Here is a 144179-nt window from a genome sequence, read left to right on the forward strand (position 1 = left end):
TTAAAAATAGATAAGGAAAATGGACAGTGTCCAAGGATATCAATGATATTGTCTGACATTCTATATAATAAAATAGCTTAAAGAGAGAAAATTCCCTTTACATAATGAAAAGTGTTGTTTTTGAATCAACAAGTGCTGTTTGAACTCTGTTAAAAGTGTTTTGACATTTTAAGGTTGTTTAGTATAGATTTACTCAAAATAGCACATTTAGTTGCAACACAAGCCTTGAAGTTAAGTGGTTAGTTTAATAAAACAGAGTTTCCATAGTTACGGCAAGAGAAAAGAGAATAACTTTCCCTTCTTTGGAAGCTAGGAAGAGGCTTTAAAGAAAAGATTAAGTAAACAGACCCAGGCAGGTTCATTATAGGTGGCTTCATACCTGATTGGCTTTTTTAAAAGAGAAAAGTCTCAATATTACAGGAAATTAAAGTGTTTCCATTAAAATCTACAGTAGCACATTAAGCAGTCTGAATATTCACATTTGGAATCAGATGAAAAACTAATTTAGCAAGACAGCTCTGTAAGGGACAGGTGCGTGCGTGCGTACGTGTGTGTGTGTGTGTGTGTGTGTGTGTGTGTGTGTGTGTGTGTGTGTGTTGCCCACTGTGGCGTTGTGTTAATAAACCATGCCATAAACAAGTGGTTATAGATACCACATTAAAGAAGGCAACACACAATGCTCTAAATGGGAGCTTTGGTTAACTTCATCATTCATGATCAACACTTTGTTGAAATGCTTGGTGGAAGGAAAACTGAAATTCATGCTAGTGGAGATGTCTTCCTGAGCCAGCTCCATTGTTTTTTCAGTTCAGCATTGAGATGTGCTCCCTCTGAGAGTTAATGGAGGTCACTGTCTCACTGTCCTCTCTTGCATTGAAACCAAGAAGTTCTTTACAGTTGCCTGTTGGGAAACAAAATGATGTGATTTCTACAATCTCACCTTCAGCTCACTAGCCTTTAAAGCAGCAGTGATTAACAGGACTTTTGCAAAGTTTCTATGTAGTTACAAGGACAGTTTCAATCTTCTGTCATTTTTTTGCATTAGCTATGATTATGCTTTTACCACAAAAATGCATTTGTTTTAAAGGTAACAATACAGACTGGGAGAATAGCTTATGTTTCATCTATATTTATCAGCACTCACTGTACATTTGTGTCTTCATTACCAGGAAATATTAAGGGACATTGTGCCATCTATTCCTGTTTACAGTTTATTATGCAGAGATAGGAAACACTTAGCATGTAAAATGAATGTAGAAATTATTCCTGGATAGAAACACGGACATTTCCCACTCGTTGGCTCTTTCTCCTCCATCACCGGATCAGAGTGTAATTGTCAGTAATCAGGCCTGCTTGCTGCTGATAAAACCACTCTGAATGCTAGCAGCCTTCTTTGTGTGATGACTCAATTATTCCAGAAGTGCCTCATCAAATCTGCCCCATCAGCTGGGCTAATAAATAAGGAGAAGAAACTGGCCCCCCAAAGCAAATTATAAATCCATTTGCATTAACCATTTCGCTGGTCCATGATCTAGGCAGAAATAAGCATGGCAGATTGTGTTAAGCTTATTTGAATATGTTTATAATGTTTACAGCATGCAACTTTTTTCCCACAAGGTGTTGGAATTATCAGTCATGAATGGCATCTAAATGCAGTTATGTTAATTACAGCAAGGCTTTAAGTATCTTTGAGGGCTATTTTGTGACTTAAATCAGGTGAAAGTTAAATCATCTTGCAAGGAGAAATATAAGTCTTGCATAAGTTATTGGAATGGCTTCAGAGTTTAAGGAGAAGAGATCTGTGTTTTATTTCCACAACAACCGTAAGGATAAATATAAATATAATAATGTTTACTAGTGAAAAACATTTTTTCATTTGTTTTATGTCTGTCACAGTAGAAACCAGAGTTATTTGGATGTTCTGTTTGACTTCGGCATTTTGCAAAACAAAGATTCCCATTTTGGAAGAGGTCAGAGATTCTATAGCACTCCTTTTACTTAAAATTCTTTTAAAGATTCTATAAGGCAGAGATTAGAAAGAGCTGGGCAAACCAATAAAAATCAAACTCATCAATGGAAATTTGGTACATTGCTTAACAAATTCTACTTTATTCTTTTTTAAAAGTGACCAATTGTTCAGAATCACAAGAAGTTTTGTTTATATTGTAACTTCAACAATCACTAAGGGAATCAGAAAATTGTTAAAAGTGGGTGATGAAAAGCAATTTGAATGTTAATATCAGAGAAGTTGCCTTATTGAGTATGTAATGATTTAAAGTCTGCAGCATCCTTGGTATGAAATAATCTCACTGACCCATTTTGCAATGGTAGCTGGTTTTCCTGCAAAGATAGTATTGTCAGTTATGCAGAAGTGTGCTCTCTTGCTCTCTCTGTTTTTCTCTCTCTCTAATTCTCTCTCTCTTTCTCTCTTTTCCTGTGATCAACTTTCCTTTGCCTAAAACATCTTAAATGGAACTGAATACTTACCTCCATTTGTTCCAGCCAACAAAGCATATTCTCTAAAATCAACTAGGAGAGCTAAGCAGAAGAAAGTCATTTCCCAAAACATAAATATTATGTGGAAATTAACCCACAAAGATTTAATGCATCAAACTTCTAAAAATAGAATCTCCTGTTTTTGTGGTAAACAACTCTAACTTATTAAAAACTTCTTACTAAGACATTTTAATTGTCCATAGAAATTTTGAGGAGCATGATGACAAATGGAAAACTGAAGAATTCCATTGTGTTCCATCAAGATTCAATCATTAGTATAATGTGCTGAGTTTTGATGGCTTACCTCTGTAATCCTAGCTACTCAAGATGCTAAGATCTGAACTGAAATCCTCAGATTTTAGTTCAAAGCCAGCTCAGGCTGGCTTTGTCTGTGAGATAAGAGTCTCACAGACTCTTATCTCCAATTAACCAGCAAAAAGCTGGAAGTAGAAATGTAGCTCAAGTAGTAGAGAGTCAGCCTTGAGTGGAAAAAACTAAGGGACAGTGCTCAGGCCCTGAGTTCAAACCCCAGTCCTGGCACACACACACATACACACACACAAAAGATGATAAATGCACATATTAGGATGCATGTAAAATGTAATAGTATAGAATGTAGTATATTACATATGTAGCAGTGTGTGTTGATAATAATAAAGCATGGTATATGTAATAGTGTATTATTACAAGAAAAATTTGGCTACAACTTAAATGATCACACTGATGAATATAAAATTATGTTAAGTGAAGTAAGCCAGACCCAGAGAAACCTGGTTTCCCTCATTTATAATAACTATATGTGTAGGATAGTCCTAGAAGAGGATCACAATAGCTCAATAGCTATGTACATATGACCATATAAGAGGATGCTGAGTGCAAAGAACTCCAAGATATGGAAACAAGAGGTTTCTCTTTATTGTTGTTGTTTTCATTATACTATGTAAAGTTATTTCTTTTCTCTTTTGTTGTTTCTTTTCCCCCCCTATGGTTTATACCTTTTCACTGTATTTGATTTTTGTGCCCTGGGTATTTGTGTGTGTGTGTGTGTGTGTGTGTGTGTGTGTGTGTGTATGTGTGTGTGTGTGTGTGTATGTGTGTATTTATCTCAATTAGAGAAGGTAAGGGAAACAACAAAATGGTGAAACAAAGGACAAAGGGTAAGCCATTGCAACAGTGATACAAAACAATATGATGGAAATGAACTTTACAACTTGAGGGGGGGCTTTAGGGGGTGGGAAAGTGGGAGAAAAATGAGTAAGGGGGTAACAATGTTTGACAAGAAATGTATTCACTACCTTACATATGTAACTGTAACCTCTGTACATCACCTTGACAATAAAATTAAATTGAAAAAGATTAAAAGTAAATAAAAATAAATCTGGAAATTTAGAACTATTAAAAATTTGCCTCATCATTTAAAAAAGTAGACAAGCATAATCTTTTTCATCATTATAGCCAATGAACAATTGGTGAAGATACTGAAGTTAAAATCATGATTACAAGATTATACCTCTTGAAAGTTGTAGACAGACACAAGGGACAAAGAATCTATCATAAGTATATTGACATTCTTACTTCTACTTGCTAAGGGACCAAATCTAAGGGTAGTCTTTGGAGACGATATTAACATTCCAAGCTTCAGAGTGGCTCTTCCTGAATGAAATATGATGGGCTAGTTTCGTTGGCAGCCAAACCCCAAAAGGACAGTGGTGTTGCTAACACCTCAGGGATTATACTACAAGTTATAAGTGCTTTGTATATTTCACAATAAGTTTATTTGCCCTTTCACTAAATTTTTCACTTTGAGTTTAGTTTGGAAACCAAGTAAATCCATGCTTCTCTGTTTTAGGGATACAACTTAAATATTTATCATATCAGGTTAGGTTATTAATCTCACAATAAATTTCAGGTTTTTAAAATAGTACAGCATGCCAGGCTCTGGTGGCTCATGCCTATAATCTTACTATTCAGGAGGCTGAGATATGAAATCTGGTTTGGAGTCATCCTTGAAAGACAGATCCTAGACTCTTGCCTCCAATTAACTAGCAAAAAGCCAGAAGTGCAAGTGTGGCTCAAGTAGTAGAGTGCCATCTGTGAGACAAAAAGCTAAATGAGAGCATGAGGCTCTGAATTCAAGCCCCAGTACTGGGGACAGAGGGAGGATAAATAAAATGGCACAACAGATTTATTACATTGTACCATAGGCTTGGGGAACTGTCTTTTTCAGAGGCAGGTGCTCATCCATGAGCATCTATAAATTATAATCCCTGTTATCCCTAATTACTGCCAGACAGGAAGGCAGGCGAATGGAGTACGTGGTAATGACATCATAGAGACAGCAAGGCCAAGTCATAACTAAGAACTGTTGTAACCTGTTAGGTTACTGACATCTTGGTTGCCATATGGTTTCGTGTTTTAAGATGACTGTTCCAGAAAAGTATAGGTTCCAGTGCAAACATGCACATCCCAGCAGGTGGAAATAAAACTAACTCAATTGCAAGTTCTGGGAGCTTGGTCAAGTTCTCAAGTCTTAACAACATATATTTCCCATGAATATTTTATTGAGCTCTTAAGTTTTAAGTGGTGTTTAAAGTTATCTCCTTGATATAATGAAGGGAATGGATTTTAGTGGAAGATTCCTTTTGGTATCTGCCAAAGGTGGGCTTCTGAAGAGCAGGTGGGTGGGGTCATTGATGACGGGCACATGGAATGAGCATGCCTGAAAGATTCCCAGTGCCTATTTGTACTTTGGTGAGCCTCCACACCGTATGCCCCTATGTGTCAAATTATATTCCTAAACTTAGTTTTCCTCAGTGCTCTCTGCACACTTCTCCAAGCCGATCTCAGCTGTGCTGCCTCTACTCTGTCCCCAGGGAGGGGGGCCACAGCAGATGGGGTTAGGGCAGAGGGCTGATGCATCTGACAGCAAACGGCCGGGCTGTTGAGTGGAAGCTGTGAGCGTCAGGAAGCTTCTTTTCCCAGGAGACCCAGCTAACCACTGAAGAAAGTTGAAAATGAGCCCTTTGAGAAACGCTATTAAAAGTAGTAAAAAATTGCAATTGTGCAGATGATGTGCTGCTGTGTGTTATTCGGATGCTAATGAGTCTGACATTAGGGAACTCAGAGGCTTTACAGCTACTCCCTTATGTGATTCAGTTCTTTATTGGCAATCTTTGAGAAAATAAATGGAAAATGTATTGCTAATAAATACATAACACGATAGGGTATTAGACAAAAAGCCATTACTTTCAGGATTTAGAAAGAGCTTTGTTCACCAGTGTGACTGCTTTCCAGGATCTTTTGTTTTAGGTTTGTGCGTGGCTAACAAAGAGGAATAGGCAGGTGGAAAGCTCCACAACTCTTTCTAAACCGAGGGTGCAACAGAATGGGCCAAAAACATTTGTAGAAAGAGCCTTTTACTTTCTTTCTTTCTAAGTTGCAATCAAACACAAACTCAGAATTCCCCAACCTCTGCGCTGCCTTTCACTTCTTCCACCCTGGATAGCAATCTGCTGTGAGTGAGAGTTTCCCCCTGTTTCTCCCCAGGAACTACAGTTGCTGACTGGAGTTGAGGAAGCATCTGCTTCATGTTTGGTCAAAACCCCCAAGTAACGCAGACATCTGTGGTTCAGAGGCCCATGTTTCAATATACTGCAGAGGGTGAAAGGCAGGCGACAGAAATCTGCGAGGAAGGTTGGTGGCTTGTGGTCAGAAATGCCAGAACTGCCAGCTATTAACGTTTTATGTGTGCAATATCTGTATGTCTGGCATTGGAATAAATTGGCCCTCTCTGGTTTGTTGGGTGCACTACACTGAATTTCCAAGTTTCCTCATGAAAACAGATTCTGGTTCCATTCATTGGGCCAAAGAGAGGGACGGTTGTTTTTGTATTGTGACATGACAAAAAAAAAAAACAAAAACCAAGGGTAGGAGGAAACTCGTTTCTTTGAAAACAAGTTAAAATACTGGCTGAGGGATTAGTTATCTTTTTGAACTCAGGCTTCCAGACACTGTACCATTAAAGCAACATCCCCTCCCCCTTTTTCCTTAGTTATTTTTCAGTTAGATTTTTCACAGTTTTGCTGAGGTCAGGCCCTGAACTTTGATCATTTTCTGTGCCTTTGGAGTAGCTGAGATTACAACATGCACTGCTATGCCTGGTCCTAGTAGTATTTTATGATGGCCTTATTAGAAAGAACTCCAAGTAACAAGAAATCTTTCACTACCTTACTTATGGAACTGTAACCCCTCTGTACATCACCTTGACAATAAAATTAAAATTGAAAAAAAAGAAATCTTTCAATTTTATATATACATTGCAAACCTTGTCTCAACTTTTTCTTTTTGATGGCTGAATGTAAACACAATGGTAATAATAGGCTGAGGACTTGGTTCCATCCCTCGCACTATAAAAACTAGAAATAATATTAATAGATATGAGGGTAAAGTTCAGCAGTAGAGCCTTGCTTAGCATGCACAAAACAGAATCCTGGGTCCATCACCACACACACACACACACACACACACACACACACACACACATACACTTCCATATACACATTAAAAATAGTAATAATAATAATTGAGTCCTTCATTCACATTTTCCAATGAAATGGAAGACATACTATATATTTTATATATATATAGCTTCTTTCTCTCTGTACATACTATAGAACATACTACGTAGTATATATGCTATATATAATGTATATACTGTACATAAAGTGTGTATATAGTATAAATACTATATGTAGTATATGTATAATATACTTTAGTATGCATAATAGTATATAGTATATATATATTATGGTATATATACTATATATTATATATACAGCAAAGATATATAATATATAGTATATATGTATACTCTATGTACTATATACTATATACATATAGTTTGTTAAGAAAGACAAAATTTGGCTTACTCTTACTATGTAAAATTGTTTTGTCAATTATACATAGTATCAGGGTTGTTTTTTTAAAATTTTGTGTATTGTATATTCTGTGTGCAGCATATTTTGTTCATGCCAGCAGTGTTTATTATTCCTCCTCTGTTTATTGTCCAGCCTAATATGCTTTCCATCTTTTATTTTTCTCTCAACAGAATGACTTTCAGGCCTTCTCACTAAATTGGACAAAGGCATTTAGTCGCTCTAACGGAGCAAGCAATCTGAGTTGGCATACAAGTCACCTGGAGAAAGAGAGTGGTATGGCTACATTTTTATTTATTTACATATTTATTAAAAAGTAGACTATATTGACAGGAAATGGAACCTTTTATAAAGGCTCTTCTTAGCAACAGTGCTCCATCTCTGTGGATTTGCTTTGAAATTATTAATGTTAAATTTAGAATTATAATTTGTCTCAGAAGCACAGTCAATATTTTCAACTACCAAACAGGTGAAGCACACTGAAACTACGAACTTTTGCATATTAATTGGTATGTGGCATTTGGTCACATATGTTTGCCCTTAAAGAAAAATTAATTGTTAAAATAGTTTCAAAAATCTAATTTGGATTCATCTGTGTTGGAAATTAGCTTGAGGATTAAGAACAGATAAATAAAATAAAAATGAGTGATTTAAAAGCATCCAAGATGATTCTAGAATTAAGGAATTGGCTTGTCTTTGAGAAAAAAATCTGTTTTAAATAATATATGTCTATATGAAGGAGCTTGTTTTCTAATATTTTCAGGTTTTGCAACAGATATATCTCAAAATACCAGGAAGGAAAAAAATGAAGGTTTAATATCCTAAGTTATCTTTAAGTAGGGAATATTAAAAAATACACAGAGAAAGATCCCCTAAAACATAAAACCTGCAATTGCCCCCTAATGTCACAAAGCTGTGACTCTGAGGCCATGGTACGGCAACTAATAGAAATCCTTGGCACACATTGACTACCTCAGGGAATAATAGAACTATTTGCTGGAGTCGTTTGGCAAAAGGACACAAACATATGGCTTTGGTTTATATTCAGCATTGCCAATTGTACAAAGTTACAGAATGAAGTCTACAACAGCAGTGACAACTCAGAAATCAAAAGGGGGAATCATAAGAAATCATCCTCATTATGATACTACCCAAGCTTGTCTCAAGGCTGATATCTTCTGTGCTATGCACTTACCAGTGACTGGCAAATCCTATAACATGAGAATGATGTACATGAAAGTGGCCCTGGAATAGAGTTATTGCCCAGAGAAATGTGCTTAATCATATAGCAGACTGAATTCTTCCTCCAGGTTTGGTGCTTATGGGAAGTAAGAAAGGTGAAGGAGATGTGAAAAAAAAGCATCTTCAGCTTTCTATAAACAAAGACAGTACAATAACAGATACACAGGAACAAAGAGTTAAAATCAAGAATTGTGTTCCCTAAATGAAGAGTGAAAAAAATCTATTAACCATACATTTTAAAAAATCTTCCTTTTTAAAATATTCCTATGCTTCCTGAGTAATCAATAAAGGTCAAAAAAGAAAACTAGAAAAGTGTAAGGAGGGTAAGAACAGAAAATACATAATTAAATATCCTCATTTCTCCCCATAAATCAACATTCTTCTTTATTCATTATTGCAGCTCACTTCCTTAGAATTTTCTTTGTGTAACAGGTAAACATCTTGGCTGTCATTTGGACTGATCCAAAGCTATATTTAGAACAATTTGAGTCCAACCTCACCAAAAGAAAGAGTACTTAATGTGAGGTTCTTAGTTCCTCAATCTATACAAATTTCATTCCAGTGCTCTGGCATCAGTCATCTAGTTGTTTCATTTTCTTGGATTAGCCTTATCCAACTTCCTAGATTTCTGTTTGTTACCTACAAAATTCATTTCTAGAAAGAAAATGTCCACTGAGGATAAAGAGCTCCCAGTGGAGCGTATCCCACACCTTTCCTTGCCAGCCACAGAACATCCTTCCACCATCTCTGAGAATTCCTCAGTATTAAAAGGATAGTCACAACATAGAGAGAACCCCATACCAGTTCAGATGTCAGGAGAGTAGCCTGGTGAAACCTAGTTTAGGAGGGAAATTATTGCAAGCTGGTATGTGAAGGAGTTCTCAAATTAGAACTCCCTAAGTGAAATATTTAAGTAGGCCTTGCTAAGATTCATTGGACAATGTACTCAAAACATAGTCATTAGCAACACTTCACTGATAGTGAGAGACCCTAACTTTTGATAATGTAAGCCTACATTGAGGGTATTGTGTAACACTCTGTTGGAAAGGAGAAACAAAATTTCAGTAACACCAAGAGATTGGTTTTATCTAATGTTTAAGAAGTGATTACATATTTGTCAGGAGAGTTGGTTTGATTTGTCAGCCTATTTATTTATTGCAATTAGGTTAAAATAGGATTTTAAGTTAAAAATTTTCAAAAGGAGCTACATTTCCCTACATACCAGTAAGTGACTTGAGTAAATTCAAATCATGTTGAATTTATGAGATCTCTGCATTGCTGGGATTCCCTCTTCAGCTCCAAACAGGCACCAGATCTATATTCTTAGGAGACATTTAGGAGGTTTGCTTTCTGCCACTTATATAAACTCCAGGGAGAAGATGGTCACATACAATTAGCTAGAAAGACACTTTATACCCTATGTAGATTTGTTGGTATATAACCTCTTAAACAAGAGCTTTCAAAACTTAGAAAGTTACATTTGTTTGGTGTCACTTTTTCTGCATTGTATATGAGTTTAGTTCCATTTCTGATTCTTGCCTGTCCTTCCTCCAAATGTTGCTGTTACATCCTTGTTTCATAAGTAACAGTCCCACTTACTGTTTGTCCTCATGTTTACTCCTTTCCCACAGAGAACTAGACGTTCACCCTCTTAAAGGTTTCCTTCACAGCTTAAAGGTTTCCTTCCGTCCTTATGAATTAGATACTGAGCAAAACCTTCTTTTGTCTCCTGTCAGTATAAATATTATACATAATATTTCCATGCTTATACGTTAAACCAGTCTCATCTTGAAGTAGTTTCAGACGAGTACCTTTAATACTCTTATCCCTGTGAGAGGTAGATTGTCAAAGCCAGGAAGAATCCACTATCAGAATTTCAGAAAATGTTTTCTGTTATTTTCATCAATGAACTGCAGAATTAGTTACATAAAATCCCTGTGAAATCTGGAGGACAGGTTTGGAAAAAAATAAACTCAAAAAATTTACAAAGTTAGCTACAGACTCTTCAGTAGAGATAATCAAATATTCTTTTCTAATGGGGGGGAAATTAAATTTCCAACAAAAAGTAAAAGTTTCAAGATTGCATTATATGTTATTTGGTCATTTTCCTCAATTAGAGGATAATCTTGTGTCTCTTCTATCATTCTGGAAGAAATAGGGAGGATGATTCCAATGACTCCCAGCCCAGGTCTCAGGATAGGCATAGACCTCAGCAAGGTACCCATTTCAACGTGAAGTTTGATTTTATGAAAACTGAGTCTATCCATTGGCAATTTATTAAGATCCATGGGAATAATCTAAGTAAAGAATACTTAGAAATTTCTATTCCCATGCACAATGCTCTTGAGAACAAAGACTTGTTATTTGTTTGCTTTGCTGGGAGATGGAACTCCTGCTGGGCAAATGCTCTACCCCTGAATTACATCCCCAGTCCCTAAAGACCTACATTTGAATTGAAGTAGATGAAGAGAGAAAACTATCTTATGAATGTTAAAATTCTCCACTCTTAAAAAGAAAAATGTGTGCTTTAGGCTTCCAGTGATTTTTATTCCCCAAGAAACCACAAGGCATAACCAGATATTGAACTTAGTAACCATTGTTCTTCCAGGTAAAAGAAAGAAGGAAGGTGAAATACTCTGCTTATAAATTGTGGCCTTTGTGCATTTCACTCTCACACGTTGGTCCACAAGTTAAATTTGAAAACTTAATATAACAAAGAAGTTACCAGTTTTTAAAATGCTTGTATAGGATGTATAGAACAATAGCTCAATAAAATGCAATTATGAGACTAGCATTCCAACCACAGTGTAGGGGAAGTCTATGAATATTTATGCATTCCTTCCAATGACTTACTGGTGAGATGGCTGCATGGGGTGGCCACAAGACCCACGCCCTGGGATAACTGAATTGCAAAATAGAATTCAGCTGCAAGCTGAATTTAAGTCTGTATTTAAGTATGTTCCTGAAACTTTTATGTGTGCCTGCTGTCACTCTTGGCAATGTGTATTTCAGTTTTGGTAAAGAAACTCGTGTGTTCAATTTTCCCTTGCCTTTTAGGGTGGGGAGAGTTGCTGGGAGAGTTGATAGCACCCGTGTGGCAGGATAATAGACTTGAGTTGTGTGGATGCCCTCTCCTGGGAATAGTTTCCTTAGAAATATCTGATGGGTTTCATCATTTTAACCCTCACATGCTACTGATCTCTCTTAATCTAGTTATTTGTGTAGCACATGGAGGGCGTTTGTATGAGTTGAGCCACTTTATATGCAACAGGGATACTCCCTGAGGAGGGGGATTTCACAAGGCAGTGCGCACCATCCTGAGTAAACCAAGCCATTTTAATCTTAGGCGGTGTCACATCTGTCATAAAAACTCATGTGCTTTTTAAGGAAGGAAAAATGACAGGAAAAAATCATCTCTGTTTTATTGTTGTTTTCTCTTATTGTGTAGTTTTTAAATATTCATAACAATGAACCATTTTGTTTAGACTAAAGCAACTGCCGTTCAGCCAAAGTAGTGAACACTTTTTGTTTGCTAATTTAAAAAGCAGCTCAATGATTGGTATGGCGTTTATTGTGAAGCCATGACAAAAGAGTTCTGGTGGTTTTAATAGTTTGAGCTTACGAGAGCTGTCGTTAATTTCATCTGTAGTGTTGCAGGTGAAAAAATGCACAATGGATAAATAGTCTATATTGGTTTAACTGAACATAATATATAGTGTGTTCTGGAGTTGTTTGTCTCAATAGACTATAGTAATCAAAAGTAATGAACCTATTATGTGCAGGACCTTGGAGAGCGTCAAATGGCAGTAAAAGTGTGGCACATAAAAGGTTTATTAAAGGAAATTAAAGTCCATCATTGCCACACCTGCTCCCCTATTATAAGTCTATGGCAGGTCAGTGCCTTCAATCACATCCTAGCCTCTGAGAGCAGAGACGTGGTTCCCATTACCATGGCAGTCACACTGCTTCTGCTCTTGTCAGAATTTAAGGATGGGAGCCACGGAGCACACCTTCTGCCTGCCTCTGATTTTCAGCAAGTGAAACAACTTATTTATATTTAAGAATTCCTCCTGACAATGTGTAGAAGTGAATTAAACAAAGAGATGATTAGTGGATTCTAGAGAAACGAATGGATGTTGTCAAGTTATAGTCTTTGAAAACAAAGGCTTGAAAGTCCTTCCACATCCCTCTGAAAATTATTTGATTACACTTAAAATATTCAATAATGTAGGCAATTTGATACTGGCATTCAGATTTCACCTTCTTTATACATTTAGATGATCATAACCAGTAGTTTTTCTGGAATTCTGGGAGTAAATATAAGTCATTGTTGACACTCAAAATTTTCAATATTATTTTCTGGGGGCATTATAAGGGTTTGTCTGCATATTGCTATTTTACATGGGTAATTATCTTTCCTAACTTAGGATGTACAAGTAGCAAGGAATTTTAATTAATCATCCAAAAATCTTTTGGTTCAGCATTTGAGATTTTATCCTTTCCACTGCTACTGTTGACAGAAGCTTTGGACTCACCAGCAATACTTGTGGTCAAAGCCATCTGCACTCTTGCTCTCTCTCTGAAGTGTCTCTAAAACTAGTGGTATTCGAGGACAGTCACAGTTAGATCCCTGTCTTGTTAGAATATGATTCAAATGTGAAAGGCCTCAGGCACCAGTGGCTCATGTCTGTAATCCTAGCTACTTAGAAAGCTGAAATCTGAGGATCTGGGTTCAAACCTAGAAAAAGTCCACAAGGTTCTTATCTCCAATTAACCACCAAAAAAGCCAGAAGTGGAGTTGTGGCTCAAGTGGTAAAGTGCAAGTCTTGTGCACAAAAACTCAAGGACAGTACCTATGCCCTGTACTGGTATACATGCACATGGGGGCGTGCACACGCACACACACACACACACACACATATACACACAAAAGTGTGGGAGGCTAATACTGTTTTTCATAATGGCCTTCATAACTTCAGAACTTTTTACATTTGATCAAAGTCAAAGAATGACTTCAGGACTTTGTGTTCACATTGCAGATGGATGCAGAGCCTGAAGATAAAACACTACATACTCACTGTAAAGGAGCTCAGGGTGAGTTAGCAAGAAGGCTCCCATACACAGTGTCCACTGCACAGTGAAAGATGGCAGTGCCAGTGCTCCTCCTTAGTGGAGCTCAGACTATTAACAACTTGCTCAGAGTTGCTTTGATTCAAATGAGGCCAGGACACTGATTCTTGGCACTGAGGAGCAAAATGTCATAAATCGGGAATTAAAGGACTCAAAAAAGTCCAAATGATGAGTGATACTTTTAAAAAAGCAATCATGAGTAGATCTGAACATCATTTGAAATATTGTAAGTTTCAGCAAGGGAGGTATGCATCAAAGAGACCTTCTAATTATGGCTGTGACCTGTAGTGACCAAGGGAAAAGACTGGATTGTCAGTTTATTGCCAAAGCTGATTTTGATTTTGATGGTACCCAGTTTAGTGGCTCCCAGTCTATACTTAGTTGGAGTAAAATGATGATGTTGTTTTTTGACTCTCCCTGCTGGGAGTTTCCAGCAGCTCTGCAAAGTAATGTTTGGAAGGTTTAACTTGCCTGTTATTCCTCTCCTTTTGTAACCAACAGATGGTAATGTAATATTGAAATATAAACAGACCCTTGATGATCTAAACAGCTGGAAAACAGGATTGGCTGGCAATAACACCCCTTAAGGAAAATAACTTTTATTATAATTAGCTATATTTCCATGACCCTTAATTCAGTAGAAAAACCATAGGTTTTCTACTGAAAAGGCACTGAGTAGCTATTTCCTCCTACCACCCCTCTCAGTGTCTTCCTTACTCAGGAAGAGCCAGACTGGCTGCCTCCTGCACTTACCTGGAAGATTTTGAAATTTACAGTTGAAAGCAGCTAATCAAGTGAAACCTTTTTGCTAGTTATATGCTAATGTGTATGTTCAAGGTGGTTCATTACTCTTTTAGCAAAATCCAGAATCCTCAAATTTTAACATTGTCAAGGATGCTTTTTTTTCCCCCCTGAGATTTCATATATGGCCTGACTCTCTTTGAAATTGCAATCCCGCCTTTACCTTCTTCTTTAGTGCTGGAATTACAGGTGAGTGCCACCTTGCCAGGGTCAGGATAATTTTAGCCACAGAATCCAAACTATAGAGCAATGGTTTACAAGATATGGGAACTCTCTCTTCCAAAACAAAATTTTTTCCCTGTATTATTTTCTAGTTTTAGTTTAAATTGCCTATAAAGAAACTATATTTTACATCTTTATATTTGTAATGTAGTGTTTTTAGAGTTTAAAATTTTGTATACAACAGCCTCTCAATAGGATACAAAAAAAATTTTTTTGGTCGGTCGTGGGGCCTGAACTCTGGGTCTGGATACTTCCCTCAGCTCTTCAGCTCAAGGCTAGCACTCTACCACTTGAGCCACAGCGCCACTTCTGGCCTTTTCTGCTTATGTGGTGCTGAGGAATCAAACCCAGGGCCTCATGAATGCAAGCCAAGCACTCTACCACTGAGCCACCTTCCCAGCCCCAGGATACAAAATTTTTAAGAAGAGTTTGTTTCATTATTTAGGATTGATTCACACCTGCTATAAATATCAAGTTTTTAGAGATATTTGGATTGTTTCTTTTATTTTGATGTCTCAAAGCATAATACTGAATTATAGTTTTGAAATGTGTGCCTTTTAATTTGCAATTCTTTTTGGATGTCACATTCTCTTGGCACACGTATATACACCCTTAAATAGAGCCAAACTGTTCTTCTAGAAGTGAAATGACTGTTTCTTGTGAAGCATGAGTAATTTTTAAAACCACCTGTTGTCTTCATCCATATGCTATATATCCATTATGTGGGTAGGTATTTATAAACATGAACTCCTTCCGTTCTCAGCCCTCCAATCAGAAAAATCGAAGCTGTTTTGGATTTTTTTTTTTTACTATATTTTTTGAAAGGTTGTTGATATTAGCTTATCTGACGCTATCTATCTCTCCCTACCTACATGTAGGAATTGTACAGAATAAAATTGAAACACATTCATTTAGTACAGCTTTACCAGATTCATTTGAATGCTTTTTTGTGTATATATGCTGGTCCTGGGGCTTGAACTTAGGGCCTGGCCACTATCCCTGAGCTTTTTGCTCTAAGCCATTATAGACCATTTGAACTACATCTCTACTTATGGCTGCTTGCTGCTTAATTCAAGGTTAAGAGTCCTGTGGACTTTCTGTGTTGGCTAGTTTTACTGTGATCCTCAGATATCAGCTTCCTGAGTAGCTAGGATTATAGGCATGAGCCACTAGCTCCCATGTTTGAATATTTGTTTTAATGTTTTAATGTGCTGAAATATGTCTCCTTGAGGATGAGGATATAGCACAGTCCTAAAGCACTTGCCTGGAATGAAGAAGGCCCTGTGTTCAATCTGTAGTATCACATACACACACACAAAGAAAAAAAGAAAAAGAAAATAGAAAGAAAGCCTTGAAATTATTTTAAATAATTTTATTAAAAATAAATCTTATTGTAAAGATAAGTCGAGTCTATCTTGTTCCTGTAATTTTTCAATGACCCTCTAAAGTCAGGTACTTGGAAAGTCTCATGCATAACCACAGGCCTTGGACTACCCAAGGCCCTCAGCCCCAAGTAAGACTGTTCTGGGTCATGTTCATCGGTCTTTTTAGCTAAAGGACCAGACAATAATAATAATAATAATTCCAAGCAGTTAGAAGCAAAAATGGGGCTTGTACTAACAGCTTATTGGTTATTATCTCTAGGTCAGTGAAAAATTCAGCTGACTTAGTTTTTTTCTTTTTTCTGATTTTGTGAACAGTGCCAATGGATTCTCTAATCCAGGAGCTCAGGTAAGATGTGTCCTGCATTACTTTCTCATATTGACTGGCCTTGAATTTTAGAATGGTTTGTCTTTTTCAAGTCTCATAATCCATACATCCAGGAAATAACAAGGAGAGCACTGTACTGATAATGAATCCAAAACAACTTGAATTAACAAAACATAATACTATTTTTAATAAGTTTTTATTGTGAAATACTGTACAGAGGGGTTACAGTTACATGAGCAAGGTAATGAGTACATTTCTTTTTTTTTTTTGTCGGTCGTGGGGCTTGAACTCTGGGCCTGGGCGCTGTCCCTCAGCTCTTCAGCTCAAGGCGAGCACTCTACCACTTGAGCTACAGCGCCACTTCCATGAGTACATTTCTTATCAAGCATTGTTGCCTCCTCCTTTGCTTTTCCCCTACCATCCCTTCCCTCCCACCTCTACAACTACACTCGCCCCCTCCCCCGTTTAAATTGTTAAGTTTGTTTTTCAACATAGTGTCTTGTACATCTCATTGTTGCAATGGGCCAACCTGTATCCCTATTTAAACATTTTGTTTTTTCCCTCCCCCTCCCCAAATTATACCGACATCAAATATAGTCACAACAGGGGTTATACTGTGGGGGAGGGACATACAAAGCAACAAAAAAAAAAAATCACATGGTACCTTATAAATATGTTAGAAACAATAGCAAGCAAGAAAAAAAAAAACACTTAGATTTGCTGTCCTGGACAGTGACTGTCTCTTTCCATATACCATGCATGTTAAATTTTACACTGAAGGTCAGTGAGCTGAACTATCTATCATCTGTGAACCTGATTAATGAATCACCCTGATTTTGTTATTCTCATTTTAAGTAATTAGATAAATCCATCAGGTAGTCACATTGTATGTTATAGCTTACACATCAGAAAATAATGTATCTAAAAAGTTTGTGAGTAAGTTTGCATCTTAGGTACTCTTAACACCTCTGACAATACTTTGAAAATCTCACCTTATTAGGTTTTACATGATAAATTCTAACTAGATTTTCTTTTCATGGAGTTTTTGACAAGGTATAATTATTTTTTAAAAAAAGAAAAGAACAGGGGCTGGGATGTAGCTCAGTGGCAAAGCTCTTGCCTAGCAAGTGCAACGTCCTGGGTTTGATCCCTAGAACCAAAAAAGAAAAGCCAAAAAAATACAGTTAAAAAAAAAGAAAAGAACATACTTGTTTAAAAAAAAAGATATGGTGATGAAACATCTTCTGTCAGGAACATGATGTTCCCCTGGTCCATTTTGTCTACCTAGAGTCCCATATCCACTACATATGTTCTTAGGGTAATGCTTACAAAATGGAATATGTGTAACAGTATCTGCATATTAGGGGGCATGAGTAACACTTTACATCATTCTTTTCCTAAGCACCTGACCTTGGATTTCCCTAGCATGGATTATTTTGGTTGGTTATTTCTGTTGCATATGGTTCATCCTGTACCACATTAGTCTACCTGTTTAGTGAGCACCTACCTATTTGAATTCATGAGGCTGATGCTCTTGCCTGCTAGGGAATCTGTGGTTCTACCTGGGTTATCAGTACCTTTGTTAAGAATTGTAATTTGTAAACTACTTTGATGAAAGCAGGGCATATAGTACACTTATGCATTTGAACAGCACTAAAGTATTGAACTGCTAGTCTCATTTAACTTCTTTTTTTATTGTGAAAATACCATACATTTCACTTCTTTTTTTTTTATTGTGAAAATACCATACAGAGGGGTTACAATTACATGGGCAAGGCAATGAATGCATTTCTTATCCAGCATTGTTGCCTCCTCCTCTGTTTCCCCTTCCCATCCCTTCCCATCTTCCCCCACCACCCCCCTGCGCCAAAGTTGTAAAGTTCATTTTCGACATAACATCTTATACATCTCATTGTTGCAATGGGTCCACCTGCATCCCTATTTAAACAATTTGTTTTTCCCTTCCCCTCTACATATTATGCCAACATCAAATACAGTGAAAACAGGGGTTATACCATGGGGGAGGGACATACAAAGCAGCAAAGAAATATCTTATAAATACGTTAGAAACAATAGCAAGAAAGAAAAAACATTTGAGTCCTTATCTTGGAGTTCATTTCACCTAACATCAACTTATCTCACCATTTCTGCTTGTCTCAGACATAAACTAGTTACTGCAAATAAGGGAAATCATGGGACCTATATTTCTTTGGGCCTGGCCTACTTTACTTAATATAATTTTTTCCAAGTATTTCCATTTCTTAACAAATGGGGCAATGTCATGATTTCTGATGGAGGCATAGAATTCCATTGTGTATATATACCACATTTTCTTGATCCATTCATCTACTGAGGGGCATCTGGGTTGGTTCCATATCTTAGCTATGGTAAATAATGCTGCAATAAACATGGCTGTGCTGGTAGCTTTAGTATGGTCTTGTTTGTGATCATTCGGGTAAATGCCCAAAAGTGGGATTGCTGGGTCATAGGGGAGCTCTATGTGGAGTCTTTTGAGGAACCTCCATACTGCTTTCCAAAGTTGTTGAACAAGTTTACACTCCCACCAACAATGCAGTAAGGTTCCCTTCTGTCACATCCTCTCCAGCATCTGTTGTTATTAGAGTTCTTGATTCTAGCCATTCTAACTGGGGTGAGGTGGTATCTCAATGTTGTTTTGATTTGCATTTCTTTTATGGCTAGGGAGGTTGAGCATTTCTCTTTCCTCTTCAGAGAAGTTTCTCTTTATAGCTTTAGCCCACTTATTTATTGGGCAGTTGTTTTTTTCAGGATTTATTGTTGGGGGATTTAATTTTTTGAGTTCCGGGTCTATTTTAGATATGAGACCCTTGTCCGTTGTATGGCTAGTGAAGATCTTCTCCCAGTCCATGGGCTTTGTATTGATCTTGCTATGTATGTCCTTTGCTGTGCAGAAGCTCTGCAATTTCATGCAATCCCATTTGTCCAACCTTTGTTTGATTTGTTGTGTTTCTGAGTCTCTTTTAAGAAAATTTCAGCCTGTGCCAAGGAGACCTAGGGTTTCTCCTATTCCGTCCTGTAATTTTTTTCAGAGTGTCTGCTTTGTCTCTGAGGTCTTTGATCCACTTGGAATTGATTCTGGTGCAGGGTGATATATGAGGATCTATCTTTAGTTTTCTACAAGTAGTTGACCAATTTTGCCAGCACCATTTACTGAAGAAGGCTGTCTTTCTTCCATTCTGTTTTTTTTTTTTTTTTAGCTCCCTTATCAAAGATTAGATGGCTATAGGTCTGTGGGTTCATTTCTGGGTTTTCTATTCTATTCCATTGGTCCTGAGGTCTGTTCTTGTGCCAGTACCAAGTTGTTTTGATTACTATGGCTTTGTAGTAGAGTTTGAAATTTGGTATTGATATTCCTCCAGTACTGTTCTTTCTGTTAAGAATTGTTTTTGCTATTCGGGGTCTTTTATTGTCCCATACTCATTTAAATTCTTGCCTTTTAAATGTGTTCTCATTTAAAATTTCTGGAAACTTTTCTTCCTTCTAGAAAGATTGAAAGAAGCTTGAAATTGAATGTCTGAAGTTTGTAAGTGATTTGCAGAACCATGGGTAGGCTTCTAGTGGTTTGTTCCAAGAACTATGCTTGTGACCATAGAGCTAGCTCCTCTGAGGAGCAAATATGAGTTTGTGCAAGAGTCCGGAAACTGTAAAGGGAAAAAGAAACCTTTTTAGTGATGGGTCTTGAAGAATAACTTGAGGGAAAAAAGACAGAATTTTTAATGAATTTATGTTATTCATTAACCTAAGAAGAAAAATAAAGCTCAAAGCAAAGAAGGAAGTATTTAGCAGAAAGAAGCAAATTTATGGGGGGGAATGTTTTGTATTGCCTTTATAGAGAAATATAAATTACTGTTTAGCATATTATAATAGTAATCATGACAAAACTAATATTGGTTGAGGTCTTCTGTATCAGATACTATTATACTTATATCTTTATATCATCCAATTACTTCACTTTATCCTTCTATTCTTATAAAATAGGAACCTTCAGGACTTCAGTTTTCAGGGAAGTACAGTTAAAACAGTTTATATACGTTGCCCAAGGGTATTCCACTGGCAGGTAACGTCCAGGCCAGCTTCTCCATCGCCCAGCTATGCTTTCTCTCACCCACAGTACTATGTGAAATGTAAACCAGAAAGAAACTAGTCATTGTCTATGCCCTCAAGCAGCTGCATTTTCAAAGCGCCACATTTTAACCTCTCTATTTTGTTTTCAGCAACCTAGTTTTCTAAAATGTGGGCAAAGGATACATTATGCTTATTAATGATGTTTCTTACTCTTCTACTTCTCTAAAATTCATTTTTGCATCAAGTATTACATTTTACCTAATTTGTTAAAGTAATTCGGAAAGGTGGTGACAATTACTAGGATAAATCTTCTATTTTCCTTTAAGATCGGTTTTTAAAAATTACCAACTAATCATCATAAATTTTGCAATTACTTATGTTCAACAGGAGGAGCATGCTTAAGGTGGATAGGTATCAAGCTGTTTCTTAAGTTAACCCAAACATAGATCCTAGTTATGATTCTCATACACCTTGGGAGAAAAGTAATGATTTATGTGAAAATTCATATTTTAGCATCTTTTTTACTTTTGTGCCAATTTTATACAGCTTTATCAAAGTCCCTACAACTGCTTTTCCAATTTAATCCACAGATTTGTGATCCTGAATCATGACATGTGCCTGAATTCTGAATATCCCTAGGAAATGTTGCTTGTTTTCCTAGCATAAAACTTAGGGCTATTTTGTTGAGAACATTGACAACTTTATTTAGTCTTCCTTTTTAGAATGCATTGGACTATGTTATTGCTTCCAGAGATGCCCTACAAAAATACTAATACAAATGAAGCTAATTTAAATATATTGTATATTGTTCATGGCACTAATAAAAATTGATACTGACATTCTCATCTTCTTATTATACTCTATGTCAGCTACTATCATCGCCATTAAAAAACCAATTTATAACCACAGGCCTACCTTTAATCATATTCCTTATTAGCATTTCCAGTTTTTCCTCTCACACATTCAGGTTACAGGTGGTGTGGAGAAAGCTTTCTTACATCTCTCTAAATCATGACCATTGCATTATCTCTGCTTCTTTCTTTTATTACTATTATCCTTAATCTGAACCTCATGCTATTGCATCTACTAATATTGGTAATTGTCTCATGCATTGGTAAAGTGTTTTACAACAATCCAGCCCCCTTCCTCTAATTAGGAAAATATATTCTTGCCTCTTTGCTATGTGAATCCTTAGAAACACAAATGAACTCAAGGCTTTTAAGAATATTAGAGTCAAATCCCAGTGTCTTTTTTGTGGCTTATTGTTACTTACAAATTTGTTCGCTTAAGTTTTGTCATGAAAATTTTAATGTTTATATATCTTCTCACTTTATTTTATTTTTGCCTTCATTTAAAAGCTCACCATTTGACTTTTCTTATAAGTTTTAAACTGATAAATACTTACGATCTCTCATCAATAAGTTATAGATTTGATAAGAATATTTTATTAGTATGTGAAAATTGTGTAATTGACAAGTTTTGATGACCCCCTTTTCACTTCCATCATATTTCATTCTCCAATTTTTATATCAGTTACTTTATTTTAATCTATTTGACAGTGCTAAGGTTTAATTCAGTGCTGTGTGCTTGCTGTTACTATCCAGGTGCTCTACCACTGAGCTACACTTCTAGCCCTTAATTCTCTGTCTGACTTTCTCTTTTTCTTTCTTTTCTTGCTTCCTCCTTCCGTCCCTCCTTCCCTTCCTTCCTTTCTTCCTTGCTTCCTTTCTTTGTCCCTATCTTCCTTCCTTTCTTCCGTTTCCTTTCTCTCTCTTTGCCTCTCCTTCCCTTTTTCCTTTCCTCCCTTTCTTCCCTCCTCTTTTGTGGAGAATACAATTTCCTTTAGAAATCATGCTTCTATTGAAACTTAATGCATACTTATTTTTGGAAATAACAACTAAAAGAAAAGATAAACTTATTTCCAACAATGAGTAAAATGGGTCCAGGTTTATTAAGTCAATAGTTTTAATCACAACTTAGGCTTTTAGAAACACTTTTCTTTTCCCACTCTCATCTCTAGATGCAGTGGGTCATAGCATATTTTAGGTATTTACTCCTACATCTAGTAGATTAATGTTAGCAATATATCTTTGTAACTATTATGGGCAAGCCTATAAATGAGAATATAAGAAACTGTCACTTACAGAAAACCCATATTCTCTATAAGCCACTGACAACCAAAGTATAGTTGTAGTTTAAAGAATACCAGTGGAAGACCTCTCCTCCATGCCCTGAGTAATATGAGGCTCAGTGTTAACATGGCACTTGAGGTATTGACTCCAACGCAAGCATTCCAGGGACATGAATTTGTTTGCTGATCTGTATTTACTATGGTAGAAAAGCATTGTAAAGTGTCAGTGAAGTTTCCTGCAGGAATGTAAACAAAAAGAAGCTTGTTATTTAACAAATGAACTTATAGTTCATTGTATCTTTATAGCCTCTTGTGACATTTAGCATGGAACATGCTATTGAGTAGACTGTCAATAGGTGCACATTGAAGGAGTTGTTGAAACAATATGCACAATGTCTAACTGGAGCTACGCAATGTACCTGTGAGGAGTCAGGACAAATGATACTGTCTCCATTTGGCTCATGAGCTGAGTCTAATCTGAGAATCAAGGGAGATGAGAAAAGGACTAAGGCTCTGGCTGTGAATCCTGTGTGTTCCACCTCTACCTCACCTCCCATAGCCATACTATGCTGTTGCACATATTGAGTGGAATATTAATTTTAATGTTACCAATAAATTATTAAGCCAAATTGAAACATACCCTGATCTACAAAAAAAACTGTGCTACATTTTTTTTTTATTTTGTGGGAAGAGAGACTCAAAATTGAATTAAGGGTTCTTTTGGATGGTAGACAGGTACTGTACAACTTGAGCCACAAGCCCAGCCCTTTTGTTTGTATTTTGTGCTTTTTTAGATAGGATATCACCAATGTAGTCTGGGCTACCCTTAGATTTGCAGTCCTCAGGCTTTGGATTAGCTAGAATAACAAACAAGTGCCAGCAAAACTGGCTCACATTGTTCCCAGCACTGCCAGATTCAGAGAGGCCACCATCTTTTCCTTCTAACTTACTTTCCACAAACTATGTGATTGGAAGTTCGATGAAAAGATCTAGAAATGAAGCAAATGCTTTTCGCCTTTATTTATTTAAATCCTCACAAGGTGCTCCTTGGTGACAAACCATCAAGGACTTTCTACTTCTGACTTAGCAGCAAGGATGGGTGAATCCTTTAACTCCACTGAGGTCATTTGGAAATGTGCTGTCTGACAAGTCCTTGGCCTTCCAGCACTTTGAACTCATAAGACTAAGTGGGCTTGTGTTTCCTAATTTGTATGATATACATATACAGTCGGCCCTCAGTACCCATGGTTATACATTCTCTATTCAACCAACCATGAGTGGGAAATACCGTTTTTTAGAAGCTCATGTCTGAACTGAACATATCCAGACTTTATTCATCATGCTTACTAATTAAATCAACTGTTACATAATACTTACATTGACTTACATTCTAGTAGGTGTTCCAAGTAATGTACAGATCATTTAAACTGTACAAGAGGATATATATAGGTTACTTGCAAATACATATCATTTTTTATAAGGACTTGAACATCAGCAGATTTGAGGGGTCCTAGAAACAATCTCCCAAGTATTCTCTCTTTCTCTTTCTTTCTCTCTGCATATGTATGTATAGAGCAATTACTTGTAAATGCATAGTAATCATAACATTCTCCAGCTTAATTTTATATTTCTATTTTAAATTGTAACATCTTGTTCAAAGAAATACTCTCAGACTAATAAACAGATGCCCATACAGTAAAGAGATCCTCAAATAAAATAAGAACAAGGAAAAATACTTTTCTTCTTCATACATTATGATAACTGTGATTACATAATTATGTTAATCTATAATTATATGTTAATATATACAATTATTTGTTCATATATAATTATAACTATGTAACTATAAATCTATATAAATATGAATATATGATTATAATATGTAATATATGCTAGTAAATTATAAAATAAATGGTATAATTTTTCTACAATTAATAATTATATGTAAGAAATATAATTATAATCCCTTTCTGAGCTGGTTCATATTCTTTCTCTTGTACTAAGAACATGGCTTGAACTCAGGGCTTTGCATTCTCACTTGATTTGCTTATTCATGGTGGCTTTCTACTACTTAAGCCATGCCTCCAATCTCACACTTTGCTGGTTAATCTGCCAATAGTTTCACAGTCATTTGTATTCCAGCCAGGTTTGAGCCTAGATCCTCTGAGTTTAGCTTCCTGAGAAACTAGGATTACAGGCATGAGCCACTGGCACCCAATTTGAGCCAGTTATTTTTCAGATAAGGTCTTGCCCAGGTATGCACCTCGATCAAGATCTGTTTATTTTAGGTTTCCTATTCTAGCTGATATGACAAACATGTGACACCATGCCAGATATCTTTCCATTGAGATAGAATCTGGCAGAGCTGTTTCTGTGTGATCTGGCCTGAAACTGTGATCCTCCCAATTTTAGCCTCTCATATAGCTTAGAATAGCAAGCAGATATCACTGTACTCAACTATAGTTTAGAAAGGGTCTCATAAACTTTCTTGCCTGAACTGGCTTCCAATTATAGTCTTCCCTTTTTAGCCTCCTAAGTAGGTAGTGTTATGGGCATGAGCCACTGGTGCCTAGCCTTGCTGCCTTTATACTTGGTTTTTTGTTTTTGTTTTTGTTTTTGTTTTTTGGGGTTCAGTCGTGGGGCCTGAACTCTTGGCCTGGGCGCTGTCCCTCAGCTCTTCAGCTCAAGACTAGTGCTCTACCACTTGAGCCACAGCACCACTTCTGGCTTTTTTTTTTCTGCGTATGTGGTGCTGAGGAATCGAACCCAGGGCCTCATGCATGCAAGGCAAGCGCTCTACCACTGAGCCACCTTCCCAGCCCTATACTTGGGTTTTTCCTTGTATAATTTTCTCCTAATTAATTTTCTCCTTGCTATAAGAGGAAATACTTTTTTATATTCCCTTTCCCCAGTTTTTTGTCTTCCAGTCTCATGCTCCCATATTATTTTCTTTTATTGTGGGAGCAGTGGTTTTGATTTTTCACATTTTAAAATGCTCTTTCCATTTCAACTCTGGTACAGGCTATACCTAACAAAATCCTCTTGTCACTCCACTACTTCAATCAGCCACTTTATGGAGTTTTCCTTCTTAATCAGTTTTTCAGGGACCAACTCAGTCCCCTAGATTCTTCTTGCCAATAGCCTTAAAGAGACTGATTTAGTGCTCAAGCAAAAGGGCCTCCACCAACTTGACATACATAGGCTCATCATAGTTGGCTGCAAGCACACATGGATGGGCTTTGTGCTTGTCTAAGTCTTTAGCAGCTTTATGAATTCCATAGGCTAGGCCATTGTAGATGAGGGCAGTTTCAGCACTTCTTATTATTGTCTGTTACACATCCAGCAGCAATGCTTATCTCAGCATGTAGGGTGAGACTGAGACTTGGGTGTGCCCAGGCCTTTGCCTCTATGTCATCTGGCAGGTTCTTTCATTCCAGATTCTTAGGTTCTTCCTGTCCTGTCATGTCCTTCACTTTTTAAAGAAAATTTTATTATATTGCGATAAAAACAACTAGGAAGAGATCTACCATCTCTTGATCCAAGCTGTCCTTTTAAAGCCAAGACTATTTAGCCAGCAAAGTTTTCACTGGCCCTTTAAGTACAAGTCAGTCTGCTCTACTTTATTTCTAATACGTTTTTTGGCTCATCAATGAGAATCTGGTTCTACTGAGATAGTTTCTTATCGAGTGTAAAAGTAAGATACTCTTAATTCTGTTGACTTCTCCTTGGTCTCCTTTGGTCATTTTCAGTCATGCAGAGGAAACAAAACTAGAACAGAAACACATAGTATTTATTGCTGTTTGCTGTGTGAAGGGATCACTGGGTAAATCTGTGGGCAGGAGTGGTCTCAGGCCACAAGGGCACAAAGGAAAATACTCTACTAGGACTTGTGAACACAAAGAAGAGATGGAAGGCTGTGTGGACTAGGTGCAAATGGTACAGGTAAAAAGAATATCATTTGAGCATGGTTTTAGGGTTGACACAGGACCACACCATCATTAGGGGGAAAATCACGTGGCATGATTCTCAAAGATGAGGTGGAGTTGGTATCTCCAGGGGCTCATTGGAAAGTCAAGGGCAGGAGCTACCCCTGGGAACCTGTTCTCTGATACCCCATGAGGAAAATACAGGGTAGACTTTTCTTCCAGGTAACTCCTGTGAGAGCAGAATGAACATGGACTTCAGATTCCTCTAAGTGCTCAGGGTAATAGCTGCAGAGTCCTCAAGGTTCCTGAGTTCTTGTGTGTGGAGGCCAAAGTGAAGCTGAGGTCTGTCTTTAAGTATCACTAAGCTTAGAGGAAGGGCTTGAAGGCTCTCTCTCCATGACCATTCTCAAGGATATGTTCTCCCAACACTACAGCCTCCCTGATTTTCTCCTCTCAACTTGTATCTTCTCCTCCCAGCTTGTGGTATCTTCTCAGCTCTGTTTTCCTCAGTCGCCCAATCTCTAAAATACAGGACTTCCAAGGTACCTCTTCAATTGTCTTTGCCGATGATAAGTAATCTCATTCAGACTTTCAGCATACTTATATGTAAGTACATCTACATCTTCAGTTCTCTCTTCCCTGAACTTTAGGCTATGTAGTCACTCCAAATTAGTCCCCCAGGAGTATCTCACACTTTGTACATTTGACCTTGAAATAAAACTGTTCTACCATCAATTGGATATCGCACACAGCCTTCTTCATGTCAGTAAATGGGAAATACAAAAGATCTAGAGCCTTCCTGACTCCTCTCTTCATACATATCCAAGGTGATGCATAATGCCTCAGATTTCTAGCTAAATCTTCAGTCTTCTGTCTTTCTTCCTTTCTTTTCTTTTTTTCTTTTTCTTTCTTTCTTTTTTTTTTTCTTTTTTGTCTGTCATGAGGCTTAAACTTTGGGCCTGGGCACTGTCCCTCAGCTCTTCAGCTCAAGGCTAGCTCTCTACCACTTGAGCCACAGTGCCACTTCTGGTTTTCTGAGTGGTTTATTGGAGATAAGAGTCTCATGGACTTTCCTGCCCCGGCTGGCTTTGAACCGTGATCCTCAGATCTCAGCCTCCTAAGTAGCTAGGATTACAGGCGTGAGCCACCAGGGCCTAGCTTGTTACCTGTTTCTTTTCTGTCTGCTTTCCCAATGTATGTTTTGTGGAATTATTGACCTTTATTTCATTGATAATATACACAACATCTAGAATGATACTTGGCACATATTATGTGCCAGTGGAAGAAAATGTACAAATAGGTTCAGAGTACTCTAAAAGGTACTCACTCTGTGAGACACAGGAACTGACAGGTAACAGCTTAACAGTTGTAAGAATACATTGTGATTTTTTCCCTATAAAACTTACTTCCATAAGGAACCATGGGATGAGCACTGGAGATTTGACCCAAGATTTTAGGGTCCAATATATCTTACCAGGGTTCATAGTTGCAGACAGGTGCTCTTCAGAGCTGGGTTAGCGTAGACTGAGTGGCAAGACCAAGCAGCCTCATTCTCCAGTTGCCATGGGTTTGCACTGAAGGAGAGAGGTCAAAAGAGGAGGGACAGATAAAAGAAAGTGTCCCTTTCATCCATCGAAACACAATTCTATCACTTTGACCATAGTTCTACTTACTTATCTTTAACAAAGTACCCCATTTTTTTAGAGCAGCATATGCTTTGAGAGTCAAATTCCTTCAGTTTTTATAATTTCATGCTTTTATGACTTCAGTTTGATGGACATCTTACTTCCATATCTAAAATATACGTAGAACATTTAAATTTTTCTTATTTGTCTTACTGTTTGTTGAACCTTGGGCCTGTGCATGGTAGGCAAATATTGTACAATTTGAGTTACTCCTCCAACCCTGGGCAGTTTCTTGATAACATAGTTGATCAAGCCTGCAAACAGGTTCTAATATTATGGTTCTTATTCACTATGAGAACATCCTTTTAATGAGGACTTTCTGAACAGCTTTCACAGTTCTCTCCAACCAGTGTAGAGGTGACTTGGTATGAGTGTCCTCATCCCTTACTTGTCTCCCAGTGCTGCTGGTCTCAGGAAATGTGCAAACACCTCTGTGTACCCTCTCTCGTGGGGTCCTGAGCACCGTGAAGCAGGAGCTGTTGCTCACACTGCCTAAACAAGTGTGCATCACTTGCTACTGTGGCACCTATTCCATGCTCTGCAACCATACCTGAATACAACAGAGAGTATAAATTAGTTTTTAAAAAAAGAAGAGGCAAAATAACATAAACCCTCTTATTTCCATTTTTTGGTTTTGTTTCATATCTTTGTGGCTATTTTGGATTTCTGTACCTTTTGTCTTATATGTAAGGTTATCTGTTTGGGGGAAGGTAACAGGGAGCACAGAAATGGTGGGACAAAGAGGGAACTAATGTAGCAGCGATACTCACTAGACACTGTGTTGAAAATGAACTGTATAACTTGTGTGGGTCTGGAGGGAAGCTCCTGGGAGAAAACAAGGAAAGAGGTGACAGTGTTCAAAAAGAAATGTACTCATTGCCTGATTTATGTAATGCAGCCCCTTTGTATATTACCTTTACAATAAAAACTTTAAAAAATAGAAGAGTATCTGGCTCACAGTTTCAGAGGCTGGGAAGTTCAGGAGATACCAGGGGAGTCCGCTTAGGTTGTGCCATACTACACAGAAGGATCACATGACAACAAAGGGAGAGAGGATAAGGGGCCAAACTCCGGCCTTTCATAACTAATCCATTCCTGGGATCTTAGCTTAATGAGGGCAGAGCTCCTGTGGCCTAATGACCTTTTAAAGGCCCTGCTTCTCAACACTTCACAATGTCAATTAAATATTAGCATGAGTCAAAATACAGCAGGAAAGAATGGTTGTATAATAACTAAGAAGAAAATCTGTTTTTTAGAGAAGATTATGTGACGAAATATTAAATGAAGTTGTAGATATGTGAAAAATGAATCTACCCATATTGGTGGATGCAAATATTGGGTACCCTGTGAGTACCAGCCTGCCTGGGTAGAAAAGTGGCTGACACCTACATGCCCCAGAGGAGGAAGGAGGTGACAAGGGAGGGGCCACCGAAGCAGTCTGGTGCGGGATGTGAAGGAGGGCACAAATACGTTTAGAGGAGTTAGGGTTCGAGTAAGTAATATGTGGAATGTACAGGCTTCACTTTTAGTTGTGCTTCTAAATCAGAGAGCCTTTACCAAGCATGTTATTTCAGACTCAGTGGGACATTTGGCTGCTCAACACAGATTTACATGTGTGCATATGCATGCATATACACACAAACATAGAGATATGTTACACACATTTATATATGACATTATAAAAAGCATCCAAATAGATACCATATTCAGTACTTTCCAACATATGGTTCTCCCTTTAAATACGGCTGTAGTATGTTAAAGAGTTCTATCAAATGACTTGTAATATGTTTTGTTTACACCGCGGTATATGGGAGCATTCCAGCTATATGAGGGTTCTTTCTTGTATTTAGCAAAGACCTGGCACATGCTGATAAAGTTCTAGTTCAGGAACTCAGAAAAGAGCCTAGATTTATGGACCAAATCAGTATACTCAAGTAAATATGAAATCGATATTTGCAGTACTAGTTTCCAACAGTCAAATGGCCTTTAAAGAGTCTTTTCCCTTAGTTACTTAAAAAGACAAAAAAGAAATTGATAACAGGGTTTTAAAAGAAATGTACTAATTATCTTACTTATGTAACTGTAATCACTCTGTTCATCACCTTTACAATACACTGTTTTAAAAAAAGAAAGAGGAAAAAAGAAAAAAGTAGTACAAAAATTGAAAAACAAATTTAAAAAATTAAGTTCTCTGGTATTGTGTGTGTATATTTTGTTTTATTTTCCTACAGTGGATCTTTTCTTCACATGTGTGTATCCAGATTTCCTAGTCTTTTCTCTGTATCTATCTTTTTGCCAATCTTTAACACACACACACACACACACACACACACACACACACACACACACACACACACACACACGCTTTATTATCATCCCTCTTTCAGGTCTCCCTACCTTCATTTCTTTCATTTCTTCATTTTGTGTGTGTGTGTGTGTGTGTGTGTGTGTGTGTGTGCTGTTTGTTGACTTAAAGTCAGGGTTGATGTCCCTTTGCTAGTTCTGTTCAAGTCTGGCACTCTACTACTTGAACCACAGCTCTACTTCCAGCTTTTTGGTGGTTAACTGCAGATATGAATGTCACTACCTTTCATGACTGCACTGGCTTTGAACTGCAATCCTCAGATCTCAGCCTCCTTAGTAGATAGGATTACAAACTTGTCTGAGCCACACCACTTAGCATATCATACTCTATTTCACATTTCCTTCTATTTTCTTGTTCCTTCTTCACATTTCTGGTCTTAAGTATTTATTCTAGAGAACAAAAGAGCTCTGTTCCTGATGTGTTTCAGTGTTAATTAGACCATTATGCTTGCTCTTCTTCACTAGTCACTCTCCTACCTCTTTACTTCTGTGGTCCTGGTTTCAGAGTTTCTGGTGGTAATTGACCCAAAGAAACAAAGAGGTTTCTACCTGTCATTAGTTAATGATTTATATTTTGTGAAGAAAGGAGATAATTTTCATTAGGAACAATATGATTGCCTCCCAAACATTAATAGAAACTTTGTCTTTCATTGTATTACGTAGTTTTAAAAAAATTTTCCACAAAATTGTCTGGCTATTTCACACGAACCTGACTTTAGATACATGCAGGTAACCTTAATTACTTTTGTTTTTGTTCAAGAATAACTTGAGAGAAGGCTTTTTAAAAGTGAATTTTACAGTTACAGTCATTTATTCCATTCTGACATGCCCATTGAAAAACATGAGTCGATGGCCAGGTTGAGGTAACTCAACCTGTATTCCTAGCTCCTTGGGAGGTTGAGATTGCATGGATAATGATTCAAGGTCATGCAAGGCAAAAATAATGTCTGTTAGACTTCTTCTTAATGAAAAGTTGATACAGTGGCCCATGCCTGTTGTCTTAGCTACAGGAAAGCTCAGGTAGTAGTATGATCAGGGTGTGTGTTCAGACTGGAAACAAGTTTCTGTCTCAAAAAATAGAGCAGAAATACAAATAAAAGTTTGAAATGGAGGATTGCCAGCGCCTGGATATTAAGTCTGCAAAATGTGAAGTTCTTATTTTTTTTGTTTTTGCTTTTGTTACATATAAATTAGCTGTAATTTACCTACAATTGTGCATGCTGAAGTCCAACATGTGTAACATAGTTCTTTATTGTCTTTTTTTTAAAGAAATGTGATACAAGGGTTCTGTGTTTTTTTCTAAATTGCAGTGTGTTGACAGAATGTCTAAAGATACATAACTGATGGTTTATGGCCTCTGAGAAGTTTCCAGCACTGTGTCAAGGTTTAAGAACAGGGAAAAGATACGTAGATGTAGTCCTCACAAGATTAAGGTAGACATCTGCCAAATACAATAGAATAAAATAAAATGAAATAAAACAAGATGGTGATTAACTGGCAGGCAGTAAGAATGAAGCCTTCTACATTATTCAAGGGAGTCATTTGGAGTCTTCAACTAATGAAGAATCACATCCTAGTAACCCATCATACGTTAGAAATCTTATATATTGAAAACACGTTTAAGTCAGTGCATCTTCCAGACCTGCTAGCTTAGCTTGACTGGAGAGTATGGTGGGTCCACCTATGATGTTACTTGGGTGACTGGAGCTACAGCTACCATCGAGCATAGTGAGAGGAGACCATGGTACATGATGCCAGCCCAGGAAAAGATCTAAAATCAAAATTCAAAGTATAGTTCCTACTGAATGAATGTGTGTGTGTGTGTGTGTGTGTGTGTGTGTCACTTGTGCATCATCATAAAGTAAAAAAAGAAAGAAAATTAAGTTGAACCATCATTAGCCTAAAGCTGCCAATAACATGAAGATCCTTGTATTTAAGAATTTTTTTCATGGTTGATGTTTAGGGCTTATAGCATGCTCCCTTAAGGAAAATACTGAGCTCACGCGGTTGATTCCTACACTGGAAACTGCAGTCTTCTAAACCAAACCAAGCAGATGAGAACTAAGCACACATCTCAGCCCTCCCTCATTCCACCCTCTCCCCAACCTCTGTACTTAAGCAGTTCCTAAGTCATTTGCTTTTTTTAATTAGCCATATTTATAAGTATATCCCACTAATTTCTGCTGGTATCATAATTGGTATTTGAAATAAAATAATATGATATGCTAAGAAAATTAAAGAAAGGAATACTTTATTCTAAACCTAATAATTTTATGAATGTTCAAAAAAGTATGAGTAGTCATGTAGACAAATAAAATATGATAGTTTTAGCCTTATTGTAGAATTTCATAGCTTCTGATTTATTTTTGTATTATGAAGAATTCAAACATGAAATGGAAAGAGAATTTAGGATTATTGACCTTATAGTCATCCACAACCTAGGAAAGTGTCACTTTGAACTAAACTCTATGAATTCATTTTATTTTAATTGTTACACTGTTGTTCAGGCATATTAACTCTTGAGCACAAACAATCTGTAATAAAATACTTACAGAGAAAAACTAAGGTGATTGAATAATCTTAATGTTTTATTTTAAAGCATAGTTATTTTAAATCTTTTCCTTAAATACAGTAATTTTAAGTCAGACATTATTAACTGTGAAAATTTCATTTTTATTATTACTCCATGATAAGATTATTTCTTTTAAAACTATTTACTCATTTTTGTGTAGTACTAAGGATTGAACCCAATGTCTTGCACATGCTAGGCAAGTATTCTACTGAGCTATACTCACAGTTCTTTTTTCTGTGTATTTTTATACTTTTAGTTTGTATTGCTGTTGGACAAAATATAAGATAATATATTTCATTATTTTATATATGTAAATAAAAATTAATAAAATATAGGCTAGGCATTTGTGGCTCACACCTGTAATAACAGCAACATAGGAGGCTGAGATCTGAGGATCACAATTCAAAGCCAGCCAGGGCAGAAAAGTCTGAGTCTAGTATCTCCAGTTAACCATCAAAGAAAAGACAAAAGTACAACTGTGGATTAAGTTGTAGAGCACTAGTCATGAGCAAAAAGAGCTCAGGAACAGCACTGAAGCCCTACGTTCAAGCCCCAGAACCAGCACCCATCATTATTATTATTATTATTATCATTATTTTATCATTATTATTATTATTATTGGATTGTACTTTCAAGAGTGTGGATGTACAATCCAATAATAATATTTACTATTACTATTAAATATAAATTATAATTTGATTTTATAATTATTATAAAAACAAAAATAAACAGTATGAATTTACCAAAGCCAATTCTATCAGTAAACAACATCAATCTCTATTTGTACTCTAATTCTTTATGAATTATTTCTCTATCTTGATCCCATAATTTTTATGATGGGCATACTGTTATTATCTAACTTTACTGTAAAATATTTAACTGCTGTTTCATTATCTTTAAGTAGTTGTACAAATGGCTTTTCATTCAGCATGTCAGTTTATGAGGACAGTGAATCTTGATTAGTATCACTCCTTGTCATCCATGATACTATGCTTGTGTAGAAGCCAGAGGATTACTTATATTTTGTATAGCTAAGCTGTAGCTGAGCATTACTGAATGGTTCACTCAATTTGTAGGCAATTAATAAGAATTTGGTAATATCCTTTTATTTGAGCACAATAATTATTTGCCTTTGGGTATCCACTGAAGAAATTTATATTTCATATTAGATTGTTTTCCACATTTTGGTATACAAATTGGTGTTTTGGTCAATGACTAGATTCTGTTTCCTTAAAAAAGGAAAACTCTGTTCATATGAGGACTTATTTATCTTTAAATTTTTATGATAGATCTGCATTCTCAGAACTAGATTTCAAAAGCAATAAGTTCATAATGGCATGATCATTTGACTAACTTTTCTGAAGATCAAATAGGATTTCTTCACTTATAGGCTACTGCTATCTTACCTTTGTCTCATTCTTGGCTACCTTGCAATAACATAACTCAGTAGCAAAGGAAACTAGGCTTAGAAACTCTTATAGATCAGTGAACTCTTGTTTCAGGAGAAGTGGGCTAGTTCCACATGTGCACATTAACCAAATGTTTTTTCATGGGTCTACTGGAAAAAGTCAATAACCTAGATTCATGCTTGCCCTAAAGTCCATTTCTATATGCTTTGCTCTGAATGAGGCTCAACATCAATGAACATTTACTGTGGTTACTAAGGCATAGGCTTTATCTACAGGAAATGTAAGACTAGGCAAGAAACATTCTTTGATCTTCTGTACACATTTCCAAGTTTCTGAGGAATACAATTTTATTTATAATATATTTAAGTTAATTTACTTGATAACTAAAGCTTTTATCAAATGCTATGTTGGCATTAGTATGATGCATTGTGACAGCATGGCTAGAATGATACCACAGAGAAAGACACCTCACAATCCAAAGTTTCCTGTTATTCCAATTCTTATTTTTGTTATTGTATGGTTCTTAATGGCTTGCCTATTTCTTATTTTTGTTATTGTGTGGTTATTAATGTCTTGCCAATTTTAATTAAAACTCTGTGGGTGTTATGTAACTAATTTTAAAGCATAAAACTTAATGTCAATTAAATAACACAAAATCAGCTATTAGCTTTGGCTTTATGAAAAAAATAACTTCCCTCTTACAAACCTGATATTATCAAATAACCTTGCCAATTGAAACAGTGTTCCATAATAACAAACCAACCATTAATAGATAGCAACAACTTATCAGATGTTGAATTTGTGACTTGAGTAATAGGAGAAGCTGAAAATACAGGTTTAATGTAGGACACACTATAGCATGACTGAGTATGGTCACATACTAAGAAAAAAAACTAAGTCAGTTCAGGAATTTCAGGGATTATCCTGGCAGCATGAACAATAGTTCTGGGCTGGAAAGGTGGCTCAGTGTTAGAGCACTTGCCTTGCATGCATGAGGCCCTGGGTTGGATTCCTCAGCACCACATAAGCAGAAAGAGCCAGAAGTGGTGCTATGGCTCAAGTGGTAGAGTGCTTGCCTTGAGCTGAAGAGCTGAGGGACAAGGCCCAGGCCCAGAGTTCAGGTCCCTGGACTGAAGAAAAAAAGAAAGAAAGAAAGAAAGAAAGAAAGAAAGAAAGAAAGAAAGAAAGAAAGAAAGAAAGAAAGAAAGAAAGAAAGAAAGAAAGAAAGAAAGAAAGAAAGAAAGAAAGAAAGGAGAAAGAAAGAAAGAAAGAAGAAGAAGAAGAAACAACAGTTCTATAATCTTTGCTGCATAAAAGCAAATTTGCCATTTCTGGTGGCCCATTAACTCTCAGGGATTGAGAGAGATATTTCAAATGTATGTACGGGACATTTACTTTTTTCAGGGTCCTATCTACTAGTTTCCTAAAAATACAATCCAAGTAGAAGTGTGCAGATTGTTGTTGTGTACCTTAGCATAGTGTGCCTGGGCAGAGGTTTTAGTATGTGACCTTCTCTTCCCATTAAGAAAAGTAATACTGGCCTGGCGCTGGTGGCTCACACCCATAATCCTAGCTACTCAGGAGGCTGATGAGATCTTAGGATTGTGGTTCAAAGCCAGCTGTGCAGGAACGTCCATGAGACTCTTATCTCCAATAAACCACCAGAAAACTGGAAGTGGCACTGTGGCTCAAGTGGTAGAATGCTTGCCTTGAGCTGAAGAGCTCAGGGCAGCACCCAGGCCCAGATTTCAAGCCCCACGACTGGCAAGAAAGAAAGAAAGGAAGAAAGAAAGGAAGAAAGAAAGAAAGAAAGAAAGAAAGAAAGAAAGAAAGAAAGAGAAGGAAGGAAGGAAGGAAGGAAGGAAGGAAGGAAGGAAGGAAGGAAAGAAGGAGGGAGGGAGGGAGGGAGAGAGGGAGGGAGAGAGGGAGGGAAGAAGTAAGAGAAGAGAGAGGGAGGGAAAGAAGAAAGAAGAAAGAAGAAAAAAAGAAAAGTAGTACCAAACATGACATCATATCTGTAGGAAATAACTGTCTAAATATGGCTTAAATTTTTAGTAGAAATGATTTAGCCATTTGGAATAATCTGTCCATCCTATGAGACATATAGTGGGAAAATACTGAAAACTCAACTTCCTAAGGCATATTAAGATTATATTTTATTTTAATAAATGAGGTTCATAGATTTCTGTGCATGGCATCTAAGATGAGTATAGGAAGCTTGCTTATTTGTTAGAACAGAGAGAAAAGTGCCCAGCCTGTTTGCCTCCTCTCCCAGCTCCTATGTTACTTATTGCTTATATCAAGCTTAATTGTGTATTTTCTTCTCAGTTACTGTTATTTTGTGTTAAGATGTGACAAACAGAGAGTATCTAATTCTTACATGTTTTTATTATGCTGATCTATTAACAAGTTACTGAATTCTGTCTTTTTAGATTTGAACTTTTTTTATATAATATTAGAGATTCACTACAACTGTATACCCTGGTGGAACAACGTGACAACCATATGTCAGTGTCTATGTTGTCATCTAGGCTAACATGTCTTACACCTTGAAGCTCCAATATCTGTTGACTTTCTAAGTGGATTATCATGAAGTCAGAAGAAAATGCTTTCAGTCAAGGCCATGTATGTATCCTGTAGGCTTCACTCCATTCTCATTTAGAGAGAACCACATGTTCAGAAGAAAGTCAGAGAAGTATACTTATGCTTCCCAACATTTCCTAGCCTTTACCAATGGATAGATAGAAAGAGCAAGTTCCACACGCAACAGTACATCCAGCCTTTAGCCCACTAGGGCTCATCTCAGCATGCTCCTGCCCAGGAGCCTCTGGAGACAGACTTGTAAGACAAGAATTTGTATACACAATGTTTGGGGATTTATTTTAAAACTGTACTTGTTAAAAGGTGTAAGGGAAACATGACTGAGCATAAGGAGAAGTTGAACTATACTGCAACTGCAAGAGAAAGCAAAGCCCGTCCTGTGGAAAAATCTGCTTTTAGACTGTTCTTCAGAGGTTTGCCCTAAAGCAAAGGAGAATGTGGGATTTCTCTATGGGACATGCTTTCGAGTTTATTAAATGGCTCTCCACTAAAGACAATTGCCACAAATGGAGTAAGCCAAGGTCTTATCAGCTTCCAGTACTCATAGCAGATGGAAGAAGTACTCTAGTTCTGAAGGAGAGGGGAGAAGTAATGTCAGTCTGTGTTTCATAACTCAAATTGATTTACTTTGTGCATTAAGTTCATTGTCTTCCTGCTCTTCCACACATTTCTTCATCCTTGCCAAAGGACCTCTGCTGATCTAGATAAGATTACTGGGTGGCATGACTTAGACATTTACCTTTAAGGCAGCAAGTCTCTGAGCGCCAGAGGCTCAGCCACCAACCTTCTGAGTCTCTGTTTGATAACTTATAAGTTTGCTTCAGAATTTGAGACAAACATAGCAAGGAAATTCCTCAGTGAATACTTGGCTGTCAACTATATTCTCCTAATCTTTCATATCTAATAACAGAAGTGCTATCTTGACTGATCAGCTCCTGATAGCATGGCAATTTTTCCTTGCCTGCTCAGCATTAGGAGCCAAGTGAGAAGTAGTTAGAGCTTAGATTTGGAAAGGACTTTTATTGTTCTACTTGTTAGAAATCCTCTCCCTTTTGGGAATCAGGATCTGTAGACTCAGAACCTGAATTTGGAGGTGGGAAAAGTAAAGAGCCTTAAGTTAGTCACTGAGATTTATAGTAAACCAAGCCATTTCTTTCTTTTTTTATTTTACTGTAAAGATGCTGAGCAGAAGGGTTACAGTTACATGAGTAAGGCAGTGAGTACAATTACTTGTCCATTTCTAACCTGACTTTTGGATTCTTGGAGATATGTGTTCAAATTACTGAGGCCATAGCATAATGTAATGATTCTTGAGTACATAGTACCATTGCTTCCCAAGAAAGCCCCTAAACATGAGTATGTGTGCACACACATGCACACATACATCTATCTATGATATTGGCAGTTGAATTCAGGGCTTTCTGGTTGCTAAATAGTCACTCTACCACTGAGCTAGGCCTCCAGGTTTTTTTATTCTGGTTGCTTTTGTGATAGGGTCTCTCTTTCTTCCTGGGCATGTGCTCTGGGATTCAACCTGCCCTTTTTAGGCTTCCTGTCACAGATAACAGGTAAATGATATTGCATCCAGCTATGAGATGAGATACTATGTTGGGAACTTTTCTTCCCTGATTGACTTTTCACCTTCCCAATCTCAGCCTCCCAATTAGCTAGAATTATAGGCGTTAACCAGTGGCACCTGCCTTAACATATTTGACCTTAACAGCATATTATTTCCAAGTTAGCACCTTAGCCATGCTTTTAAAAGACTGCTTCATCAAAAGACAACAAAAGCTTGCAATTTCTAGACTGTGTTGTATGTGATAGGATCAGTGAACCCCATGATTATGTTCCTACATTATATTCCTTTGTGTAATGAATCATGTGAGGACTTCTTTTTAGAGAAAACATTCTGTATGTCTTCCCACAGTGGTACTGATTAAGGTGTTGAAGACAGCAGAAGTAAATGTATGCCTGAGATTTTGTCAGTTACAGTCAACCAGAATTACTGTTCTGGTAATGAGCCCGGAGGCTGGTTGATTTCTTCAATAAATGGTGCCATATTGTGGGACTAAGCATTGGCTTCCTTTTGGTGGCAGATTGAACATTGGTTGTGTGAGTGGGTATATGAGTTTCAGTTGGAGCTTATGGCTTTGGGTCTATCTAGTACCTAAATCCCTGCCACTAACATTTCTCCATTAATAACTATTTACAAACCTTAGGCAGAGGGAAGGCAGAGCCTAGATGATTTCACCTAATTAGACCACTCTGGTAGGTGGTTTTAATGCCTTTTCAGTGGGATATGCTCTGTGCCTGGTGCTACTATGTAGAATTAAGACCTTTACACTTTATATGAATTCTCATAATTCATTCTCATGCATTTTCCTCAGGCCTCCTTATCTCTGACTTTTTAGCTACATCATTCACCTCTTTGTTCCTGGCTGACTAGCTAAGCTAGTCACTTTGCCCATGAGTTCATGTCCTTTCTAACCTTGGTCACTCTTTTCTCCATATGAAGTGAAGAACAAGACATACCCTTCCTGACCTATAGCTCTTCCCATTGGAAAAATTTCTTCTCTTGACTCCTTTCAGAGCTACTCCTAAGCATGGGTCCTTTGCAGACTGCAATCAGATGCTGAAGCAGACTGTTTATGAACTAAACTTTACTTCTTTCTTTGCAGTTGGTAGGCACAAGCCCACATGTGTCTCACTTGTGACAGATTAGGATGTGGTATTACCACCACAATCGTAGATATCATGAAGGACTGGGTAATTTACTAGATACCTCTCAGCAAATGATAGATTGTCGAGTTAGATTGTGTGGGCTACCCATACTACAACCTTCACTCCCTTTGCAGCCACTCAAAGCTGGCTTCTATGGTCATTGTTTCTCTGTGCTTGTAACTACAGCATTCCTAAGTATAGAAGCTGCTGTCCTCAGAATGTTTAAAAATAAAAATAAACACTATGTGGCTGGACACTGGTGGCTCACACCTATAAGCCTAGCTACTCAAGGGACTGAGATATGAAGATCACAGTTCAAATCCATCTTAGGCAGGAAAGTCTGTGAGACTCTTATCTCCAATTGACCACCAAAAATAAGGCTGAAGTGGAGCTGTGGCTCAAGTGGTAGGGTGCTAGCTTTGAGCATGCGCACATGTACACACACACAAACACACACACACACTACATTTGGCCTTGTGTTTTCTTGTCAGTAGTAGGAAACGTGAGATGCAATAATTTGTCCTTTATGGGCACATGTTAGAAGCCCCATAACACCGAACCCCTAAGCATTTCACTGGTACAGTGTACCCTATTTGTTAGATTTCTGTTGTCTCTCAGAACAAATGTCTTGCCACCATCTCTGAAATATTTTTCACTTATGGTGTATGTATTCTCATTGGAATGATGTCATCAACATAAGTGACTAACATAATGATTTATGGGAGGTCTGGATTATACAGGTTCCACAAACTATACCTCAACAAAGGACAGCAGAGTTAACACAGCTCCTAGTAAGATAATAAATTTACACACTTTCCCCTGTTGTTGGAATATCTACCATTGTGTTAGTAGGTAGATCCCTCAGTCCCTTTGGCATATGGACTCTTTTTGTCCTTGGCAAGCTACATGATTTTGTGTGTTGACCTTGATTTTTATTCAGATATCCATTCCTACACCAGGTTCTGTTTCTGAGAGGAATGGAAAAGGACACATTTGTCATGTCAAGGACTTCAAAATATGCACAAGTTTACTATCTCTTATTCAAATGTTTGAGACCAAAAGAGTTCAGATTGGAGAGTGGGTCATTTTTGTGGGGGAGGGGAAGGTCTTTGAATATGTGCATGTACATAATACAGTATCTTAGGGATAAAACCTATGTTGAAATATAAAACTCATTTCTTTTATATATACCTTATACCTGAAGGTAACTTTATACAAAATTTTAGTACATCTACATTTTGATGGTGATCTGTAACAGGAGATCACATGGAATTTTCCACTTGTCACATTATGTTCAAACCCAAAATGTTTCTGATTTTAGAATCATTTAAGGCTTCAGGTTTTCAGATTTGTTAATCTACTAATGTAAATGCCCTGTATTTGGCATAGTAGTTTGGGTTTGTGATAGTCCACTTTCTACCTCCTGAATCATTCTTACAGGGTCCACTTTAGTGAACTAAATGGAAAATTATAGGGGTCACTAACCATGAATTCTCTAAATTTTCAGAGTGCCACAAATCTTTTCCATTCCCTCCACAGTGTCATACTACTTTGATGATGAGAAGGGAGATACTTTAGGGGCCACCACTTATGTTTCTGTTTCATAATTTCTTAGCCCACTAGCCACAAAACTTACACATATGTTCTAAATACATACAGAGACTTAGGTATGCAACTGAGAGGTAGGTTCATGGAGCAAGACACCTTCTGGGACTGGGCTCCACTTAAGACCTGTAACTCACTCTAAAAAGGGAAACAATGCAGTTCAGTCCTGAATATCAGCTGAGACACTGTCCAGCAACCCCTGAAATACTTCTGCAGTCTTGTCGCCCAAGGATTATTGTTCTCTACATCCAAGGATGTGGACACAGATCCTTTTGGGGAAGGACCAGGGGTAGGAGAGACCATAGCCATATAGACTTGTAAAGACCTTCCTCAAGGATAAATGTTCTCTTCAGACATTGGGATTTGAGTCAGGGAACTGCCTTAGCTCCAAAATCTGGCAAAAAATTATGACTTTTGATCAGAGTGAGTTTCCTGACCTATTTAAGAAACCCATATCTCTGCCCACTTCCTTCTGTATCTTTTGCAGTAGATTTTCTGCAGTTTCTAAATAAAAGTAAGCCATTATATTTGAGACTTTTGAGAGCCAATCTAGCAGCATGCAAGTACTATCTCCTAGGGTCCTTGACAGGGTTTTAAATCCTGTAACATGAAAGATGGCTTCCATACCAACTTCCCCTTCTCCATTGATGTTCTATGCCTGTGATCCAGCACCCCTGGGATCTGGCCCATATGTACTTCTCTAGCTCCTGCCATGACTATTAGCTAGATCCTGCAGCTCCCTTGGCATATGGACTCTTTCCACCACTAACAAGCCAGATGATGTTGTATGTTGACCTTGGTTTGTATTCAGGAGACAGTGAAGGGAGTTGAAAGCATGTAAGCCTCTTCATACTTGTCATTGTAGTGTAAGGAAAAAGGGACTCCTTCTGGGACTCCAAGGGCACAGGAGACTTTTAAGACTCAGTGTTTTTAAATTGCGTCAAACAAAATATCCCATCCTGATTCTGTATGGAGCAGGCATGTCAAAGTATGTCAATATGAACTCCTCATCACTAGTTCTCCCAAATCTTGTCTCTTTGAGTTTTTCCGTTTCAGCAATGGTAATGACTTAGTTTCAGTTCATAAACCAAAGACCTTGACTCTCTCTTTCTCCTATATTCCATATCTATTCACTCCATAACTTTATTAACACTTCTTCCAAATTCAATCAGAAAATGGTTACTTCCCACCTAACTGCCTCAAGATACCCCCATAATCCACATCACCCATTCTCTAAGCACTCTGCTTGTTTCTAATCTTGTAACCCACTGCCTATTCTCAACACAAAAACCAGGAAAATCCTCCTAATATGAAAATCAGTACAAGCCTCTATGTTAGAATGCTGTGAACTCTTCACAAGTTCCTTAAACTGTCTGTGATTTTTAGCAAATCAGGATTCATTATTTTGATGGCCTAATTCCCTATTCTCCTATCCCATTCATTATGGTCTCGGGACCTTGGCCTAATATACTGTTTCTCATCTTTCTGCATGTGTTTCCCTTATTCCCTTCACTTAAATACTGGAATTAAGTTTTACCTATGGATCTTTACTTGTCCATACTATCAGCTGCAGTTTGCGTCTGGAATTTTCACCAAAGGGCCATGTGGTCCATGTATAAAAGGTTTGGTGATTAGCTTGGCGCTGTTGGGAGGTGCTGAAACTTTTAGGAAGCAGAGCCTAATGGAAGGTCTTAGGCTATTGGAGGCATGCCTTTGAAGGGATTGTGAGAATTCAATCTCTCTGCCGCCACCAACCCCCCGCCCTCGCATCCCAGCCATGAATTAAACACTGTGCCATATGTTTTGAGCCCAAAGCAATAAGGGCAGTCAAGGACTGAATACTCTAAAATACCAGCCAAAGTAACCCTTTCTTCTTTTTTATTTTATTATCTCAGGAATTTGTTGTAGTAACATGAAGTTGACTAATACATTATCTGAAACTCTTTTCCTTGGCTTCCATGCATTCTCTATTCTCCTTTACTTCTTATTTTTATATCTATCTTCAAACATGCAATTTGAAAAATTTCTGTCTCCTTTTTCTATAATAACAACTTTCCGAAGAGATACTTTTTTCAGCTTTAATCAGTTCTATGTCTTAAGACTAACTATTTATTAAATTAATATTTCCACAGGGATATAAACTAAAAGTATATGCATGGATTGTGCTGAATAATTGCTGAGATTTCTTTCACTGGAGAAGTATGCAAAAAGCAATAAAAAGTCAATTGGACTAATTAATAATCATTATTCCAAGTACAGATTGCCTTTGCTTTTGAATAGGAGTATGGAATACAAATTAACTCAGGCATGACTCCTTAGATAATTTACATGTTGGGTAATTAAGTTCAATGTATACTTGAATATCACTTGAAGACATTTGTAACAAACTCGTCAAAGCAGTCACTTTTGTTTAATCATACTTTGTTCTGTACTTAGTGTATAGAAGATGTTCCTTTACCTAGGTTAAAGAAAATGTTCTCCACCAGTGTCTCAACTACCCTTTAAGGAAAAGTTGTGAGTTGTAATTCTAAACAAGGTATATATTTAATGGCTGCATTCATGGCTTTCATGAAGTAAGAATGATCTTTTGAAAAGCTTTTAGTCTTCCATGGTTGTCTGTGTTCCTTCACTGGTTTATAGGCTATCTGTTTGTTAAATCATGTTAATAGTAGGATGGAATTAGTGTGAAGGACAGTATTAAGTAATAATTAGTAAGCTAGAATTTAGGTCCAGACTAGCTGAGCCTAAATCTAACCCCTTCCATTAATGGTATTTCCTAAATGACAACAATTTCTCTGAGCTTTAGAGATAGTCTCAAATCTTGGAGTATTAGTATGAGAATTCAGTGAGTTGACACATTCAAATAACTTACAATATACCTGGAGCATTTTAAATTTGGCATGTCTTCTGTAACTGAAGATTTCATATTTAAGAATTCAACCAATTAAAGATTAAAACTACTTTGAAAACAATTGTAGCTGACCTCTGCAGACTATATTTTCTTTTAATTATTTAATAACCAATCTACTATATCCACTAGCTACATTGTATTATAGTATAATTAAAGTAGAAATGATTTCCAGTGTTCAAGATGGTGTATTTAGGTTATATGCAAGTATTACACCACTTCGTGTAATAGATTTAAATGCTATGAAGTGTCTATACTCAATAAATCTTACCTTATCAGAAGCTTTTCTGGGTTACATATCTACATTTGAGGTCCAGACTTTCGTATTTTTTTTATTTTTAATACTTCTTCCAATCAAAGAAATTTGCAGTTCAAATTAGCAAAATATTACACCGTGTAACAAATTAATGTATTTTAAGTACTTTATTGAAGTATAACCCACACACAGAAAATAATATACAGGTTTTATATGCATAGCCTTATCAATTATTACTAGATAACTACATCTATGAAACTCCTACTCAGAACAAAGAAGCTAAGTGTTTACAGCATCTACAGAGGCCTCCTTCGTGGTTCCTCAACTCACAACCTCAGGTTCCCAGATTCCCCTATATAAATTAGCTGTGCTGTTTTTGGACTTCATATATCTATTATTTTGTTGTCTGGTTTCTATCATTCAACAATATGGTTGTGGAATTCACTGGTATTATTTACAGCAATCATTGCCTTCTTGTTACTGGAGAGTCTAAATATTTCACCACACCTTACTCACTGTGAAGTCAGAGGACTATGTGATGTTTCTGGTTTTGGATAGTGTACTGTTGTGGACTTGTGAAACTTGGTGCATATGATGACTTGTTTCTCTCAGGAGTATGAATAGGACTAGAATTTCTTGGTCTCTAGTAGGATATATGTTTAGCTTTAGTAGATATTACCAGGTACTTTCCAAAGTAACCACAGCAGCTCAGCTACTTTAGTGATTTACGAATGAGCATTTGGTTACTCCAGGTTCTCCTGGACATTTGATGGTGGTTGTCATTTTAGTCCCTGTGGTGGGTATGAATAATACCTACCTGTGGGTTCTTATAAGTTCCTAAAGATGAAAGAGATGGTGCTACACTATTTGTGTATATTTCATGAAAGCAACTTGTTTGTGTTTGACTATTACTAAAATTTATAGTCTATCTTATTTATTGGTAAGATTTCATTAGTTACCTTCTAGCATCTACTATCTTTTAGATGTAAGTATTGCAAATATATTCTCCTGCTCTGTGGCTCACTTTTTCAATATAGCAGTTGTTCAGAAGCTTTTTGAAGAGTACAATATGCCAATAGATTAGTGTGCATATTGAAAGAGCAGAGTTCAGTGAACCTTTTGACATGAGCATGCTTGTAAAATCTGATCAAGAATCAGAGTAATCACAGGAAGCTCCCTTACTAGTTGATACCCTTGGATATATGAAAGTAATTTTAGTGTGTTCTAATTTATTAGTCATTTACTTTAAATTAGTGTTTTCTATAAGCTCCATGGCTAAACTTCGCCTACTTTAAAGCCACAGCTTTGTTGCTGTAGCATTTTTTACAGTATAAATTCTAAATCAATAATCCTCCTGGAATTGTTTGATACAATACAATACAATAATACAAGAGAGTATTCCAAGACTCTGAGGTATACCTGCAACCTTGGAGAGCATTGAACCCCATACATGCTTTTCTTTTTTCTTACCTGAAGAAAACATTTCATAGCTTTTCTTTGACATAACTTTTTGTGATTGGGTCATTATTAACTATAATCAAAGTGACTTGAATATCAACACTATGATAGTTCCATAGTCAGTCTGATAACCTCCCTGTCTGACCATTGTCTAATGGCTTAGGTAATATAGACACCCTAGATAAAGAGATGACTCACATCCTAGCAGGATGGAGCTAGGGCAGTACCAGATTTCACCCTGCTACTCAGAATAATGTACAATTGAGAACTTATTAAGCTATTTTTTGTAAGTTTTCATTCTATAGTTTTGGATTATAGATGGTTATGGGAAAAGAAATGGGAAAATAAAACCAAGAATAAGGAAAGATAATTGTGTAAATGCAAAGTATAAGTTAAGACTTTTTTTTCCAGACTTATTAGCACCATTCACTGAAGAGGTAACCTTTTTCCCATGACACCTTTGTCACAAATTGACCACTCATGTATGATACTATTTCTGGAGTCAGTAAGTATAAGATCTACTCCATCCAGTCCTTCTATTTATTGCTTACACAATGACACCCCCTCTTAAGTATTGTAGTTTTAGGATAAGCTTTTATCGACAAACTGTCAATTTTCCAACTCTGTTTTTATTCTTCTTCAAGATGGTCTTTACTGTTCTTGATTCTTTTCATTTCTATAGAAACTATAGAATTAACTTGAAAGTTTCTTTTAAAAAATTCTCTCAAAGTTTGGTAGGATTTTTATTGAATCTATTAGATAACCTTGAAGAGAATTCAAATTTTGAATAGTGATTCTTCCACTTCCCATTTTACATCTCTCCATTTATTTATGTCTTCTTTAATATTCTCAATATATTCTTTGGTTTGAATAAGTTTTGTACCTAAGTTTGTTACCCTTATCCCTAGGTATTCTATTGTTGTATACTACTGTAAATGGTCTAATTTTTAATTTTTATTTCCTAATTGGTTATTACTGATTTATGAAAGTACAAGTAATCTTCTGAAAAGCAACCTCACTAGATATTCTTCCTTATTGTAAGATTTTACTGTTGAATATTTTGGGTTATCCTCAAATATGATGTCTCTGCAATTTTTTTCCTTTTTAATTATCCTACCTTTGATTTTTTTCCCCTCTGTCCATCTTCTTAGTCTTAATTCAGATTCATTCTTCTTGGATCCTTTCAGCAAGTCTTTTTTTGATCAGCCTAATAGGAATTCTTGCTACAAATTTTCTATGAAAATGTTGAGCATGGAAATGGTTTGCTTGGGTCAAGTGTTTTATAATCTCCATTTGTTTGTGCATTCTCTGTTTTGGGGAGAACAGAATATATCAATTTCTGGGGATCTATATATTTAAAATTGTCTTTGTATCATCTGGTAACTTGCACTGAGAATTTATTATGCTGATCAGTGTACTTAAAGAACAGATTTAGGGAATACAGGGCTTTTTAATTTGTTTTATCTTTTCTGAAAGCCCATTGAGTTTGACCTATAATTTTACTTTTAACATGGCATGTTTAACATGATTGTTACCTAATTGTAGTTTGCCACAATTATTTTTTAAAATTAGTTTTAAGTTGCATAAAAAAAGAATAGTATTTCAAATTAAAATTCAGATTTCTAAATAGAAATTGAAAAGTTTCTCTTAGGTTAACACATATCCTTTGAAGGTATTTAAATAAAATAAAAGCCTGAAAAATTATTTTAGAAGTGTTCGGTGTGTTGATAAAAATCCCTGGGGGTCTCTGGATGTTTAAAGCAACAGTTTGATTGAATAGAATAATAAATGCAGAGCTGAGTGTCTTTTTTCCCTCTCTCTTTCTTTCTCATCTACTAGAAAAATATAGATAATAGAGCTCATTTATTTCCTTAACATTTCAGAGCTCCACAGATGGGAAAACACAACCCAGTGGAAATGATTTCTGGCAACCTTGAGAAGATATGTTAGCATTTTGTGGCATTTCTCTCAGTGACATGTAAAGCATGGCTTTCCCTCATTGCGGTGTCACAGTGAAGTGTCACAATAAAGCCAAAATAGTGTGCCCTCGGGGAAAACTAGGTAAAGGGACCATTTTCCATGCACACACAAAGGGTAATATTTATTATAAAGCCTTTCATTTTAGCTCCATATGCTGCCTGGGCTGTGGCTACTTTACAATGGAAAAATGCACAGAATGTGAGATTTGAAGCAAATGCTATATGTCAATGTAATGTAATTCATGTAAACATAAGTAATAAGAAAAAGTGGAATACACTATGGTCATTAGTGCATGCCTACTCTGCACAGGGCACAAGTAAGAGCACAAGGAGCACTGGGTGAGCAGTGAGCAGGTCTGTCTTCACCTCTTTTTGTCATTGTCAGCATAGATACTACCTACCACTTTCATTTTCAAACTATGTGCTATAGAAATGATCATTTCTGTTTGCTAGATAGGAAATCCAATGCTTCAAAAGACTCAACAGTACATTTCAGATTATGAAGCTAGACTTATTAAAGCTATTTTATATACTCTTACTTTTAAATAGAATGCTTTGTTTTACGCTAAATTTACACTTTGGATAAAACTTTGTGTATTTCCTTTATCCTCCACTTACAACAGGTATTTAGACACAGGTATTTAGTTTGATTTTTATCAACATTAAAAATCATCTCATAGAGATCATTCTTCTGCTCCAGTTGGATGGGTCTTAATGAAGTTTCCCAAGATGTTTTTTTTGTCATGTTCTGTGCCAGTACTGGGGCTTGAACTCAGGGCTTGGGCTTTGTCTCTTAGCTTTTTTGCTTAAGGCTAGTGCACCACCACTTGAGGCACAGCTCCACTTCCAGTGTTTTCCTGACTAACTGATATAAGAGGCTCATGGGCTTTCCTATCTGGTCTGGCTTCAAACTGAAATTCTCAGGTCTCAGACTCCTGACTAGCTAGGAAGTAATCCTACTTCCTAGCTACTCCCACCACCATACCCAGAGTATGTTTTTCATTTTCAGTACCATCTTCATCTACAGGATGATTGTCTTATATAACCACCCCCACAGGCAAGGCCTTATGGCAAGCATCTTCCTTGAAGCTATTTTAGCCAGGTTCTATTTCAACAAATTGTTCAGTACAAACAGATTTTACATAGATCTGCTGCTTTAATTTGGCAACTTGGGGAAGAGAGCATGACTTTGAGGGCCAGTAGATTTAAGTTCAAACATCAGCCTCATCTATTTATTAGTTACTCAGTTTTTACAATATTTTGTCTTTATAAGTAACCTGGGATGACAGTATTAAGGAGATAAAGTTCGCAAGGACCAGGAAGTATTGTATAATTATCAAAGCAAGAAATGACATTTTCTGATTCATCAATTCTTGTTGACCTCATTGATGGATGCTTCCCTCTTAACAAAAATGTTCTCCCTTTCCTTTTCCTCCTTCTCTTTTTTTTTTTTTTTTTTGGGCGGGGGGGGGGGTCTGGTCGTGGGGCCTGAACTCTGGGTCTGGGCGCTGTCCCTCAGCTCTTCAGCTCAAGGCTAGCACTCTACCACTTGAGTCACAGAGCCACTTCCAGCTTGCTTTTTTTCTGCTTATGTGGTACCGAGGAATCGAACCCAGGGCCTCATGCATACAAGGCAAGGGCTCTACCACTGAGCCACCTTCCCAGCCCTCTTGTTAAGTTTTATTAAGGATATTTGACGTGAAATCTATCCTCCTAGCACATTTTAGGTGTATAGTATATTATTGTTGACCTTAGCTACAATATACTGAAATCTCTAGATTTCATGTATTTTTTGACTGAAATTTTTTGCCTTTTGGTTATTCACTCCCCTCTTCCTCCTCTTTATCTCCTAGCAACCACTATATCAATGAATTTGAATATCTTATAGTTTTCACATAAGTGGATTCATAGATACTTTTCCTTCTTTTTCTGGCTTATTTCATTTAATATGTCTTCAAGCTTCCTCTAAGCTGTTGCAGGATTTCCTTCTTTTATAAAAGTTGGGTGGTATTACACATGTATACCCAATGTGTGTGTGTGTATATATATATATATATATATATATATATATATATATATATATATATATATTCTCTTTATTTGTTCATCTTTTCATGGATACAGAGATTGTTTCCCTATCTTGACCAATATAGAAACACCAATGAAGGCTTTTGTTTTTTATAATTTTTTAAAATTCCGGACTACCTTTGATTCAGCAATCTTACTTATAGGTATTTATATAAAAGACTCATCTGATAAAATTATCCTAGCCATGTAGAATTCCTAGAATTCCATTATATATATATATACATATATATATATCACATTTTCTTGATCCATTCATCTACTGAGGAACATCTGGGTTGGTTCCATATCTTAATCTTAGCTACGGTAAATAATGCTACAATAAAGTTGTGCTGGTAGCTTTAGTGTGGCCTTGTTTGGGTAAATGTCCAAAAGTGGGATTGCTGGGTCCTAGGGAAGCTCTATGTGGAGCCTTTTCAGGAACCTCCATACTGCTTTGCAAAGTGGTTGAACAAGTTTACACTCCCACCAACAATGCAGTAGGGTTCCTTTCTGCCCTCATCCCCTCTAGCATCTGTTGTTATTAGAGTTCTTGATTATAGCCATTCTAACTGGGTGAGGTAGAATCTCAATGTTGTTTTGATTTGCATTGCTTTATAGCCAGAGAAGTTGAGCATTTCTTCATGTGTCTATTGGCCATGCTTATTTCTTCTTCAAAGAAATCTCTCTTTAAGTCAAAAGCTACGTACATATGACTGTATACGATGATGCTAGGTAAAATGAACCCCAAGATATGGACACAAGATATCTTTCTTTGCTATTGTTTTAATGTACTATGTGATTTTTTTGTTTCTTTGTTATGTTCTTCCCCCTATGATATATCCCCTGTTGTCACTGTACTTGATTTTGGTACCCTGCATTTTGTGTATACATTTGTCTAATTTGAGGAGGAGAAGCGGAATAACAAAATGCTGAAACAAGGACACAGGATGACCCATTTGCAACAATAGACCCACAAGACTTTACAATTTGAGGGTGGGGGAAGGAGTGAGTGAGATGGGGGAGGGAAGGGATAGTGGGAGAGCAACAAAGCAGAGGGTAACAATGCTAGACAAGAAATGTACTCATTATCTTACTCATGCAACGGTAACCCCTCTGTACAGCGTCTTTACAATAAAATAAAAATTAAAAAAGAATTAAATTGAGATATGGAAAAGCCTCCATTCTAATACACTTTTTTAGATTCTTTCCCAGTACCAATGTCAGGAGTAATCACTATGGTTCTTAAAAGCCACTCTCTGTCCCTGCATTTAACATCTGAATGACCTGGGCGCTTCTCCTATTTTCTACAAGTCTTGTTTATGATAATAGCTTTGGATTTTAGTTGTGTATTCTCTGAGAATTTTCTTTATGGAAATTTATTTGATTTTGAAGATTAAGTAATTTCTCGAACTCTCTTTACATACATAGGAACCTTATCTCTAAGTAAAAATAGACCCTTTTACCACTCCTGCTCAGAAGCCAGTCTGTCCTGGAGGGCAATTAAGGGGGAGTTACCTGGCTATGCTCACCCTCATTGTATCAGAGCTACATGATTGAGCCCTGTGCTCACCTTCTCAAACCAGCAGACTTCCTCCACACAGGTCTCCACTGGTCTGTACAGTTTTATCATAAAGGCATTTTTTTGGCTTTCATTTTCATCTGGTTATAATACTCCATCTTCCATAAATGCTCAGTTTGAACTTGGATTCATCACAGAAATTGTGTGAATGCCTTTCTGATTTTGTTTTCTTTCTTTTGTTCTCCTTTCCCTATGTTTTTGTATTAGCATCAATTCATTGTATAAGGGGTTTTATTTTGACATGTCCATATATGCATACAGAATACCTTGAAAAGACTTAATCCCTTCATCAATCTCTAAGTTTTCTTAGTAACTTCACTTAGCACAATTTTCCCATCAGTATAATTTTTAATTTTCAGAGTTTTCTAATGCATGATTTTCTCTCTCCCTCAAAAATCTTTTTTATTTTCTAGAAGAAATGGGATTTTTTTCCTCCTTTGGAAGGCTTTTCATCTATTCTATATTCAAGAACTTGTGTATGCTTATAAAACCAAAAATTGTTTTCATGAGCAGACCACCATCTTTGCATTGATGTGTTTGAGAGCAGTTTAAGGACTTTGTCTGGTCAATAATATTGAATTACTATGAATTTTCAATCATCTCTTAAAGATGGAGCTAATCATATCCTGTTACTTTGAGTCCAAGATCCTCTCTTCTAGAGTTTTCATCTAAATCTCCCTCATTTCTCTTCAAAGAGCATTCAGTAAATATCTCTTACAGACTCACTGATGGTGAAATCCTCAGGCCTTCATGGATCGTGCCAGGAGAATGTTTGTGTTAACTTCACACATAAAGTGAGCTGTGCTAATTCTGAGTAAGGTGCATTTGGAAAAGCTGTGTTGAAAGGGTCTCCCCAGGAGCATTTCCAAATAAAACCATGTGATAACAGGAATAGAGATAAATGGTTATTTTTTTGAAATTCAATCTTATTTTTCTCCTTTTATTTGTTTGTTCTGTGTGCCAAATGAATGAGAATCAAAAGGCAGAATGCCATGTAGCATCTTCACAGTTATTTTTTATGTGTGTCTAGAGAAGGGTTGATTGAATGTCTCTACTCAATGGCCCTTTCATTCAAGTCAAAGTCCAAGACATGTGGCATCTCAATTTTGAGGTACAACTATAGCAGCAGTAAAAAGTTTCAGTGGCAAACAACTACTTGAAAAATCTTGTGATTTACCTATACTGGTGTATATTGTGTATCTGGTGATATATTTTTCACATTAGCTGTTTCCTAGGATTAGCAAACCAGTGCAAATCTCATTTCATCCCTCCCTGGGTGTTTAGTATAGTGCCAAGCAAAGCACAGATTAACATATGCTTGCTCAAGATTAAGGATGATTTAAAAAAAAAAACTCTTCTGATATACAATAAAATAGACTGTGTCCAGTTTGCATATTCCATGGATGGTCTGTTTTTTGTTAGTGCCAGTGGCTAACCATAAACCTCCAGTCCCAGATTTCCAAAGGCTCTGGGTTATACTTAGATATGAAAATAAAATGCCAGACACCAGTGCATACTGTCTTACAGTGTCCCGAATCTGTCCTGCTCATGCAGTGTTGCCTATAACTGCTCCATGATGAAGAAGAGGAGAGCAGAAGAACAGGCTCTGGGTGTACCAGTCAACAAGAGGAAATCCCTGCTGATGAAGCCTCGGCACTACAGCCCAGACACAGACTGCAAAGGAGACAGAGACGACAGGACTGAGAATGACAGCCTCTTGGAAACAGGAGATCACTCTGCCTCAGGTACAAGGAGGAGTGACCCAAGCTTTATCTTTTCTGGCACTGTAGAATAGATGGACACAATCTTAACTTATGAAGAGCCTGTGGTTGGTGTGGTTGTCCAAGTATATTTATTTCATTCAGAATTTATTTATGGAGGACCCCCTTTTTATCAGTTAACTGTTCGAGGTCTATAGATAGAGAACAGAAAGTCTTTGTCTTGAGTTCATTTTTAACTAGAATTCATTTTGTGTTGTGTAATGGTCCTGGGTTTTGAACTCAGGACCTGGGCACTGTTCCTGAACGTTTTTGCTCAAGGTTGGCTTTATACCACTTAAGTCACACCTCCACTTCCAGCTTTTTTGCTGATTAATTGGACATAAGAGTCTCACAGACTTTTCTCCCAGGCTGTCTTTAAACTATGATCTTCATACCTTGGCCTCTTGAGTAGCTAGGATTACAAACATGAGCCACCAGCACTGGCCAGAGTTCATTTTTTAAAACACAGAACTAGGTTTGTCTCCTTTAGAAGACAGTAAACGATACCACACTTTAAAGTTTAAAAGTTAATCAGGTGGATATTAATTTCTTGGAATAATCCTTCAAGTTATAGGTCATATTTTAAATGATTACATTCTATATAATTATTAATGATTATGATATACGTATGTGTATATACGTGTGTATATTTCTATATATGCCTAAAACATTTATATTTTCATTAGTTGGTCAACATATGTAATATCATTTTGCCCCAAGTGAAATATAATAACAACATAAACCAATGCAAATGATTTTGACCTTAATATTTTCCATATATTTTAATAAATATCTATAGCAATGAGCTATAGAGGTGGCCTAAAGTTATTATCTTAGAGGTTTCTTCAGTAGGAAAATGACACGGAAAATCTATCACTGTGCCTATTATTTCTAAAATAAAGGATTTAAAGTACCTTAAGATAAATATTACAATTTATTAATTCAGTTCTTCACTTGCTCATCAAACTGCCTTTATACACTAACAGAAATGTATTTATTATTTTTAAACTTTAGAATTTGTTCCTTTCTAGTTTGTAGTTACTGCCATTTATTCCTGTGAGTGACGAACCTCTAGGAGTTGGAATATCACTTGTTGCTTTGTTCATGAGGCTAAAGTTGAAGAATAACCAAAAAACTCAAAAAATGCCAAAAAAGTATCTCATGCTTGACTCACTAGAAAATTAAATTAGGTGGAAATGTGTTCTATTAAATATAGACACCATTTTTTTTTCTGAATATGACTTTTTAGGAATCAAAATGCCCTTTATGATTTGATATTTGAAAAGAAGGTATCACAAACAGAAGGTACCAATAATGTTAAGTCTACGTACTTCTTATAAATAGGATTATAGGAATAACCAGGAAATTAATTTAAAATATATAAAAGCATATTGACTCTGCAAACCCAAGTCTCAAATTAGACTCATTGTATCTCAAATAATTTTGGCTTAAATGTAGTTAGAGGTTCTGTGATTAAAACAATGTAGTATGCTGATTGGTTCATGTTTAAGTAATGTCTCAAGCATTTCTGTATTTAGCATGTGGCTTAAACGTCACAGCTTATCTGTTATTTTGATCAGCTTTGACATGTTTTAGTTTCCTGAGCTGGTCAATTTTACTTTGATCATGGAAATCATGGGTTAAATCTAGTCTTAAAGAAAGTTATTGAATCATTGTGGATAGTTATATATAATTTATCTTGCTATGTTACTTAGTCAAATACTTAAGAAAATGGGCATATATTTGCCAATACCTTTAGAAAGTCCTTAGGTCAAATACTATATGTGGCTTTCAGACTTTGCACCTTCTATTATGCAATCATTGATAGTATTAGCTACAAGAATATATGTTTAAAGTTATTAAGTTACGCATTCAACATTGATGGAGATTTAGTTGAATGTTTACAGTGGTTATTTTATCTTTAATATTACCACTGATGATAAGGAATATACTGAATTAACAGTGATTATGGTTATTTTCAGCACTTTATATATTTCAGAAACATGAATAATATCATTTAACACTGGAATCATGGCTCAGTGGTAGAGCATGTGCCTAGCAAGAACAAGGTCCCAAGTACCACCACATGTATATATGTGTATGCATATACATATATATAATTCAATATAAATATATTAGAATTAATATATTGTAATATTTTATCATAGTATGTATATACATATACATATATATATTAGTCCAAACTACAGTGCTAAGAGATATGTCTCATTGGTCTTAGTTTTATAGATAGGATTATTGAGGACCAAAGTGATACAATGCTTAATGTAACAGAGCTTGTAGGTATTGAGAGGAAGATGATTAGGAAATAGAAAGGAAAATTAGTTATTATGTCCAAACTAACTGTGCTCTATCTATACTTTATATTTCTCCTGCAAGTCTATCTTATAAAGTACAGCTAGGGCTGGGTTTTGACAAAGTCAATTTCCAGAAATGACCAAAGCACAGATACTTCTCTCAAATGATCAACAGAGGAAAGATTGTAAGTTATCTTGAATCCTCTGAAGAGTTTTACCTCTAACCTCTAAAGTAAAGATTGTTGAGCTAGTGCCCAACCCAGCAGAAGTCCATTTCATCAAGCCATTAATTTACACCAGGGACCTCACAGGACTTTACCTTGTCTGGTTGAGACTAATTGTGTCTTTAAGTGGGGAGTTCAAATGATGGCACAAACTGCACCCAATACCCTCCTCTGACTACTTTTCAAAGAGATGCAGATAGACACCACAGAGTATAGAAGAGAACAGGACAAACCACACAAAAATTAATTCTCTCACTGCAAAGACAAGCTGGCAAAGCACTACCAGTACACAAGACACACACAGGCTGTCCCTGTGCAAATGGAAACATGCGAAAGTCCCCACAGGTGGACTCACCCAAATCAGTGCGCCCAGTCCTCAGCAGCACAGCCATGTGCTCAGGATTCAGGGAAATCACTAGTCATAGGGTGTGGCTAGCTTGTGACAGGCTAGGATGTTGAAATGTAGAATTGAAGCCAAATGGGTTGGGATCAGCCCTTCCTTGTGTATCTGTGTGGTTTTGAGCAAGCCCTTAACTCCTTGGGCCACAATATTCCTTCTGGAAAATAGACTAGAAAGGATCTTTTTGTATTGTTGTGAAATAAAAGGATGTAACACCAACGACTGTAGTTTATTGTCTTAGGAAGAACAGTAGCACATCCAGTCATTGGGTCTCTAGATCTTCCTCATTTTGAAGATGAAGTCCAGGACTCAGAACACTAAGGGCCTGACCAAGGTTACACAGGCGGACAGTTGTGGGCCCGCAGCATGTCCTAGTGTCTGGACCTCAGACTGTGGAGACCTGTACACTGAGCAGTTCTCAAAGACAGTTGCTGACTAAGGCCATAGGAGGCACAGATATACAGATTGGATTGCTAGAACTTTTCTCCAATGAATCTGGTTCTTCTAAGTGAAATATGGGATGGCCTTATTTATGTTAACAATCCCTCGCTATTATTGTATTTAAAAATAGTACTTGGAGAGAGGAAAGGAGAGAGCCATCAATTGCTGACTTCCTTTGGGGTTTCTCTGCAGGCATGCTCTCAGGGCAATAGTGTTGTCCTGCAGTACATATGTTGGATAGGTATAAATAGCAGTGCTAGCATCAGAACTCAAGTCTAGATCCCTCTGACTCTTCAGGCCTTAGCTATTTCAGGAGTAAAGGCATAAAGCTTATCCTCATGGTACCAAGAAAAATAAAAACAGGTAGCCCCTTGCAGAGATTGGAGAAATCAGAACATCATCACAGATCTGTCAGGTTCAAAAGCTAGAATTTTTCCTTCTCCCCATGGTAAGGGCCAGAGAGGGGTTTGGGAACACAACAAAGTCGATTTGTAGTTTGCAGAACATCCCTAGAAACTGGCACGTGTGACACACGTAGGCACCTCTGTCTGCAGGGCTCCTCTTTTTCTGAAGAATAATTAATAAATATTTTCTTTTAGCATATAACAAACAGTTGAACCAAACAATTATGTAAACTGGAAATGACCCAAAATGCAAGCAGTTGGCAGCCACACAGTGAAGTGCATTGTCGTGCACGTGTGCGAGTTTGTCACTCCCGCCTCTCTGGTGATCTGCACTTAATAGGAATATTTTAAACTATGTAGCTAAGCAACAGAGGTAATTGTTGCTTTCTAGAGCTTTTGTTAGCACTCTAACACAGCCCAAATATGCATAATTAGGTATAATGTCTATAAATCATTATTGTACACATGTGGGTAGTTAAGTGGAGTGAGAGAATAGTTCAATGAATTGAGCATATTCACTGAAAATGCTTTTTATTTGTTTTCTGTAGTTCATAATACTTTAAAATTATCATAACCCTTTACACTTTCTCTTAATAGCTAACCGTGATATTGAGAAAAACTTCATTTGCATTTTAGACTATGTTTAATATATTATTTAAACCTGCAGTTCCTCTGATATGAATTCAGAAGAGGATAGGCCCATCCTATCAAATATTGTGTGCTTGTTTATCCAGCCTCTTTTCTAGGAACTGAAATGTTAAATTTTTCAGTTTACGTTGAATAGATCCCAACAAAAGACTGCACCCTATAATCAGCATTATTTACAGGGGCTGGTGTTGTGACTGAATTCTTCCCTGCGTCCAAAAATGCTTTTAGTTACTATGGCAATATTTACTTGATCCTGCCAGTCCAGTGTTGATTTAGGGAGATAATTACCAGAAAGGAAGATGATGGAGATGTATTTTTGAGTGTCCTTGTCAGAGACAATGTTTATAAAAAATTAAATGAGACAAAAAAAGGCACATTGTCTTCAGCATAGACACCCTCTCCTGCAACCTCGAACTGAAGGCTGTGCTTTTCTTCCTTCTAAAGGTGTTTATTAACACAGAATGTACTTCACTTAGTGTCTTTAACTATCTTCAAAGGGGTTTATTATTTTGTGTTTCCCATCCCCCACCTGCCTTTGAGACACAGAAATGGTCCTTCTTTTTGTTTGGGTTTTGTTTGTTTGGGTTTGGTCTGATTTGAATCAGTCCTAGTGGATGTTGAAGGAGCATTGTTGGGACATTGGGTACCTTTCATAGCCTGGTGTGTGCTAAGCAATACTTCATATGCCTGGGCCACAGCTGATGTCAACAAGGAATCCACACCCTGAGTTGATAGGTTTTGTTGCCAGACTTGGACAAGCTTACTCTATGTGTGTATATACAACCTGTCACTGTGAATGAGAAAGTGACACAGTAAACTGCCCCGACATGACTACCATCTCACAGTCTTTCCTGTGTAGACTGGTACTTGGAGCCTCCTCTCAGTCATTGGGTACCTTGTTCAGGACCCAAGAGAGCCCTATATTTAACTCATAACCAAGTCATATTCAACATCTTCCAACCATCACCACCTCCCGGCTTCTTCCCTTTTTATGTAAACGCTCACAAATAGCAAACCAGAAAGTATGTTACTACTTAAGATTCTCTCTGATCATGCTAACTATTCCATCTATATTTCCTCTCAATATGGAATTGTAGTATGACAATTGCAAAAGTAAACAAGAAGTCTTGGGAGCTTCAGAATTCCTTTAGTTATCACCTCTATGTGGACATATTTAGTATCTTAGCATTTCATAAAATCTAAGAATATGTCTGGGAAACTCCAGAGTAGAGAACATAAACCGAATAAGCTATAAAAATATATTGCCATGCTAACAGAAAGCTAATGAATGTTTTTTGTACAATGAATAATTCTGTGTATTCAGCTGCCTGCTGGCTGGCTGAGCTGGGAAATGTAAGAAGTCCAGTAGCAATTGTGCCACATTCGGAGCTCTATCTTTGTTAAGTATGGACCTCAACCTAGCTCTTAATATGATGAAAATTATAGTAACTAATTTCCACTTGCTTGCTTTTTGTTTGTTTGTTTGCCTTACTTGAGGATTGAACTCAGAGTCTCACAATTGTTGGGAAAGCACTCTATCACTTGAGCTGTACCTTCATTCTCTTACTTTTTAATTTTGTTTTTCAGATAGTCTTATGCTAACTTTCCCTCTGCTACAGTCTTCCTGATTTCTACATCCCAAACAGCCAGGATTATACCTGTGCACCACCATGTCTGGCATACTAGCTCATTTATTTAAAGATAGTTTTGAGACTACTAAGTTCTCTCATTCTATTTTAAGAGCCTATACATTTTCCACTTGTGTTTATAAAATTTAATATAGCTCACACATTATATATTATGTATACATATGTGCGTATATCTGTGCTTATTATACATATATGTGTACATATATGTGTGTGCGCATATATGTATCCTTAGAATATTGAGGTTTGGGGATTGTTTTTCTTTTGGAAGGAAGGAGGTTTGTTTGGTATTGAGACAGGCTCTTGCTAAGCAATGTAATGGGCTCAGAGCTTGCTATATAGTCCAGGCTGACCTCAGGATCCTCCTGCCTCTGCCTCCTAAATTCTGGGATTACAGGCATGGGCCTGAAAATACTTTTAATCCTTGCTTTTCAATATCAATTTTGTTTTCCTATAGAAGGAATCCTAATAAAACCTGCGGATGAGAACCTTAATTCTACTGCTCCAGAAAATGACTCCCTGAAGGAAGATCCATATGTTTGTTATCAAGAGCTCATGGTCAAGTCTTTAATGCACTTGGGGAAAATTGAAAAGAATGTGTCTGTACAGACTATCAGTGAAAACTTAAATGACAGTGGCATCCAATCTTTAAAAGCAGAGAATGATGAAGCAGATGAGTGCTTTATGATTCATTCAGATGATGGAAGAGATAAACTCAACTGTTCCCAGACACCATTCTGTTCCTCCGATGACAGTGAAAGTAACTCTGAAAGTGCAGAGAATGGATGGGACAGCGGCTCTAGCCTGTCAGAAGATGCCAGACCTCACAGCGGCCCAAAATACATGTTAGTGGATAATAAAAAAGACCTACTGGAAGCTCCTGAAATAAAAACTGAAGGTGACGAATTTATCCCTTGTGAGAATAGGTGTGATTCTGACGCAGACAAGAGAGACCTACAGAATGCTCATGTGGAGCCCTTGGACAGCAAAGCCCACTCGTCCTTCCCTGAGATTGAGGAAGAAGATGGTGAGAGCCTAGTCACCACAACTGAAGAACCTCATGACCTGGAAAAGGCCAAGGGGAACCTAAGTTTGCTGGAACAGGCAATTGCTCTGCAAGCCGAGCAAGGCTGTGTTTTCCATAACACCTACAAAGAGCTGGACAAGTTTCTCCTGGACCACCTAGCAGGAGAAAGGAGGCAAACCAAAGTTATTGACATGGGTGGAAGACAAACCTTTAACAACAAACGTAAGATACATTTTTAAATTCATTTCAAAAATAAAATTGCATTAGGGCTTGGGGAGAGTTAGATTTAATTATTCCTTCCAGGGAGCTTTTTGACAAACTAATGTAATTTAAGAATTAATTTATAGGGGCTGGGAAGTTGGCTCAGTAGTAGAGCGCTTGCCTTGCAATGCATGAGGCCCTAGGTTTGATTCCTCAGCACCACATAAGCAAAAAGAAAAAAGCCGGAAGTGACGGTGTGGCTCAAGTGGTAGAGTGCTAGCCTTGAGCTGAAGAGCTGAGGGACAGTGCCCAGGCCCAGAGTTCAGGCCCTACGTCCGGACCCCCCCCCCCAAAAAAAAAAGAAGAAGAAGAATTAATTTATAGTGGACACCAATGGCTCAGACCTCATAATCCCAGCTGTTCAGGAGACTGAAATCAGAGGATTGCAGTTTGAAATCAGCCCAGTCAGGAAAGTCCTTGAGACTTTTGTCTCTAATCACCAAAATAGCTGGAAGTGGAACTCTGGCTGCAATGGTAGAACACCAACCTTGAGCAAAAATCTAACGGACAGTGTCCAGGCCCTGAGTTCAAGTCCAAGCACCATACAAAAAAAAGAGGGAAAAAGAATAAATTCATAATTATGAAATAAGTCATTTTGATTTCCCCCCTACTCTGTGTTATTATCAGGTCCAGCTGGGTCAGCTTTGCAGGGTCTTCACACATAAGGAAAATATTCATTGGATCTATTTCCTTTAATTGAACTGCTTTGTAAAAGTACATTACACCTTTAAAAGCCACTTTACCAGATATTATTAGAAGTGTGATGGTACTTACTGGGCTTCAAATCATTTTATTAACCAAGTTTATTCTAGAAATGTAAATTCTCTTTCCACCCTTGTTCTAGAATCATATAGCTGCTTTTGAGGTTCAAAATGATGCCAAACCACTTATGAGCCAGGCAGGATTCTCTGATCCTTGTTGGGATAAAACTGTCTTTATAACCATATTCTTTTTTTGTCTTTTGTGTACATGGTGTGTGTGTGTGTGTGTGTGTGTGTGTGTGCGTGTGTGTGTGTGTGTGTGTGTGTGTGTGTGTGTGTGTGTCTGTACATGCACGCGCACGCAAGCACCAGTCCTGAAGCTTGATCTCAAAGCCTGGGCACTGTCCTTTAGCTTTTGTGTTCAAGGCTCAAGGTTCGTGCTCTACCACTTACGCCACAGCTCTATTTCTAGCTTTTTTGCTGGTTAATTGGAGATAAGAGTCTCATGGAGTTTTCAGGCATCAAACTGTGATCCTCGGATCTCAGCCTTGAGAGTAGCTAGGATTATAGGCCACTAACTCCCAGATCACCAGTGGGATTTAAAATTTCACTTTATGCAAGCCTGAAGATAAGCCCCCAGTGTTGCAGTAAGTTGGTAGCACTATTGGTACTAAGCATGTCCAGATTTGGAGTATGAGTATAGATAGTGTCATCTTGTAGTTTGTTGCCTAATCTATGACATTTGTCCAGTCAGAAATGTGAACAATGACACAGTTTATCAGGTATGAATGAGGACAGTCACAGGCAAGCTCAGATGTATCGTCACAGTGTTTAAGGTCAGCCTTATTGTGTATACCTCTACAAAGAGAAGAAAAGAAGAGCCAGGCTTGAGAGTTACCTCCAGCCCTCTCTCTGGCTTCTTATCATGCCAACAGGTTCTGCCCTCCAGAGCATTTCATCTGAATCTTTGTTTTGCTCAGCTCAGGAGAGACTCACAAACAAAAGTGCATGGTGGACTGTCAGTGGGCTGCACCTGGTCAGGTGCCAGGTTGTGTTATCTCCAACACCCTCTCTTCTTCCCACAGATACACTGTGGCAAGGAGGAGAAATGCTCCACGCCAAACCTTTTCAATGTGTTTTAGAAATGTGGTCTCACCTGGACAAGCTCCAGGAGAAGAAGGGCATCAAAACCCTTGCTCCTCGCTTCTCTATGAACAGCACTCCACTGTGTGGTGGAGTCAGCCCCTTAGTTCACTTCACATTTGAAGGATTTTGACCAAAAATCTACAGATTTTTACATGCCTAAAGCAACTTAAAATTTGTCACTGTATTTGATTAAACAAAACAGATATACACAAAGCCACAGAACACCATACATACTTAATATGCCTCTTTCTGTCGTGCAAAATAGAGTTATCTCAACATCAGTTATCTTACTTAAGTCCTGTCTTAACTGCTCACTGTTTATTTGGGTCTCCCTGTTCGGTATCCTGGCCCTTTCCTGGACTGCTACTGCTGACTGTCAGTTGAACAGTCTTGGCTCCTCCCCCTTATGCTGAAACCATGCCCCATATAATTGCATTACACACAGCCGGCTGTGTCCCATCTGCCCTGGACTGTATGTAATCCAACACCTGGGGTGACATGGTGTCATAAAGGCATGTCTACTCTCACAGCATAGTGCCCCCAGAGATGTCCATCATATTCCACAACAGAGTCCTGGCCTTGGGTGCCTGCTTGGAGCAGAAGATCATGTAGCACAACATCCTGGCAGCAGGAAGGACCCTGTCCCCTGACCAAACAGGGCAAGTAGTTTTGTGGGCAAGATTGCATAGATTATTTATGTTTACTCTCTGCCTCAGAGATGCTCAGTATTCCTGTTGCTTTGAATTCTGAGTCCCACAGCTTGGCTGAGTCCACCGTGTTCTCCGAGGGCTCACATGTTCCTTCTATTGTCCTGCTAAAATCTGTGAATGCAAGGGACACAATTCTCCTTCACTAGTTTCATCCCTACATGAGACAGGGACAGTTTGTAGTATAAGGCAGCCTTTCTGTTTGAGCTAACATCTCAATCACTAATATACACATTTTAACTAAGGCCCAATTTAGTTTGGGCCTAACTTCATTAGTGTACTGTTTTGTACTCATTTATTTATGTTAGATATTTATATAAATAACCCTTTATTGTCTAGGTGCTAGTGGCTCATATCTGTACTCCTAGCTACTCAAGAGGATGGGATCTGAGGATCGCAGTTCTAAGCCAGCACAGGCAGAAAAGTCTCTGTGAGACTCTTATCTCCAATAAACCACTCAAAAACCAGAAGTGGTGCTCAAGTGGTAGAGTGCTAGCCTTGAGCAAAAAGAGGCTCAGGAGCAGCACCCAGACCCTGAGTTCAAGCCCTACTGACAAAAATAAATAAAGACAACCTTTTATCTAACTCTCAGTACTGTGCATGTCAGAAATTAAAACTCCCCCAGTTGTCATTCGCCCTTCCCTCTCCAGGCTGCTTTGTCCTGTGACTCTCACTTCCTCCAGGTTTCAGGCTCTCCAGAAGGTTGGGAAGACAGCTGCAACTGCTCTACAGTTCCATCTTCTATCAGTTCCCCATAAAGAACATTTCCTTTTCAAGACTACTTCCCTTTGCCTCAATTTCTGCAGTCAGTCACATCAACAGTGTCATCACTGTAATCACTGCGCAGTGATACTGACAGCCCATTAGGCTTTCAAGAACTTGGAACTTAGCAGGCATTGGTTAGGCAGGCTAAAGCCATCCTGACTTCTGTCAGCTGCTTTGCAAGAAACAAGCTCTGCTAGACCATCCCCACCCCAGGCCACCTGCTGCGAGGGACCAGCCTGCAGGACAAAGTCAAGGAGGCCTTTCTCAGATAAATTCTTTGTTTTGTCATCTTCAATCTGGCCTTCTCTAGACTCTTTGAATAGTAGGAGGTGATTTGAGTTTACACAAATTCATTTTTCTTTCTCACTTTTCTTCTTCTTTCATTCTTCTTTTTTCTTTGTCAGAGTCTGTTTAACCTCTAGTCCAGGGTGATTTTTCATAATGAGGCTTTAACTACACAATACATGGCATAGCAACTTAAAACCACCTCTATTTTAACAGACCCTTGCCTTGTGTCAGCCTTTGCTTAACAAACTGAGAAAATTAAAAACATGTTTAATGCTTCCTCAGGTGTTAGTTGAGGGTCTTTTTCAAGGCAATGTGAGAAGAATGTTGATGATGGCAAAAATGAATAAAGTGAAAATGTCACTCTGCAAGGCCACTCTACTGAATGGACAGGATGGAAAAATAACCAAATGAATTTCACAATTTTTCTATAGATTCACCGAGGCCTGAAAAGAGAGAGACCAAGTGCCCCATCCCTGGGTGCGATGGCACAGGGCATGTGACGGGGCTCTACCCCCACCACCGCAGCCTTTCAGGGTGCCCCCATAAAGTGCGGGTTCCCCTGGAAAGTAAGTACTACTTATCCCCCAGAGACAGAGGTGACTTTTACATGAACCGCAGTATCACAACATTATCTGCATCCTTAGAATTTCAATTTGAAATTAAGAATGGAAACAAGAGTTTTCCCTCTGTACACTGAGCAATGTACACCTAGTTATGCATTTTTAAGCAACAGTTTATAATCAAGTGCCGGCGGCTCATGCTTATTCTCGTAGCTACTCAGGAGGCTGAGATCTGAGGATCACAATTCCAAACTAACTGGCAGGAAAGTCTGGGAGACTCATCTCCAGTTAACCACCATAACACTGGAAGTACAACTGTGGCTCAAGTAGTAGATCAAAAATGTAGACCAAGTAGTGAGCAAAAATGCTTAGAGACAGTACCCAGGCCCTGAGTTCAATCCCCAGGACCAGCACACACACACACACACACACACACACACACACACACACACACACACACACACACACACACACACACACACACAATGTAGTGTATTAAGAGAAAATCTGAAGGACAGTAAGGCTGGTAGGAGGCAATTGCCATTGAAAACAGAGCTTATTTTCCATTGTTCCTTGAGGAGGGATCTTGTCATACTCGAGTGGTCTCATGAAGAATCCTCAAAGTCAGTTAGGATCAGGTGCAGGAGGAGCTGTGAGCAAAAGCCTTAAGTGTAGCTTCTGTGTGGAGTACATGTGAGGCAAGCTGGAGCAGTCTGGTTTAGGGAGCTCTAGTTACCAGGTACCTGGCCCTGGATGATTAGGGCAGGAACCAAATCAGGCAGTCGGGGTGTGGGCTCCAGAGTGGTTGACTAATACTTTAAGAATGTGTTCAGGGGGGAAATTATGTGATTTGGCAAACTCTGAAAAGGGCTGATCCCCCGACTCCAAGGTCAGCAAAATCCCAGATACCAAAGCTTCAGAGTAGATAATAAGATACAGTTATACTCTGTGTGTCAGTATAGTCTTTTCCCAGCCTGAGGCATGGCTGTCCTAAGCTCAGAGTTAGTCACAGCTGCAGTGTACTACAGAGAAGGCACTATTGTACCCCTGGTTGCCCTCGCTGTGGCAACACATGCTTCCTGGTGCTGTCTCAGTACATCCAGTCACATCTGAGGGCCCCAAGCAAAAGCAACCCACTCCCAAATCCCAGCCTTAGCGTGAGCTGGGCCTAAGAGGTAAAGGGAGGTTCTCCCACCTTCTAAGCTGCAAAGGACTGATAGGCTTCAGCCTTTTTGCATCCATTTATTGAGATACTCTTGGGCCATTCAATCTGGCAGAGATGGGAGAATTACAACAACACCTTTCTCAGTGTCAAGACTGGCTAGAGATCTAGAGTCCCCAGCTCAGCCCTACCCTGCATGCCGACTTAGCATTTCTTCCCACTGTGTTTCTGATGATACCCAGCTACAATCTTGCCAGTGGCTGCTTGGCAGCAGAGGGTGGATAAACACACAAAATGAAAATAAATTACAGAAAATTAAAAAACACTACAGGCAGAACCTCAGATATCAGGGAAAAGATGACATGACCTATATGACAAATAGTTTTCTCCATCCATTCTTCCCCCAAGGAAAAACCTAGATGTGACAGGAAGGATGAAGAACTTTCCAGTTTAAGTAAGACAGCTAGGGTTAGGACCTCAATAAAAATCAGGAAGGTTCCTACATTGAATATAGGCAGAATTATCCCAAGTTTAGGGTTCTATATAATATGACAGTCATAGCAATTAAAATATATGCAAGCCCAATAAATTTAGTTTCTGAAGTTCTCTGATGAATTTGTTTTTCAGTTTGAATATTATTGGAGAGAGTCTGGTGGGTTATTGAACTAAAGTTACTTGAATGTGGAACTGAGAAATGAATGTTGATATGTAATGTGTTGGTGGGAAATTATTCTCCCCTTTAATGTGATTTTTGTGCTTAGTTCTTGCCATGCATGAAAACGTGCTCAAGTGTCCCACCCCAGGATGCACAGGAAGGGGGCATGTGAACAGTAACCGCAACACACACAGGAGGTAATTCTGACAATTTACTGATCATTTTACATTTTAAAATGTGAGAAAGACTTTCTACCGTGGGCTATTTGTTATGAAAGTTACTGTCTGTTATTCCCACTTCAAATAAATTAGAAATATTCTAAACCAGGTCACATTTTTTCATAGAAAATCACCCATGATTTTCTGTCGTGTCTTAGAAATATTTATATTAGCAGTCAGTTACAATAATGAATCAATTATCTTTGAAGATGCTAGCATTCAATGTTCATATGGTCAGAGAAAATAGGATATGTTCTCTTCTGTTCTGGGATCTTACCAGTGCAGTTTGACATTGGAAGGAATTGCTTATGGATTATCTTGGAGCTCTTTCAGTAGGCATTAAAAAGGTATTGAAAGGCTTTCAGTATTTAGTTGATTTGACTGAAAATCAGACAGGGGAACATGAGGTATGGCTCCAGGGTTGAAACACACCAACCTTGAACAAAACTGCCAAGAAAGAGCAGAAGACCCTGAGCTCAAGCCTCAGTACCAGCACCAAGAAAAACTCCAAAACAGCTAGACATCATTTTACTGAAAACTCAACCAGAATAAGGAATAGATGTGTACAGAGGTATATGTGTGTGTATAAATATACATATATATATACATATATATATTCTACTGTTTTTTAGTGAGCATGCTGATTTTAAGTGTATTTTGTGTGTAGATTATATGTTTATGAGGTGCAATTTGTTATAAAAAAAACTTTAAATTCCATACTTTCAAGTTAAAACTAAGATATAAAATTGAGTCCCTAAAAGCTTGCTAAAAATTCTCAGGTAAAACTGGGAGCTACCATGCTACCCTTTGTAATTGAACACACTGTATTCAGAATGAACGTATTTTACTTTGAATATTAAGAATTTCAGAATCCTTTTGTTAGGTCTCTCTTATACAATATTTTGATTTTTAAAAAATGAAATCTTTCACCTCTGAGATGAGGCTGCGGAACAAGTATTGATGTTGTAGTCTGCAAAAACCTTTGGGGGTGTGACTGAGCTACTGATATGACTTAAAATGTGCTGAGTTGGTTAGGAGGCCTGTGCCAGAGCAAATCACATGATCACTCAATTTCACATTCTCCTATTTTTCTTCTTTGAAACAGTCTTTCTGGCTGTCCAATTGCGGCAGCTGAAAAACTGGCAATGTCCCAGGATAAAAGTCATCTTGATTCTTCCCAAACTGGGCAGTGTCCTGACCAGGTGGCCCACAGGTATGAACTCCCAGAAAAATCTTTTTTTTTTCCATTTATTGAATGTATGTATTAGGTTCTAGGTTGAGAAAAGCTTCATGTACATTAGTTAAATCTTTGTTTTTAAATTTTATTGTATTTTTTTGTGAACATACTGTACAGAGTGGTTACAATTACATGGGCAGGATAATGCGTACATTTCTTACCAAGCATTGCAGCCTCCTCCTTTGTTTACCCTTCACATCCCTTCCCAGCCTCCCTCCCCCACTCCCCCCACCCAATCCCCCCCCCCCCCCGCACCAACGTTGTATAGCTCGTTTTCAACATGACAACTTGTACTTCTCATTGTTGCAATAGGTCCACCTGTATCCTTAAACGACTTGTTTTTCCCCATCTCCTCCACAAGTTATACTGACATCAAATATAGTGAAAGCAGGGGTTATACTGTGGGGGAGGGACATACAAAGCAACAAAGAGATAATCTTATAAATGCATTAGAAACAAATGCATGGAAGAAAAAAACATTAGAATACATATCTAAGGGTTCATTTTCCTAACATCACATTATCTGACCTTTTCCGCTTGACTCATACATATACTAGATATTGCAAATAAGGGAAACCATGGGACCTATGTTTCTTTGGGCCTGGCTTACTTCATGAACCTACAGACCTATAGCCATCTAATCTTTGATAAGGGAGCTAAAACAATAGAATGGAAGAAAGACAGCCTCTTCAGTAAATGGTGCTGGCAAAATTGGTTAACTACTTGTAGAAAACTAAAGCTAGATCCTTATATATCACCCTGCACCAGAATCAACTCCAAATGGATCAAAGACCTCGGAGTCAAAGCAGACACTCTGAAAACATTACAGGATGCAATAGGAGAAACCCTAGGTCTCCTTGGCTCAGGCTGAAATTTTCTGAATAGAGACCCAGAAGCACAACAAATCAAAGAAAGGTTGGACAAATGGGATTGCATGAAGTTGCAGAGCTTCTGCAGGGCAAATGACATAGCTAGCAAGATCAATAGAAAACCCACAGATTGGGAGAAGATCTTCACTAGCCATACAACGGACAAGGGTCTCATATCTAAAATATACTTGGAACTCAAAAAATTAAATCCCCCAACAACAAATCCTCAAAGAAACAACTGCTCAATAAATAAGTGGGCTAAAGACTTAAAGAGAAACTTCCCAGAAAAATCTTAATGCTCTATCCCTACCAGAATCCTATCCAACATGACCTCTGATCCCTTGGGTAGCATTTTACTATGGTCCTACTGTCATTTTTGAAAAAACGAGTGTAGAGAATGATGCCATGACTCCAGTGAGCTATGAAACCTAGGCGTTTCACTTGAAGTTTATTCTTTGTAAAAGTAATAGGATACAAATGAACCTAAAAGGAATAAAGTGTACAATAAGGTACATTAATCAAACTTCAGAGACACAAATATAATACATTCCACAGTCAGGTGAGCTTCCCTATATTAGTGATTTCACCTTTCCTACCTGGAGAAAATAGCATCATACAAAAAAAAAATACCATCATGAGCCATCCACCTATTCAGTCCCATAGTAGCCAAATGTCTTCCATTCATATATAAGCTCCCAAGCTGTTTAGTAGTTTGGAGGGTCTTCTGCCTAAATAACATGATTTGCATGTTGATGTTTAATGTAATGGTATATATTTACAACAGTCATATTTGTAGGAAAAGTGATTTTCAGGATTAAGAAAGGTGATTGGATAACTTGTTAAAGAGTCACTGAAAAATAAAACAGCTTTAGGCATGACAGTACTTCCCCAATATGCCTTCCCTTATTGTCAAGTGAAGCTCATGAATTATTGGATAAGTGCCTATAAGAAATCTTAGAATGGGAGAGTTTTTCCCTTAGTGGATTATTTGCAAGTACAAAAATAGCATTGTTTCATTTTGCTCACTTCTTATAAGATAAATGTTGTTTTAGGTTGGAACATTTTTACAACTTTTTTTTTCCGGTCGTGGGGCCTGAACTCTGGGCCTGGGCGCTGTCTCTCAGCTCTTCAGCTCAAGGCTAGCACTCTACCACTTGAACCACAGGACCACTTCTGGCTTTTTTCTTTTTGCTTATGTGGTGCTGAGGAATCAAACCCAGGGCCTCATGCATGCAAGGCAAGCGCTCTACCACTGAGCCACCTTCCCAGCCCTATTTTTACAACTTTAAGACTATAAAATTTTAGATAAACAGATAGATAAATAAATAGATATGACAGATAATGATCCAATAGTCTAAAACAGTTTTACCTATTCCCAAAGACTTCATTGGTATTTGGGCATTCTGATGGGCACCATCTGTTGGAAAATAATTGGAAGAATTCTTTGATAATTGTTCAATTCTAAAAGGTATACTTGTTTATATTCTCTTATCATTGGACCAGAGGTGGGGGGAAAAACATTTCCCCCCTTTGATTAAAACTGGTGATTCACAATTATGGTGCCCTGTTTGATGCAATTACAGTAGTTCTACAGGAATATTTAATGCACAGTAAATTAACATTGGAATGACTATATTGAGAAATATCACTGATGTTAGAATATAGTGACTTGAATCAGATTTAGATGGTTACAGTTTAATAGATAAAATATTGAAAGGCTAGTTAAAACTTACTCAGCAAAAAATCATTTAGACTGAGAATGAGGGAAAAAAAGGCAGAAAAGTCTAAGAAGAAAATCCTAATTCAGTAGTGAGTATTCTGGTACCTGTACTACCTCTACTAGGCATCAGACAGGATGGTGACTAGTCATGGCTAATCTGATCAACTTCCAAAAATCAGAATGTGCACATCTTGTCAGTGTCTTAACTGATATTGATAGTTATGTGGCACTTTTCTCTGTGGAGCTCAAAATGCAAACAAACGTCAAATTTTTCTCCTTCTTGACCACTGCATGAGGTAAAGATTAGATTGCCTCTTTCTACCTTATTTTGATAAGGGCAGGGACACAGTATGCAGCAGCTCCATGACAGTATGGTAACCCTAAGCAGAGCCAAAGCATCTCTTCATCTCTCCCAGCTCAGGAGCATCTCTACTTGTGCTGTGATCACACCTTTGATATTGTATAGTAACTGAGGGTATCTACAGGCATAGCACTTCTAACTACTGTAAATTCAGACACTAATACATGTGTCAACAGTTTAATTGCATTTCTTTTAACTCTTTCTTGTCTCTCTCCAGGACAAACTTGATGAAGCAAATTGAACTCAATTTCCGATCCCAAGCCATCACCTCTCCCAGAGCTACCATGTCGAAAGAACAAGAGAAATTTGGAAAAGTTCCATTTGATTATGCCAGCTTTGATGCCCAAGTTTTTGGTAAACGTCCTCTCATCCAATCTGGACAAGGTCGAAAAACACCACCATATCCTGAATGTAAGCTATGAATTCTAATTTTAATTTTTACTTCCTTCTAAAATGCTTCTTATATATGTTGAGGAGCAGGGAAGAAATGGACTGAAATGCTTAATAAACTACCTACAGTTCACAGGAGAGAACACATATTGTGCAGTGAAAGCAAATAAGCTGATCAAGGTTATTGATTTTTAACCTGAAGCTACACTGGATATGGTCAATAGTTAAGGGATTAATTGTTCTACACAAACAATGTCATTGTTGAATCTAGGTGCAGTACAGTAATTCTAAAGAAATGTTCAGTTTGCATTTATCTAGGATTTGCATTTAGCTAATATTAATATATTGGAAATTATTATTGTTATTATTATTAAACATTACTTTTTATTCATGTTGAAATGATGAAAAACTAATAAATGTAAAAAAATGTTTAAATTGAAAAATCTTCTCCAGGCTGTAGGTGGGGAAACAAAGGTACACATTTCAGATGAAACTCAATTCAGGAATCAAGATTTTACTTTTTTTGGGGGTGGGGGAAGTCCAGTCGTGGGGCCTGAACTCTGAGCCTGGGCGCTGTCCCTCAGTTCTTCAGCTCAAGGCTAGTGCTCTACCACTTGAGCCACAGCACCACTTCTGGCTTTTTGTCTTTTTGCTTATGTGGTGCTGAGGAATCAAACCCAGGGCCTCATGCATGCAAGGCAAGCGCTCTACCACTGAGCCACCTTCCCAGCCCCAATTTTACTTTTTTTAAAAGTGGTTTTGGCCACGTTTACCACAAATGTAAGAAATAATATAGTATCATTTACAATGACTAATACTCCTTAGTTCTAATGGATCCATAAAAAAGACTATAACTGAAAGAAGGTCTAACATGTCATAGTTTTTGCTGATACATTTCTTTAAGAATCCCAGTTCTCAAGTATTGCAATGTAAAAGCAAGCAGGAGATGTAGGGGCAAACACAGGAAGTGAATCCTACACTAGGATGACTTGCCTTCCTTAAGAAACAAGCTAAAATTATGCACTTGGAGTCCTCCATGGACCAGCCTCACAGACTAGTAGCCTTCCTTACACCTTGTACTGGTTGGAGATTAAGTATTTACTTGGAGTACTATTTGCCTCCATTGTGTTAGTTGATCTATACATGCAGAAAACTTGAAGATTACATAAACTCAACAGTAAATCTGGGCTGTAGCTCAGGTTTAGAGACTTGCTTAACTGTAAGGCCCTTAATCCCACCCGGTACCAAAAAAATCCAACCATATCTAAAAAGAGTTTACACATAAGTGATAAGTAAGTTATACTTCAGAAGAAATCTATCCTTTTTGTGCCCCAAATAGGTCTTAACCAAGTAACAACTGTTAGATTCAGGAAACACACAAAGTTTTTTAAATCTATCTTATTTTGTATAGATGCATAATTTTATTATATGTAGACATTATATACATACATATATTAATATTTGTTTAATTCAGTTGAAACTAGTAGGATCATTATATTCATATGGTAAATATACTGATTGTAAAACTGCAAAGCATTCGACAACAGTTTATGTTGAGATTGTGGAAATAATATCTGCTAGTACTTTAAATTTTGTTTTATGAAAAATAATCAAGTAATTAAAATAAGCAATACTTAATGCAAAACAAATAGCTAAACACTAGATTTTGAACATTTCTTCCCGTGACCTTGAGTGATGTTTACCAACATTCTACTGAGGAGAAGTATGGATCTCTATCCCTCAGTGAAGCCTGTATCCATGACAAATGTGAAGTGGAAAGTCAGCCTTTCAGTTCACCTTGAGCACATTTCCTTCCTGTCCATTGCTTATCTCTCTCTCCTTGGTATGCAAAATGCATCTCATTAAAGACTCCTCCATCTACTTAGTTCTATTTGGATGAAAAACAAATTCTAATGATTTCAGTGTAGAACCAACCTATATATCAGATAATAAAAATACAATTTTTTTGTCTTCACAACAACTGTTATTGTGAAAACAACTGTTGTGTTATTTCTGTTCTGTTATTGCAAACACACAGTTTGCCCTACACATACACACATACCCTAAACTCTCTATAGTCCCTGGTGGGTTTTGACCATGTGTTTTTTAATCCACAATTTTTATACTAACACTGCCAGTGCACCTGTCCCTGTAACATTAGTTCTGGGAGTTTTGTCATAAGAAGGGTAAATGCAAAAAAAAAAAAAATATTAAGAGAATAGGCATTCTTTCTTAGCAATCATAGCATTTGATCTGTGAGCCTCTGAAAACCCATCTGAATAACCTTCATTTAACATAGCAATGATAATGGCTGGAGCTTTAATTTATTCTTCACATATTTTAATGCAAGAAGTTATATCTTTAAAAAAGAAATCTATTTAATGACTAAAACCATATACATAAAATTGCTAATCAAATCTCTCTTCAACAGCAAAGCATTTTTCAAATCCAGTGAAATTTTCTAATCGACTGCCTAGTGCAGGCGCCCACACACAGAGCCCAAGCCGTGCCAGCTCTTATAGCTACGGTCAATGCAGTGAAGACACCCACATAGCAGCAGCTGCTGCCATCCTGAACCTTTCCACCCGCTGCAGGGAAGCCGCAGACATCCTCTCCAACAAACCACAGAGTCTGCATGCCAAGGTAGGCCTGTCCAAGAGCCCAGAGGGTGGGCCAGCGACTGAACCACAGAATAAACTGCCTTTCATGTTCCTACCCACATTCACTACCATTCAGTCCCCCAACCCTGAAGCCAGCTTGTCCCTGTCTCAGGGACAGAGGAACCCAGGCAAGGAAGAGCTTGGTGGGCTGACTGAAAGCAGCCATGCATGTCTTGGTCCTTGGTGCTCCTTGAAGGACTGCTGAAATTTAGGGTAAGACTGAGCTATAGAAACTGGTTGAAGTGCATTTACAGGTTTCTAAGGTATTTCTTATCATGGGGAAGTTGGTGAACAGAAAAGGAGAATTGCTGTTAAAATGTATCACCGTGGAAGTTTTCAGTATCTAAAAATCAAAAATAAGCCGGGCACTGATGGCTCATGTCTATAATCCTAGCAGCTTAGGAGGCTGAGATCTGAGGATCGTGGTTCGAAGACAGCCCAGGCAGGAAAGTCCATGAGACTCTTATGTCCAGTTAACCCCCATAAAACCGGAAGTGACACTGTGGATCAAAGTAGTAGAGTGCTAGCCTTGAATGATAAAACTCAGGGACAGCACCCAGGCCCTAAGTTCAAGCCCCATTACTGACAACATAATACTAATCAATTAGTAAATATAAAAGATGACAAGAAATATTAATTAGCTAGCACTGGTGGTTCATGCCTGTAATCCTACTCAGGAGGCTGAGATTTGAAGATCACAGTTCAAAGCTAGCCTTGAGTGAAAAAGCTAAGGGACAGCACCCAAGCTCTGAGTTCAAGCCCTAGTACAGCACACACACATACACACACACACATGCACACATGCACACGCACGCACACACAAGAGCGGGAAAAGAGGGTGGAGGAGAAGCGGGAAGGAGGAAGGGAAGGAAAGAGGAAAGAAAGGAAAGGAAAGGAAGGAAAGGGAAAGGGAAAGAAAAGGAGTCAAATTAAATGGTGCTGGTAAAAATCTGCAAAACTGACACAAGAACATTTGCTACTGCTCATGCTGTTGTCATGTGCCATGATAATCTAGTACTCTGTGTTCTCAGAGGACACAAAGTGAAACTGATACAGTAAATCAACACATGGTTGAGGGGGTCTGAGGATAATAAGCATAAACCTCTGTGACCTCTACAAACATACTGTTTCTAAACCTCAGAAAATTTATCACATTTTTTTCAATATTTTGATGGCCTCTCCTTTCCAATATGAAAAGTGCACATTGACATGGTTGTGACTTCATGAATACACCCACACATTCCAAGGTCTTGCCTTTCACCAGTGAGAGATTAAGTTTGTCTTGCTGGAGACCAAATTGTCCACACTGGACTAAACTCTGGAGGTCAACCATTTCCTCCAGCAGGAGTCTGACATTATTTACTTAATTTAAAGGCTTCACTTAAACCATTCCCCTACTTAAATGGTTGAAGCAGTGAAAATAATGTGCCCAGACACATTTGGTCCCTGATTTTACCTTTGCTTTAAGGGCAGCATTGCCCGAGTCAAACTGGAACCCTAAAATCCACATGATTAAAGCCCATACGTTTTCCCCTTTAAGAGCTGCCTGTTCTACTGTGGTCAACTGCTCACCTGTTTCGTGCCAGGCCTTTAGGAGAGCAGGTAACATTGTGCCATTGGGCATTAGACAGAAGAATCGGAATTAGCTTCTGGACGAAGCTGAGCCAAGTATACCCCAGGAAGAGTTGGTGGCCAAAAAACACTCAAAAAAAAACAATTTTTCAACAAATGGGTTCTTCTACAAAGAAAAACATCTCTACAAATATTTATTTTAAAAATCATAAAGCTATCTGACTCCAAATTAATGACAGGTGAATGATTGGCAGACTTTTTAAATGTAACCTCATTTTTAAATTGATATTTAAAAACCAGAATGAATTTCTTTTTTTTAAAGGAATAATTCTCATAGCCAGCAGGCTACAGCAGGCTGTAGAAACACTAAAATAGCTTTATTTTTGGTTTTGTAGGCTGTCCTGTGAGAAAAAAAACACCAATTTTGTAATTATTAGTGTGACTTAAAGTACTGTAGTAACAGTCAAAGGAGGAATGGTTCTAACCTGTATTTGTAAATTCACCTTAAAATTCTCCATCTTGATTTTTTTTTCTTTTCTCTTCTTCTTTCCCTTCTGTCTCTGCATGTCTCCATCTCTTATGGGCCCGCAGTTTGATCTCCCCCAATAAATTCTTTTTCTGCCTGAAAAAAAAAAAAAGACTCTCCACCTTCCATTTAATTGCTGATGTCAAGCAAAGTAATAAAGTTGACTAAAATCTGAAAGTTTTGCCCCTTATCAATATATGTTACTTTTCAAAAACGTATTGCTGGCTAGAAACATGGCTAATTGATCAACATGTTTTAAAAATTCAAGTAATTAGTTTCTATCTTTTCAATGTCCCTGCTCTATTGTACATGCCCAGAGACAGGAAGTCCTCTGCAGGTCTGCCTCCAGCTGCCAGCTAAGCCTGACTTGCAGAAGCCAAAGCTCCAATGGCATGAGGAGAGTGGAAGAGATAGAGAGGCACAGATTGACTTCTGAAAGAAGCTGCTCCAACAGGAGATGAAAACCAGTTTCCTGTGAAAATCTTCTCCTTAGATATAGTAACTGTTAAGATAGGATAAAATGGCCCCTACCTGGATCTGTGCAGAAACCCTCACCAGCATGCATGCAAACACACATTTACATACCACTCTAACAGTTTGTTAGGATTCTTTCCTTGTTGGGTCTTAAAAGGGATGTTTTGTTGGGGTTTTTTTTCTTGCTTTTATGGTAGTGCTGGGGATAGAACTTGGGGCCTCCCATTTGTTAGATATACCCTCTACCATTAAGCTGTACCACAACCCCTAGATCTCAAAATTCCTAAAACTTCAAAAACTATTTCTTTTAACAAAAATGGGGAAAAGCTAAGGTAATTAACCCTAAAATCTGGCCTCAGAGAGAAGAACAGTGCCCTGTGTGATCAGTCTACAGATTTCTGTACCTTTCTTCCACATTGAAAGCTAGCCTGGTTCTCTGTGTACTAGACTGGATTTTCCTTTCTTGGTAGGCTGTTAGTATGTCTGTTTCTGATAGCCAAAATCTATAGGCTTCTTGAGTGTCTTACTTAGCAATACGCAGCTTTTCTTAATTCTATGATTCTGTGTCTGAGCATTAGGTGTATTAGACATCTTCACAGATGTCTTTCAAATATACCAAGTAAAAAGTCTCTAAGTGCTGAACTGCTCTAGTCACAGGCAAGATTCAGTACCAGAGCCTGCTTCAAGGAGCTCATAAACCTATAATCCTAGCTACTCAAGAGGCTGAGATGGGGAAGAACTGGTTCAAAGCCAGCCCAAGCAAGAAGTTCAAGAGGCTCCCTCTCAACCAATAAAAAAGCTGGGCAAGGTGACACGTGCCTGTCATCCCATCTGTTTATAAGAAGCATAAATAGGAAGATCACAGTCCACACCCACATGGACAGAGGGTAAGACTATTTAAATGACTAAAGCACAAGGACTCAAGTGGTGGAGCACCTGTTCAGTAAGCAACGCATTCCCAAGTTCAGTTCCCAATATCACCATCAACAACAATGAGAAATATTCAAGGATAAGCCAGATAAAGGAACAGTGCTCCTCTTGGAGCTGCACTTCTCTGCATTGTTTTAGGTGGAGGGCTGAATTTGGAGAGGTCAGGTTGAGGATGGTTATAGCAAGGGTGGCTTTCAAGTAAGTTTTGTTAGATCTTGGGAGATAGCTGATTCCTCCCTTTTCCTTCGCCCCATTGTATCCTTTATACAAGGAGTTTCTCCTCAGTTGCCTAAAGCACCCACTGGAGAATGAAGTGGAAATCATTGTTATCCATGGGCAGAACCATTTTAAAACCAGTCAATAGCACTTAGACTTGGGATTGCCTTCACAACTACTTTGGGTTCATAGGGACATGTTTATGCTATATGCAAGCACCCTGCTGACCCCAAGTTTATTGGAACATCTAAATTAGTGTTTTCAAAGTCAGTGCTTTTAAAGAAGTTCAGAGAACAGAGGTTGTGTTCAGTAGGGAAATCTGATTTCCTACACAGTCTAAAAAAGCTCTTTCTCTTCTCTCTCTCTCTCTTTCTCTCTCTCTCTCATGCACAAGCACGCACGTATGCATACGCGCGTGCGCGCACACACGCACGCACACACACACACACACACACACACACACACATACACACATACTGGGGCTTGAACTCCTTAGCTCTTTCCCTCAAGGCTAGTGCTCTACCACTAATAGAGTGACAGCTCCAGTTCTGGCTTTTTGCTAGGTAGTTGGTCTTATGGACTTTTATGCTTGGGCTAACTTCAAACCACCATCCTTAGAACTCTCAGCCTCCTGAGTATTTAGAATTACAGGTATAGGCCATCACTGTCCTCAGTGCCTAACAAGCTGCCTCATTTTTTTTGTTGTTGTTGATCATGGGGCTTGAACTCTGGGCCTGGACGCTGTCCCTCAGCTCTTCAGCACAAGGCTAATAATGCTCTACCACTTGAGCCACAGCTCCACGTCTGGTTTTCTGGTGTTTTATTGGAGATAAGAGTGTCACGGAGTTTCCTGCCTGGGCTGGCTTTGAACCACGATCCTCAGATCTCAGCCTCCTGAGTAGCTAGGATTACAGGCGTGAGCATCACAGATTCATGGCACAAACTATCTTTGGAATCTAGTGGTTTCCTCCATTCTAAGATGTGTGTCATAGCCTCTATTTTAATTTGAAATCAATCTGAGCTGTGAAACATAAACAGGTCCCAGCTCCACGTACCTCAGTGCTTTCGTCCAGCCACTGTAGGTCCTGACCAGAGCCCAGCCCAGGCAAGGAGTAAGCACTAGGGTTTTCTTGAGCTATTTTCTTCAGTGGCTCTTGAGAGCTATGTCAGTCCGACTCAAATCCTCTCTGGTATTTCTTCTTTCCTCCCATCTTCATCCACAGAGGTAGGAACATGCTTCACAGTCTATCTTTATCCTCATCCCTGCTGCTTGCCAAGCACTCTGTTGTTTGTTTTGGTGTTTTCCCCACCTGTTCAGACAAAATGACATATGCACAGTGTGCCTTAAAAGAAAACAAAAAAATTGACACTTGCTTGAAATGTTTAAAGTTCAAAGTCTGTTTAGTGCTTGAACAAGGCCTAGAAACAGCATGATGTCCCAGTGACATTATTGCTACCTGCTATCAGGAATAGCCTGGTGACCCTGGGATAGATAGGACTCAAAAGCAGTCTTTTCCAGCTACTAGAACATCAGCAAAGATTGTACCAGCTACTGAAAGTGAGGCATCATGAGGGTATTGTGTCAAGGATCATGAAGAATTGAGTGTACATGTATTCTAAAATTAGATTAATTAATAATTCTGAGCCAGAATCAATAACACACACTTGTAATCTCAGACGTCAAGATGTTGAACAGGAGAATTTCACATTTGAGGCCAGTTTAGGCTACATACCAAGATCCTGTTTGTAGACAGACCAACAAAAAGACAAAGAGAGATACAACCCTATGTAAATGGATACATTGTTATAATCATTGGCTATTATGTATGAAATACCTCCTATGGACCAGTCATTGTTCATTACTACTTTGCCCACATGAATCCTTCTAATCCTCCTGGAAAGTGTAAAGTTGGAGTTGCCCCTTTCTTAGAGGTTGGAGCAGTTTTACAGAGATAATAAATGACTTTTTCTGACTGGCACCACTCTAACTGTGGGAATTGAGACTTGAATTCACACATACCTGGCTTCTTAAGGACATGTCAAACATAGACTGTCAGCCTTCCAGCCACTTCATGGATTATGATTTAAGTCTCAAAGATCCAGGAGAAAGGATCTGAAATTTCATTTGAATTTTATACCTTACATTTGTCATCTCTTCTCTGTACTCAACATTCTGATTTAATAACCATTTTAGACAAGTTTATCACCTTAACACCTAAGTACTGTTGAGTAAGAATAAAATACTTCAATTTCATTTGTTTGTTAATGCTCTGTATACTTTGAAAACATATTTAAGTCAGCATTCAGGACAGAAAAGACAGTTCCCAAGCACAAACCCTCAAGGCACAATGAAGGACTAGAGCTGTGAGAGGAAGCCCAGGCAAAGTGCAGCAAAAATTCTGATGCCTGGTTTGTACTGCCTATCAGCCACATCAAGAAGAAAGGCTGACAGTGACTATCCTGAACTAGTAGGAAACGTTCCCACCAAGGAAAGAGACAGTGATGTCTTGTTAATATTGTGAACACTAGCCATTTCATAATCATACAGTTATAATTATATAATACTAAGTATATAATCTTATTACAATTATATATTTATAATAGAACAGTTTACAAATTATATTTTAGAATTCTGAATATGTATTTATGGAATCACCATCTTTAAATGTACAATTTTTAATTTTTAAAACAAACTAATATTATCATTTGCCTGTAAAATAATGGAAAGAAACAACTTAAGCCTCTAAGTACAAAATTTTATGTGCTTTCCCTTTTGGTCTTCCAAAAACAATTCTACCTCTTTCTCTGATTGCGAACACAGCAAGAGTGACAACCTGTTTCCTGTCTTCAGTTTTGTAAGCATTTTCCATCATGCCTAATGCTCAGTTCTCATAACCACCATTTCACTGACCAGTGGAATTCTATTGAATACATGTGCCATCACTTTGTAAGTCATTTCTCTGGTTTTGGACATCTAATTATATAGTACAGATAAAGATTATAACCAATCCTAATGTCAGCTTTCAATTTAACATTCATTTCTATTAATTAAATTATCTAAGCAGATATATATGCACAAAATAAATTCCTTGAAGGCAGGAAAAACCTATTTAATGTGTGTTTGTAATTTGTGTGTGTGTGTGTGTGTGTGTGTGTGTGTGTGTGTGTGCATGTGCGTGTATGTGTATGTATGGGGGCTTGAACTCAGGGCCTTGTATTCAGTTCTTGCTTATAGCTGACTTTTACCACTTGATCCATGTTTTCAAACAAAGGAACAACCCATTTTTCAATTTCTGTTTTCCCAAAATACATTGTCACAAACATAATAAGTACGTTCTCAATAAAGTACAGAACACAGCATGCTGCTCCCTACTATTAATAACTAGAAAGCTGCTCAAGTAGATGGTCTGCAGGAAACACACAAAGTGAGAAAGCACACAAGACTATTTATCCTACCAGTGCCCAAGAAAACTTAAATTTTAAGTGTAAATAATTTAAATAGATAAAATACATCCCAGTATACTGATAAGTCATTATATGAATGGAGATTGGAGGGGGACTAGGCTGGGACAAGTCAGCTGTGCATTGAACAGGTGCCTCCAATGGCTTCTCTGACTGCTTGTATTTTTGCTGCCCTTTGTAGTTAGAGCCACAGAATCTAGATGCCTATTGCTACTGTTGTGAATAAACACGAATACTGTAAATGCACGGTCCCCATCTACAGCAGAAAGGCCCTTCTCTGTTACTGAGTGTCATTGTTGAATGCATCTGTGCGCTTACTTAAAGCCCATCTGTACCCCAGATCTACACATGTACCACGCTCCCTCTCCACAAAGTCAGGTGCTCAGGGAAGCCGGCTGGGGTACAGGAGAGAAAAGCATCTTTTTTAAACATTGGGAGTAATGTTTTTTGTTTTTCAATCAAGCCTTTGTTGCCCAAGATGGATAACCATAACTTCAAGAATCTTTCATTTTTTTATTTACTGTTTGGAATTTTCCTGTAAAAATGAAAAAATATATGAATACAGTCTTGGAATAGTTGGTATCTTTCATAGAGCTCGAATCTGTGCTATTTATGGGTTTTGCTATAAAACTCTGCAGCCCAGTCACATGGCTTCTTTTTCCTAAGCCATCTGTCATAGAGGTCTGGAATTTTATGTGACTATTGGTTGTGCAGTCTTAACCCAAGTTTTTTTAATGGAAAAAAATGTCAGCAACTACAATATTTAGCATTTTACTTTACGTTGGCCATTAAACTTGATTACTATAGCTCTGTTTCATTGCTATAGTTACATATCAGCTATAAAGCCAAAAATTGCCTTGAAGCATGACTGGCAGAACAAATTGTGAGATCATGCAGAGAGACAGCCTGTGGCACCAATAGGGTTAATATTTGGAATTTTTGTAACTAAGGTTTATTAATGCTGGTATAAAAACGTATTTGATATTATACAGATGGCATAAGATGTTGTGGTTACTATGTTATTATCCTGGATAAGCTGTACTGTCAAATTCAGGGCTTAAAACTATCACAGGAGATTAAACTATTTACTAAAAAGGGACAGAAAGATATGACCAAAGCATCTTAGTACAACATATTAGAAGTGTATTTACCTCCCACAAATGTAATGCAGCCTATCTAGCTGGTTGACTGGGAGACTGAAAATAGAACTGTGCAGGTACAACAAGCAAATAGAAGTGATACTTTTATTTTTCAATCGGGCACAGGCAGCAAGTCCAGCTAGTGCTGGCCAGAGCTCACAGGTGATTGCTGGGAAGAGAGGCATATGAAAGGGGAATTAAGATACATCACCCAGAAAGTAACTAGTTACCACAGGAGTTATGCAAACATATTTTTTAAAAAGACTTCTGCTTTGCTAACCAAAAGGAAAAAAGAAAAGAAATTGTCAAGAAGTGAATTGATGGATGATATGAAAGATATCAGAAAGGTGTTATTTGACCCAGTTGGAAAAATGGCAGGCATGTTCTTCCAGCTTTAGGGTTTTATAGAGTGGCAGTGTTCAGTGCAGGACTCTGTACAAGCAACCCACAGGGTTAGTCTTGAAGAAGATCCAGGCCACACGAGCAATTTATTAGGACTTGGGCCAAACACAGAACGAGAAACTGTTCCTTCAAAAACAGTAAATCTAAGTGTTGATGGTACACGTCTGTTATCCCAGTACCAGAACAATGCAGGAGGATCACAGGTTTAAGGCCAACCTGGGTCACGTAGCTAGACATTACCAAGAGATATAGATGGTGGGTGGGGGCGGGGGAGGAGGGGAGAGGAATCATTTGAAAATATTGGCAAAAGGTATCTCAAGGAGGAACATTGTAAGTTAACATTAATTTTAAGCCTTATACTAAACATCTGGAAAATCAACACATTTCTTCTGAAGTTCTTAATCTAAAAGCTGTATCCCAAATATGCTGCTGTCAGCTGCTGTCTTAGGCCCTAGGGTGAAATATGGTTTGTACTGTTTGCCTCTCTCTCCTCTGCCCTCCATAATTGAACAAAGCCTTTCCAGTTCACATAACCTAGGGTGAAATGTTGGTTTTGTATTAATCTAATATTCCAATAAAAATTATCTTCCAGCTGGTTGTGTTTGCATATTTCTCATGTTAGATTAATATTGTGATTTGGGGGTTGGGAAGTTATATGTGCCTTTTGAGAAGCACAAATGTTAATGCTTTAAATGATGAATTTGCAGTGATAATTCTGTAAAGTAGAAAAGAAGATTTAAAGCTAAACTTTAAAAATATATACACATATAAAACAATTTTAGGCAATACATTTAGTATTTGGAACATCTTATTTGTATTAAGCTTACTTTGTTTAAACCCAGAAACACCAAGCTCACTAATGGGCTGTTCTTAAAAGTGTACCTAAGAATTGAACATTACGCAGTACAAATCAGAAACCTAGCTTTAAAAGCAGATATACTGCCATAAAAGCTTACATTTAAAATGATCCTTTAAAAGCCCCACGTGTCTAGGCTATAATTGCAAACTGCTTAAATGTTTTTCTGTTTCCTGTTATATACCAGGGAGCCGAGATAGAAGTGGATGAAAATGGCACATTGGACTTAAGCATGAAAAAATCTCGAATCCTGGACAAGTCTGCACCTCTAACTTCCTCTAACCCTACCATTCCAACACCTTCCTCTTCCCCATTCAAGACAAGCAGCATTCTGGTCAATGCAGCATTCTATCAGGCTCTCTGTGACCAAGAGGGCTGGGACACTCCTATCAACTATAGCAAAACCCATGGGAAGACAGAGGAGGAAAAAGAGGTATTGTTTAACTATGTGATCAATAAGCTGAAGACAGAGAGCATGATTGCATCTTGGTCCTTCTGTATCTCACAGTTTTGTTTCCATGGTACATGAGTCCATATTTTGTCTTAGATTTTTGATAAAGTGATGATTTTAAATTGCAGATAAAATTTATCAGTGAACCCAACTTTTCTTGTCACTCTCCTAAAAGAATATGTAATTATAGCAAATTTTGCCCCCCCCCCAATAATGACAATTGTCTGTACTGCACAAGAAATTACAGCAGACTGTAATGGGAAAGGCATTGGTTAGCACTGGAATGCCAACTCACTGAGTCAGAAAGTTGAAGGTGAAATCTAATTAGTGATAAGTAAGAATCTTGAAATTCTGTCCAATTGGATTTTTTGTTTTGTTTTGTTTTTACTTTCATGAAGGAGCTCTGGCTCCATTCACACTCCTACTGGATGGCATGGACATGGACAGTGGAGACACAGAGGTGGTCTCAGATCCAAGGGATGAGGTTTCTTTTGGGTTTTCTTTTGTGACCACCCGACACAGAGTCTGCCAATCCACTGTCCCCACTTTGAGTGTCTGATTCTTTCTTCCCTCCCTCTCTTTTCTTCTCTCCTTTCCTCCCTCCTTTCCTTTTTTTTTTCCTTCCTTGTTTAGATAGGGATGTTCATTAATGCCGGATACCTAAGATGTTCTGATGGCAAAGTCAATGGGACATATTTGTGCATTTGGCTTCCTTAGAAGAGGTTGTGACTATAAAGGATCCCATCTAGCCTTCATCTTCATAGGCTACAGCCACTAGTCCAAGCAGGCCGTGGCTGGCTTAGTCCTATACTCCTCAGTGGCAATTAGAAGGCATGACAGCCATGGTTCATATGTAATTACAGTTGTGACTCTGATGGTGATAGTGAGTTATCTTGTTTTATTCTTTGTCAGAAAAGTTAATAGGTTTAGCAGTTGATGGGTAAGAGGCTGCTCTCTTCTAAGAGCATTTTCAACTTTTTGAAGTTCAGATACTTGAGGGAGAATTGAATCTGCGTTTTGCTTTAAAATCTCAGAGTGTGTTGACTTACATTGTAGTGACCTCCTCCTCCTTCCACACACCTTCCCTGGTATCTCTGAATCCATGAAGTGAGATTAGAAGTCTCTGGAGATGCAGTGACAAACAGGCCATGCTTCCACCATGCAGGTGCACCCTAGCATCGCATGAGCTCAGAGTTTGGCAGGGAGCCTGATCAAAAACTCTGATAAAGAAAGAATAGCATGTGCCGGGCATGGTGGTTCACACCTATAATCCCAGAATTTAGGAGGCTGAGGCAAGATAATTGTGAGTTGAAGACCAAGCTGAGATACATAGTGAGACCCTATCTCTCTCTCTCTCTCTCTCTCTCTCTCTCTCTCTCTGAAGCTTTTAGGGGACTAGTTTTTTTCAGAGTGGCTTATTTATTCAAGTCTGATAGCACAGTCTTTTTCTCTCTGTGTGTGAAAATACCATACAGAGGAGTTACAATTACATGGGCAAAGCAGGGCACCGGTGGCTCACACCTGTAATCCTAGCTACTCAGAAGGCTGAGATCTGAGAATCGCGGTTCAGAGCCAGCCCGGGAAGGAAAGTTCGTGAGACTCTTATCTCCAAAAAACCACTAGAAAACCGAAGTGGTGCTGTGGCTCTAATGGTAGAGTGCTCGCCTTGAGCTGAAGAGCACAGGGACAGCACCCAAGCCCAGAGTTCAAGCCCCATGACAAAAACAAACAAACAAACAAAACAATTACATGGGCAATATAATGAATACATTTCTTATCAAGCATTGTTGCCTCCTCCTTTGTTTCCCCTTCCCATCTCCCCCCCACACCCCTCCCACCCACCAAAGGTGTAAAGTTCATCATTCGTCATAATGACTTGTACATCTCATTGTTGCAATGGGTCCACCTGAGATAGCACAGTCTTACTGCTGTGGTTTTTAACCTGAGTAATCAGAGAAACAGAATTTAGAAGCCATGTTGGAACTTAGTACCAGTAAAAAAGACAATGAAGACTTTAGAGATCCTAAATACGTTCTTAGATCAGAATACTTGCTGTAGGTTTGAATTAAGGAAATACTTATTGTCACAGCAGTCTGCATAGGGTGACTTAGGGCTTGAAAGAGTTGTAGTTGGTAGGGATACACATAGTACTTCTGAATCATTGCAACTCCCAGTACAGCTTCTTAGACTTGATATTTGTTCCTCATCTGTGCCAAGATTACCTATGAACAGAGTATCTTTTACATTCTTTTCTGGATCTTGAAATTGACAAAATGTTGTTTTGCTAGGTATTCTTTTGAAAAACTAAATTATATACAGTGCCCTTGTTGGAAGGTATCAGACAAATATCAATACAGTAAGAATAATGATGACAGGGAATCTTTCTTTCTTCCTTGTCAATTGTGGGGCTTGAATTAGGGTGTGGGCACGTCCCTGACCTTTTTCACTCCAGGCTAAAGCTCTACCACTTTGAACCACAGGGACACTCCCAGTTTTCTGATGGTTAACAGGAGGGAGCTAAGAGTCTCAGAGACTTTCTTGCTCAGGCTGGCATTGACTGCAATTCTCAGATTGTATCCTCCTGAGTAGCTAGGATTACAAGCATGAGCCACCAGCACCAGACTGACAAGGAATCTTTGAATTGTCTTACCTCCACAGCCCAGTACAGCAGGACTATTACCATATTTTAGAGTAGAAAATTGAAAACTCAGATAGATTGAGTTGGTCCCTGACACAAAGAAATTACATCATGGCCCTAGAATACCCTGAAACAAAGACAAAAGGGAAAGTGGGAGAAGTGGAGAAAAGGAAAAGAAAAATATTCAACAAAAACTAGAGACAACATGTAGAATATTAGGAAAAGTTAAAAAGGAAAAGAAAGAAGAATAAAGCGATGACATGAGGGAAGATGGAATGGAAGTTGCCATTGTCTCAGGTCCCAAGGATGGAAGCCCAGAGTCCTCTGATACAGACGGGTATCTGTAATGTATCTCATAAAAAAGATACAGAAGTGGCTTGTTCTTGTCACTTTCTAGTGAGCTGTCCTAGAACCTGTGCCCTATAACATGGTAACTGTCTGAATACCCAGATGTGGTGTGTTCTGCTCCCACAACTGCCCTACCTCCTGCCCCTACCATATACAACACTCACATCACCAGAAATCCAGCGATTATTTCTAATTCATTGTTATCTAGCTCATATGCACAACAGTTGCTTAATTTTGGTGGTAATTTTCAGAAAATATTGTCTGTCTCTCTCAGCGAAATAGCCTGTCCAGATGCCCTCTTAAAAAAAAAAAAAAGTCCTGAATCTGGAAAAAACTCAAATTATCTCGAAAGGAAAGTACTTAGAAATAACTAGGGCTGTCAGCTTCATTCAACTGTCAGTTCTCCAAAGATTTCAGGGCTTAAAATGTTAAAAGTGCCAGATGCTATTATCTGTTATTCATGTTACCATTATGTTCTGGTCTTTACTGAAATCAGTATAAAGTTCCATCTGTACATTAAAGACTTGCACTCACACACAGATTCCCTACACACACTTGTATGCCAGTTCTCTATTACATGTCTTACACAGGAGAAAATTGTTATTTTCAAAATGATGCTTTAAGTTTGGGGAAAAGAATACAAATGCTATTGAGTTATTGTACACTGCATATTGTTTAGGAAGTCATCCAATAAGAAATGCTTTTTTTTTCATTGTACTTATCCAGAATCTCTGTTAGTGATGGCCACCTGTATTTTAACACATGTCCCTTTCCCCACAGGATTCCAGAGGTAAAACGGGGGGAGATTGGTTTATAAAACAATTGAATACACAGGAGTCTATAATTTTGAAATTTTGTTAAATGTTTCAAAGGTCATCACTCATAAAATTATGCTGTTAAAACATTACTATGTGTTATTATGCCAAATACCATATATCCTGCCAGCAATATTTTGTATACATTAAGCCAAATAATAATTTAAATGTTTATAACTGATCATTTTTTTCCAAATCCACTATTCTCTTGCCTTCCATAATATGTAGATGCAGCTATCAAATAGCAGCTGGAAATTTTTAATGCTCTCCTATAAATAAATGTACATGCCTTTTGAGACTTTGTTCTTAACTTTATCATAATGAAAATAGTGAAATAATTCTTTATGTCATACCATTTGTGTGAAAAATTCAGCTTCCAAATGGACATACAATAGTTGTTCTACACAGAGACAATGCTGGGTTTACCCCTTGCATCTACTCCCAGAAAGCTAAGATATTTGTAAATGAAAGTAGAAATTACTATCCCAATTAAACTAAGATTAACTCAAATGGAGTGAATGATGAAATGATCACATTTAGGATTATTTTTAGCCATTTGTACACTTTAAAAAATAAGTTAGCCATCTTCCCTGATGAAGTAACATTGAAATAGTTCTTTTTCCACCTAAGGATGTGAGCTTTATGAAGCACATTTCTCTTCACTTTCAGATGAAATTTTATCAGTTATTGTTGTATTTGTCAGAAAAACAATATAAGATATTTAGAATCAAATACAATATGATTCAAAAATATTATCGCTTGAGATATTTTACCAGTGTAATTACAATGGCATACTCATGTGCAATAATTGATTTAACAAGTGAAAAATTACATTTGCATTGTTAACAAGATGAATGCTTAAAACTTTTTTCATTGGGGAAATCTTGGGAATTTTTCTCTTTTAAATGGAGGCTTAGAAATGTAAAAATTATATTTGTGCTATAATTACTAAGTATATAATTTCTGTGTTTACTTAACTTAAATGAGATTTACTTCAGATAATTCCAGTTTACTTACTCTAAGCAGATCAGTAATTTAATATTTAGGATGCAGCTTTCTATATTAAATACAGAAAGTATTATACTTATTGGATAAAGGCTTAATGATGAAAGTAAAATAATTATGCAATTTAGGAAAACTATCATTAGTTATCTGTGAGATAATATATCACTTGGCAAACAAATGATTTGCAAAAATTATGTCACTTTTGTGAGTTCAAAATCAGTACTAAGCTTAAAAGAAGGCCATGAAAGTTACAAGAATTCAATAAGAAATTCTGTCTTAGAAATAACTGCATTACAAGAAAACAACTTAGCAAAACAGAAAGCAAAATCAGGAAGTGACAGGAAAATTAGAACAATTATTCAGGAAGTAGAGGTGTGGCTTAAGCAGTAGAGCACCAGCCTTGAGTAGAGAATTGTACTTATAAACTGATATGTTGAATAATAACTCCTTCGTACAACTACTTAAACATAATAAAAATATTTAAAAAATGAGCACGAGGCTCTAAGTTCAAGTCCCAGTACTGACATTCACACACAAAAAAAGAGAGAATACTTATCCAAAAAAATGAAATTGAAAAAAATGAAATTGAATGCCTAATTACAGCAGTCTTTATCACATATTTAAACAAATAATTTAGATGTTAATTACTCATACATTGGAATGAGCCTTCTGTTAACCAACATTTACTTCCTCTTCTGTTTAAAACTGTATGATTCATTTTTGCAATATTCCTTTTATTTTACTGCTGTGACTGCTGGCTGGCACAGAACTATTTCTCTGTTGTCTAGAAAGTATTTATTGTATGATAGAACTTGAAACATGCTGATATACTAACTTAATTACATAGTTTGAGAAATATCTCAGCTAGGCACTCACGCCTGTAATCCTAGCTACTCAGGAGACTGAGATCTGAGGACTGCAACTCAAAGCCCCGCTAGGTAGGAAGGCCCATGAGACTTATCTGCAATAAATCACGCAGAAAAGCCAGAGGTGGCTCAAGTAGTAGAGGGCTAGTCTTGAGGAAAAGAAGCTTGAGGACACTGCCCAGGCCCAGAGTTCAAGCCCCAAAGACCAGAAAAAAATTTTTTTTTTAGAATTCAGTTTACTAAGATATAAACTCTTTAGAGGTATTCCCCCTTTAATTTCAATTTCTCATTCTTGCCATAGGATAAAGGTGCATAACAGTTAGAATGAAGAGCATGACAAAGGGGGAAAAAAAAACCTTTTTAGTGTCTTATTTCTTTTTTCAAATCTTTTATGGTATTTCAGCTAAATCTTTATGTTAAGACCCAAACCTATCTCCAGTGACTTAAAAATGCAGTGGTCTATTCAGGACACCCTAATGGCTTCTGTTTTTCTCTCTCCTGCTTTTATTTTGCCTTGTTTGTTTTTATTTTTGGTTGATATGATTCTGGTTTTCATTTGAATTATTTTGCTTTGTTTTCTGTTTTGTATGTTATCAGAAAGACCCAGTGAACTCTCTAGAAAATTTAGAGGAAAAAAAATTTCCTGGAGAGGCCTCTATACCAAGCCCTAAACCCAAACTTCATGCAAGAGATCTCAAAAAAGAACTCATCACGTAAGTAGTGTCCAGTGCATGTTCTATAAGATTCTGGAAGTGAGAGTACCAAGTTCACAATTTGGGGTTGTACTGTCCTGGCTTATAAAAATGACTTTATGGCCATTTTAGCACTCTATTAACTATCAGTAGTTAAATGCAGGAAGCAAGACCCTATCTTAAAATAACAAGCAGCTGGCTGCTGGTGGCTCACACCTGTAATCCTGGCTAGTCAGGAGGCTGAGATCTGAGGATCGCGGTTCAAAGCCAGCTGGGGCAGGAAAATCTGTGAGACTCATCTCCAATAAACCACCAGAAAACCAGAGGTGGTGCTGTGGCTGAGGTGGTAAAGCACTAGCCTTGAGCTGAAGAGCTGAGGGACAATGCCCAGGCCCAGAGTTCAAGCCCCGCGACAGACAAAATAAAAAATAAAAAAATAAAAATAACAAGCAAAAATCAGGGCCAAAAGCACTTTCAGCAATAAAATTACCTGTTTAGCAATCACAAATACAAAGTTCAAACCAGAGTACCTCTGAAAGCACTTTTGTAGCCTGCCATGTTGATGCTTACCTATAATCCCCACTACACTAAAGGCTAGAGGAAGGATTATCACCAGTTTGAGTCCAGCCCTGGAGGAAAGCTGGTTGAGCATGGTATAAGTAATAGAGCACACACCTAAAATGTGAGGCATTCCACTCAATTGCAAGTACTACATAAATAAAAAAATAAAAACCTCTTCTAAATAACTTCCCTATAGCCTAGCTCTACTTTTTTTCGTAAACTCAAGGAAGTTGTTGATAGTGTGCGACTTGGGTGCTACCAAACACCAGAATATACATTTTCCCAGTGTTTATTTCTAAGAAGCCACTTTGGTGAGCCAGGCCCTTTTTTCCATGTGGACTTGCTATTCAAACTTGCTACTTAGACTTTTTTATTTACAGACTTCCTTTCCATATGATAGTTTTTAACATCTTAAAAATTGCCAATTTCTATTAGAACTTGCCCAAAGCTAGTGCAACTAAATTGGTGTAACAGATGGGTTAACTATATTTTGTGTGTGTTGGGGCAGGTGGAGGTGGGGGGGGGGGGGGGGAGTGGTCCTTGAGCTTGATCTCAAGAGTGCCTCAGTGCTGTCCCTGAGCTTTTTTGCTTAAGGCTAGTGTTCTGTCATTTGAGCCACAGCTCCCCACTTTCAGGGTTTTATTAGGTAGTTACTTGTAAATAAGAGTCTCAAGGACTTCCTGTCCAGGCTGGCTTCAAACCACAGTTCACAAATCTCAGCCTCTTGAGTAGCTTGGATTGTAAGTATAAGCCACCAGCTCCTGGCTTGGTCAACTGTGTTTAATCAGAAAAGTCAAGTATAAAATAAAATAATAAAAAAATTAAAAAAGAAGAAAAGTCAAGTATGATTACTTGGTTAAGGAGACTACTCTTGAGTACAAAGGTAAACAAAAATCAAAAGCTTTCAAAGACCTTGAACACTTAGTGTATTTGTTTCATAAAGTCTTACTGTAGTCTTTGTTATATTTCATTTATTGTTTCTGACACATGATTGTACCTTAATTGCTTACCAAAAGTTGGTCAGGATAGAATGAATTCGTTTTGTCTGCTGTTCCCCCCTGTGCATAGCATTTGAGTACCCTTTACTGAGAGAATTTACTACTTTCATTCCCTTGCAAACCTTGCCAATATAACCATTGGTATTGACACATAGTGATCTGTAAGGGTTTTTTTTTCATTGTGGTTTTGAAAATAAAACTGGCTCTCAGAAACCTAAACAGAAGCTCTTTTCACTACAGAGTTCCCAATAAATCTTCCTTTCTTTGCTTCTGACCCTTTCATACCACTAATTTAAAAAAATTATCAACTGAATTATTTGCTATTTTATTTCACTTACCATTTATAGATAAGTGGCTTTAAAAGCATTGTAATTTCTTTTCATCTTTGGGTAAGGTTAACTGGAGTCATTAAAAATAGAAGTAAAATAAAATAAATGCAGTACTTTGGGAACAGCAGGTGGCGATGTGTTTCCGGAGTGGGAATTCCCAACCGGTTCTGTTGTACAATGTTCAGGATAATTCAGCTCAGATATAATCACTGTTACTTTTTCTTTACTTTTAAAAAATATGTTTTAGTGTCTATACTTCCTTTTCTAGTATTTTACCCAGGAGTTTTTAAAGGGAAGACTAGATGACCCAGTTTAGATCAAACCCTGAAAAACAAATATCCCTTTATGGACTCTAACTTACAGTTTCTTTAAATTGCCTGAAAATGAATGCAAAGTGACTTACTAGTGGGAAAAAAAAACTTAGAAAATTGCAATTCTGAAAGTATTGGAATATTTTATCCTAAATGTCTCTTGAAAAGGTTAAAATCTATTCTCTACACATACAGATGACCCTTACCATGGACAAGATATCTGAGGCAATCAGAGGAGGAAATGATACAACTGATTCTCCCTTTTTCTTGACAGCACCACAAACAGTGCTGAGTATGCCGAAATCAATGTGCTTACTCCAAATAAGCAACTTGCCACTAGTTTCAAAAAAATTAAATGACTAAAACACTAGGGCACCTCTGATTGTGAAAGGAAAATTAATGCCTACCTTCTTAACTTCTTAACTTGTTTGTATGACACTGTGTGTGTGTGTGTGTGTGTGTGTGTGTGTGTGTGTGTGTGTGTGTGTGCTGGTTCTGGGGCTTGAGTTCAGGTCCTGGATGGTGTCTTTGAGCTTTGTTGCTCTACTATATGAGCCACAGCCCTAGATTTTTGGTGGTTAATTGGAGATAAAAGTCCCACAGACTTTCCTGCCATGGCTGGCTTTGAACCACACACCTCCTATCTCAGCCTACTAAGTAGGTAGGATTACAGGCATGAGATACCAGTGCCTGGAGTCTTGTCATGGATTTTTTTTTGTCAGTTGTGGGGCCTGAACTCTGGGCCTGGGTGTTGTCCCTCAGCAATTTAACTCAAGGCTAGCACTTTACCACTTGAGCCACAGCACCACTTCCAGATTTTTTTTTCTACTTTACTTGGTGCTGAAGAATCAAACCCAGGGCCTCTGCATGCAAGGCAAGTACTCTACCACTGAGCCACCTTCCCAGCCCTTGCATTTTTTTTAATTCATGGGAAGCCCAGGACATATGAGAAATTCATAAAGTAAAATGGAGTATAGACAAAGATGTGGTATGGGAGTCTGTTCCTAGGTGGGTTGAGTTAGGGATGGCCTTTGTTAGTTTGCAGCTTGAGTGAGACTGCCCCTGAGCTTTACCAACTAAATACACTTCTACCAATTTCTGCACTGCCAGCTATTTTTCCACCTAAAAATATGTTTATATTTCAGTAAAATGTGTGCTCTCTCTGTTTCTCTCTCTCTTTTTCTCTTTCTCTTTCCCTCTCTCTCTCTCTCTCTCTCTCTGTCTCTATCTCTGTCTCTGTCTTTCTGTCTCTCTGTCTCTCTGTCTCTCTGTCTCTCTCTTTGGTTGTGGGGCTTGAACTCTGGGTCTGGGTGCTGTCCCTCAGCTCTTCAGCTCAAGGCAAGTGCTCTGCCACTTCAGCCACAGCACCGCTTCCGATTTTCTGGTGGTTTATTCGAAATAAGAATCTCTGGGACTTTCCTGCCCGGGCTGGCTTTGAACCTTGATCCTCAGATCTCAGCCTCCTCAGTAGCTAGGATTACAGACGTGAGCCACCAGCACCGGGCTATTCTCTTTTTGTCAGTGATTTCTGAAATATTCATTAAGTTACTAGGTTGCCTTGGTCTTAAGAGCTTACAAATATTTCTTTCTAGAATATATAATTGGTAGCAATATTTCTAAGATTTACTGTCACAATAAAGTATGAATTTATAATTTTTAAATAAATTTCTCTCAAAAGATAGAATGTCACTAATTGCTGAGTTATAACACTAGGACATACATAGTTGGATCACTTTCCTGTTTCTAATCATTTGTACTAGAGAATTGTTGACTTTGGAAAGAAATAACTGAGGAAAGGAACTCAGCATGCTGTTTATTCTCTTGTACTAGTATACTGGTTCTTTGGCTTTTGCCAAAGTAAAAGTTGAATGCTCTGGCGTCTGCATGCCCCATACAGTGCTAACTTATCTGGAAAGGAGAACTGCTTATAAGCTATTGGGCAGAACACATACATCTGCAAAATGCACTTGGCCCTAATGGTTTATATTTCTGTTGTCCTAGTTGTCCAACACCAGGGTGCGATGGCAGTGGCCATGTCACAGGGAACTATGCATCTCACCGAAGGTACTTAACCACCTGTTTGCTCTGTCATATATATTTATTTTCTAGACTATTTATTAATAAATAAATTTATTCTAGAACCAGAAAAAACAGTGAATTAGTTAGGTTTGGAAGTTATCCTGTATTTTAGCTATAAAATTATATTAGGCTTTCGTCCTGCCTAGCGTTAACTGAAGATGATAATGTAACTAGAGTAGACCAGTTATCCAGAGGCAGTGGCACCTGTGTTCCTGGGAAAATAACAGGTCAAGTTATAGAGAGATGAAACAGTGCAAAAGTCCATGTTGAATCTCTCAGGTGACCTTCCTGTTGGTATGATTTGCTTTCTCTTTGGACACTAGTTTAAGCCTTTAAACCATCATCCTGGTAATGAACTCTAAGGGTAATCATCATATCATTGAATTCTGGAACTAGAGAGTCTCCTTGGATTAAAGTTCTTCACTAGATAAATAGCACATCTGAGCTTACAAGAAAGAATCAGAGTGCTTATGAGTTCATTCTTGTTAGTAGCAAAACAACATTCAAACTCAGCCATTTTTTTATAATCCCCAATCACCAGTAGTTTAATATATGTCACAAACTTAGGGTGCTCTCTGAGTTAAATATGTCCACATTAATATATCTGTTTTTCTTTCTCTTCCCTCGTTAGTGTCTCTGGATGTCCTTTAGCAGATAAGACGCTTAAGTCCCTAATGGCTGCCAATTCTCAGGAGCTAAAGTAAGTGTTGAAGACATACCTCTCTCCTTACCATTCATCCAGCCTGGTATGGCCCTCCTCCACCAAGGAAAAGTGATTGTACCTATCAAATTGTAACAAGGCACTCTTTTTTTCACAGATGAAACTAAGCCACTATAGCTTTCTTGGCTATGAACTTTGTATTTTATAATATTTTTAAAGAAATGATGAAATTATGAAACAAATCTTTCTTTTGTTAATTTCAGAATTTATTTACTAAATCGGACTTAGGAAGTGTGACAAAGCATTTCCATCATGAATTTTAAGATACATGGATAATATTTTACCCTGCAGCATTTAAAATCTTACTTGCTTTTCACTTTTGGATGTTAAACATAGATTTGGCTCATTCTTACCTTGTTTACAAGATCTCAAAATCATATGTATATTGACATCTACTTCTTGATTTTATTTTCCTTACTCTTGTCTTCTTTAATTCCAGTTTTCTCATTTGCTTGTTTTCATCTTTTTATATTACATACACAGTAAAAATGTTACATTATATACACAAATAAAAATTGATGATCCATATACCTTTCAATATGTACCAATATAAAAAATTTGGAGTCTTAGTACCAGAAACAATAAAGAGAACTAGGAGTAGACACTGTACAAAGTGTCATGTACAACTTCTAGAAACATTATTCACAGTTATCTTTTGATTGTTGCTTTTCTCCAGCAGAATTCTTGTTTGGGTGGAACTATGTGTAAAATAATGAGTGAAGATAAAGCACTTCACATGAAGGCCATCTTGGGGATGACCTCTCTGTGTTCACCTGTATTGAGTACTTTTTTATGGCAACAAAGAAATTGAAATCTATATAAATTTAGATATCCCAGTATATTTTGAACTTTATTCTTAAACAGCATTCTAAGTAGAAATGGCTTTCTCTTCCTCTTCCGCTGCTTGTACCCCAAGTTTAATGATTGTCAATAATATAATTCTGAGGCATGACTGAGTACACATTAGTTAAGTTCTCTGGTATTAGAATTAATTAATGCCCTTAAGTCTCTGAAGTTCACCTATCTAAAATTAATGGATTATCATGTCTGGACACAGCATAACAAGGAAAAATAATTATTCATAAAAATAATCTGGAAAAATTTTCCTTTTTACACTAAAGGTAAAAAGTTTGTGTGACATAGACAGAAGCCAAGCAATAGGTTGAGGACTGTCCAGTTCCTTTCAATGTAAGATTAAAACTAACAAAAAATGAGTAGATAATAAATTCTCTACCAATTACTATTCAATCTTTTAAAAATGATTCTTAACCAAAAGTTAGGCATATTTAAGGGAAGGGTCCTGTCCAAAGTTTCCACTGTGTTTCACTGTTTGATCATGGCATGATGGTCCTCTCTCCCCTGACCTTGCCCACACGCTGTCCTCTTGTTTTCCAGATGTCCAACCCCAGGTTGTGATGGTTCTGGACATGTGACTGGAAACTATGCTTCCCACAGAAGGTAGGATTGATCCCACTTTTGAAATGGGAGCCAAGGAGTCTGCATCAGAACCAATAAGATCACATGGTTTTGTGTTGTTTATTGTTGATTATACATTTTAGCTTGTCTGGCTGCCCACGAGCAAGGAAAGGCGGCGTCAAAATGACTCCTACCAAGGAAGAAAAAGAGGACCCAGAGCTTAAGTAAGTGCAACAGTTGAAGCACTAAGGTGAGCTTTATCTTATTAGACAAATGAGAGGAGCCTTGGTTGGGATACAGTAAAGCCTCCAGAGTCAGGAGAGGGTAAACCAGTGAACACTGGCACTCCTGACAGTCCTGAAGCAATGGCAGACTGATTACCTGGGGAAGTGACCCAACCCTGCCCGCAAGCTGTAGGCCCTGAATTAATTCTGGAAAGAGACAGAGACAGACACAGGCAGACAGAATTCCCATTCATAGCTGTGTTCCTGCATTTCTTTGATGATGAAAAAATAAAAAGGGGTGGTTGTGAGAGTTCTCCTTTTCCTAATTGTTTTAAAGGAAAGTAGTACTATAAAAGTGACATTTTTCTCTGAGATGTTAAATGTTGCACAAAGTTAAGCTATCTATACTGAATTTCCTCCTCTAAGAAATGGCTGTGGAGTCCTAGATGATAGGTACAGTATACATACAGAAATATAGTTTTTTCTATACCATTTCTAAATACAATAGTACCTAAACTTTGCAAACTAAAATTCTAGTACCATGTGCTGTGTAGTATTGATTGAGGCAGTTAACATTGTATACCCTTGGACTTTCTCCAGAAATGATATGATTTTAGTGATTAAGTATAGCTGAAAAGTGTAACCATGAACATGGTTTTCTTTGCTTTTTTATTAAATATATTTTTATTGTAAAGATACTATACAGAGGGGTTACAGTTACATGAGCAAGGTAATGAGTCCATTCCCTATCACTCCTTTGTTCCTTTGCTTCTTATAAAATGAGTGTGCTTAAAATATGAGTAGGTAAGTCAGCTCAGTTCTTATTAGAAGCCTCATTTTTACCACTTACATAATTGGATAATAACATTCTCTATTCAGTAGGTTTGCAGTGCTATCTTACAAAGTAATAGCCAGGCAGTTGTGGTTTATACTTATAATCCTAGCTACTCAGGAGGCTGAGATCTGAGGATTATATGGTTCAAAGCCAACTGGTATAGGAAAGTCTATGAGACTCTTTATCTCCAGTTAACCATCAAAAAGCCAGAAGTGAAACATGGCTCAAATGGAAGAGCTCCAGCCTTGAGCAAAAAAAGCTGAGAACAGCACCCAGGCCTTGAGTTCAAGGCCTATTAGTAGCACACACACGAACACACACACACACACACACACACACACACACACACACACCAACAAACAAACAAAAAAACTTAAATACTGCTCAGCTCAAAGCCTGTGAACCATTATTACTACAAATACAATACCATTTTGCTTGTTGTGGTAGCATCTTTTAAAACTCTACAGTTTCATGGCTTGCCCTGGGTAGCACAACACTGTTACTGCTTCTCTTCATCTGGTAATGTTTCTGCTGTGTCTCTGTAGATGCCCTGTAGTAGGATGTGATGGCCAAGGTCACATATCAGGTAAATACACGTCACATCGAACAGCTTCCGGCTGTCCTCTGGCTGCCAAGAGACAGAAAGAGAATCCTCTCAATGGGACCCCTCTGTCCTGGAAACTGAACAAACAAGAATTACCCCATTGTCCCTTGCCTGGCTGCAATGGGCTAGGACATGTAAATAATGTTTTTGTCACCCACAGAAGGTAATGTTTATTTTCCATCTTCTTGTCTTGATGTGATTGTCACTGGAGTTGATCTGGGGAGGGGGTAAACCCTCCTAAATGTCATTAATTATATCATTTTGGTCTCATAACACTGAGTTTGCTAAATAGATATTTAACTACTCTGAAGAACAGAAATGTTATTTTCTCTAGTTCTGAAAACTCACTGCACAATTTTCAAGTGCTCTAGAAACTGTGCATTTGCTTTTTGTATTCTAAAATACTGCTTATGCTGCTATTTTTAAATGGTTCAGTCTTTTAATGGTTCACTTCAGTTCCAAGTGGTGATATCTACTCTATTATGTTACATAATTGTAAAGTTTCACTTTACATATTTATATCATTCCCTCCCTCTCATGCCTTGGCTCAGCTTCCGGCCAAAATTGTAGCTATTTTGCTGCTGGGAAGCTGTGACTCGCCCACAGCAGCCAGAAAGAAAGAAGATGGCATAGAACTGTGAGGTGCAGAGCAGGATGAAGGGAGGTTTAGAAAACCCTTTTACAGCTTCACACTGACTTAATTCTTTTATCACTGAGTGTCATGGATTTCAACCAAATCCTTCACTGGGCAAGAGTGATCTCAGTCCAGCTTTCTGGTTCATATTCTACCTAAAAGGAAAAAGCTATAAGATTCATGATGAGTACACTTCTTGTCCTGTCAGTGATGGGAATGATGCTGATTCAAAACCCAGTGCAGTTTTAAGGAACCTCTGATGATTTGTTTGAGAGCCGTGTACAGATTGAGCAAAGTTGGAACATCTTGATGCTTTGTTGAGTACTAAGGATGCAGATCAACCATTTCAGAAAATAAAGTGTTCCGGGAATTGCTTGTTTCCAGGTTACCAGTGAGGTCTGCTTATGGAGAAAATGCGAATGTTGCAGGTGGCTTATGTTCTGATGGCTTTCAAACTCAGGTCCATGTCCACCACAGGCACCTTTGTTTGATTCATATTCCCCAAAAACAGTCACAAATCAAGTGTGCCATGAATTATAAACCGTGTTACCTGCAGTTTGTCTTTAAGAAGGCAAATAAAAATAAAATTTAACATTGCCTTGATATGTGTTTATTAAGTTTCATATCAACAACATGCTTGGTTCTACATTATGTAATTGTGGAACACAATTTATGACTATAAAAATGAATTTATTTGTATTCAAGTAATTATACAAAAGAGTTTCTATTCAAAATGTCAGTTTACATTGAATCATAATTCTTGTACACATAAGTTGGCATATTAAGTAACTTTTTTGTGGTACTGGGGTTTGAGCTCAGAGTAAGTAGGTAACTCAAATTAAGCAGGTATTCTACTATGTGAGCTATATCACCAGCCCTTCCTTACTTCCTTCCTCCTTCCTTCCTTCCTTCCTTCCTTCCTTCCTTCCTTCCTTCCTTCCTTCCTTCCTTCTTCTAATAAGCTCTCTTGTTTTGCCCAAGGCCAGCCTTAGAGTGTGATCCTCCTACTTGATCTTCCATGTAGCAGGGATCACACGTGTATGTCACCACACTTAGCTTGTTGGTTGAAGTTTCACTTTTGTCCTGGCTAGATGTGAACCACAATCTTTCTGATCTCTACCTCCTGTGATTATAGGCATGAGCTACCATACTTAGCCATCATCAACTTGGAAAATTACAAGTTTCTAAACAAATAGATCCTTAGAAAGGTCAGAAAGGCTCTAATGAAATGTTACAAACAGACATATTCCAGAGTCATTGTAAAATCCAGTTTACCAACTAAATATTTATCCCATTCATGACCACTGTCTGGGAGCCCATGCGACCATAAGTCTAGATACACCTGTGCAGAATCCTCAGGAAGAGAACCAATCACAGTGAGGCTCATCTTGTCCATGAAGGATAGTGAAAAGCTTCCAAACTACAGGCTCAAGTGTGAGCTTAGTGTGCACAGCCTCCTTGTTTTCTTTTCTGTTCAAAACTTCTCATCAAATTTGGCCACACAGCTTTATCTTTTCATAGTATTACCAACTATTATCCATTACTATTATGTTTATACTATTTCCATATTTCATAGAATTTTAGCATTGAACAATTTGCTATTCTTTAAGAGAAATGTAATAACTCATATTTATTTATTAAGGTCTTTCCTCCAGAAATACTTTCTTCCACTTTTCACAGCACCACAAACCTCAGGTTGAAAGGATTGTTTTGTAGATGAATTAGAACCGCATTTCTGTGGAGAAAAATATTTTAAGTGGCTGGTTATGATCATTTTTATTATGATCTAAAAATGTTTGTACAAAGATACAACAAAACTGCATGAGAATTAATAGCTGCTTGGAAGAACAGAATTATCTGCACACAAACAATGGAAACTCAATTTTGATCAGTGTTGGAATTATCATATTGGTGTAATTTAAATAAAGCAGGTGACCTTAGGGGAAGGAAGGCTGCTGAAGAGGGTGGCTATTCAATGAGCAGAGTTCCCAACAGTGCCAGAACAATGGGCCCTTGCCATGGCCACTTCTCAATACACTCACAGCGGCTCCTTTTATTCTCCTGTTCAAGGGAGAGAGTTGTAAAATGAAGAAGTAACATTTTCACATTCAAATTAAAAAACAGAAACTTCTCCATAACCAGACTGAGTATTATTTAGGGAAAGTGGGAGTTGTTCTTGACTTTTGTTAATCACTTGACTTATTCTGTAAATCTCAGACCATACTTAGTTAAAAACAGGAAAAACTAGAATCTCTTTCATTTTTCATGGAATTTTGACCAGTTAGAAACAGGTTTCATTCATAATATGCATGGATAATTTCATGTTGATAGAAAAAAAAAACTAGTTCCAGGCATCATTAGCTCACACCTGTAATCCTAGCTATACAAGAAGCTGAAATCTGAGGATCAAGGTTAGAAACCAATTAACTAACTACCCAAAATCCAGAAATGGGTTAGAAGTAGAGTTATAACTTGAATGGTAGAGTACCAGCCCCAGTTCTAGTACAGGGTAGAAAGACTAAATAGAAAAATAAATCAAACACAACAAAGGAAGCGAGCAGTGGATCCGCAGAACACAAAACATTTTCAACCACCTGAAGACCTTACGGTCTTGATTTAATAGATAATTTTGGTTGCTTTCTACAAAGAGACGATAAAATGTGAAAATTAGTGGTCAGGCAAAAGCATCAATAGTAGATAGTGAATTTTTTTAATTTTTATAAGAAACAAGCATATTTCACACATTAGCATAAAATTGTTTTCACAGCTTATCTGGATGTCCTCTCAATGCACAAGCTATCAAAAAGGGCAAAGTCTCTGAAGAACTCATGACCATCAAGCTCAAAGCCACCGGCGGTAAGTCACTGTCCACTGAGAGCAGATGGCCCCTAGGGTTCTGTCTATGCTGTGTGCCCCATGTGATTTTAATATTGTGGAAGAAAGGTTTTCTCAGATTTGAGCTAATACTATACCTTTACCTGAGAAACAATCTCTTGACATCTCCCATCTTTGTAATAAGGATTTTAGCACAGACAGGCAGGAAATGTTGTATGTTTCTGGTATTACAATGAGTGTGTGTGTGTGTGTGTGTGTGTGTGTGTGTGTGTGTGTGTGTGTGTGTGTGTGTGTGTGTGTGTTCCCAGTATGAATCCTGCACCAAATTGTAGGAAGCACAACTATATTTAAATCTTTAAATATTGTTCTATACTCAGTGTTTTCCGGTGACCCCAGGTCACCAACCTTTATAGCTACATTTTCATTTCCCTACACATTTTCCTAGTGTCAAAGGGAGATACAGCATTCTGAGTTCTATTTTGGCACCCTCTCCTTGGCTCTGTCTGTAGTTCTTCAGTGCTTTTCTAAATTTATGGCGGCAATATCTCAGGCCTGTATTGTGTCTTATCTGAGATCTCTCTGAGGCATCTGAGAAATGGGGGCAAAGCAACTATCATGCCTGGGAGAGTTTATTGGATGGTTAGGGCTGAGCCACAGTCTTTTCTTTCCTTGTGTGGTAGGCATATGTTCTGCCACTGGGTTTCCCCAGTCCAGACTGAGGACTTTTCCTTGCTGTCACTTTACCTCTCTGACAGTCTAGCTCCTACCTTTTAATGTGACCAAGTTGAGAAAGAGGAGAGAAGAGAGCCCACAGGAGTTTCTCACTGATCCCCCCCTCGCCCCCACCCAGGAAGCCCCCACCTACTTTTCCTTTAACCACCTCAGGGAGCCCCTCCCCCTCTCTGAGTGTCAAAGGCTAAAACTGCAGGAGGGCATCTACCACTGGAGGAGAAATGAGTTCCCTGGATTTTAATCGGGGACAGGCCTGGGACCTCCTCTCTCTACACCCAGAGCTCTGTGAAGGAGCTTTCTCAGGTTGTTGACTGTTGCTCAGATACACTCCTCATTCCTCAAACACCTCAGGACCTCTTAAATGAAATTGGGATGATTTAATGTGCACTTATTTGTATATCACTTTAATTCCAACAGTATGTAATAAGTATTGAGTACAAAGCTGTACAGAAGAAGGGAAAACCAAAGATTAGAAATCAAGAGAGAGCAAGCCTGAGAAAGCAAGACAAATGCCCCAGGCTGTTTCACACTCCACAATAGCTCACATCTAACCCTGCTTTTAGAAGCCACAGCAAAGGAGAATGTAATTACTTGGAGACTCACAGTGTTGTGAGTACATTAGATCACATAGCTGTGAACTGAGCTCATGAAGAAAATACTTTTCTGTGCATTCCCAGTATAGAATACAAGCAACACCTATTACCAAAATATGGTGCACAGAGCTGCTGATAGTATGGATAAAAGCAAAATACAAGCTAGGACATTCCACCAAATTATGATGGAGCCATAAAAACAGAAAAATGCAAATGAACTTGTAAACAGATTCTTAGTCCACAATGTTAAATTAAGTTAGATGTGAATCAGTCCCACAGCTATCTGAGTTCATGTTTTGAATTAATATTACTTACCAACCAGTCCACACTGATAAGTCTATACCAAAAAATGTTTACATTTATTATACAAGAATTGATCTTCAAGCTGGGTGCTGGTGGCTCATGCCTATAATTCTAGCTACTCAGGAGACTGAGATCTGAGGATCATGGTTCAAAGCCAGCCCAGGCAGGAAAAGTCCGTGAGACCAATAAACCACTCAGAAAATGGGAAGTAGCACTGTGGCTCAAGTGGTAGAGCACTAGCCTTGAGCTGAAAAGCTGAGGGACAGCGCCCAGACCCAGAGTTCAAGCCCCACGACCGACAAAAAAAAAAATAGAAGAAGAAGAATTGATCTTCAGTTCTCCAACTTTGTCATAATTAAATTGCCATACTGATTTCCTTAAAAACTACTATTAGTACATGGTAATGAAAGTGGTCCAATTTACATTAATTCATTATCCCTTAAACAAAAAGGTAAAATATAAACCAAATATAAATACTCACCCAGGGAATATAGTTAGGCTTATAAATATAAGTACTTGAGAGGCAGAAATTAGGAAGAGTGAGTAGAGACCATCCCAGACAAAAACTTCTCAAGGCTCTATCTCAGATAATGACTGGCATGGTAGCTCATGCCTGACATCCCAGCCACTCAGGAGAGTACAAATAGGATAAGGATCACTGTCTCAAAAATAACCAGTACAAAAGAGGGCTGGGTCAGTCAGTAAAGCCCTTGCCTAGCAAGCACAAGGCAAAATAAGTAAACAAAGGAATTTGATTGAAATAAAATAGAATTCTTAGAAAAAGCACTTGTAAAAAGCACTTGTAAGTTGAATATACTTGTTATAAATCAGTATTTTGATAGTTGTATGGAATGCCAGGAATATGGAATATCAAGAAAATATAAATGACATAATCACTAAGTATACAAAGCAGGCACAGATTCATACTAAGTAAAATTAGAATTGTTAAATGAAACAAAAGTAAAGCTTTTTGAATACACAGATTTATAGAAAACAAAGCCAGGATTGAAAGTTAATTGCATAATGAAGGGGAAGCCTGCACGACTTCCTTGATCAGCAGTGGTGCACAACTAGCAAACAGTCTACCCCCAGGTATGTCTACAGCACAACACTGCACAGTTTCCAAAACACAGTGTTTCCAAAACACATCAAGTATGGGAGTAAAAGTTACCTTACAGTCACCTCCTTCAACTCTTAAGACCACAGGGGTTGCCTTAAAAGTTGTAGGTAGCACGGAGTTCTATGTATACCATATTCCCTATAAACACCACCTGTGATAAAGACTAATGTATCAGTTAGGCAAAGGAGGAGAATAACCACAACAAAACAGTTGTTGTTGTAAACAAGGTGCTTCAATAAATGAATGTTACTTGAAACATATAAAGTTTCCACTTAATTGTTCAGGCCGTAGTTCAGTTAACTGCAACCGCAGGGAACTGAAATCTACCAAAGCAAAACCATGACTGAGTGAGGAAGCACTGTGTAATGGTTAAAGAAGCATAATTCTGAATAACCAGCTCTACTGCTTTCCTTATACCTTGATTGTGTCATCAGGATTTCACCTCATGGATCCAGTAAGTTACTATTTGGAAACAGAGTGAAATAAAAAATCAGAGCCTTCCCTTATCCACTTCCAGTGGTAAAAGGAAGGCTCCACTAGGAGCAATTTAGACTGTGTGTTTGTGGAAATAGATAAGGTGATGTATTAGCTAGAGTGCTGGGTTCAATTCCTCAGTACCACATAAACAGAAAAAGCCGGAAGTGGCGCTGTGGCTCAAATGGTAGAGTGCTAGCCTTGAGCAAAAGATGCTCATATGTGTGTGTGTGTGTATACATATATATGTACATACATATATATACACACATATATATGAAGAGAGTAACTGAACTTGATCCTATACCCAAAATATCCCTTAAATGTTCATAAAACATTGGTCCCCTTGTTGATGGATTTCATGAAAGTTTATATAAGCCTGTAATGTAATAGCCTGTAATGGTGTTTCTTTTGATCCTGTCCTTTGATTGCTACTTCAAGGCACCTTTTGGTAATATACCGCTTTCAAATGGCACTATTTTACGTGGGCATGGTTAGTCAGATTTCCATTGCTATATATAACAAAATGCCTGAGATAATCAATTCATGAAGAGTAAAGTTGGGGTTTTTTGGCTTATAGATTTGGACTATATGGTATAGACAGTTCCATCTATGATGTTGCTCCCACAAAGAAAGTCCTAACTATGCAACTCGTGGGTGGAGATGAAAGGGAGGGATTGGGAGAAAATGAAGGAAGAGAAAATATTGTACGAAAGGAAATGTACACATCACCTGACTCATATAAGTACAATCCCTCTGTACATCACCCCTGTAATAATAAGTTAATAAAATTAAAAAGTCCTAAAATACCACCTGCTCCAGCAAAACAGTCTCCCTTCCTTTTCTCTTCCCCTACTCCAGGCCTCCACAAGCCTTGCAGATTCTTTCTACAGATTTTATTTTGAGTTCATCTTCTTCTCTTAACCCTAAACTCCCTTGCCGATGGAAAAGGGTTATAAGACACAGTCACAATTTCAGACCGACCTTGTAGCTTCTACTCTCTCTCCTCAATCCCCTCTCTACTAAAGTGGAAACCTACTTAGATTTTTGAAAGTCAGCCAGATCACACCAACTGCCCTTCTTAAAATCTGTACATACTACCTATGGTAAAGTTCCATTTGTAAGTTAAGTTCTCCATAATAAATAAAGCCCACTGGTAGCTTCCCTGTGTCCTGCCCACCTCTGTTCCCTTACCAATACCTGTGTTTTTCCTACTTCCATCACCTGGGACATTCATCTTGCCTCTCCTCATTCTCCCAGCTCCTTTTTAGCTTTAGTGTCTCAGAGTGGGTATCTTCTGCAGTGAAGGTCCTCACAGCACCCTGCCTGTTTCCTCCAGAGAGCTTCATAGTTACAGGAGCTTTTTTATTTGCTTCACCAGATATTATATAGGAAATACAATCCTGAGGTGGAATTGTAATCACAGAAGGAAAAAAAAAGCAATGTCAAAAAAATACAATAGAAATTCTCATTTGCTCAGATCAGAATAAAAGGCATTAAATGCAGTAGCACTCCAAATACCCATTTCATTAGATCCAAATATTTCAAACCTTTGTTCCCTTGTCTGAGACAAGATTGCTCTTGCAGAACATCAGCTAGTAGTACTCGGTGCTCAGGAATCCTCTAGATTTCTCTAACTACATCTGGCCATTGAGGAGAAAAGCAGTCCCATGTCTGGTATACTACAGCTCCCTTACCCATTAGTGTGGTTCTGTATATCTATTTGCTCTTCTTGGCTGGTCAAACCATTGTCTCACATTCAGATTGGTCTATCTTGGTTTTTAGCTGTTGGCTTATGTTCCTTTTATAATGACTCCCAGAACCCAGAGTGAGATTACTCTTGTGATATCTTCTCTTCATTGGTCCATGCATGGCCCACTATTATTTAGGCAGTTACCGTGTGTGTGTGTGTGTGTGTGTGTGTGTGTGTGTGTGTGTGTGTGTGTGTGTGTGTGTGTGTGTGTGTGTGTGTGTGTGTGTGTGTGCTGGTCCTGAGTTTGAACTCAGGGCCTGACACTGTTCCTGAGTTTCTGTTGCTCAATGCTAGCACTCTACCAATTGAGCCACAGCTCTACTTCTGGCTTTTCAGCAATTTAATGGTAATAAGAGTCTCAGACTTTCCTGCCCAGTCTGTATTAGAACTGTAATCCTCAGGTCTCAGCTTCCTGAGTAGCTAGGATTTGCTTCCTGAGTAGCTAGGATTATAGACAGGAGCCACCAGTGCCTGGCTTAAGCAGTTACCTTTTTTTTTTCTGGTCGTGGGGCATGAATTCTAGGCCTGGGTACTGTCCCTCAGCTCTTCAGCTCAAGGCAAGTGTTCTACCACTTGAGCCACAGTGCCATTTCTGGTTTTCTGGTGGTTAATTAAAGATAAATCTCATGGACTTTCCTGCCTGATCGCTTAGAACTGCCATCCTCAGATTTTAGCCTCCTGAGTAGCTAGGATTACAGGTATGAGCCACCAGCGCCCAGCTTAGGCAGTTACTTCTTAGAAAAACAGTAATTGGGCTGGGAAGTTGGAGCAGTGGTAGAGTGCTTGATTCGCATGCATGAGACCCTGGGTTCGATTCCCCAACACCACATAAGCAGAAAAAAGCCGGAAGTGGCTCTGTGGCTCAAGTGGTAGAGTGCTAGCCTTGAGCTGAAGAGCTGAGGGACAGCACCCAGGCCCAGAGTTTAGTACCCACAATCTCCCCCCACACACACAAAAACTCCAGTAAGTACCTACAGAATAGCCATGTTGTAAGTGAATCTTGAGGACATAAATTTTTCCTTCTTTATATATATTTTCTTAAGAGTCACCTATGTTGTTTGGAGGGGCAGATGTGGCTTGTTTCCAGTTTGGTCCTTTGTAAATGGTATCTCTATGTATGTCTTGTGCATGACTCCTATTGTATGTATTCACCTATCTGTCTTATGTGTGTATTTAGGAATGAACTGATGGGTCATAGAAAATGTGAGCATTCATTTACTCTCAGTAGTTGTCTTGCTCCATTTTCTGTTAGTATTACAAAATCCTCAAAACTGGGTATTTTATGAGGAATAGAAGCTGATTTGTCTCATAGTCCTGAGATTTGGAAGTCCAAGAATTTGTCACTGGTAATCTGCTTATTACCTTGAGGAGGAAACATGGCACCTGCTCAGTAATGTCGTGGAATGCATCTCATGGTTAGACAGAGCAGGAGTACAGGCTCATCTCTCTTCTTATAAAACTGCAAATGCAATCTGGGGGCCTCCACCTTCATCACCCCATCTAATGCAATGTCATCAGGGAGGATCTTGTTTAGTCCAAATTATGTTCCAAAAGTCACACCTCCAAATATCATTAAATGTGACTTTGAAACTTTAGTATCCAACACATTTGAATTGTAATGCCAGGATGTGGACTTTTTTCCAAAGTAGACATCCCCAGAAAGTATAAAAAATAGACTTTGTTCAAAATAATTGTCAAGCCAAATCTCCCTCAATCTTAGTCTCCTGAAATCGATCTTTTTATAACGCACATACTAAAATGTCCGGTGGGTTTTTTTTCCCCCTCTTTGGATAGCTTAGACTCATTCTCCTGCACTGTTCTGTTTCTCATATTGTGAGTACCTTTTCCAGCTTCTTCAAATGTTGAAAATGTCTTCATATGCTCTTTACAAAAAAACTTTTTTGAGATCCTGCCATGGGTTCCATACTGTGCCCTTCAACTGCATTCACTGCGACAGCACAGGTATAGTCTCCTGTTCAGGAGAGAACACTGAAGCCTTGAAGAATCTTGATAAGGTGCCCAAATTCAAGAGCACTGTCAAGGCTATGTTCTTTCTTATAACTTCCATGTGCTTCTCACCCAAATCCACTTAGAGAGCCCTATTGTGTGTCTCTGCCCGCGGTGTGCCTGCAGCCCGGTCTCTTGGCACAGTGATAAGATACCTACTTGCTGTGTGTCCGTCATGTCTTCACTGTTCCCGTAGGAGGTATATAAGAGAACACACAGGCTTTGCAGTTTACATCCAGCTTGCTCTCTAACTTGGAACTTAAACAGGTTATTTAACCTGCACCTGTCTCAGCCCAGTGTCCTTACATGTGAAGCAGTGTACTGAGATTTGCCCAGTGGGTGCAGGGCTGTAAGTGTGCCTAGCAGATTCATGTTAATGTAGCTGAGCCATTTCAAACACTGGTGCTTTCCTACTCCCTCTTTTCTTATAAAGAATTAAATCTGGTACTCTTTTCACTTACTTTTTCTGAATTCTGCATATGTGTGGTTTGGGTAAAAAAAAAAAACACTTCGAACTGAAGTCTCACAAGTTAAATATAAAGCGAGTCACAGTTGTCCCTGTCTCATGTATTCAGCATCAACTAAGACTGTCGACTCTCCACAGGTATAGAAGGTGATGAAGAAATCAGGCATTTGGATGAAGAAATAAAGGAATTAAATGAATCCAACCTTAAAATCGAAGCAGATATGATGAAACTTCAAACTCAGGTAAATACACACAAAGTTCGTTTTTAAATAATCAGTTTTTAGTAGAAACAAAACACTAAACTTTCTAAGCCTTGCATATGAAAGCATCCTGATGTCTTGAAACACACCAGCATTTCTCTGTTATACTATGTGTGTAAACTCTGAGTTGGAGCGTCACCATCCGGGGCATCACTGGGTGGGCAGCTCTAGGCAGAGCTGATCTCATTTCTGCCCTGCCTGCATGGAAGCCTTCCTAAACAAATAAAGCAGATTGGCCTACAGAGCATGTAGAAAGAATTCCATTAAGAAAATTAACAGTGCTTAGTCTTTTTTTTTTTTTTGTGGATCGTGGGGCTTGAACTCTGGGCTTGGGCGCTGTCTTTGCACTCTTCAGCTCAAGGCAAGCGCTCTACCGCTTGAGCCACAACACCAATTCCAGTTTTCTGAATGGTTTATTGGAGATAAGAGTCTCATGGACTTTCCTGCCTGGGCTGGCTTTGAACTGCGATGCTCAGATCTCAGCCTCCTGAGCAGCTAGATTACAGGCGTGAGCCACCGGCGCTTGGCTCAGTGCTTAGTCTTATTCAAAACTTAAATAAATCACTTTTTAATTTCTCTAGAACACTTCTTCCTGTGTCCATATGTAACAGTAACAAATCTTACTGAACAATTTCTTATACAAGATTTTTTGGTATGTGTACTGGAGATTAAACTCTGGGCCTAGATCTCTTGCTTAGCTTTTTTGCTCAAGGCTGATGTTCTTCCACTTTATCCACACCTCCACATTTTTCTTGTAGAAATTGTTATCCAAATAAAAATTAAGCAATTTCCCAATGCAACATTATCCAGAATGCCTTTGCCATCCCTAACTAAATTTATACAAGTGAAATCAGGTTCAGTCCAGGCCAGGGATACGGCTCAGGGGTTATACACCTGCAAGTGTGAGACCCTGAGTTTGTACCCAGTGTTGCCATAATTTAAAAATGAAATAAAATTGCTCCACAATTTTGAAAATACTAATAAAAACTATTGCAACAAATCAGAAGGAAAAGAAAAAGAGAAAGCAAAACATGGAGGGTCCTTTCCTTCCTTCTCTCCTATCCCTCCCTCCCCCCTCTTCCTGTTCTCCCCTCTCCTAAATGATAAAGCTTTAGTCCATCGCTGTCTTAGCAGTCTTGGGCAGCAGTAGATAGTCAGGTTCCTGCAAATGAGGGAGCTGGGCCAGGGGCATGCCACAGGGGAAGGGGACCAGAGGTGTCCAGGATCATTCACACATGGGACTTCTTAACCCATGTTAATGACCACGACCTTGGATTTAATTGTCAAAAAGTACGGAATCATGGTGTGGATTTGAGTTCAGGAATTACACCAGATTTCCTTACATTTGAAGAGATTCTTTCAGTCAGCCACGCTGAGGGAAGACAGCCAAGACCTAGGGGGCAAAGGTAGCACTACCCCCTGCAGGAAGGAGGTACAGCAGGTGGTTCCATCATGTAAAATTTAAAGGAGGTTTCTAGTGGATTTGAAGTGTGAGAGCAAAGAGAGGCAGGGCAACCTTGAAGTCTTAAGCATTATTCAGGCTCTATAGTTGTGAAGGAGCTGCTGTGGTGGAGAGGATTGTAGGAATTAGCAAATTCCCTGTGTGGCACCATGATCCAGGATAGCCAAATACAGATAGCCTTTGGTCCTGCAATTCACAGAGAAGTCTGGGCAAAGATACAAACCCAAATGGGACACCAAGACACAGTATGATACTCAGGGTTGCAAATTGGGCAGATAAATGTCGGTGTCTGCATCCGTTGTTTATATTCATGAATTTTCCTCAGAGACCTTTTGTGTGCCTCAACCTCTACTTACAGTCCCAAGTTATTTCCACTTCAGATCACCTCTATGGAGAGCAACTTGAAGACGATTGAAGAGGAGAACAAACTCATCGAGCAGAACAACGAGAGTTTGCTGAAGGAGCTGGCGGGGCTGAGCCAGGCTCTCATTTCAAGTCTCGCTGACATCCAGCTGCCACAGATGGTAAGTCAGGGCCCAAAACTTTGCTGCCAACATCAAAAGTGTACCATCATCGTGCCATTACCTAGAGGGCGGCAAGGTAGCAGGACATGCCTGTAAGACCCGCCAAGAGCCACAACCACTCAGCTTCAGCCCATTCTCACCTAAAGTGACTCCCTAGCTGGGAACATGGTAGATACATGCATTTAAATTCTATGAAAGCCAAGAATAGGCAGGCAGGGAGGCAGGCAAGCAGACAGACTGACATACAGACAGACAGGCAGGCAGACAGACAGACAGATAGACAGACAGGCAGGCAGGCAGACAGACAGACTGACATACAGACTGACATACAGACAGACAGACTGACAGACAGACAGACAGACAGACAGGCAGGCAGACAGACAGACAGGCAGGCAGACAGACAGACAGATAGACAGACAGACAGGCAGGCAGGCAGACAGACAGACTGACAGACAGACAGACAGACAGGCAGGCAGACAGGCAGGCAGACAGATAGACTGACAGACAGACTGACAGACAGACAGACAGGCAGGCCAGGCAGGCAGACAGACAGATAGACTGACAGACAGACTGACAGACAGACAGGCAGGCAGACAGATAATAAGCAGTACTGGGGTTTGAATTTAGGACACTCTACCACTTGGGACTTAAGCCACACCCTCAGCTTTTTTCTTCTTCAGTTATTTTCAGATAGGGCCTCAAGATTTTTTCTAGGCCAGCCTCCATCAGGAAGACTTGATCTTCCTACCCGTACCTCCCACATAGCTGAGATTACAAGTGTGCTACCACTGTGCTTGGTTTATGTGTTGAGACTGGGGTCTTGCTAATAACATTTCCCCAAGTATCCTGCACATCACCATATTCTGGATCTCTACCTTCTAAGCAGCTGGGATGATAGGCAGGAGAAAGCACACCTGGCCTTCGCCAGGTAGAATCTTAAAAACTGGAGTCATTAAAAAGTCAAGGTTTATTTGAAGCTGGTTTTATATGAAGGGCGACTGTATTACAAAATTCTCACTGGAAAGGTATTTCTAAGTACAGGATTTTATGGCTTCTAAACATGAGAGTTGGTCATCTACCCAACTCAAGATCTATTCTTTTAATTCCCAGTAAATTCTCTATAATATTGTTTATCTCATCTAGAATAAAAAGCACAAAAGTGTGCAGGGCATCTTTATTTCCAAAACCTTAACATGTAATTTAGGTTTGCAGCTTTTTAGAAGGTTTAAAACTTGTTTCTTTTGCATTTTCATGAGTGTGGATAACTCTTTAGAGAAGGGGTTACACCAACAAGTACTACTTCTCCTCCGGACTTCTTCATTTGTACAGCCAAGCTGCCAGGTGTGTGGGAAAATGCCTTCAAGAAGCAGAATTGTAAATAAATAAATATAAATTAAAATAACATGTGGGAGTGTGCTTGTCATCCACGCTGTGTGAGTAGTGTAAATAGGAAGACCGAAGTCCACGATGGCCTGGGCCTAAGTGTTAGAGTCTGGTTTGCAAGGTACCCAGAAGGCTGAGATCTGAGCATTGCTGTTTGAAGGCAGAAACATCTGTAACTTTCTAATCTCCAGTTAACCAACAAAAACTAGAAGCATCAGCTCGAGGCAGGGGGCTCTAATTCCGGCACCAAACAAAGAAAAACAAGAAGAAAAGGAAAAGCAGCAGCAGCATAAACAAATGCTGCTAACTTTGCTTTGAACAATGAATCTCTCGAGTTCCCCAACTTCCTAGCACAAAGCCTTATTTTACTTCTTCCAAATGTGTTTTTTGACAAAAAGTCAATAATATAAAAATGACACAAAAGAAAATTAATGCTTGCTTTATAGCTTGAATTAAGGTAACTTGATTAGGATTGTAATATTTCTATCAACGTTTGTCTAAGTCTACTTCAAATGTGCATTCCTTACTGTTTTTTTCCTCACTGGGGTACAAAGCGATAGAGACGTGGACAGTTACACTTTGAAGCCCTCTCATGGTAACTTTCAAGGCACAGAGCAAAAACTGTTCTCTGAGCACCAGAGATGAGCAGCAACATCCTGTTCTCCAGTGGGGGAACCCAGGGCTTACTCCCCTCACTGGATCTCCATTCCAGACCTAGTACAGTCAGGCAAACCCTGACTGTGGCCTTTACCCACTCTGCCACCCAGAACCCTGTCCAGTTACATGAGTGTCCAAGAACTAGATGGCACAGTAAAGGCAAAAACTAAAAACAAAGGGAAAATCATAATTGGACAATGCTATTAATCTTAAGACTTGGAAACCTTGTTTTTTAAGTAGCAACAATGATAACTATATCCTATGTACCTGATGTAGTTAGATTGCTTTTAAAGTCCTTTCATCCCAACACTTTGTAAGAGAAGTAAGGATATGTCATAGGTTTTCCAGGAGGTGGGAAATTAGAGACACCAGCAGTGACTGGTTACATGTGTTTTGTGTCAAGCATTGCCTATAACACATGCCCACATGTTTTTTTGTATATATCTGGGGTTACTTTCTTTAAAGTATCACTTTAGGCAGAGGAAGCGCCTAAATGGCAAATATGTGAGCAAATCTTGACCTTGTAAAGCTCATATTCTATCTGAAGAGATGTAAAATTAAAACCAACACTGCAAGCTCTGTGCTGGTAGCTCACAGCTATGATTCTAGCTGCTCAGCAGGCTGAGGTTTGAAGATTGAAGTTTGAAGCCAGCCTGGGTAGGAAAGTCTGTGAGACCCTCATCTCCAATTAACCACAAAAAAAGCTAGAAGTGAAGGTAAGGCTCAAATGCTAGAGCGCTTTCCTTGAGTGGCAAAAGCTAACAGACAGCACCCTGCCCCTGAGTTCAAGCCCCAGTTCCATCATAAATAAATAAATACATGCATTCATACACTGCAGTGATGTTACAGAAGAAAAAGGGACAGTAAATGTCTGAGGAGATAGCAGAATAACCCTGCACTACAATGGTTTAGTGAGCAATTTGCCCACATCTTAAGTTCTTTCAGTCCCAACCCCATACTGTTAAAGGAACCTCTCAGCAGGGCAAAGTTTCCTCCCAAGGCTACAAACTGATCATCTCCAGGCAGACCTTCTTTTGAGCCCAGCATGTGTAACGGAGGCCCAAGACTCCCCCTAAGAGAACGTACAGTTGGGTGAGGTCTACGCAACCTGGTATGTCTCCAGATTGGCCCTGGGACTGCACAATCAAGTGTGATTCATCCTGTGAATTAATAGTGGCCAGATGAATTCCAGCACACTCAAATTTCATTCTTCATCTCTCCAAACTCCTGCAGCAGTGTGAACCCAAGCCTTCCCCCCCACACTCCTGTCACAGTCCTGCTTTTCCTTGTCACCTGATTCTTGAACAGTTGTGATTGCTTTTAATGTTTTTTGTCTCCATTTAGGGACCTATCAGTGAGCAGAATTTTGAAGCATATGTAAATACGCTCACAGACATGTACAGCAATCTGGAACGGGACTATTCCCCGGAATGCAAAGCTCTTCTGGAAAGTATCAAGCAGGCAGTGAAGGGTATCCATGTGTAGGACCACCACACTGTGGGCAAGCGAAATTCTAACCACAGTGAACTCCACGTGGTGTGCAAGGGGCTCACTACTGCCAAGCATGGAGTTGTCCTCCTGCATTTCCAGCTGCAACATTGCACTAATTTCCCCCCAGCTGACATAAAAAGGAAAGAAAAACTATGATAAACTCTTTGGATTAAAAGCAATGCAGTCAATTATTAGATCTTATTTATTTTCATATGTTTTTCTTTTATTTCTTCATTGCACTCTTTCTTTTGTAAAGTATATGTAAAAATAAATGTGACATTTTTATATTTTATTTATTACTAATCAAAGAGTTTTTTATCTTTTAACTGCATTTTGAAGTCTGCCATATTTTTACAAGTGTGTTAATTTATTTTCTAATAGGACCTAAATAGAAATGCTATTGTCAAATCTCCTATATTGCTGGGTTTAAATGAGAAACAAGTGTGTGAAGGAAATCCTGTGTAAGGACTGCACTATGGTCGTTTCGTTTTTATTGCACACTTCTTTTTCCCCTTCCCTTGGTTTTGTATTTACAAATGAATTTGTGGTCAGGTGAGCTGCGGAAGGACGTGAAGACAATTAGCGCCCTCTAGTGGGGACATCGCACTCACAAGAGCGCAAGACCTAGAAAACAGCCTGCTCAGAATTTGTTAGCAATAATTAAACCTAGCAACCAGCGAAGTATTCAACTTGGCTGTACAGTTTTAGTTAACATGAAATATTTATCTGAAGTGTTTTAAAGAAACATAAGCTTTTTGTGATGCAGATTTGTTGGTTTGTTTTTCAAGTCATATCAGATAGTTGGAAACTCTCATCCCAAGATGAGAAAGAAGTTGATGTGGACCAGCCAGGCTTTCCTGCCATATGTTGGTACAATATACAAGTGACATTATTGGTGTAGATTTGTACTTAGAAAATACAAACATCCAAATGTAAATTTTTTTGATACCATATCCCCTGAAATAGCATTTATCTTACTGGGTTAACTGGAAAGAAATGGAAAATAGAGTCACAAATGAGAAAACTCTATTCCAATCTAAGTGAATGTGTTCAACACGGGTAACACTGGTGGCTTTCTCCTTGGGAATACTACACCACTCAATTTGATTTTTTCAAAAAAGCTTGCCATTGAACTGCAAGGGGTACACAAAGTCCACATATATGAATGAATACACATCCAGTTGAACCTTCCATTTGAATTTCTGAATGGATCTGAGCTTAGTTGTTACTGTAGTCAAGGCAATGACTATTTCAGGGATTGTAAAGTAGTGAAGCATTGTTTGAAAAGTTTTTTTATATTTATTTTTATTAAGGAAAAGGTATAGACAACCAGCTAAACTGCCTTTGTGGTGAGCACACACATTTCCATGTGCAGACGTGCCTCAGTGTAAATGTACACATGAACCTGGTATAGGCTTAGTGTTCTGTGCTATAACAAAGTGTTTATTTTTGATTAGCCTCATGGATATTTGATTGAATGTGATGGCACTCCCAGGCTTGAAGTATTCCGCTGTTCTTACTGCTAACTGCACAAGCACCCACAGAGTACTTCCCACAGTGATCCCTCCCGTGAACCCGTGCCACTGTTAGGCATTATATGAGGCTTATCCTTGGTTTGGGGTTCATTTGAACTCTTAACTCTTAGTTTAGTGAAAATGAGATGTCTGTTCTTAGGTAGGAACGGTGTTTATTTAAAAATCAATTTAAAAGAAAAGGCTACCATATGTGCTGTCTACTATTAGTGGGACACCAAACAAAATTTTCTATTAAAGTTATGTACTTGCGAACATTTTTGCTATACAGTACATCATAGATGCATACAAATGAGTTCACCTATTGCAAAGATGGAAGTTTAATTTGATAAATATTTTAACAAGTTTGTTATATATTTTATTTAATTTTAAAAGAAATCTCTTACCCACCTATGTATTTATTACATTATTTACAATGACTTCAGGTTAATTTATTTGTGTTGGCATAGTTTGAGTGAAATGTTGTGTGAACTATGTTTGTATTTATTTGCTTTGTATTTGATGTGTTTTGTAATGTGCACTGAAGGTTATTTTTTCTTTTCAACTATGTTAATGATTGATACTGTAAATTGGGTCTTTTGTAAACAAAAAACAATGATGTATGCATTTTTTTAATTTGAAGTAGTTTGTTTGTATACTGTTTCTCCAAACAATTAATATTTCTTACATCAAAGCAACAAAATTGTGATCAGTGCTGTACATTTGGTGTATGGTAGGAAATAAACATTGATAATGAGTTTTGCTGTGATCTTTCTGAAGCTATGACTTACGAGGCTGGGCTCACCATCCCATAGAACCGACAGTTCTGGAAGTGGCCCTGACAAGGTGGAGCACCCTTAAGCCTCTTGTAGTTCTGGTGCATTTTTGTTTCCATAGTTAGATTATTTTCTCATCTGAAGTGGAGAAGGTAGAGTGGGCTTTGGGCCAATTAATGACTTGTCATACCTTGGTATAGTGTCCACCTTCCACACAAGGAATGTCACCCAGCAATACTGAGCATCAGAGGAAACCCCACCTCCATTCCCAGTTAGGCCCTGAGTAGATCTCAGTATGGACAGCTGTCTGTACAGCTACTTGAATGCTTGAAAGAATAATCAGGGGGACTTCTAGGCATGTAAACTTGTTCATCTACTCTGGAAAGTAGTATGGAGGTTCTTTAAAAGACTAAACTTAGAGCTTCCCTATAACCCAATTATTCCATTCTTGGGCATTTGCCCAATGAACCACAAACCAAGCCACACTAAAGCCACCAGCACAACCATGTTTATTGCAGCATTGTTTACCATAGCCAAAGTATATATATTTATATGCATATATATATGCATTCTACTCATCCATCAGAAAGAATGATATTGTAGCATATTTAAGGAGAGACTTGGAAAAAAATATATTAAGTGAAGTAAGCCAGAGTCAAAAGAAACATAGGCTGCATGGTGTCCCTCATTTGTGGTAACTAGAATGAGCTTACAAATCTTCAAGTAAACACACTGAATGACTAAAATAAATAACACTGGGACATGATAAATTATATAGGAATCTACTCATTAATATACAGAGGCCAAAGGAGGCTATGCATAGGAGTGGAGGACAAAGGCTCAATAGCTATGTACAAATGATGATATAAAATATTCTATGAAATGCACTCCAAGAAAAGGAAACAAGATACTCTTTTGTTGCCATTGTTGTTTTGTCTTTTCCTCTTGTATTGTTTGTTACTTTGTATTTTGGAGGGCACATAAAAGGTGGAACAAGGATGAACAAACGCAGCAGTGATACTCACTAGACACTATTTGGAAAATGAACTGGATATCCTTTTCTCATTGTAAAGATACTGTACAGAGGGGTTAGAGTTACATGAGTAAAGCAATGAGTACATTTCTTGTTGAACATTGTTACCCCCTCCTTTGTTGTTCTCCTACCACCCCTTCCCTCTCTCACTCCTTCCCCAGACCTTCCCCACTCCCCCCACCCATCCCCCAGACATAGAAACAACATGTCTTTTTTTTTTTTTTTTTTTGGTTTTGACCTTGTTGTGGCCAATGTACTGTATCTAGTTCTTTCTTCTTATTTTATGTCATTTTTCTTTTTCCATTGGTTTATCCCTGGCAATCACTGTCTTTGATTCTGACACCCTCTGCTTTGTATATACATTTATATGATTTGGGGGAGGGAAGAGGGATAACAAAATACCAAAAGAAGGACAAAGGATGACCCATTGCAACAACAATACTCACAAGACACTATGTTGGAAATGAACTGGCTATCTTATAGGTGGGGGCAGGAGGAAAAGACTAGGAGACAGCAATGAAAGGGGAGACATGATTCAAAAGAACTGTACTCTATACTCATTTCCTGATTCATGTAACCGTAACCCTACAGGATATCAACTCTACAGGAACAATTTTAAAAACTTTTGCAAAAAAAAAAAAAAAAAGTAATCAGGGCCAGCAGATTCTTCCCAATGATGATTATGTTGGGGGTTTTCTTTGCTAATGTCAAATTGCTTGTTTTTTATTTTTTTCCAGTTTCTACTCAGACTTACCCATTTCTTATATATAATATGGTAAAAATCCATGTAATCTAAGTAGTGAAGTCAAATTGTCTGGGTCCCCAGAGGAAAGCCAGGGTTGAACAGGTTGTCTAATTGGGGTTCATTTGTAACAGTTAATGCACAATATGCCTTCTGATAGCCTTTGAGTTATTTGCACATGTCGGCATAATACATAATACAGCCTGGGAAGATGAGGATGAGATGCCCCGTGGCTCAGCCAGGTCCCTGGTTTTTCCTTCACTGAGTGTTTTACAGCTTACATGCACTGGAATTGAGTGTCAGTGACAGTGCAATTGTGTCACCAATTTGTCCTGAGAGTACCAGTCCTACTGGAAATAAAGGAAAGGGACTCTTCTTTGGGGCCCCTCTCTTCTGAGAGTCTCACTACATTCTTTCATGGCTTCCTTTTCACTCTCAAATAAACTTGTTTTTTAAAAAAGAGGAAAGATTAGGAAGAAACATCCAGCCACACAAGCAACATCATGGAATCAGAGCATGGTGAGGCTCAGCTCTCTGCCTGACTCCACACATGTTCAGAGGGCAGGTGGCTTAAGTGACAGGCAGTGCCCTGGATCATCCTGGGTCCCTGTGGAAGTGTTACCTGATGAGCTTCAATTTCTGGGGAAATGTAGGGGATCCAGACTAGTTGGGACAGTTTGAGAAAAAAGCACTGCAAGAAGCAACAACTACATGTGCAGAGGCACATCGGTGAGACAAACATCAAAGCAGCAGCTGAATGTGTTTTAGACAGCAAAAGCTTGGTGAGAAAAGCTGGGCACTCTTGGCTCACGCCTGTAATCCTAGCTACTCAGGAGGCTGAGATCTGAGGATCTCGGTTCAAAGCCAACCCAGGCAAGAAAGTCTGTGAGACTCTTATCTCCAATAAACCACTTGAAAACCAGAAGTGGCGCTGTGGCTCAAGCAGTAGAGTGCTCTTCTTGAGCTGAAGAGTGCAGGGACAGCACCCAGGCCCAGAGTTCAAGCCCCACGACCGACCAAAAAAAAAAAAAGATTGGTGAGAAATGAGAAAACAGAAGAATCAGAAGCCCAGAGGAGGCCAGGAGGCAGGAGAAGAGGCCATAGAAGAAACTGCCATGCTTCACAGTTCTCATTTATACAAAGCCCCCTCAATATGCCAACAAAAGACTTCAGGCCAGAGCTGAAGCCTTTCCCAGGACATAGTAGGGCATTTATATCACATAAGGCCTTGCTTTCAATCCCCAGATTGCATACTCCAAAAACTTAAGAGAATGACACAATCTGATTTCCATTGGAAATTTGTTCCAACAATATAAACAGTAATATTTCTTATATCAAGATAACAAAATGAAAAAAGGTAACAAAATTGTGTTCATTGCTGTACATCTGAGACAGGATAAAATCAGTGACAACATTCATCACATGAAAAGTCCTAGAATCTTTAGACAACAGTCTAAAGTTCTATATCAACGGAGGTCTTAAATAAAATGAAAGAGGTAGACGGCTCTCTGACTTTCCCCATTAGAAAGTTTTGAAAGTTAACTTTTCTAATACATAAATATGAATATTCATTTAACAGTAATGTTTTCTACGTCTCTTTCCACACATTACATCCATTTTATTATGATCTGGGAGCTATACCCTACTATTTCCCCTCATTATTCAGCAGATAATTATGAAGTATGCACATTTAATTGGCTAATAACTATCTACATGATCAGATTCAATAAAAGGTTTTGTGTACTTTATCTCACAAAATCCTCACATTTATGGAGTCAGTAACAGTGGACCTAGTGAAACTAGTAAAGCAACCAGCTCAGATAAAACTGGTAACTTAACCAAATTCAAAAAACTAGGGAAAAGTGAAGCCAAGGTTTGACCACAGATGCATTAGATTGAAAAGCAAACCACATCTTTCCAATGCTTTTAAGAAAACAACACTATTAACCAGGAGCCAGTGGCTCAAGCCTGTAATCCTAGCAACGAACTAAGTATGCTGAGACCTGTGAATTATGGTTCAAAGCCACCCCAGGTAGGAAAGTCTATGAGACTCTTTTCTCCACTTAGCCACCAAGAAGCCAGAAGTGGAGTTGTCTCTCAAATGGAGGAGCACTAGCCTTGAGAAAAAGAAGCTCAGGGACAGCACCCAGGCCCTGAGTTCAAGCTCCAGGACTGGCACAAAAAAAAAAAAGAAATTTTGAAAAGGAGGGAGGGAGGGAAGGAAGAAGGAAGGAAGGAAGAAAGGAAAGAAGGAAGGAGATTGAGATCCAGAGAATCACAGCTTAGAGTTAACCAGGACAGAAAAGCCTATAAATTACCATCTCAAAAATATCTTGCTAAAAGCCTGGCTGGAAGCCTGGCTTCATTGGTAGACTGTCAATGGAGCAAGCAAGCCAAGCAAGCAAGCATGAAGTCCTGAGTTCAAACCTAGTACCATCGATCAAATAAATTATATTATTATATGGAGCTTTATGACTACAGGATTCACTGGCCTGCAGTTGTAGAAATAAGCAAGTCTAGAGTAGACTTCTAGTCAGTGTTCTATCTGAGTTAGCCTCAGACATCCCATCGCAAAGCAAGAAAAGAAGAATTAGACGAGGAAACAATACATACTAGGACTCTGCTAGAGCCAAGGTGACAAAGCTTACCAACCTTTACTAAGTGCTTCCCTGATTCTCTCAAAAAGCTTCAATGACAGACCACAATAGGGCTATTGTGATCATCTTTGTACTTGTTCTTATTAGAAAGAATAGAAGTATACTGATGCTGAAGAGATGAGTCCTTGTCAGGCTTCAGCCAGCTCTGACCCATACCCTGTCCCTGTCCTTCAAACCATCAGTCTTACCTTCCACTGACCATCTCCACCTGGCCAGCATTCTAATCCACCTGGGTTCATGCAGTCATTGGGCAAGGGGCTATCGGAATGCCAGTTCAGGAAATACTGTCCAAAGAAACATTTTCACATTTAGAGCAACTATTAGTGGGCATTTTTCTCATAGTGGCATTGTCATAAAAATGTTATCCTTTAATAATTTCCTTCATGAATTGAGATTGAAATTCTGAATATGGGCTGGGTAACATCCACTGAATAAGGAAAATGTAAATAACGATTTTTTTCTCATTCTAGAGCAAAACAACATAATTATTTTGTTTTGTCATTCGCTGCTTTGTGTGTGTTTGACAGTTTGAGATTGCCCCTTGGCAAATTAAAGGACATTTCCCACTGACCTTTATCAGCTTGTAAATGTTTGAAAACATGAAGAGAATATAAAGTTCCCTGCTATTAAGAAATAACTGCTATTTTACTAGAATTTTTCGCTCATGTATATATTATCCTATATATGGCAGTCATTTTCCTGCTCTCACTGATGCCTTTTTCAGCAGTCAGTGAAATGAGTTGGATTTATGGAGTAGCTATTTTAAACTATAAATGGCATTTGGGGATGTGCTACTCTAATAATGCCTGTAAAGAATCAAACTTAATTCTCAGAAATGTTTGTAAACATTGATCCCCAAAATTGATGTACTTTAAATTTCAAAAATATGAGCGAGAACTTTTCATGTATGTACCTCATCAAAAACCCAACAGCCAGAAATTCACATCTACGCTGCTGCTGTAGGCATAGCCCCTCCCCACGGGCCACCTCCATTAACATGAACTCCCTGGCCATTAACATGAGCTCCCTGTCCATTAACATGAGCTCCCTGGTCCAGGAAATTCTTGCCCAAGAGGAAAAATTGAAAATATCTTTATTATTTTTTCCAGGAACTTTTTAAAAAAATTCATTTATTTGAACTAGGTAAAACTAGAAGTAAGCTAGCATAGTCTCCAATAAATAGCTCTTGGTAAAACAACAGAGCATAGGTTGATTGTTTGTTCTTGGAGCCACAGCTCTCTGGATTCACTGTTGTCTCTCTTCTAAATCATTAGGTTATGAACTTTCTCAATTCTAATTATATCCTCTTGTTTAAAGGCCTCCCTGAAGCAAATGCCTTCAAGCCACATAAATACCACGGGTTGCTCCTTACCTGATATGCTTCTAAGACTCTGTCAAGGTAAATTCTGTTTTATCAAGCCACTATTTTGTTTGTATTCTGTGTGAGTTACCATGTGACAAATACAAGGAATGTATACACACATCAGCAAATCTATCCCCAATCTATATATTAGTTTTGGATACACAGGTTACTTAGATGTTGAATTTTTTTCTATCAAAATCCTCAAAAACGTAATTGTGAACTGGGTACAAATAACTCACACCTATAATCCTACCTAACGCAGGAAGCTGAGATCTGAAGATGGAAGCCAGCCCAGACAAAAAAGTCCATGTACCTCTTATTTCCAATTAACCATCAAAAAAGCCAGAAGTAGAACTCTAGCTCAAGTGATAGAATGCTAACCTGAACTAAAAAGCTAAAGTACAGCACACAGGCCCGTAGGTCAAGCCCTGTATTCACACACACACACACACACACACACACACACACATACATTTGTGAATGTTTTCAACAATGGTCTTGGATACTTCTAACAGGAAAAAAAAATGGGATGGATTTACTTTCTCACATATGTTCCTTTTGATCTCCAGAGAATCAGTTAGATCTCAGTGAAACTCTAAACAAACAACAAAAGGAAGAAAAAAAGGCAGGAGAGAAGAAAAAGAACAACAGAAAACTTATCAGTCTTGGTAATATAAGGTTGTTGTTTGGTTTTGTTGTGGTGGTGGTGGTTTTTAAACTAAATCAAAGAAAATAGAAAATCCTGGGGAACAACAGCAGAAGCAAATTAATGGTTTGGAAATGGCAAAGCACAAAGTCCCAACAGGTACTGCAAAGGACTCCAGGATTTTTTAAAATAACGTTTTGTGTGTGTGTGTGTGTGTGTGTGTGTGTGTGTGTGTGTGTGCATGTGTGCATGTTTATCATGCAGATTATACTGGGCATTTTGCAAGTGCATTTCACATTAATCCTTGCAATAATTTTATGGTTGATGAATTATGATAATCATGACACATATGTTTTAAAAGGGCTTTCAAGAAGTCAGTGACAAGGGCTGGGAAGGTGGCTCAGTGGTAGAGTGCTTGCCTTGCATGCCTGAGGCCCTGGGTTCGATTACTCAGCACCACATAAACAGAAAAAGCCGGAAGTGGCACTGTGGCTCAAGCGGTAGAGCGCTGGCCTTGAGCTGAAGAGCTGAGGGACAGCACCTAGGCCCAGAGTTCAGGCCCCACGACCGGCAAAAAAAAAAAAAAATAAAGTCAGTGACGAGTACAACTAAGAATGTAGACACTGGCTCCTCTTCTCTACTCTGCACAGAGGTCCCTCCTTATGGAAACAAGCCTCTTGATCCATCCCCTTCCCCAAACTCTTCCTGCCACTTTGCCTCTTCCTTCCTAGTCTTCACCACATGATTCCTAGCAGTTATGGGATACCCAATGATGTCTTGTGCCTCACATTGAAATACAACATATCAAATGCATTGGATTGAACATACTGTCATTTTTTTGTTCATTTGTTTTTGGTTTTGTTGGTTGTGGGTCTTGAACTCTGGGCCTAGGCACTGTCCCTGAGCTCTTCAGCTCAAGGCGAGCACCACTTCTGGTTTTCTAGTGGTTAATTGTAGATAAGAGAATCACTGACCTTTTAGCCCGGGTTGGCTTTGAACCATGATCCTCAGATCTCAGCCTTCTCAGTAGCTAGGATTACAGGAGTGAATCGCCAGTGCCCGGCTACACACTTGTAATTTTAACTACTCAAGAGGCTGAGTTATAAGGATCACAGTTTGAAGCTAGCTAGGGCAGGAAAGTTAGTGAGACTCTTACCTCTAATTAACCACCAGTGTGGGGGGAAAAGTGGAGCTGAGGCTCAAGTGGTAGAGTGTCACCCTTGAGTGAAAAAGCTAAAGGCCAGTTCCCTGGCCCTGAATTCAAGCTGTAATACAGCACAAAACCGTGTGTGTGTGTGGGGAGGGAGAGTAGGAGGGATGGAGGGAGGGAGGAAGTAAGGGACAGAAGGAGAGGGAGAGGGCTGGGAAGTTGGCTCAGTGGTAGAGCGCTTGCCTTGCATGCCTGAGGCCCTGGGTTCGATTCCTCAGCACCACATAAGCAAAAAGAAAAAACCCGGAAGTGGCGCTGTGACTCAAGTGGTAGAGTGCTAGCCTTGAGCTGAAGAGCTGAAGGACAGTGCCCAGGCCCAGAGTTCAGGCCCCACAACCGGACCCAAATAAAAAAAAAAAAAAGAAGGAGAGGGAGAGAGAGAGAGAGTCTACATTTTACATTTCCCTTTTCTATAGCTCAGAAATCACAATGCTTTTTTCCTGTTCGGCTTTTTTTAAAAAAAAAAATTCCAAATTAGTTTTTTTTCCTTTTTCTTTCTTTCTCACTTTTTTGTTTACAAGTATTTATCTATAAAAGCCAATTCTGTCTGTTTTCTTTATTTTAGTTGTATGCAATGCTGAGTTATAAGTTTAGAAAACCTGTTCAAAATTAGAAAACCAGGCTGAGTGTGGTGGCACATATCTATAATCCCAGCATTTGGGAGAGGAATGCAGGAGGACTGAGAGTAAAAGGCTAGCCTGGACTACATCATGAGACTCTGTCTAAAAAAGAAAAAAGAGGGGTAGGGAAGGAGTATGATATGATAATCAAACAAATACCAGGAGATTATTTTCCTTTATGTAAAAGTGATCTTTCATGACAAGAAAGCTGAGTTTATTGCTGCCTCATAAAGAACACACAACCTAGACAGTTTTGGAAGCTCCTAGAAGAGAAAGAGAATTATGGCTTCTTTGTAGTTGGGTCTCTAGTTTCAGACAAGTATTTCCATGACAAGCTTTGGTAATGGTCCACAACTGGTTGTCACGGGTTCAGATGTACGTTTTGAAGGCAGTCTTAGAAAATATACAAATGTTAGATTTTCTCTATCAACAGCTAACTGGCTTGGTATTCATGTTAGTAGATTTTCTTGAAGCTCCTAAAATGAGCAATAAAGTCACTTTCCTGAGCAGAGTTTGCTAGGATAGTAGAGCCTTAGTGAAGTCATCAGAAGTTGTGCAGTGAGCTGGGTAGAGTAGGCTGTTTCTGGGCTCTGGAGTAAATGGGCAGAACCTGTGAACCAACATACATGATCTTGGAAAATGTGTGGGGACTAAGAAAGCTAGGGTCCAGCAGGAGGGAGTTCATGGACCTGAGGACACGGCATGGCAAGAGCAAGCCCACTATCTATTAAGACAACCTGGACACCTTGGTCCAGCACCTTTTTACTGCCAACCTCTGGAAAGGTAACTAGAAAACACACATTATCTTGTCTCTAAGAAGATGAGACTGTGCGCCTTGAATGTATGTAGTAAGATCAAAGAACAAAGGATTGTGGGAGAGACAAAGGAAAAATGGCTCATGTAATCCAAACTCGGTCAAACACAACACACCTGGGACTTCAAAAAGTCTCCCCAGGAGGCAAATGTTTATAGTTTCCTTCTGGACTACTTGAGATCCAACCACTGTCCGTAACTTGTCTACCTTGGAAAATGGAAGAATGAGAATTCAAACTCAGATCTGTGTGGCTCTGAGATCATAACTCCCATGACATTAGGTGGGACCTGATCCTTGGTGCAAAGAAACAGCAGTTCACAGTTGTAATTGTCCTAATACCCAGAGCTTTTGAGCACTGATCAGACACTCAGTGGAAATGCCACATGATGAAACTTAGTTTCATAAAGAAACTTAGTTTCATGCATGAAATCATTAAAATGGCATAAACATATTGTGGGTTATGTGTATAAGGTGTACATGAATCAAAAATGAGTTTGTGTTTAGAGTTGAGTATTATCCCCAAGATATTGTGTATATGGAAATATACACGAATATTCCAAAACCCCAAAGCTCCCCAAACCCAAACACTGCTGGTCCCAGCTCCTTGGATAAAGAAGGCTGAGACTTCACCCAGTGTGAAAATGAGGTAAGTGGTAGAGAGGGGTTTGGGAAGATTGTCAGGAAGAGTGTCAGCTACAAAGGCTGAAAATGGAGGACCTGACAAAAAAGAGTGCACTGAAAAGGAGGAAAGGCCAAATGCAAGGAAATATTTCCAAAAGTGTAATGTTTATATTTTTTCATCAGCTAAATAAACTGACCTTAATGTTACACCTGTACATTTATTACCCAGGAATTTTTGTCTTTTTGGTTAGGTGGGGAAAAAAATACTAAAACTTAGCTCATTTTCTAATGCTGGGACTTCCATAGTAAGGAAAGGCCCAGACACCCAGGGGTAGCAGTGTTTGCTTAAGAGGGATAAGATAGGTATATTTGACAAAATGGAAATGGAACTAAGTTACTATTCTCACAGAAATCCCATTTATCATGTGCTGGAGAAAATTGGCTCCCACAGAAAGTGCATCCCAACACACCACTCCATCCATAGAAAGTTTACTGCTATGTCATCTATGTCATCTTTGTTTCATTTTGTTATATATGCTGCATTTGCATAAAAATGGGAATGCAGTGGTATCCATTTCAACATAGATATTTCAGCTTAGAAAAGCACACTCCCATGAGGCACATAGTAACAGTCTCCCTAATGAGAGACAGGGAAATGGAGGCACTGTCTGGAGTCCATTCAGAGGCTGCTGACACAAACTACCACAGACTAAGTGGCTTGTCAGTGACAGAAACGTATTCTCACCATCTGAAGGCTGGGAATGGCAGGATGATAGCACAGCAGGACTGGCATGGTGGGGTGTGGGGGGGTCCATTTCTTACTACCTGTTTGCTTTGTTTTCAAATGGCCCCTGAGGACGAGGCATTCTTCTGGGCCTCTTTCATAAGAACACTAATCCCATTTTTGAGGGTCCCTTCCACATCACCTAATAGACTTGTTAGGATCTCTCCTTCTAATACCATCATTACCTTGGGGATTAAGACAATAGATGAATTTGGAGGATCATTAACAACCTATAGCTGGCACATTGAGATTTCTCTGTGTTTGAACATGGTACATGTCACCTTGATAGTATGGAGCAAGATATACCCCATTATTTCCCAATCCAGATTCAAATATCCAGGGCTTTCTGCCAGATCTGTGGAACAGTTGCTATCATCTTAATGATATGTAATTATCGTAGGCTCTCCTAATTTAATACAAATAAAAGTAGTGTGCTTAATTGTATTAGATAAATTTGGCTAATCTGAGCATAGCAGAAAAGCTCCACAAGATAGTTACCTTTTCCCCCTCTTTTCCCTAACACATAGTTGGATATTAGACAGTCCAATGTAACTCTAGTTTCATCTGTCATTCTAATGCACCATCTTGTCACAAGATTGTATCCGTCTTCTAATATGGCTGCTAAATCTCCACCCTTTTCATCTGCATCCAATACTATGAGAAGGAGAAAGGCTAAAGAGCAAGACTAAAGAACAAATAGGGATCTGTGGATCTTGGCCAAGTCCTTTTCATCAGACACCACCTATAACACTTGTCCTTTTCCATTGGCTAGAATTAGTCACATGGCTTTACCAACATGGCTGGGACTTTTTCTGAGGGTAATAATATGCACAGATAAGAACTCAGTGTGGAGTTCTTTTCTTCAGAAGGAGGCAGGCACTGCTCAGTGTCTTCACCTGAGCTGAGTTGAGGTAGAGCAAGAACCTGTGGCCTATCATCCTGGGTAGAACGCAGGACAAAAGATGGTATTGCTTTCACAGCAATTTTTAAAAATCATTAATTTTTAAATTAAAATTTAAAAGTGGTCGCCTCATTCTTGCTGAATGTGGGTGGACACAACTGAGCAGCTGAGCACATGCTGAGGTGGACTGATGGGGGGAGGGGGGGGAGCGGTCTGAGATGCACCTAACTGCAAGCTGCAGACCAGAGGGCTGTGTCTGTCATCAGACCAATCGGGTTCAAGTTCTGTTTTTTCCCCGGGTTAAAGAATCAAAGGGTAGGGCTGGGAATGTGGCTTAGTGGTAGAATGGTTGCCTAGCATGCATGAAACCCTGGTTCAATTCTTCAGTACCACATACACAGAAAAGACTGGAAGTGATGCTATGGCTCAAGTGGTAGAGTGCTAGCCTTGAGCAAAAGAAGTTTAGGGACAGTGTCCAGGTCCTGAGTTCAGGCCCCGGGACTGGCAAAATAATAATAATAATAGGGTAAAAAAGTTTTTAAAGCCAAAATAAATTTATTTAAAGCAAAATAAATAGCCAGAAGGACTCCTTGGGCAAGGAAGGGGTCTTGGAACCAATGGTCCACAGTTATCACTCTCATAAGGGAGCATCTTGCCCTCTCCCTCTAAGTGCTTGTCTTGGTCCATTTGATGAAAGGGTGGACATAAGGTGTGAGGAGTCTCATGATTGCCCCACCCCCAATCTCAAGTTAGCACCAGAAGTTTCCCTATGATTGGAGCCACCATCTCTGGTCTGTGTAAGGTTTTAGGTGAGGAAAGAACACACAGCAGGAGGTAAAGGTGAAGAAAGAAAAGTTTATTGGGGTATGCTCCTGGCCGAACTCCCTAGTGGGGATCAGAGAGGTCGCCAGAGTCTGGTTGTAGCAGGTTTATATGACCGAGGTCGGCAGGAACGTTTAGCTAGTAACTTGTTTTGCAAGTTTGAGCGGTTTCAGGCTAATGGCCCTGAAGAATGGACTGGGACAGGTGGTATAAGGAAGTAGCTTTCTCGGCTCTGCCCTCCAGCGGCCTGACAGTCAGAAGTACAGAAGAAGGAACAGTACTTGGCCATGGTCTCCAAGGGCACATGCATTTGGGACCCCAAGCACATGAGGTATTTCTTGCTGCATTATCCCCTCCCCCATCTTAGGGCCCGTCCAGCCACAGTCTTCTTTTAATCCTGTAGTCTTCTCTCCCTGACTAACTAATGGGAACCTAATTTCCTGTCTAGCCACAGGAGGAACTCAGGGTATGCCTTCGTTGGCTGAAGAACGTGCCACTGAGTGCCACATCTGCACCGTCCTAAGCCCCAAATACCAAGTGGCCAAAACATTTAAATCACTACGTGCATGAAGCAGCCCTGAGCGAGTAGCATCCCAAATGTCACCCAAGAGGCTGAAAGTGGAGCTTGCAAGAAGAATGGTCCAGGTCCTGGATTCCTTCGCCAGCAGGGAAAAACAAACTTCTAGAAAATGTGGAGACCAAGGCCTATAGGAAGAGAATTGCAAAGAGCTTGGATTTGAGCCCCAGGTCTTCTCTCATCGGTGATTCACAGCAGGTTGCACTATGGTCACACAGGACCAGGGCCTCTTCTGATAGACTGCTCCAGCCAGGAAACCTGAAACCACATTTCCCCCTTCCTCCGCCCCCTGCCTCAAGCCTCTCCCCGGGCCAAACCCCACCTCTTCAGCAAAATGCACATCCCTACCAAGTCCCACAGATTTCCTAAGTCCTGTTCTTTCCCAAGCCACGCCCCTCTCCAAGGTCCCTCCCCTATCCAAAGCCCCACCTCTTCCTCAAGATCCCTCTTCCCCAAGCCCGGCCCAGGTCTCAAGTGAGACTCTTCCCATGCCTGAGGCCCTGCCATCTACTCCCACAGGTCCCCCTTCCCAGCCCACCCGGTCCTGTCTGCTCTACTACTAGATAACATAACTTGAGCTCAGATGCGCAATGTGACACATAGTTGCCAGACACTTTGAAATGCCTATAGTCCTTCCTTTCTACGTACAGGTAGTGATTGAGGCCAGCTTGTTTTGTAGTTGTTTGCTTATTTCCAGATCTTTCTAAATCTACCTGGGTGGTCAGGAAAGGAAGTCTGATAGGATGGAGGCTCAGGTGGCCGACAGCATCAAGGATCAGAGAAGTGAGAGGCCCTGAGGGCTGCAGTGGGTTCTGGAGGGCAGTAGCCTGTGGCTCTGGCCTGACACGAAGGAAGCACAGGGAGCCTGAGTCCTGGCTATGGGACACTTCAAGAGTTCTTTGCACACACCTGTCGCCTCAGCTTCTCAGGGCCATTCTAGAAAATAAATGGAAGATCACACCTGAAAACTAAAGCAAAAGGGAACAAGGTTGGAGTTCAAGTGGTGGAGCACCTGCTGCACAGGGCACTGAATTAAAAACCCCAGTATGGCCATAAAATAATAAGAACTGTACATCCTGTCTGGAGTGGTTTTTCCGCTCTCAACATACCTCTGGCCAAGGTAACGGGTTTTCTGTCAGGTGGTGCAGCCATCTTGGACTGTTGCAAACATGCTGTCTGGCCTTGCCCTACCTGGGCGGCCCTCTGTGGAAATAACCCAAATTGCCCTCCGTGGGTTTTACCTTTATCCTCCCTTCCCCATTTGAACTTCTGCATGCCTCTATCAGCCTTCTTATACCCTGGGAACACTTCCTACTATCATATTCACAGGAATCCTGATCACATGGAATTTTGGAGACACAGTGAATAATTTTGGGGACAATGGGTGCAGCAGAGAAAGTAGAGAGGGGCTGTGGCCAAACAGTGCTGCAGATGAATCTACTTCCTGGCAACCTCTGAATTTATGTGGCCAGAGAGAACAGGTATGCACGAGCCATCCAATAGCAGGCTCATTAACACTCCACAAAACCTTACAAATCACTGGGTGGGTTTCCCCACCCAAAACTTGGGTAAAACAATGATTCACATTACCAAGAGCTATAACACAGTTCAGTAAAATATTTGGTGTCTCATAGCAAAGGAACATCTGTATAAATATATGTTTTACTTTTCAGCTAAAGGATTTTGGCACAAAGTAGGCTGAGTCTGAAAAAAATATTACAGCCTGACTCATGATAGCTAACTGTTATATAGATTTAGAAAAACAAATTGGCCAAGACACAATTTTTCAAAAATTGCAATGCAATAATCTAATGCTAATTTCTCTGCTGCAATCACATTTAGATCTGGCACTAAACAATGAGTAAATCAACTTTACAATAGCCTTTTTTAGCCTATTCCTATGACTGAATTAAGCACATTTCCCATGATGCTCTTAATATCCAGACTCATTTCCTACCAGAGTGCATATCATTTTTCTAAATGTCTCTCCATAGTTGAGGTATTTTTTCTGTGTTTGATTCCTTAAATGCCTGATTTTGTTAGGAGACATGGGATGGAGAAGACTTGTGTCAACACAAGCCCTTGATTTACCCTTTAGTGATCAGAACTTATTAAAATGGGAAGGGGAGCTACATGGCAATTTCATTTGTCTATACTCTTGCTCCAACATTTCTCCTTTAGTCCAGCCTACAGGATACAGTTAATTTTTGTTTTTAAGTTTGATATAGTATTTTTAAACTTTCTTCTCTTTCCTCTCTCTTTCTTCTTTCTCTTTCTTTCTTTTCTTTTCTTTCTTTCTTTCTTTTTCTTTCTTTCGTGTTGGTCCTGGAGCTTGAATTCAAGGCCTATGTTCCTTAGCTTAGTTTTTACTCAAAGCTGATGCTCTACCACTTAATTCACAGCTCCACTTCCAGCTTTTTGTAGTTAATTGGAGGTAAGAGTCTCCAAAGACTTTCCTGCTCTGGCTGACTTCAAACTGCAGTCCTCAGATCTCAGCCTTGCAAGTAGGTAAGATGAGAGATAGAGAGCCAGCAATGGCACTGGGCACAATATAATTTTCTAGTTTTACTTTTTCTCTTTTTAAAAAAAAAAAAAAGCAGGTCCACTATGTAGTTCAGGTTGGCTTCAAACTCAAAATTCTTCTTCCTCAGTAAGAGCTGGGATTACACCTGTGTACATTCACACCTAGCTGTGTTTTGCTTTTGTTACTTGAGCTTATTGTATCTAAGAAATCATTGCCCAGACCAAGGGAATAAATCAGTTCACTTCAGTTTTCTTCTAGTGGCTCTATGGCTTCAGATCTTACGTATAAGCCTTTTATCCATTTTAAACTAGTTTTGGTATATAAGTGAAATAAGTGCCCAATTACCTTCTTGTTCATGTGATAGCCTGTGTTCCGAACACTGTTTACTAAAGAGCATAGCTCTTTGATACAGTATAGCTTTATAATACACACGCACACACACACACAGAGAGAGAGAGAGAGAGAGAGAACTGGATGTTAATGAGCTTTAACAATCTTTCTATAGTGTATACATCGATCAAGACTTCACAATGACCCCACAAATATACACAATTATTATTTGTCAATAAAAACTAAAATTTAAAAATTACTTTTTATAATGATTTAATTGGCTCCTGCAATGACTATTAGTTATTACTTTTTTTGTTGTTGGTGGTGGTGGTCATGGAGCTTGAACTCTTGGCCTGGGTGCTGTCCCTCAGCTCTTCAACTCAAGGCTAGCACTCTATCACTTGAGCCACAGCACCATTTCCAGCTTTTTCTGTTTATGTGGTGCTGAGGAATTGAACCCAGGGCCTCATGCATGCGGGGCAAGCACTCTACCACTGAGCCACCTTCTCAGCCCTAGTTATTACTTTCTCATGTGACATTAGAGGACTCTGCAAACTCAGTGTCCCCCAGTATATAAGGTGCAGGATTAACTGAACTCAGTAGTGGCTGCATTTCCATCATGAACAGACTCAATCTCCTTTAAGCATCTCAAATCTACTGCGTTGGGTGTCTTTCCATCAAAAAGAGCCAGACTTGTGTTGTTAAATCCAATTTTCACAGAGCCAAATGTCAATTCTTTTTATTTTATTTTATTGAAGTAGTTGTACAAAAAGGTTTTAATTCAACATGTCAGTTTATGAGTATAATGAATCTTATTCAGTCATCCCTTTTATCATTCTCCATCTCATGCCCTCAATTTTCCTAGTTCCATTTTTACATATATACATTGAATATTATTATTGCATCTGCCCACTCTACCTCCCTTCATTCATCTAAACCTCTTCCATGACCTTACCCTCCTTGACACCTCAAGTTATAGCTTCCTCGTATTCATTTTGTTAGACTATAGGTTACTTGTTCAAAGGAGTTACACCATTAGAATTCTCCCCTGCATATACCATGCTTTAGTGAATATGTTTGGGTAGATGTGCATATGATTCTCTTTATGATTATATATATATTATAAATTAGATTTAACTTCCATATGTAAGAGAAAATATGTGACTTTGTCTCTCTGGGCCTGACCTAATCTTTGTAATGTAAATTTTACCAGTTCATCTATTTCTTTGCAAATGACATATTATTCTTCTTGATGAAATAAGTAAAATTCTACTCTGTGTGTGTGTGTGTATGAGTGTGTGTGTGTGTGTGTGTGTGTGTGTGTGTGCCTGCATGCTTGTGAACATATGCACACGCACCACCAAACATCAGTTCTTTTATCCTTGGGATGAAAAGGGAGCAGAGCCAGTAACCATACCAGAGCTCCATGATCTGAGGCAGGACTTGATCTAGGGCCAGTAGAGTGGAGTGGGAGTCCAGCCCAAATTAGCCCCACCCACATGCCTGCACAAAGAAAGGCTAGGGGTTTCATTAATATGAGAATGGTCCACAGGTGAACAGAATATTCCAGACCTATCCTGGTCTCCAAGTCTTGTCTCTCCACCTCCTTGTACGACTATATTTGGTTATTTCCCAACGTTGCCATAGAAATCGTAAATTGCCAGAGCTTAATAGGCAGGAGCTTCACTATGGAAACATATTAAAATGAATTTGGAGGGCAAACAAGCCATCTCAGACCGGTTTGGGTTTACTGAGTCCCGCATCCTGCTTTGACCTTGGGTTCCAAGATAATTGTGACCTCCCATTTTTCACAGAAACTCACCTGTGATGGAGCAAATCGCAGAAATTCCATTTCCTGGCCAGGGTTCTGGAAAGAGAAGCAAAGGAGGCAAAAGGGAGAATGAAAATAAGAAAGAACAGGGAGGGCATGGGACACAGATGGGCATGAATCGTAGGTAGGGCCTGTCCATTCCCAGGTGGAGCTCCACAGTGAGATGCTCCTCAGGGTTGGATTCCATTTTAGTGCTGGGCCTGGCTTAAAAGGCAGGCAGAGGACCCTGTGCTATGTTCCAGTCAATTCTCACTCCTAGGATTTTATTCATTTAGAGACAGACCAGATCCCAGGAAAGTCTGGAGTCCCTGGGGTGCACTATGGATTAATGGAGCTGCCCTTGAGATCCAGTCCTGTGTGGTAAGACAAGGTGACACGCAGGATGGGGCAGAAGAGCCCAAGAGAGCTCAAGAAACCTCGTAGGTCCAGCTTGAGAAAAGGGATGTGGCCTTTAAGCACCTGCCCACTCTAGATTCATACTTACTCAGATCGCAGCATCCCTGTGATTGCAGGCCAAAGCCACCCAGCTCACTATGCCAGGGGCATCAGTGCCAGCTGTGGCCTCACACACTCTACTCTGCTGGAGGTGTAGAGGAGGGGTGCCAGTCTTTCATTTTGGGAATTAAGTGCATGAGTGACCCTCATTTAACTGCACTCCAGGCACCCAGATTGCTCTCTTTCTCAATCCTATATTGCAAAGCAAAATATATCAAGTGTCATGGAGAAAGGAAAAAAAAATAAGAAAATTGCATGCTCTAAGCACAAACAGGAATGACACTACTGACACCCAAGAAGGCCTCATGGAGTAATATAGTTTGAGCTGGCACTTAGAAGGAATAGGACTTTGGAAAGGGATGGTAAAGAGAAGGGAAAGGTCTGAAGGCCGGTACTAAGGGGTGCAAGTGGACAGAGTCAGAGGTCAAGGAAAGGAATTAGAGAAGGGAACTGACAGCAGAAACTGACCAAAAGAGGAGGAGAGAGGACTAGGTGCTGAAAACTTCAGAAAACCAGTACCAGAGATATAGCAAGACTCAGGGTTAGTTTACTCATTGGCTAGATGAATTTAGTCAGGACTCAGGTTCCCCCCATGTCTGTATACTACCTTTAAATATCTTCATTCCCAATAGTTCCAAGCTGATATTGTCTAGAGGATAAATAGGACCAATTTCTCCCTATAATATTCATTCCCTCATCAACAGGAATGCATTTCCTAGGATAATCAGTCCACACCTCTCTCCTCCTTGGTCCTTTCTGGAGCCAATTGTTGGTAAGGAAATGAAATAAGCTGGATCCCTGTGCTATCTTTCAGCTCCCTATCACAGTGGATGTCTTGTGCAAAGCAGACAATTGTCATCCTCCTGGTACTCCTAGTGCCCAAGCTTTTTGTGCTTTAATGTCCCTGAAACCATACAGCCCCAAAGATCCACATTATCCGTTAGCCTTATCACACTAGCTGCTTGTGGTCTTTTCCAGAGCCATAGATCCCTCTTTCCAGGATCTTTCCCATGCCTCTTGCCTTCCAGTCCCATTGATACTGAAAACCCACAACACTTGGATCAAACCCTGTGTCTCTATGGTCTTGAAGAATGAGTCCATAGACACAGGAGGAGAAGCAAAATGACAAAGATTTATTGAAGAAAAAAGTAGGCAAAGATCTCACTACGCAGGAGGGCACAGCCTGGGGTTCCTTGTGCAGAAGTGAATAATGTGCCCCTAGGAGAAAACCAAGTCACTCTCAAGATCTTTCAACAGCCTGTGAGCCATAGCAGTCCACAGACCCAATCAGAGGCTCCACGCAGACTGTAACTCTTCCATATCATTTAGCCCCTCTGACAGGATGCTAATTTTGACACACATACCTGGGGTCTGATCAGTCCATTGTTCAACGAAGCCTTTTAGGGACAATGGGCCACTACACAATACCCAGGGGTCTGCATTTTTGGCCACTAAAGGCTATGCTGGTATGATGTGTAGGGTCTTACATTGGAGACTGTTCAAAGCCACAGAGAGAGAGAGACCCAAAATCTTTATGGGAGGAGCCTTTGCCCTGATTGCCTAGCTGGCTCTTTTTTTTTTTTTTTTTTTATTATCTGTCTATCATTAAAGCTGCAGAATGGTTTATTGCCTGGCTGCCACCATCCAGGGACATTCAGTAAGAACAAAGGAGCTCATTGAAACCTCAAGCTGTGCTGGTTGTACCAACCACAAATTTGAAGAGATGATGTACAAGTCAGTGGTAGACAGAGGCAAAAGAAACATCAGAGCACCATGTTCCCAGAGTCTTCCCCTGGCCAACTGATTACCACTCACTCTTGAATACTTTTAAGTTGAGATGTTCTCATTTCAACTGAACTTCCCTTTGTCTCTGCTTGAATTTACCACCTTGCAGGAACTACTAGAGCTGACCTGCTAGATTACACAAAGACTGGATTAAGAATTACGTGAGGCCAAATTAAAAGGCACACAGAGTCTCTAGGCAAACCAGAGTGATAAAACACCAAGTCCCTAGGGCTTAAGGGTAGGGTTTATCAAAGGTAAACAGAGGCACAACCAAGAAATAAGGTCAGAAGGTGTGTGGAGACTGGTCACAATGGTTTACATCTATAATCCCAGATAGGTGGAGGCAGAGATTTGGAGGACTGCTGTTAGAGCCAGTCCAGGCAAATGTTAGTGAGACCTCAATCTCAATTAGTAAGCTAGGCGTGGGGGTATGCATTTTAGATCCCAGGTACACTGGAGGCTGTAGATAGGAGAATTTTAGTCTTAGGCTAGCCCAAATAAAGAGTGAGTGTACCTGAAAAATAAAGAATTTTATAAAAAGGCTGGAATTGTGACTCAAGTGGCAGCGCATCTGCTTAGCAAACATAAAGCCCTGAATTCAAAACTCTAAAACTCCAGTACTACAAAAAAGCCCAAAGGATGGTGAAATAATGGAGCAAGGATGGGCTGAGAAAGTGGCTTATTGGTAGAGTGCTTGCCTAGCATTCACGAAGCCCTGGGTTTGATTCCTCAGTACCACATAAACAGAAAAAGCCAGAAGTGATGCTGTGGCTCAAGTGATAAGAGTGCTAGCTTTGAGTAAAAGAAGTTCAGGCTCTGAGTTCAAGCCCCAGGACTAGCAAAAAACATGGAGTAAGGAAAGCTCAGTCAGAAGTTGTAGGAACAGGACAGACTCTGAGCATAAGACTGTCTTCTTAGAACAATATAGCATGGAACTCTCAAAGTAGCTATGATACAGCTCTTGTGCAGAGTGCTGAGGATACTGTCTAGGGAAGTAGGGAAACTTCCTCCTTGGCCTTTGAGAGAATGAGATAATGATATGCAAGTTGCATAGAAGCAGCAAGTACTACACTGTGAATTGATCAACATGCCTCCTCTCATCTGCCCTTGTTCAGCATGGAAACAGATGCTCTGCATTGTCAGTGATCAGAATCCTGCCAGCAACATGCCTCCTCCATCACTCTCTTCTCACCTTTCTCAATGTCTTGGCTTTGAGTCAGAATCGTAAAAGCAACATAGGCTCTATTATTCTTAAATAAATTGATTGTGTAATTAAAATAGTGCCTATTCATATTTTATTATAATTATAATCCTTGTCATTAGAAATTAAATCTAGAACTAGATAAGTAAATTTCTTATCCACAACTTATAAACTAAAACTACACTAACAGATTTTCCTTAGGCCAGGAGAGACATATGGGCCAACAGAGGTTTGTTAATCTATAATTAGCTGACTGAAATCCAAATATTTTACATGCCATACTTTAAAGCATTATTTTCCACAAGTAGTTTATTTGGTCAGATTTTGCTGCAATGTATTATATTAATAGTAAGTAAATGATGACGTCTATCAGTGCTAAATATATTTAAATGGATAATGCATACTTTACCAAATTGTAATGACTCAATTAAATTCTTTAGTGAGCTACATTCACATTGTTTCAAATTCTTGATTTCAAGGATCATAGTCATTAGTCCAAATAATCTTGTTTTATATCCTTTTCTGAATTTAAGTACTTTCAAGGAAAGTACTTTGGAAACTTTGCTCCAAAATATGCCCACCCTTACACACACACACACACACACAAACATACACACACACACACAGAAAGCCATACTCGAATAGATATTGGTAAAAAAAAAAAAAAAAAGGTGATGAATGGGTAGGTGGGTGGATGGATGGGTGAATGAATGGATGGATGGTGAATGAATGATGGGTGAGTGAATGAATGGATGGATGGACGTACGAACAGACAGATGGATAGGTGGATGGATTAGAGGATACATTGATGGATGGGGAAAGAACACCGAATTGACTTCCCAGGATATATATTCTACTTATTTCCTTACAATTGATGTTGGACATGTTATTTACATGCTCTGGCTAATAATAGGAGGTTAGATTATGTGACATCTTGGGTACTTTTTGTCTTCTAAAGATATAATTAAAAAATATTTCTAGGAAAGTTTCAGCCCTGCAGTTGTCACATTAGCACACTGTCCTTTCCTGGCTCTCTTCATAAGTGACTCCTTTTGAACACCAGCACTGGTGGAAGAACTAATGTTTATTAAGAAAATAAATCTGGTCAAGGCTACAGTTTATAATGGATAAATCAGAACAAAACAAAATGAAGTCAGACTTTGCTTTAAAAAATATAAAAAATGGCTGGGTGCTGTGGCTCACTCCTGTAATCCTAGCTACTCAGGAGGCTGAGAGTTGAGGATCATTGTTCGAAGCCAGCCTGGGCAAGGAAGTCCATGAGACACTTATCTCCAATTAACCACCAGAAAACCAGAAGTGGAGCTATGGCTCAAGTGGTAGAGTGCTAGCCTTGAGCTAAAGAGCACCAAGGGAATTAGCCTAGAACTAGTAAACTCATGTAATAACTCTACATTAATTTTCCATGTGGGGCTGAGCCACATAGTAGCTCATTTATGCATGACAGATCAAATGAACATTTTCATTCTAGACTCTTCTGCCACTTCTCCAAAATGAGCCAAGAGAAGTCATTCTGAGGATGATAGATTATACTGGAATATTGAATTCTCAGAAGGAAAAAATTATAATGGAGGTTGAAACTCGTTAAAGGGGTGTATTTTCTAATGTTAGAAAGGATTTAATATGCATTAATTTTCTTTTCACTTATACCATGAGTAAGAAGTTGGGTTTTATGACATTTTTTTCATGGATACAAAAATATATTTGTATTTCAATTAGACCATCCTAACGTTAAGTCCTGCAAGTACATAGATTTAGTGCTGATCAGAATGAACACATCTTGATTCTCAGCTCAGCTACCTTCAGGTTCTTGGGAAATAAATGAGAAGGACAGACTGACAACAAGAAGTGGAGGGCAGAGGTGGAGCCAGAGGCAAAGACCAGAGTTGGAGGCTGGACAAGCTTACCCATTCATCCTGTGCAAAACATTTAGATATTATTAACTTGTTTCAATCTTCTGCTGGGGTCATTTAAACCATCTGCTAGAGAAATTTCTTCTTCCCAACCCCCCAAAAATGTCGGAACCAGCCAGGAGCCTCTTCATTTTGAGAGGCTGATATAGAGGGTTTCCATGTGCATGTAACCGCTGGACATTTGGAGTGTTCCCAACTCCTCATCCCACCTCTCCCAGCCAGAGGAGATGAGCTACATGCAACTAATCACTCTGTCACTGAGGAAACATCAAGAGGACAGATGTCTTTGGTTTGGGATTTTGCTTTACCTAAAAAAGGAAACTATGCATTGTTGTGATATACACTATGAATGTTTCTGAGGAAAGTGTTCACATAGCTTAATGGGGTTAATTTCAGAACTGTCATCAGGTAGCAGTCACAACCTGCCAACTTCATGAGACTGTCTGCAGAAAGAAGGGGAAACAGCTGTGCCTGTGAAGGGTCCTGAAATACTTGGTGCCACTCTTGAGGCAGTGCTGTTGATGGAGATGGGGTTGGTGATAGAATCACGGGGTATAGGAGAAGCTATGTCCACTCTTGGCAACGTATCTTTCTTTCTCACTTGTAAATCTGTGAAACCCATCACTGTCTTTGTTGACTTTGCTTTGTCACACAGGTTGGTAGTAGATAAGAAGTGTCCCCAGAGAACAGTTGAGCCTTCTCCTCCAGAAGAGAGTCTGGCTTAGGCTGGTGGAGCGATCCCTGTCAGGCTGAAGGCCCTACCTCATAATCAGCCTCATACTGCTACATGGTATGAAGGAAGCCTGAGTGAAATTAGCTAATGAGGAGGATCACTGTTACCCACCCTTGTTACTCAGCGTTCAGCCATCCTGTCTCAGAAGGGGCAGCCAGTATGGCTAGAGACTATTGGACATGTTCATTTTAGGGACATTGTGTACATGATGCTTATATGTTAGCTTTTGTGTGTATGTGATGTTAGGAATTTGAACTCAGGTCCATATACCAGCTAGACAAGCTGTAAGGTATATTAGATAGGTAGAGTTCATTAGGTAGCTGATGAAGAGAATTCCACATGCTATTCAGGCAGGAAAAGAAGTTTATTTACCAAACATTACCATTTAACTACAACTCCAGCTCATATAAGAGCATTTTTTAAAGTAAGTAAAGACTAACAAGGCTTCCATGAGCCCTTCAATCCTATATGCCTGGGTTGCCTTTTTGAGGGAGACTGGAAGCCAGGGGTTAGGATTATAAAGGGCTCAAATTGTAGACTCATCTACTTTTTTCTTTTTCTTTTTTTTTTTGGGGGGGGGGGGTCCGGTTGTGGGGCCTGAACTCTGGGCTTGGGCGCTGTCCCTCAGCTCTTCAGCTCAAGGCTAGCGCTCTACCACTTGAGCCACAGCGCCACTTCCAGTATTTTTCTTTTTGCTTATGTGGTGCTGAGGAATCGAACCCAGGGCCTCATGCATGCAAGGCAAGCGCTCTACCACTGAGTCACCTTCCCAGCCCTACTTTTTTCTTTTTTACTCTGGGAGTTGTTAATACAACTTTTGTGATAACTTCTCAGTGTTTCTACATTACTCAGGTCATATCTCTTTAAGGAAATGTGAAATAATCCAAAGTAGGGTTTTTTTGGTGAGTGAAGTATAGCCAGAAGAATCAAACATGCCCCCAACTGCCCCACCAGTTACGCATATAGTATAGACTTATCGATTGTATCAAAATTGGCTATCAAAAGAGACTAAGGGAGCCCAGGAATTTTGCTTGGGCTAACCCTACAATAAGTTAAGGATGAAATGTATTTCCTGTCAATATTTTCCATGCTGCATTTTACCTTCATAAGTACTGTATCTAGCTCCTGTTAGATTTCAATTCTCCCTTCTGTGTCCCTTCACATGCCGGATCTAATTACCCCCGTGTGTGTGTGTGTGTGTGTGTGTGTGTGTGTGCCAATACTGAAGTTTGAACTCAGGTCCTCATGCTCTTGCATTTTTACTCAAGGCTGAAGCTCTACCCCCTGAGTCACACCTCCACTTCCAGCTTTCTGGTGATTAACTGGAGATAAGAATCCCATAGACTGCTCTTCCCAGGCTGGCTTGGAACTGCAATCCTCAGATCTTCACCTCCTGAACAGCTATAATTATGAGTGTGAGCCACTGGTGCCTGGCTTTGCATAGTATTTGTTAAATGAACAAAATCAATGAACACTGAGTGCCTTATTGATGCTCTTACACACCAAAGTATACTCTGAAACCTGCAGTTTCATAGCTCTCAAAAGCCAGACCTGGGTGGGATCAGCTGAACCACAGGAACCACAGAAGTTTATTTCCTTCTATCCTCCCTCAGCTCAGCCTCTGTGTCCTCATCCAATAACAGTGACTCCATCTGTGACAGGAGCTGCCAAGTTCTAAACCCAGAGTACCCTTAGCCTGAGTAAATGCTGCTTCATTTTATTCTGTCCAAGTAGACAGGAAACCACCATGGTGGACAATCTTATTTTTAGCAAAGAAGACAACACAGTTTGTTTTTTCAGTGTTTTGATTCAGCTTCTCAGATTTTTACTCCAAGAATGTCTCAAATGAGAGAATTGGTCTGCAAGGCTTCTGTTGGAAATTGCCACTTGGTGCCTGGATAATGATGAATACCAGTCAAATAATGGGAAGACATTTTATTTGTAGATATTTTCCTGGGAGCAATTCGATGGTTTTAGTCTACTTTGAATTGAGTTTTTTTAAAGGAAGAAGAGGAAGAAGAAGATGAAGAGAAGGAAGAAGAGGAAAGGGAAGAAGAGGAAGAGAAGGGTTCATTAAGCTGCTAATTTTTATAGTTAAGACTTTTGGGGCTGAGATGTAATCCAATGGTGGAGTATACATGTATACCCTAGGTTTGATCTCTAGATGACAAAAAGTAAACCAATAAACAAAACTAACAAACAGGGGCTGGGAAGATGGCTCAGTGGTAGAGTGCTTGCCTTCCATGCATGAGGCCCTGGGTTCGATTCCTCAGCACCACATAAGCAGAAAAAGCCAGAAGTGGTGATGTGGCTCAAGTGGTTGAGTGCTAGCCTTGAGCTGAAGAGCTGAGGGAAAGCACCCAGGCCCAGAGTTCAGGCCCCATGACCGACAAAACAAAAAACCTAACAAACAGAGCTTTCAATTTCACAATGGTAAAGACTTTGAGATATTGTTTCTACTTTCATGCATTTTTTTCAAGTTATTCCAAATTTTTCTCTAGTAAGAAAATATATGTTTATTCATCAATTCTACATGTTTTTTTCCCTCTCTGGGGCTTCCTCCAGCATATTTTAACCTCTTTAGTTAACACTAAAATTAAAATCTTTTTTTTTCTGTTTCAGCATTGATACATGAATTTCTCT

The 144179-nt window shown here is 38.8% G+C and overlaps 1 protein-coding gene across 1 annotated transcript; it reads left to right on the plus strand.

Annotated features, from left to right (window-relative positions):
• The first annotated feature begins 16534 nt into the window (after window positions 1–16534).
• Window positions 16535–115784, plus strand: LOC122121950 (suppression of tumorigenicity 18 protein-like). Its single transcript, XM_042696154.1, has 20 exons — window positions 16535–16556; window positions 53455–53645; window positions 60196–60583; window positions 60665–60987; window positions 65065–65199; window positions 67117–67207; window positions 68334–68441; window positions 71633–71826; window positions 74237–74448; window positions 84230–84475; window positions 90763–90878; window positions 95058–95120; window positions 95767–95835; window positions 97252–97314; window positions 97416–97496; window positions 98877–99098; window positions 102337–102425; window positions 109991–110094; window positions 111955–112098; window positions 115483–115784. Exons 2-20 carry the CDS (start codon window positions 53474–53476, stop codon window positions 115621–115623), a joined length of 2961 nt encoding a protein of 986 aa, XP_042552088.1. The 5' UTR covers window positions 16535–16556; window positions 53455–53473; the 3' UTR covers window positions 115624–115784.
• The last annotated feature ends 28395 nt before the right edge of the window (window positions 115785–144179 follow it).

Source organism: Dipodomys spectabilis, unplaced genomic scaffold, assembly GCF_019054845.1.
Source record: "Dipodomys spectabilis isolate Male_0828 unplaced genomic scaffold, ASM1905484v1 ptg000199l, whole genome shotgun sequence".
In the NCBI taxonomy this organism is placed as follows: Eukaryota; Metazoa; Chordata; class Mammalia; order Rodentia; family Heteromyidae; genus Dipodomys; species Dipodomys spectabilis.

What these genes read in the sequence shown, in the direction of transcription:
- LOC122121950 (XM_042696154.1), top strand. Translation starts at nt 53,474, where the DNA reads ATGATGAAGAAGAGGAGAGCAGAAGAACAGGCTCTGGGTGTACCAGTC. An exon ending in CTCAAAAAAGAACTCATCAC is followed by an intron (nt 90,879 to 95,057) that starts GTAAGTAGTGTC and finishes CTGTTGTCCTAG; the next exon opens with TTGTCCAACACCAGGGTGCG. An exon ending in AAAGAGGACCCAGAGCTTAA is followed by an intron (nt 97,497 to 98,876) that starts GTAAGTGCAACA and finishes GTGTCTCTGTAG; the next exon opens with ATGCCCTGTAGTAGGATGTG.